Raw genomic sequence first — 135,326 nt, forward strand, 5'->3', positions numbered from 1 at the left:
GATGTTCAAGACTTACTAATATCAATTCAAATCGATAAAACTGACATTTGGTTGTTACTTGCAGTGTTTTCCCCATGAACTTTGGACAAGTTTACTTACCAAAGTCCATTTGTGAATTTACTTTAAACAGGGAGGTTGTAAGCTAGTGCTTTTGCTTTTTCCTCTGAGTTCTACCCATCAGGCACTTAAATTGGCACCTTCCAAGACAAAGATGTGACGGCAAGAAGTGAAACAAAGTCAGCTGTCTGTCTCACACAGTTTATTTAACAATAGGTAATAAGAAATCAAATTTAACAGTCTATACAGTGATCCAAAGTTCATATTTATAAGTAATCAACTTTAATTGCATGATTTACAACAGTTGAGGGTTTTTGCTTTCTATTTTCAAGTTTTACAGAAAGTGTGTGTGTGTGTGTGTGTGTGTGTGTGTGTGTGTGTGTTGTGTGGGGGCAGGGTAAGGAGGTTAAGAAAGCAAGCCAAGAAGAAACCCCAGGGACATTTTGCATGTTAAAATCATCCCACTGGAATAGTTTCTTACCCTCTTTTTAATTTTTTCCTGTTAGATGTAAAAATAACGAAAAAAATTCTTTCGAGAAACAGAACCACAATATATATAATACATCAATTTGGCAGCTGCCCCTGTATATTTTGAAAAAGTCATTTTTCTTTCTACATGTACAAATTATTTTAATACTTGAAGTTTTTACGCTCAGACTTACGGAATAGAAAATTTTCTGGAGCACAAAAGTTGACTTGAGGGGAGGAAAGGAAATTTTTTTTTTTTTTTTTTACATTTTTAAAAGAATGAACATCTTTGCACCCAGAGAAAAAAAATTGGTATTTTAATATATATTTATATATATTTATATATATAGAATGTAATTTTAAAGTAACATTAACCCCTTTAGTCCTCTGGTTTTAGAAATGTTCTTTTTTTAACTCTTCCATAAAGTGAGGAAAATAGGGAAAAATGTCAACCATCTGCACCAGTAAATAATAACTATTAATATTACATATTTTCATTAATTTAAAAAAAATAATAAAACCTATTGGAGGTGCAAGGCAGGAGCATGTGGGTGGCTTCACAGACCTCAGCCCCCTCCCAGTGCACACTTGAACCACACACACAAGGGGAAAAACGGCTGGTGGTAACCAGCCATAACAAAAATATATTCTTTGTATTCTATCATCCCTCAGGTTCGCCTTGCATGTTTGCTTTAACCACAAACAGCTACTGCACAGTTCTTATGTGTTCCAAGGAAAATTGTCTTTTATGCTAAGAAAGATTCAAAAAAATTGTTTTCAGTACAAAACAGTCTTGTTAAGAGAAAATAATTTTTTTGCTCCCAAAATACTACAAGGTGTCTCTAGTGTATGTCTAGTGTACTCTGTGAGAGGTTTGAATTCAAGTCTGAGTTATCGGTGCTGAGTCCCAGGTCCGTGGCGCTTGCACCATGGAGGTTTGCCATGCCTGGATTGCTAGTGAGCTGAGAAAGCATCGAATTCTGGTCCGGGCTGGCAAAGTGCCCTTGTTCCATGGGGTTGGCCTGGGCAGCTACCAGTCCCGGATGTGGAGAACTGGTCTGTGGGGAGACGTGGTGTGGAGAAGGCTGAGGCTGCATCCTTGGGGAAGGGCTGGAGTGGGGGGGCTGAGACTGCGGCCGTGGAGAAGGGACAGGTTGGGGAGAACGCACTTGATTGGAGAGAGAAGAAGGAATCTGCTGGCCTTGTAGGTGTGGGGACTGAGCCTGATTTGGGAGCATATGCTGCTGGGGGCTCATGGGGTTGGGCTGAGCAGGGGACCCCATTTGTTGCTGAAGGAGTCGCTGCTGATAGGCCTGAAGACTAGCTCCTGCCTCTGCTCCCAGGGCCTGGGGGAGCTGGCCCATCTGTCCCATGTTCCCTTGTTGCATCTGCTGCATGTGATGCTGCACCCGCTGCTGCTGCTGTGGCGGCGGGTAGCCAACTCCCTGGGGCTGCTGGAACTGGCTGTGGTTGGCCAGCCCGGGGCCAATCCCTGCTCCCTGCTGCTGCTGCTGCTGCTGCATCATCTGCTGGCGCCTCAAGATGTCTCGGAACTGTGAAGGCATGGTGCTGTGGTTCATGTTCATCTGCTGGGCCTGCGGGCTCATGCCGCCCATGGCTGGCTGCAGCTGCTGCTGCGCTTGCTGCTGGGGCAGGCCGGCCCTCTGCACACCCGGCTGCAGGGCACTCATGTTTTGCATGGCCTGACTGGAGTGGACCCCCTGCTGGCCCGGCATGGCAGGGGGCTGTAGCCCTGGCTGGCCCTGCGGCATGCCCGGCTGCCCGGGGAGGGGCTGTGGATTCGAGTTGGCGTACTTGGCAGCTCGCTGCTTGATGAATGCAGCCAACAGCTGGGGGTTGGCGTGAAGGATACTAAGCACCTGTTGCTGCTGCAGGGGCGAGCTGGGAGACCTGAGAGTCCGCAAAAGATTCTGTAAGGCTTGTTGAGACACAGTGCCTGGTTTCAGAGGGCTCACACCTACCTGGCCCAATCCTGGCTGGGGAGCCATGTTCAAGGGCTGACCATGCTGGGCCACTGACATCATGGCTGGCCTCGGCATCCCGGACTGCAGTTGCTGGGGCTGAGGCAATCCCCCTTGGGCCCACGGTGGCTGCTGCTGCATCCCGGTGGGCCCCATCCCTGGCTCCAAGTGCCCACTGGGACCTCTGGCCATGGGAGGTGGGTTCATACCCATTGGGGCCATTGGAGCCATCTGGGGCATCTGGTGCTGAATTGGCCTTTGAAAAATTTGCACATGGGCCATCTGGCGCTGCGTCTCCGCTGCCCTCTGAATCTGCATTGCCATTTCCACTGCTGCAGGTGGGGGCCCCGGAAGGGGTGGCTGAGCAGTCTGAGGGGGGGTTGGAGGGGTCACCTGGCCTGCTGCCTTACCCTGGGACACAGGGCCAGCAGCTTGAGTCCTGGACAAGTAGGGCGGCATGCTGTTGGGAGGGGTGGGCTGGGGCTGGGAGGGGGGCTGGGGCTGGGGCGTCTGCGGGGTGCTAGGCTGCTGGCTGGTTGGTGTGGTTGGAGTGGCAGGGGTCGGGGAGGGCAGGCCCTGCTGCTGGCCCACCACGCCGGCCCGCTGCATGCTGGCCATCCGTCTGCGGAGCATCTGGGCCTGCTGGAGCCGGTGCTGCAGCTGCTGCTGCCGGAGCTTCTGCTTGATGTTCAGGCAGAAGGGCACAGGGCACTTGTTCTCCTGGCAGTGCTTGGCATGGTAGCAGCACAGGGCAATGAGCTGCTTGCAGATGGGGCAACCGCCATTGGTTTTCCGCTTGCAGCCCTTGGTGTGCTGCACGACGCGCTTCATCTTCTGGCAGGACGGCAGCGAGCAGTTGGCGTTGCGGCACTGGCAGGCGTGCACCAGGGACTGGATGCAGCGCTGGATGCTCAGGCGGCGGGAGTCTCCTGGGCTCTGGGTGGCTGCGGCCTGCTGGTTGTTGCTCTCATCATCTAAACCGAGACCGAGCTTCTCCATTTTGTGGTCATGGGTTTTAGTGTTATAGCAGGTGATACACAAATCATAATCCTGGGGGAGGAGAACACAGGTGCAGGTCAACTCTCCAAGACTCAAGGCATTCCAAAGCACTTCACATGCTCTGCTGGGCTCCAACACCTTTTCAGAGAAGCCCCTTCAGCGCTACCGCTCACATACTGGGCCAGGCCCCTCCCACCTCTGGCCCTCACTCGCCACGGGCCCACCCCGTGCCTACCTCACACACAGTGCAGTGCCAGCGCGTCTCCACGTGGTGCTTGCACTCGTTGCAGGTGTAGACGAAGCGGTCCTGGCTCTGGGTGTGCAGCTCCACTAGCATGCACATGGTGGACCACTGGGCTCTTCGGAGGGACGAGAACTCCAGGTGCTTGTCCCTTGCGAGGGTGAGAAAGGCATCCCGCCCATCCATCAGATCGCAGGGGATGAGGGGGTCAGGGTCAACGATGGGAGGCAGGGAGTTGGCAGCAGGGCCAGCGATGAGGCGGATCACAAAGAAAACCTGCAAAAAACACACGCTCATCCTGGCTCTGGGACTATAGCACCGCCAGGTGCTGGACCAAACACAGCGGACAGGTAAGCTGGAATGGACGGACGCCTGTGAGGCTGATGAAGCCTGAGTTAGTTTTACAACTGCAAGGTTAAGTGATACAGCCCTTCTTCCTGCTTCACAAATCTCTGGTCTCCTCTTTGAGACTGTCTACAACAGGCTAAAATCCACATCTTAGCTTTCCTACTTCATTCAATAAGCCCTTCAAAATAAGAAGGGTCTAGGTCAGGTACAGCTGCGGTACAAGACATTTTGCCTCAGAGGTGTGCTGTAAAATACAATCCATGGTTTAATCTGAATCTAATTAAAAGGAAACAAGTCAAACAAATCCAAATTGAGGGACATTCTACAAAACGATTGGCCTATACTAATTATGACAAATGTCCATATCACGAAAGAAAATAAGGCCAGAAACTGAGACATTGCAGCTCGACACATAATCCTCAACTGGAACATATAAGGACCAGACATTAGATGGTGACTCTGGGTTAAGTTCCTGAGTAAGAAAACATAGTTTGGCTGTACAAAGGATGTCTTCTTTCTTTCTTAGAAGACATACTTCTAAGGATGTCTTTTTAATCCACGCTTTGGATAAAAAAAAAAAGCACAATGTTAACAAATGCTGATTAAGTGAAGCGAGCGAAGGCGGGCTCTCTATGCAACTTTCCTGTAAGTTTGAAAAACAAGAACAAAAAACACACAAATGTTGGTGGGGGTGCGAAAGATAAAAATCCCAAAACCACCTTATTCCTTGCTGTAGAAGCAGGTATTTTGTTCATTGATGTTTGAAAACACACAACCATCAGTTCCCATAACCATTAGTGTAAAGGCTGCAATAGGAAGCTGGTATATATATATTTGGAATTAGTATACAAATATAAACTCTTATTAACCTAATAAAATACAAAATGGTACCTTTAAGAGATCAGGACGTTGTGAGTAACTGCGGTTTTGCCCACTATATTCTACCAGTTTTTCAGAAGGCTGAAAACCTGTGCAAACTGGCAATAAGACTTATAGTATACTTGGGAAGCAATGTTTGCATAAAACAAGAATCTTTTAAGATAAGATACATTTCTAGAAAAAACACAGGACAAGAGAGCACACACTGAGTGGAGACACCCACGTAGCAGATGCCAGAAGTTAAAAGCATCAAGGGAGGAGTGTGACGTGTCTGACCTTGATACTGGGTTTAAGATCGTAGCTCACAGAAAGCTCTCCTAACAAATGGGGAATGCCAGTAAGAACCCATCCGAAACAGAGGCTAACAGAACCATCCGGTGATTCCCCAGGACACGCCCATTATGGCCAACCCTGAATCACAGCCATCAGACTGACCCTGCTGTGTGTCACTGCAGAGCTCAGACAATACTTGAATTTAACCTGCAACGACAATCTCAGATTCTAAGTCCTAACAAGTGACTACTACCTATATTCAGATTAAACAGTCATAGCATGTATCCACTACTTAATTCAAACCTGTTACAATATACTCTGAGGGTCTTTCCCAATTGCTGTCACGTTAGAATTTTGTGATACTAAATATTGATTGAAATAACTAATAATTATTATCTAAGTGAGGCACCCGTTGGAACTCAGGAATCCTTCCATTTCACTAGCACGGCTGAGATAATGGTAGTAGGCCTCCATCACCTTAGGTTATCCTGTTGACCTTAGTTCTTCAGGCTTCAACAACAAAGGCATGGGAGTAGAGTGGTGGTATGTGGGAAAAGATGCTTTGAACAGCTTTACTGGTCAAGCACCATTTTAACAAATACCTCTCTAAAGAAGGGTTCTGCCATAACTATTTCTCTCCCAAAGAGACTGCTTAATCAATTTGGTTGTAATTCCATACTTGAAATCAAGCTTTCAGTTCCCTCTCCACATAACAGCCACTCCCCATAAGAATTTGACCGTAGTATCTGAACAAAGTGGAACCATGATTAAAAAACCAACCAACCCTACACCTAACATGAATTTCCCTCAAAGAACCAATGATAATGCTGCAGGGAAAAAGATCATCCCCCAATGCACCCAGTTACGTTCCCAGACTACCTACAACAACAAATAAGCAATTTAAATAATGAAATAATTCAAAGTTTTAACTTCTCTGAGAAGAGGTTAAAAGAGCATATATGAAAGTTTAACTTTTCTTCTATTCTCTCCACTTCCCAATGCACTTTCAGGAAGGCCAATAGTCAATATTTTTATTCATTTGTTTTGCCAAAGTCCCATTACAGATAAACTGGAATGGCCAATAGAATTCTAAAGGAGCTTGGTTTAAACAAAACAACAGGGGTGGCTGCATGGCTCAGTTGGTTAGAGTGAGAGCTCTGAACAACAGGGTTGCTGGTTCGATTTCCACATGGGCCAGTGAGCTGTGCCCTCCACAACTAGACTGAAGATAACGAGCTGCTGCTGAGCTTCCGGAGGGGCGGCCGGATGGCTCAGTTGCTTAGAGCACAAGCTCTCAACAAGGTTGAAGGTTCAATTCCCACATGGGACGCCCCCTACAACTAAGACTGAAAATGGAGACTGGACTTGGAGCTGAGCTGCATCCTCCACTACTGGATTGAAGGACAACGACTTGGAGCTGATGGGCCCTGGAGAAACACACTGTTCTCCAATATTACCCCCCCAAAAAAAATTAAAAACGAAACAACAAAATATCCAACAAGCCAATATCCTGAACGATGGATGGAGGTACAAAAACACACGAGGATCACAAATGACAGGGTTAGACAGACTACACTTATAAATTAGACATGCGCCACTTCGCGAGCAGGATATATATTCTCAGAAATGTGTCAGTAGGTGATTTCGTCATAGTGTACTTACACAAACCTAGATGGCACACAAAGGACTACTGTACCTAGTGCTATCTGTACTTTCATACGACGGGTAGCACTACAGGTCTGTTTACACCAGCGCCACCACAAATGTGCATCATGCGTTGCGCTATGACGTTATGACAGCTATAACGTTGCTAGGCGATGGGAATTTTTCAGTTCCATTAAAATCTTATGGGACCACCACTGCATATGCAGTTCATTATTGACCAAAACGTCATTATACAGCACACAACTACGTAAGACTGTACTATTTGTAGATTCGTAACAGTTGCAAATCAAAGAAACCTTACCATTTCCTCTTCTTACCACCCACTCTAGCCATCCTATTTTCTTCTTACTCAAGTGATTTCTTCCTTCTGAATTTACAATGGTCCAGTCAGTGCCCAACCATGATGGGCACTTTTTTAAGAAATCCTGCCGGTTCTCTCTTGTCCTCGGAGGCTGCATCTTACCTCTTTATGTTTCTCCATGGTGGCGTACAGTTTCTGCGAGAGGTCATTGGATACATTGGGCATGCCTGGCTTCTTCTTATTGCCCCTACTCAGGCTGCTCTTGTTTTTGCTGGTTTTCTTATTATTCTTCTTTTTAGCATTTTTGCTGTCTCCCTTTGTTACCTGCAGGACAGCACAAGGGAGAGAAGAAAATGTTAACGTTTTGTTAGGAAGTGATCTGAACAATACTAATGGTAAACAGACTCTCCTTTCTTTGAAACTAGAGATCATAATGTCATGCCTTCTGAACTGCTCTTTACTCCCTCTTTTTTAAGCTGTTATTTATAGTAAACTGTTTACTAACGTACTGATTTTCTCCTGGTGAAGAACCTCTGCACTAAGACCCTTCATTAGGACAATGGCAGGCTGTTGCTTTTTGACCAGAAGAGCCCATAGTTTGGAGATCCCTCAGATGGAGCCATCCTACCCCCAAGCTGAGGATGGGGAACAAGGAGTGAGTGGCAGTGTGGGATAGTAAAGGGTGTACGAAGCGGTCAGCCAAGGACTTGGATTCATTTCCTTCCACTCACATTGTACAGTTTTATGAGTCTGCTCTAAAAACAAACAAAAACCTTGAAAAACATTCAGTCAATGAATTTAAACAAGGCTGTAAAGTATTCTTTAGCAGACTATTTCAGCGTGACTTTAGTAGGTCAGACTCTATGAGGGCAATTATAGATGTGCGATGGGGAAATAACGGACCCAGAAAAGCTCCTCAGAGGATCGTCTTACAATACAGGTTGTGTATGGGGGACTGGCAAACTGTGGTCCAGGCCTGTTTTTGGTTTGTATGGCTTAAGAATGTTTTTCACATTTATAAAGTGCTAAACAAAACAAGACAGAATGTGCTGGAGACAATACATGGCCTGCAGGGCCCAAAATATTCATAATCTGGAACTTTACAGAAGGTCAAGTTTGCCAAACCCCTGCTCTAGACAGGTCAATTTCTATCAGTTTCCCAGGGTTCCTCTTCAGTTTCCATACTGGAAATCCAAGGTTCCATTTAAAAGGGAGTCTGATACTCAAAAATTTTAAAACCACAGAAATAGAACCTCAGTAACTTATCTAAGCCAATTATTTCTTGCCCAATTTAAAGGTCTCTTTCACACCTGCGAGCTTTAAGACCAAGCTGAAAGTTTAAGTTCACTTCTGGATTATACATGAGAATCAAGGTAGGAGGTGGAAAGGAAAATGCAGAGCCCTTACATCCGTGCTTTCATTGCTGGTATTTTCCTCTCGCTTTCTCTCTTCCTCCTCCTGTTCCAGTTCCTTAATGCTCTCTTCCAGAACATTGGGCCAGAAATCACCCTCAAAGTAAGGCAATTCCTTCGCACTAGTTAATCGATCTTCAGTAGCTTGTTTAAAAATATCCTGTGAAAATACCCATGTACAAACTGAAATTTGTTTCTTTTCTTCCCCCCCCCAAGAAAATGTACTTATTATACAGAAGCAGTCACCGCTAATGGACATAAGAAACACCAAGGATTAAAATGTCTTCTGAAATGGTGGCAGAGATTTTATATCTAAGCTCCATGCCGGGGAAGACACTGGGTGTCATACACAGAGTGAGAAGGCCCCGTCTTCAGACAGTATTTCTGTTTTTCTCTTTCCTCTACCCATGAGGACAAGGCGATTAACTGCCTTTATATAACCAAGTGGTGGATTACCCTGCTAGGATTCAGGGCAGCAGCAAAGGCAGGCACACCGACGCCTTTACCACACCTGACGGCAAAAGGCAGTGCGACGTAAGGCACGCCTGCCTTGTACCCATCCTTGGAATTTCAGCAGCTTTCACTGACAAATACAACTCAAATCAACACAACTCAAATTACACAACTCAAATTACAAATACTGGAAACTGTAAGGCTACAGAATGATTTACAGTGCTGCTTGGGCAAACATCCAGTTGATGATTTCCTGCCCTTGACTAAAATCCTTTAAGAAATTTAGTAGTTCAAGTTCTTATCATGAGATACCCTATAATCAATCAGAAATGGCTACTAAAAATATTTTTAATTAGTCACATCTTTAAAACAGGGTTTGTTGACCGAAGACTCTTTGCAAGCCTTGCTTTTCTTTGAAAAAATATGATTATACAGAAAAGTAAAGAGAATACTAAATACTGATATACTCAACTGATTATAGATTTAGCAATTTTAAAACATATTTGCCCGATACACTTCATCTTAGTAATAATTCAGGCAAAATAAAAACACTACCAAATTAGTAACTTTATAAATTACATGGAAGAGGGGGAACAGAAGATTTTTGTTAAGATAGTGAAGAGGCAGAATACAGAGCAGCAGCAGGATTTCAGCTTCTATTACTCCCCCCATTCCTCCTGACCTTGTAGTCATGGACGATTCGCTCAGACACAGCTTTGTCAAGCATCTTTTTGTACCACTCCTGCAGTCGCTTGGGCTTGGGTATCTTCTGGTCAGGAGGGTGGCAATGGAAGATATAGTCGTCTCCCTCACTTGGGGGACATGCCCAAATATGCCCTGTAGTATAACTAACACCACAAAGAGAAGGAACATTCAAAAGAAAAGATTATCCATTCTGGGAAGAATGTCACATTTTAAACTACAAGGTGGAGTCAGTACAGAAAGCAGTGATTTCTCCCAAGATAATACAAAAGTATGCAATCCAGCATCAGATCAAAATTCTTAGGCCATAACTACGTGCAAGCCACAGCACTAACAATGGACCTCATGTGGCCTAGTTCTGGGAAGATCCCCAAATCCCACATTTGCATTTAAAGACCAAATGAAAGCTACAATGCAAAGGAAAATGGATCCATTGTAGCAAGAAAGCTAAAAGAAATGTAAATTGTTAAGAACAACCTGCAAGGTGAGGGGGTGGATATTCTCAAGCACATACAGACCATGAAGGTAAGGAACAAGTCTAATGACTTTTTATTATCTCCAGACGTTTGGTTTTGGTTTTGATACCCAGGTGTAAAAGGATCAAATGCAAATGTTTAAGGTTCTGGTCCAAAATGAGTAACAATCAACCTTCAAATCAAACTGTAACTCAAAGTTTAACTGAACAAACTAAAACTAATCTGGGATGTGTGCAACTAGGGTCAAAATATCCATTTCTTTTCTATTGGTAACATTAACATCAAAGGATCGCCAACAACGTTCAGGTTATAGTTCTAGATGAAAACCAAAGTTGAGAAAAAGAGGCAAAAGTCATATATTTGCATGTTTTAACCTATGTCTCACCACAATAACCTAGTGGTAATTGGTTTAAAACTAGTTTAAAGCAATTGTTTTTAAAATGGCATTTATTACCAATCTGCTTACCCTAATTTCTTGACGTATTCTAAATATCCAATTAGAATTTCATGATACACAGCAGTCCTCAAGCATTTAGGGCGGAAGAAATGAACACTGTCGAGGTATGATATGTATACTCTCCTACACCAAACGGGGAGAAAGAGACCAAGGCAAGTCAGGTAATGAATTCTTATCAATGTGGCTAAAAACACATTCTTCTGTGCTTTTTGCTCACCTTGTCATCTGTAATGCTGTGACACAGTATTAACAGGTAAATGACTAGACTGTGAACCCTATGGCTCTATTAGCCTCAGTGCCTAACAGTGCCTGAAACACAGTGTATTAGTCAGTACCTGTGGATCTTAATGTATTCTGGCAGTATTCTTACTCTGGCCTTCAGACTACTTTGGAAGCAAGAAATCTAAACCATATTCTCCCTCATTTGTATGACATTCTTTCATGTACCTCTCAGCAAAGTACTTAATTCAATCTAAATTTAAACCCATTTTCTGAACAGTAGTGAGTTTGTTTCCCATTCCAGGCTGCTATTCCTAACCCTTCCCTTATTACTATGACCACAGAAGAGCAATATTGAGCAGTATTTTGTTTTTGGTCTTTTTTTTTTGGTTTCATGTCAATACTACACTTGAGATTCTGTGTTTCCACACCAAGCATATCAACCATTTTTTGTCTATTATGCTTTTCTACCTAACTTCAAACTCCCACACACATTAGAGGGCAGCTGCAGTAAATCCTACCTCTGGTTGGGTGGAGGACAGTCAGAGCCATACTCTTGAACGTGCATGCCAAAGAAGCATAAGTCAACGCCATCGATCTCTTCAAAGGCAAAGAGGGCTTTGGTTCGATATGGAAAGGATTCTGCCATCTCTCCACTATCTACAAACCTGCACAATTCAGATGGGAGGGAAAACCCACAACATGTCATTCAGATTAGAATCAACAATAGTCACCATGTATGAGCAATGTTGGACCTACAAGAGAAAAAAAGGGAAAATTACTAGGTACCTTGCTTTCATGCCTGGTTTGACTTCCACAGTTTTGTCAGAAGCATGAACTACCCGAACAGTGACCTCTCCTGACTCAGGGTGATTTTGTCGCCTCAAAAAGTCATTCACCCGATTCTCCAGAAAGGTGCCAAGCCTGGTAGATGGCAACCCTAGGAATGTAGAAGTTAAAAGTTCAGTAGTAACCAAGGTGCAAATTTATTACTGTCAGTTTTAAGGTTCAATATCAAATCTCATTTTTGTTTTCAATACAAGTAGGTAACTTGCTGGATTTTGTTAAAAGTCAGCAATGTAGTTAATACCTAAAAAGAAATTTTTTTTTTGTCATCGAAGACTTCATGAATTTGTGTATCATCCTTGCACAGGGGCCACGCTGGTCTTTGTATCATTCCAATTTTAGTATATGTGCAGTTAAAGCAAGCATGCTAGTCAATACTTTTTAAATGGTATTTTCTCTAACTTTTTATTTTGAAAACTTTCCAATGTCTGAAGAGTTTAAAAATAGAACAAACATCAATATGCACTTTGCCTTGATTGCAAAAATAATTAAAATAAAAAAGGCTGGGTATTATGAGAAACCTTGCAGGAACAAAAGCAACCTGTAGGTCAGAAAAAATTGCAAAAGCACCTACAAAACTAAACCAGATACTACCATAAGATAAATTAATATCAATTAATTAATGATAAAATTTTTGACTACCTTCCTGCCCCACACTCAACTGAAAAGATCACATAAGTCTAAAAGCAGCCTCCATAATGATATGGACAAAACCAAGGGACTCACTCATGGGATGGCAATACTGGACAAATACCTCACACCTGGCCCCCATTAGGAAATGCCCCAAATATGGAGAAATGTAGGAACAAGAAAAAAACAGATTCTGTATTTTGCAAATCCTGATCCTTGAAAAATTTTTTTCTTGGGTCTAACAAATTTCACACTAAAAAGTACTTTGTAGTTCAACTCTAAGTACATTTTAGAGAAGTTATTTTTAGTATGGTTAAATATTTTAAGTAAGGTTGGAACAAATTAATTTATTTTGGATGGTTCATTCTTAACTCTTGATTCAGTGAAGTTTGCCAAGGTGTTACCTTTAAGAATGAAACTTACTTTTAGCAGAGAACTTATTTTCTTTCCTAGTTCGTGCAGTTTTCTTTAAACAGCCATCACAGACAAACCTGAAATGTAAATCAAGACTTTGCTTACAAAACTTATAGAAACAGTTAAAATAATAGTACACTACAAAAATCTATCTTAAGTAGGTATAAAGTTAAAATCCAAAAGATGACCTGGGAGAAATACTTCTAAATATATAACAGAGTTAAAACAACCAAAATACAAAGAGCTTGTAGGTAATCATTAACAAAAAAAGGGAAAAATACCTAATTGAAAACAGGCAAAAGACATGAGAAATGTGAAAGGCACATAAATTGGCTTACATGTGACAAGATGAAGGATTATAGATTAAAATAGGAATTTTGTTGTTTGGCCAATCACACTGGCAAAAGTCTATGTGCTACTGGTGGGAATGTAAATAAGTACAGTGCTATAGCAGTACCAATAGATTTAAAATGTACATTCTCTTTGTTCTGCAATTACGTAAGGATGTATATCCATAAGTATAATTTTTATACAAAAATGTGAACTCATCAACTAGCTGACAGATCTGAAGTTACAAGAATCACTGCAAGTCTCGTAGTTACTCTCACCCATTCTGTAATTAAGAAGAGCACTCAAAATGCATCTCTAAAGTCAAGCCATACGAACATCGACTACTACAGTTTTCCTGTGTTATTTTCTGGAAATGTGTTAATTATAATTAGCCTCCACTTTTCTGTGACCTCCAAACCAGCATCCACAACCAGTCTAAGAAAAGCAGGGGACACTGTCGAGATTCCATGTTAAGGAGAGTCAAGACTGGATGCACAGACACCCTCCTCCCTTCCTACGGAATAGCAGGCATCAGCCCCATTCTTAGAGGCTGAGCAGTGGCCCATAACAGTAGCAGGTAAGTGTCACAATGGACAAAAATCCACTTATTGCTATCAAAGGCCCTATGATGTGCCGCTAAAACTCATGATAAAACAAAATGTCTACAGCAAATACTGATGGTCTCACCCAGACGGCCAGATGACCTCATGATGAAGCACACAGATCTGATGCATTTTTCTTCCACACTCTGTACATTCAACAAATCTGGAAATAAAAAGCCAAAAATCAGTACTTCCAATATTCCCAGATTTTTGAAAATAAAAGGAAGGAAAATCAGTAAGTATACTGAGAATTCAGGAACTACTTACAGTTCAGGATCCAGTGTGTCATTTTTTCTCTTGGAAAACTGTTCTTTATTTATTGTACTAAGGAGAGAAGAGGGACGCAATGAGAAAAAGCGATACAGAAAAATGAGCACCGTGACCACTGGTCTAAGCCAAGGAACGAATCCCATACTGTAAGTGGATTCTTTCCATCTCCTAGGAATATACTGAAGATCATTAAACAAGTATATTCTTGGCTCCCACAAAGTGCATGTTTACATAAAGGAATGCCTGTGTTTTTGGAAAGGACTTCACAGTAAATCTACTTCTCCTTGTAGGAAATGGAGAACCAAGAACTAGAAACATTGAGTTCGTTCTTTTCCTTTTAAAATCCTACCTGCTACTCTTAATGTTAGCTATTTATGCCTTTTATAGTTTAATGTTCCTGGACTGAACTATGAAAGATGGTGTGTACAGAGGGAGCTAAACCATTATTTAAAAATAATACTAATTTTTTAGGAAAGTCTAGTCAACTTTTTGTTAATAGAAAATTTCAACATTAAGAATACATACTTTAGACTACTTATAAAGGGTAAAATATTGTTTATTTTATACTATTCATTTGAAAATTTTCACATGGCCTCCCATCCTGAAATCTAGCATACCACACTACTCAGAGTCTCACAAATACAGAAGTTAACAGTCTTATAATTCTCTACCTACAATAAACTTCAGGGGGTCCCGACTCTGACTACTGTAATTCTTCTTGAAATGAGGACACCTCGGGGCGGCTGGATGGCTCAGCTGGTTAGAGCGTGAGCTCTCAACAACAAGGCTGCCGGTTCGATTCCCACATGGGATGGTGGGCTGGAACTAAGATTGAAAACAGTGACTGGACTTGGAACTGAGCTGCGCCCTCCACAGCTAGACTGAAGGACAACGACTTGGAGCTGATGGGCCCTGGAGAAACACTGTTCCCCGATATTCTTCAATTAAAAAAAAAAAAAAAGGACACCTCCATGTTTATACTGTCTCCCACTAGTTACAGCCTTGAGCCACCCCTCTACCAGAACTAAGGCCTTGCTATTCAAAGTGCGCTCTAAAGAGCAGCAGCAGCAGAGGGCCTGGGAGTTTGTTGGTGATGCAGAGAAGCTCACTACAGACCTGCAGAATTGGAAGGGCATTTCTGCACTGTTCAAAGTCTGAGGTTTAGAACGTGTAAGGAAGACACTCAACAGTACCAAGAGTAAGGCTGCCTTCCTTGCCCATGTCAGGGAAACCTAGCCAGAGCCGACTTCCCGTTTTAAGCAAGGATAAGAAAGTCTCCTTAGGGCTCAAGGGGACCTAGGATCTATTCTCCAGAACAGCACCTGACCCCACCACACTGTACTGCACTGGTGATTGAGGAAGAGTGCAACTTCAAAACCCAATCTGGAAAAATTCACCAGTTTTTCTCAGAAGCCCTGTTTTAACCTAACAATTCCATACTTTTTGGAATGTTCTCAGTTGCTTCTATCTGTTATAGGTTAGACCAGAAAAGAAGCTGAAGAATACTGAAAGTACACCAAACAGTTCTTCCTAAAACAGTCCAAATTTGAAATACAGTGTCTAACTAAATCTTAGAGATTAGAAGTACAATGAGGCAGTTGAGGATATGCTTGGAATTTTTTCTTGGCATTTACCAAATAGCTTTTAAGATTACAAAAGCCCAATGAAGTCTCTTTTTAAGTAAGTCACTCTAACAAACTCCTAAACCACACTAATGTTCAACGAGAGTCACAATAATAGTGATTATTAACCTATAGTCACAATAATAGTGATTATTAAGCTATATGAGAAAGCTATTTGTTCAATTCCCTCAAACTCAAAAGTTAATAATAAAGTTCCTTTGCACTACATTTCAATATTTAGGAGAGAAGCTGACTGTGTACTTATAGAAGAAATGTATCTAAAACGACCACCCAATGCTGATGTATTTGCTAACAGAACTCTCTATGATGGAAATATTCTCTATCGGTCCTGACCAATATGGCAGCCACTAGCCACAGGTGTCTATCGAGCACTTGAAATGTGGCTAATGCAAGTGAGAAATAATGGAAAATTTTATTTATTCTTAATTAATTTGTATTTAAGTAGCCATCTGTCGCTAATGCCTACCATATTGAATAGCATAACCCAAGACCACTTAGAAGCCAGAGTATGATCACCTGACAACAAACTGAAATAAGACAGCAGTTTCCAAAAGAATGCCATTACTTACGTTTGAGGCTGGGAAGGGTCATCCCCCAAAGAAACGCTCTCCCCTTGGATTTCATTGAAACACTTCTCACAGAAATGATACCTGTCGGCAAGAAGGCCATACTGGGGTGAACTGTTCCGTTCACACAACACAGCCCAAGCCAAGCAACGAAGCCACCAATCACAGCAGGCCAAGGAGGGGGACGGGAGCAGAGAGCAGGTCATCAACGGCGACAAGGACATTCAATGATGCAGATTTATGGGCCCCACAGTATGGGTTTTGTTTTGTTTTTTGTTTTTGTTTTTGTTTTTTGTTTGTTTGTTTGTTTTGCAATCAAAGCCAAGTGCGGACAACGACAAGCATGAGGGAGAAAAAAAAACACAAAGCAAACGAAGAAATGAGGGATTGCAGGACAAAAAAACATAAAAGCAAGACAAGACAACACAAAGCAGAAAGCCAAGGCAGAGCACAGATTAGCATTAAATATCTCAAATGGGATCACAAGTAGCAAATGATTACAGCAAATAAAAAGTTTCACTTACACAGACCTATACCCTTTCAGTATAGTAACTACTGCTAACTGAAGCAAATAATCAAAAGGAGGCAGGAGGGTAAATACACTGGGGAGTGAACTGCTACTCTATTACCTAAACATAGCCATCACACATTACTCCCCACTTCCCCCAGAAAAATCCACTAAGGATATAGTACAAGGAAATAATCACCTAAAAACAACTGTGGGTTGAAAAAAACCAAAATTTCTTTTTGATCTCACAAAGCCACATAAGAAAAAAAAAATTTCAATGAAAAGTCTGCACAAGCAGTTAAATACAGATTATAACCATTGACTGACATAGTTGAAAGGCAAAGAAAGGCAGTGGTGTACACAGGCACATGATTACACGTTCCTTGGTATGAAGATTGTAAAACTGTAGATTGATGTTAAAGATCCAAAAACGGTATGTCAAGATTGTAACATGAGGAAAGTTTCATGCTGGTTCTTACTTGCTTTTTTTGAACATAAGGTGCTTAAAACAACTTGAGACCTCCTTTTTTCCTAGGTTTTAATGAGTAAAAAACTGGATTCTGATGCCTACAAAACACTAGGAGAATGCGCTAACTTTTTGTAAATACAACAAAAAGTTTACGCGACTTTTTCAAAGGTAGAAATGCATCTGTAGCACACAAGTTCAGCAAAAACCACCTCCATGGGCTTGGTTCTATTGAAGAGTATTAACTGCCCAGCCTTGCTATTATACTGTCTCAGAGCCCCAAGAAAACACCCTATGCAAGCTACCGTGATTCCCTGAAAATAAGACCTAACTGGAAACTAAGCCCTAGCATGATTTTTCAGGATGACATACCCTGAACATAAGCCCTAATGAGTCTTTTGGAGCAAAAAATAATGTAAGACCCAGTCTTATTTTCAGGGAAACACAGTACATTGTAGGCTGATTAGTGAGCATAGGAGACAAATCATGGTTAAGATCGATTAGTGACTGCAATTTTTGTAATTACAGCCATTATTTGGGCAGGAGAAAACAAGGCAGAAGTGCCTAATTTAATAGAACCCTACCATCGACTGTCATATGCATGTTTGTGTCAGTAACTGATACACCGCTCTTTTTGGAGGTGTTCCTTTTTATTTGCTTAATAGGAGCAAAGAAAATACTCTGGAATCCTTTTTTCAAATACTTAGGCCACACAGAAAAAGGGAACATTTCCAAAAAGATAGAGCTGGCTTACAAACTTCTGGTTAAGTTTTCTGGGTGGGTAGTTTTTGGGAAATGAGATAGCCAGCAGCAATTTCATGGAAAGACTAATTAGTTTGAAAATTTCAGCATTGCCTGAGAATGTGGTGAGCTATGAAAGGACAGTTGAAAAAGAAGTGGGACCTGGGGTGTAATCCCACTTATGCCATCAATTCACAAAGTTGCTTAACTTCCCAATGCCTTTGGTTCCTGTCTTTTACATTTTTATAAATAAGGACCCAGACATCTGATGCAAGGCTACTATCTGCTAGAAAACTGTCTAATTCTACAAAGGCAGAATGCGAAGACTGAAACTTGTGCTGTACAGTTGTTTTCAAGCGAGTTATACATGAATTGTGACTGTACATGTGTTGGTCCATCTACATGCACTCCCTAGCCACGTGAACACGTGGACCATGGGACACACATGGTCCAGCTTACCTGTTCTGGTAACTGTAGTAAGTGGCATCACGAGGGATTGTGCATAACTGTTTGCCATAACAACAGAGTGTCTGTGGAGAAAACTCCAACTGCAAAAGAAACCATTCATTACATAGTAGACAGGCCTGAAGGACAAGGTAGGATATTTACATTGAAAAATCACAAGCCAGTGAAGACTTAGTTCTCATTTGTATTGACCATAATGGGCTATTTCAGTTTCCCAGGCAGTTCACAGAACTATAAAACCATTCTAGCTCATGACTCAGTAGGCTTAGCAGTCACGGCCTTCCACCACTCACCAAATAACTCAACAGGACAAGTGGGGCTCAATATGAATTGGTATACACATAATACCAGTATATGCCAGGTACTATGTATGAACCCACAGGTGATTATCAAGTCCCTATTCCAGAGAAGTTTATAATCTGATGCTTCAGGATTCTAATTAGTTAAGTTTTCAACACAATTTTTATCTGTCCAGAAATTTCTTACCTTTCTGCCACAACAATATCCAAGGCTTTGCATGACTGGGTCAATTTCTTGTTCAAAGACCTCAGACAGCTTGGAGCAATATTTGTATACCCGTGATGTTTTCCGATTATATAACCAGGCATTGTTAAACATCAGCCAAATGTCATCCACATACTGCCAGGGTTCCTGATACTGTCCAGTGTCTAACTTCCTCTTGATGGTAGAAAGATCCATGGGGCTCTTTACAATATCAAAGTAATCCTAGAAGGACAAGCGACACCAAACAGTATTACCCCAAATTGTGAGTACACTGAAGGTAGATGGTGCATTTTCATTGTTTATCATTATTAATATTCCAGATAATGTTGAGTCTTTAACCTGTGTATATTAACCAAGAGTCGACTGATATCCAACACTTCTTTAAATCATTAGTCTACCAAGATCTGAAGCAGCTCAGAGGGCAGAGAGGAACAGAGCTCCCAGACTTCCCAGACTGCAGGCTGATGGTCTACTGCAGCAACTCTAGACACTGTTTCATATAGTGTATGTGCGATCACTTAAAAACCCTGTAACCTTTTAGTACTAGAAGGGACCTACAGGTGAGAAAAACTAGTCCAGAGAACATCAGTGCTCCATCTAAAGTCAAAGAAAAATATAGGAAAAAGAAATTTCTGATGGATTTTTGCCTCTTAAAGCACTCCATTGCTTTATCTAACACAACTCAAATCCCTCTAATGAAAGCTGCTAGCAACATGGTGTATAAAGGCAACTTTTAAAGCATATGAAGCTAATCTAGGTCCATATTTTCTATCATGATCTACTGCTACTCATGTGATAAAAATAAACTGTATGAACCAATAATCCCACTCCTAGGTATATTCCCACTCCAACATACCCAAGAGAAATAAAAACATACACTCACACAAACATTTGTTTGTGAATATTCATAGCAATGCTAGTGTCAAAAGCCAAAAAAGTGTAAACAACCCAAATGTCTATCAACAAATGAATAAAATAAATGTGGTATAGTCATACAAAGGAATATTGCTGGGTCATAAAAAGGAACGAAATATGACTCATGTACAACGTGGATAAACCTTGAAAATATTATGCTAAGTGGAAGAAGCCAGTCACAAAGAATCCCATACTATACGGTATGATTCCATTTAATGAAATGCCCAAAATAGACAAATCCAGAGACAGAAAGCAGACCAATGGTTGGTTGGGGTTGATGGTAGAGGAGGTTGAGGGAAATGGGGAGTGACTGATTGTGGATGCGGGGTTTCTTTTGTGGCTGATAAAAATGATCCAAAACTGACTGTGGCAATGGTTGCACAATTCTGTGCATACACAAAAACCACTGAATTGTATACACTTTAAAGGGGTGACTTGTATAATATGTGAACCATATCTGAATAAAGCTGTTCACAACTTAAAAACTAAAATCAGAAGTGCCACCACATACTTACAGGGATTCCCAGAAGCTGAGGGTCCACAGGTTGACGAAAGGGAAGGGATTCTGGATCCTGTCGGTAAAGTGCCTCCAATGTTGGCATCAGTGCCTGACGTAACTCTTCTGGTTTGAAAACTTAAAGAGTACATTTGAAAGTAGTTATAAATTAAGCAAAAGAAGAAAAAACAAGTTCAAGTTAAAGCTACCAAAATATCTAGAGAAACACAAAACACAGAACTGCCTACACTGCCCTATGGAAATACACCTAAGAGCGCGCTTCCTTATCTGCGTCAGGTAACGCCTTCCAAACACCATGTCTAGTCATCTGCAAACACCATTCATGACTCGGCTAATTTTTCAATCTGAAATTTAGTTAAGATGTCTTGATCAAGTAGAAAAAGAATCCTAATCCTTCCAAAATTGATGGAGACTTATCAAAATAACATTCCAGAAAGATACTGGCGATGGGAGGGGGATGCTGTCAAGAACAGGATCCTTCCTATCCTTCCTCAATCCTGATATCACTATTTAACAGGTCGGAAATTGGACCTGGCACTGTCTTATCACTGAAGGTACCAGAACCACGGAAGGGAAGAGCCCCTCGTCATGTTTTAGAGCTTAGGAAGAAGACAGTTACAATTTTAATGGCAAACGTTAAGTTTTGATGAAAGTGAACTGGCTTAAGAAAACTGACCTGGGAGCTGGGAGGACTATGAATGGAGCTGGGCTTCTTGTTACTCTCTAGTCCTAACTTCCTGCAGTGGGGTGGGGGGGACATACAAGGGCCATCTTGGGAGAGCGCTCTCTCTCTTGCATGTGGATGGCTGGCGGAAGGTGTATGTACCCACACTGCTGTGGTGGTTTTGTTTTTTTTCCAAGAATAAACCCTACTTTTGGTGGACTATCTAAAAGGTTATTTTATTCAATCAACAGTTTAAGGAAAGAGAGAACTAAACTGTTATGTCAGAGCCATGGACTCAGTTGATCAAGTTATATTCAAATGTGCTATCGGTATGATTCCCAAAGATTAGGAAAGATTTGCTGGCGTATCCCAAGTGGAATTAATTTAAGCCATCATTCAAGAAGCCAGTCATTAAGGGTCCAGTTTTGAGCTTTAAAAACACACTCTGGGGGCTGGCCCACTGGCTCAGGTGGTTGGAGCGCTGTGCTCCTAACGCCAAGGTCCCCAGTTCGATTCCCACATAGGCCAGTGAGCTGCGCCCTCAGCTAAGATTGTGAACGGCTCTCCCTGAGTGCCTAAGACAGAGCCTAAGACAGATCCTAAGACACTTACTTTTCTTCTTTGACTGTCCTGGGGCTGGAGATGACTGGGTAACTGAAGTACTTGGCTGGTCTTCCTCCTCTTTTGTTTCAGTTTTTAATTCAGTGCCTCTCTCTTCTGTTTCTGTAGGTTCCACTTTACAGTCCTCTGCTTTAGTCTAAAAAGGTAAGTAGTTATTTTTAGTATTTCAAAGACATGCAACTGGATGCAATAAGACCAGTCTTATTTACTCTCCCCTGTGTTTGAGTAAATAAAGTCCCTTCAGATGAATCTGAAGACCCTTTCTCACACGGAAATCAATGAAATGAGACCTAATTATCAGAATACTTTCCTGTTTATAATTGGGTTCCTAGATTGTAGTGCTAACCAAATAACAGTGGCAATTGCCCTACTCTCACCTCTGGCATATCCTCTGGCTGAGTATCTGCTGGTTCTGGTTGATCCACTTCCATTTTAACCTCCATTTTCACTTCCTGTGAAGGCTGCTTCTCAGAAATGGTCTGAGAATTCACTTCAGTGCTACTAGTAGATGGAGGGTTTGATACCTGCCCCTCAATGCTTACAGTTGGTTGGGAAAGCTGGGCAGAGATGGGGAAAAAACACAAAAAGTTTGCCAATTAAACAACCAGAATTTAAGCTACACAACAAGAAGGCATGCTTAATCACTATGTCTAGGCCAGCATCATTACATCCATTTATGATGCTTTCGCTTACTGCCCATTTTCATCCCCTTGGCATAAATTATGCTTAGGAACAGGAGCCTAAAAACTTACACACACTGGTTGACTGGCTGTGCATTAAAGATTCAGCAACTATTTCTTTGGTACTATCCTTCTGTGGCAGTGTGTGAGAGGTGGAGGTTTCAGAGATGACTACCTAGAGGAGCTCATTATTTACCGAGAAATGGAAAGAAAATAAGGATGACTGGCCATCTCATTGTTTTTAACTTCTCATTAGGAAAAGTTTCACATGTACAGAACAGTAGAGAGAATATAATGAACCCTCATACTGAGTGGCTGTTTTGAATCATCACATTCTAATGGGACAAATGGCCATCTCTATCTTTTTCCTAAGTGTTCCAATAAGAAACTTCACAATAAGTTTAGTATTTTCTGGACCTACCCTACACATTAGGTTGCCACAAAAGTAAATGAGGTTTAAAAATTTAAAATAATTGCAAAACCCACAATTACTTTTGCACCAATCTAAGATAATAAAATCAAGTTTCCTTTCTGTGCTCGGCTCTTCTTGCCTTTCAGAGAACAGGATGAACCAATCACTGATGAACAGTGTGTTATGAAGTAGCTGTGATTCACGGGACTTTAGTTCACCAACATGACAGAGAATTAAAATATTAGTTAGTATCAGTAATCACATAGAAAGTTCTAAGCCTTGACACATAGAGTTCTACTAGTAAGGATGCAACTTTTAGATGTAGTCCCCGTTACATGTCTTAAAGTGTTAGAATACAACATGAACATAGCACGGTCAACATCAGACCTAAACCATATCTTTGAGCTCCTTCTATGCTAGGTACTACAACAGGAGGGAGAAAGAAAGGCAGAAAGAAAGGGAAAAGAAAAGGAAAAAAAGAAAGGCAAAGGAAGGCCCTAACTGCAGAGATTCTCGTCTAATTGGGGAGAAAATAACAAGAGATGAAACGAACAGACTAGAAAGAACACAGCACAGACCGAACCAAACACTACAGTACAGTTGTAACGACTGTGCCCAAACCCAAGCCTCTGCTTACTGGAGTGGCAGGCTGTGGAGGCAGCAGCGGCGCCGTCGGGGTGGGAACAGATGCTGCTGTACTCTGCTGTGAGAGAGGCTGCTGCTGGGGCTGGTCGGCGGAAGCAGCAGCAGGAAGTGAAGCCTGCGCTTGTGGAGGAAGTTGCGTTGGTGGTGGTGTAGGGGATTGCCTTGGAGGTGGATGCAGTGCCTGGGTCTGCGGCCCAGGTGGCACGGCTGGAGGTGTAGGGACAGGGGCTGGAATTGCTGTTGCTGGTGGCTGCTGAGCCCCTATGCTCGGGGGAGTGTGGTGGGGGGTGGGGGTACGACTAGGTACAGGAGAGGGCGAGTTCTGATGCAGTGCTTGAGGGAGAGGGGGACAGTGAATGTGGCTCCCTTGAGACCCTGGAGGCATTATAGGCGAGTTCACCGGGCAGGAAGAACTGGACATTTGTGCCTGTTAAAATGAAAAACAAGATGGCAATTAAGAGAATTAAAGAAATATTTACAAAGGCAGGCTACATGCACTTAAGGACACAAACTGATTAAACAGAAAATGGCAACGAATGTCTCCATTTAAAAATCGGATAAAAATCTTGTTATGGGGGGCATATCTTTGGATAATCTGACCAATGTATATTGTACTTAATTAAATAGCCTTCACAAAACTGAGCAGGAGGCCTCAGTTACTGCAGAGGCACGGGCCAGGAGAGTACCCAGTGTCTTATGGCCTTCCTCTACTCTCTTCAGCTAGACTTCTTCCTTCTGCATTGCTGTCACTAAGATTTCATTTTAAAGTGTTCGCTACTAAAAAAAAAATGGTTAAAAGTATCAATTTAATCTAGTTCGATTTTATAACACCATTGCTCTATCAGAGTAATCTCTTCATTGTTCAGAATACCATATATCCGTAACTGTTCTTAATACTTTAAAAATTGTATGCTTTCACCCACTATAGGCTGTAGGCTGTCACCCTTCCCTGTAAAAAACAGATCAGAGTTTAAAGAATCACAAAAATAAGTAAGAAAATCCATTTGCGAGACATACTTGAGACACTGGGGCTTGCCCGCCAGACGGAGCCAAAGGCATATTCGTTACATTCATTCCCGGTGTTGAGAACGGAGTCTGGGGAAGGAACTGGCTCTGGCTGGAAGGCTGCTGCATGCGAGGCCCATAGCCCATAGGCTGCACACACAAAACACAGCAGCAAATTGCTTCATTAGTTATTCTATTAGAGTAGCTGGCATCACTGCTCTGGCCATGCTGTGGGGGAGGGGGGGCAGGAAAGGAGGAAAGTGGTGCAAAAGCTGACCCTCATGCCAAGATAAGAGAACAGCCTCATAGCTTACCTTAGCCTACTCTAAAATTACAAGAGGTTACAGACAAACAAATTCTCTGGTAAACAAACGCACTTAGAATTCTGACAAAGTAGATGTAATTGTTTCTTTGCATACTGTTAAGTGACGAGAGTGTATCACAATTTCATGAGATCTTTGCTCACGTCAGTGGTAATATAACAGCACACTCCATAATGGGTACAAACAAGTAAAATCTTACAAGTTGTGGCTGAACCTGGTAGCATTCACAGTCCACAAATACTCTAGGATTGTTACACTTCATTTCTAAAATGATCCCAAGCAAATCCAGGCCTTTAAAAAAAGAACTATGGAGTACCAAAGGCCAAAAACTTCATGAGCTATGACAGGTATGTGTATTACAGATTAGAATGAAGACTAATAAGACTTCTTATTAAACATGGTGCGCCAAGACGTTATATGCTAGAAAACATGAAAAAGGCGCAAGAATTGGAGGCACTAGCTAACTCTGAAAGATAGGGTAAGGGGTGGGGCCAACCAAAGGATGATAACAGGTTTAACGTTTACATTAGGAGCAGTGAGATGTTGGGTCCTTTTTCTCTAGTCCCTAGGACCAGGCAACTGCCCCTCCATCACCCTTGCAAAAGACAAGTTTCCTGCCTGGATAGGTTCTGCACTTGGGGAAGACAGGCATTACAGAAGAGAGGTGATTGTGCTGAAGTGTGCAGGCTACTAAACAGAGACTCCAGAGAAAGGTGGCTAGCTACCCTTATATGCTTTCCAGTACTACCGTGTTTCCCTGAAAATAAGACCTAGCGGGATAAGCAGCTCTAATGTGTCCTTTGGAGTAAAAATTAATATGAGACCCGGTCTCATATTATAGTAAAATAAGACCGGGTCTTATATTAATTTTTGCTCCAAAAGACACATTACAGCTGCTTGTCTGGCTAGGTCTTATTTTCGGGGAAACGCGGTATGATTATGAACGGTACGTGAAAGCAAACCTTTCTTCTATTGTTTATTTTATATAGATTATAATCAAATGAGTTCTTAACTATACTGGATCCTATAATATATATACTTTAGAAACCTGGTTTTTCCATTTAAAGCTTTCACGCCATCATACAGGTTCTGAAAAAACTGGTTATAAAGTATTCCAACTTACAAATGTACCAAATTTAACTTAACAAATCTCTTAATGTACATTCAGGATATGGCCTTTTTTTCAAAATAGAGTATATAATACAAAATCCTTCACATAAATTTTCTTCAAACCATATATTTTTAGTATCTCAGTGATAATTTGTGTAAGATAAATTTCTAAAAACAAGAGGTGAAAATTAAGGATTTTAGTATTCACCACCCATTTATTCTCATTTCTGAAACACATATAATCATTTAATCGTGTCTGTATTAAGGCCAAATACAACAGAATTACAGAAAGAATCAAAGTTAAGGATTAATCACTTACAGTCAACTGTTGAAGCATGTGTGAGAATTTTTGTTTATGAAGCAGAAACAAAGAAAAAGGATTTTTAAAATGTCAGGTGAAAGCCAAAAAGATTACCCAAAATGGTCAAGTCAAACTTACTGGGTTGAGAGTTCCAGGTTGAGCTAACTGTCCATGGTGCTGAAGAGGAGAGGTTTGCCGGGGTCCAATAGGGGGCTGGGGCATACTTATCTGGCCAAATTGATTCAAACCTGTGAGTAAGTGTAAAATATTAGGTCTGAACACCTTCATGGAATCAGAGAATAAAAGACAAAGTTCTTATTTCTGGTTCTACATCATTTTATCAGGACAAATACAGGAACCTGCTTTCCACTGTGAATGAATCTGTTTCATAGCCATAGAAGGGGCACTGTTAATTAATATCAAGTCTATCTTGGCCAGTTTTAAGTGGATACTCAGTCATTTATTTAATGTCTCTTGACCTTTTGCCCCTTGACCTGCCAGCCAACCTGTTCTTCACCCTTCCTTCCTCCCTGGGCTCCAACTCCGAAAGGTTTTCAGATTTTTCAAGCAGGTAATTATACCTGCTGCTGGCCTGAGGCAAGAATCAAGGTGGCAAGTATAACACTGTAGTATACCAGGGACTCTGTTAAAAAGGCTGTGGTTACACACGTGGATTTCTCCTGTAACTTACCAGGCTGTGGAGCTATCCGCGGCATCATCTGGTTTGGCACACTGCCACGGATCATAGATGGATCAGGTAGAGGGCCATCTAGAGTGAAACAGTGAAATGGTTAGAAAAACATCTTTCAGTCAGCTTCCTTTCCGTTAAAAAAAAAAAAAAATCCACAAAATATTTTTAGTAATATCTTGAAGAATTCAGTATGAATCACAAAAGAATAAAAGCTATGAACTGGACAAGAACTTGAAGAAAATGTTAGTTTTGGAATATAAGAAAATGCCTCCAAATGTTTTTCATACATTCCTTTATGAACTAGGACAACAGGAAGAGAAGGTAAAATCTTAAATAAAAGCTACTTTAGCATTAATGTGCTACTATTCGACTAAGTCCGATTCTTTGGACAAGAACCACAGATTTTGTCCAGTGACAAATTTGACTGTGTACCCCAGTAATACATTTTTATGAACACAAGCCCACTGTGAACACTGACTTTAATTCACATATTATACTGCACTACATATCATGCACCTCTTAGATGTAACAAATTTAAAAATGAGATTAAAATATGAATATATAATTTCTAATTTTTTTTGGATTATCTGCACATCCTCTAGTGCAGCACTTCCCAACCTTTTTCCCATCATGGTGCAGATAAAATACTAGTATTTCTATAGCACCCTGGGAAAAGATAGAATGCTTGTCATGAGCCAGCTCTACCTGGACACCCCCCACCCAAAGTGCTGTATACTCAAGCCTGAGACTGTGCTCTATAGAGAAGCCCACCAATTCAGACAACTCTCTAATTTTGATGTCACTTCTGTTCATTTAATAAAAAGTTTGCTATACTAAGTAGCAACAAAAATAACCCCACAACTAAGTGGCTTACTGCAATTCAAATTACTACTAAGTCCATTAGGACTTATCACTAATATGGTTACTAAGAAAACAATACAAACTGAAAACTGATGAATGCTGGACATTTAGTCATATAATTTTTTATCTGCAAGTGTGCAACCTATATTCACTACGTAAAGATTAGAGAACACAGTAAAAAGAAAGAAACCTCTATTAATAGTTTTAATCCTCCATATATATAGTCACATACACTTTATACAAAACAACGTTTTGACCTAATATATAAGGAACTTTTTCTCCTGTCAATAATATGGATAGGCATTGCAAGCTAAATGCCAGCAGGGGCCATGGCAGTTAGTATCAATAAGTAAAAACACTAGGCACCTGAAACAACAGGAAATGGGGAAAACTGGTGAAGGAGAGAAAGCACAACCCTTCTAAACAGAAATCCACCACTCTAGTTACAGAATAGACGTGATGCCCTGTGGAAGAGCACCATGCCCTGCTAGATCCCTCCATTTTTAAAGAAAGTCAGAAACCCCCATTTAATGTAAAATCTTCTGATTATTAAACATGTGAGACTAATCAAATGAGAAATAAAAACATAATCCCACTGCCTACATCTGGCCTAAGCACTTTTGCTTACAACTACGATGTGTGGCCATGATGGTTTTTACTGATTGCATGGCATCAACTGTCATAAAATCGACTGCTAGCCTATTCAGCAGCTCTTAATTGCTCATTTATTGCAAGGAACATCTGATGAACATCTGAAGGAACGTTCTGATGATTATACGTATAGATCAGACAATCAAAAACCTTGTAACACAACACTAAGTTATCCAGGAATCCTACCACCCCCTCCAAAAGCCAATGTTAATAGATTAGTGTTTATTTCTTCCATAACTGCTTTCTGGGAATATGCTACAGTTAAAAAAAATGAGATTACAATACATATACTTATCTGTCATCAACTTTCTCTTAGTTTTTACATTTGCAAAAAAAAAAAAAAATTGAGTCAGATCCTTATCCAACCTAATAATAACAACTAGGTTTACCCTTTTCAGACTGTACATACATGTTGCTTATACTCGCTTATTAGTAGGAACAATTTCCTGGGCCAACACATACATCTATGACGTAGCCACCCTTTGATTATATAATAAAAGTACTATTATACTTTGCCAAAAAATCAAATTTTGTAGAAATACAAAGATGAGAAAGTTCAAGTCTTCCACAATCCTTCCTCTTACCCATAATCATTTTCTCTTCAAATATAAAAATTAGAAATAAATTCACTCTGAACTTAATACATCACATTAAGTAAGTGTGAAAACTATTGTCTACTTTTCTTAGTTTCAGGTGTATGTCAATGATTTAATGTGAAATGATCACAGTAAGTCTATAGTTAACATGTGTCACCATACAGAATTACAATTTTTTTTTGTGATGAGAATATTTAAGATCTACTCTTGGCAACTTTGCATTGCAAATGTGCAACACAGTATTATTAACTATGGTCAGCGTGCTGTATGTACATTACATCCCCAGGACTGACTTAGTTTTTAACTAGAAATTTGTACCTGTTGTCCTTTCACCCATTTTGCCACCCCCAATCCCCTCTAACACCCACCAACCTTCTCTGTATCTATGAGCTCTTTCTCTTTTTTTTTAAAGATCCCACACTTTTTTAAAGTGAGACCACACGTTGTCATTCTCTGCCTGACTTATTTCACTTAGCACAATGCTTTCTCAAGGTCAATTCATACTGTTGCAAATGGCAAGATATTCCTTTTTATAGCCAAATAATATTTCGCTATGTGTATATACACACACATACACACACCCCATTTTCTTTATCCATTTATCCACCGATGAACATATTCTCAATATCGTCAATAAAGCTGCAATAAACAAAGGGGTGCATATATGTTTGTCTATCTTATTAAACTCGTCTCTCCCTTATGACACACTTCAGGCTTTATGCCTAGTCAAAACTATCATTCCTTTCTTTGTGGTTTGGTTTGATTTCCTAGAGGTTTCCTTATTTATTAATACCTGTGCATTAAAACAGAGTGATAAGCTAGGTTTGGTTAGCTGATTCAGCCTTTACTTTCAAGAAAATTTTTTTAAATTACTTTATAACTTTACTATAATTTTGTTTAGTTAACATACTTAATGGCTTAGAGAAGACTGTGAAGACAGAATGCCTGGGTTTGGTTCTGTCATTCACCAACCCTGACCATGCAAAGTTAGCTAACCTCTCTAAGCCTCTGTTCCTCATCTATAAAATGGGGATAACAGCATCTACATTAGGATATTGGATCTTTCAAATCTGCTTTCTATAACTATCATCTCTACCAATTTGATTTTTGTTATTTTTTCATCTTTTAAAACAAAGCTGTTCTAAATCCTACTTTCTGTTTTGTTATTCATAACATGGTTTTAAACTCAGTTAACCTCCCAGTTCCTTTTCTGTACCCTGCTGTCTTTTTATTTTCATTTCTTCTGTGTAATCTTTCTTCTGAAAATTTCATTTATTTTCTTTAGTAACTCTTCAAATGTTTTTTCTTTTATGCTGATTGTGATTTTCCCTTGCAGTTTTAACTTATCTATTCAAGGACCCCAGGTTGGATCCTTTCTAATTGTTATTTATCTCTATATAGGCAGCAGCTGCTCAGCATATGCAGTTTGCTCAAAAAAAAGGGTAGGTGGGGTAAGGGTAAGCTGTCACTCTCAGCCATATGATGACCTTCACTTTTAAATGTAGATGGCTCCTGATGGTTGGTGAAATCTTGTTCAGTCTTTGTATAGCTGTATGGTTACTTCAGCAATGTAAGACTGGAGAACTTTTAGGATGTTTCTGATGTTTTAATAGTATAAATTATGCTACTGTGACTATTTCTGTGCAATTATACCATTATTGCTTGAAATTAAATTTTTAGAAATGGAACAATGGAATTTAAGGGAATGAACAAATACTTAAATTCTTACCAACAGTGTATTTCAGTCATGTTGTCACTAATGCACATTTTAACCTTTAGAGACCCTAAAAGGTCTGTACTGATTTTATTCTTTCAGTTCCTTTTACAATTTTTCTTCCCAAATGTTTCATCTTTCTCTCCTCCTCAATTATATATTAAGGAAATTAGACTGTTAATATTCAAAATATTTTCCTTGGTTTGTGCATTAATTATGGTTATGGTATCTTCTGTTGTCATTTTTCTTTAAAGATTCAAGGTAGTATCTAGTTTAGACACCTTTCTCATTTTATATTTTCTTCAATATTCTATATAATACTTTCAGCTTTTTGTTTAAAGTTTAAAACTTTTTATTCTTCTACTATTAATTTCTCTATGGGGTAAAAGATAGGGGGATTTCATTCTACAAAATGTCAGATTTAGTTATAGCTATAGATCAACATATGGCTATACAGTTCTATTAATATTTGCTCCTGTTTACATTGTAACATACTGTTTTTACTCTAACATATGACTACAAAATTTAATATGTGATAGACTTTAAACTTGGCTCAAATTTCTAAAGAATTCAAGTAAATGCTACCAAATCCAAGTATCTCATATTTGTCCACTTGTCTCTATACCTTCATTACCGCCCTAGTTTAAACCATCAGCCCTGAAGCTGTCTCAACTCTAGTCTTGACTTTCTTGTTTCTGAACATTTGTTCTCCTACCTGCTCAAAAAATACCGGCATTTTCCCTTGCCACTGGGCCTCTATGTTCTATTCCCTATGCCAGAAGTGCGGTTGCTGTTCTCAATTCTATTCATATCATGGCCCAGTGAAAAAACACATCTAGCACACAGCAGTTGACAAACAAGGCTGCTAAGGGCCAGTGACAACCAACAGTTCTCCACTTTATTCCATCAAGGCCGAGGGGGATGATTTTCTCGGCCCATCTATAATCTACTAATGGCATAAAAGTTGGTATCTGCTGGCTCAGTTGGCACTACCTATAGGTAGTCAGCTTTCCCTGACTCAAGAAATATAGGAGGGTGGTAGATGAGGGTAAAGGATCCAATATATGGTGATGGAAAGAGAACTGACTCGGTGGTGAACAAACAATGTGATATACAGATGATGTATTACAGAACTGTACACCTGGAATCTATGTAACTTTACTAACAATTGTCACCCCAATAAACTTTAAAACAAAAAAACAAAAAACTGAAAAGAAATATAGTTTTTTTCTCCCCCTATCATAGCCTCTTCCCACATCATTTAATAGCCTATGATCTTTGTCACTATTGTGTACCTAACTCCACATTTTACTGCTTGGAACCTACTAATGAGTCAATGAATGAATAAGGAAATATATAATCTTGGCTATCTGGTTAATTCATTAGGCCAAGAAGGCTGCTATAACCAGAACACTGAAACTGTCAAGATGAATTTTAAATGAGGCTTCTAAAAAATAGTTCTTAGCCTTTGAACATATCGTGTCAATATTAGTAACATGATATTGTGTGGTTAGGATGTATGAAAGCTGGTGGGGTCTTTGAACCTGCTCTGTTGCCTACCACATGCAAGTCAATGAAAACCTGTGGACTATCATTTTCTAGGTGCCACGATGAGAGAAGATTATCTTGGGCTCTAAAATTGATGGCAGATTATCAAAATATGTTAAGCGCCATGCCCAGAAATCTTCAGCTATTTTTACTAGGGGATGAATTATTTTCTTTGCAAAGGCGAAAAATGCTAATTTGAAAACTCCAGAATAGTTGCAAAAGTTAATGCAGATTAATGGCTTTGGTGAGAAACCATTTTATTACCCATTTCCCTCAAAGTTACTGTAACAAAAAGCACTTACTAGAAGTCATTCCTGGTTGTGGCTGCCCCATGTTAGGCCCTGGATTCATGGAAACTGGCACCATGCCTGCAGCATTTGGTAGCATGTTTTGTTTTTGTAGTCTAGTCCTTCGTTTTTCTTCTAATTCTTTCTGGATTTTATAGATCTTCTCAGCTAGCAGATGGTAGTATTCCGCCTTTTTGAATTTTGGAAACAAAATAAGAGATCAGAAAAAAAGAACTACCATCAGGTAACAGAAAAAATGAACTAAGAACAGATATGAACTTCATTTAAAGAGGTCAGCAGAAATAAAAAAGGGAGAAGAATCTAATCTTCTTTCTTAGATCATTCCAAATATGAGCTCGTTTTGGAATGATCACGTGAAAAGCAGCTTTATTATGAACCTACATAGTAAAGCATGACCTCTCAAAGTAGGTTTACAAAACGTGCTGGCAATTTACAGCCCATGGAGAGACTGTGCTACATTTGGAAGAAGTGCCAATTTAGAGAAGACAGTTCAACTAATGTAGAGAAACTGCAATACTACTTGAGATGAAAATACTAAGCAGCTGATTCACCATATTCTAGTGAAAATAGCACAGCACTGGAAACAGCTCAACCACTTTCTCAGATGACAGAAGGACAACCCAGATAAAGTGCCACATGAGTGCACTGTAGCATTAGAGGAAAAATGGAAGATTCTTGATGACATCCACTGGAAGACAATTACTTTGTTATCTTCACTGTGCACAATGAGAATAAGACAGGAGAGCTCAAGGGTATCTTCTGAAATACACGTTGCAAACAAGAATAAACTAAGCAACCAGAATAGGTCCATTTTTGACTTTATATAAAACTTTGTATAAAAAAACAGGTGCTCACTCGATTATTTGCAGATTCATACATGTCCCCTTCCACTTTCCGGGCATATGCAACCAGGTTTTCCATCCGTCGGTCTTTTAAAGCAGCAGGATCCGGAGTAGGAAATATGGCTTGAACTCTAAGAATAGAAAATCCTATCACTGTTATATCACATTAGCCTTTTGATCTCATCATAGAAATGGACAGCAGTTTAAACTTTTTTCTGATTAGTATTCTCTCATTTTTTTTACAGTGTACACATTAAGTAAAATTAAAAAGTGAAGGGTGGGATATGCTCAAATATAAAATACTGACCAAAATGAAATTGTCTCTTTGTGACAAAGGGTTTTTCTGATCAGAATATAAAAAAATGACTCCATAAATATGCTCTCTGGCCCCTGTCACTCTCATGTGGAGCAAAAAAATTATACTGTGCAATTTGCATAACAGAAGTGAGAAAACCTGACCTTTGTTACAGTATCAAGTAGCAACAGCCTTCAGATCAAAGACTTGAAGTGAAGGGGGCACAATGATTCTGCTAAATTCGGTATCTTTTTCTCTCTAGCCATTCTCAACAAAAAGCTTGGCAGCAGCGTTCCAAAAGATTGACAAATGTGATTTCCAGCCACTAATTTTATCATTTCAACATCTCATGTTCAGTTGTATATAGTACTTGAAGGGACCAGATGGGCAATAAATAAATGGAAGCTTAGAAGAATACTTGTGTTGGTTAAAAAAAAAAAAAAAATCCACAACCATACAATAAGCTTTTAACATTAAGTTAGATGATCCACCTCAAATAGTTATCTCTGTTCATTAAATATAAGTTCCTAAACAATTTAATTATCACACAATATATTTGCTTTGGTTATTCCTTATTAATTCATTTTATTAAAACCTCAGAATTTGGGAGGGCCCGGTGGCTCAGGTGGTTGGAGCACCAGGCTCCTAATGCCGAGGTCACTGGTTTGATTCCCACATGGGCCAGTGAGCTGCACCCTCTACAGCTAAGATTATGAACAATGGCTCTCCTTGGAGCTGGGCTGCTGTGAGCTGCTGGAGGTCGGCATGAGCTGTGTGCTGCCAGGAGCGGCCAGTGGAGCACAAGGCTCGTAATACCAGCATGGACCAGGGAGCTGTGTCCTACACAACTAGACTGAGAAACAACGGCTTGAACCGGAGTGGGGAGGTGGGGTGGGGGGGTAATGGGGGGGGGAAAAACCCGCAAAACAAACCTCAGAATTTCCTCCTTGCTGTCAAGTTCCACTTCTAGTGCTATTGTTTTAGAATTCCTAAATGAAACCCAAGTATAATGAGCTAATGTAACAAAAATAAATTAAGAAGATAAAAGATAAGCCACATGGTTCTAAGCCAATAAAAAATATGGATGAAACAAATGAGACCTCTCTATAAAGTGGAGAAGAAATGAAAAAAGACTGCTTTCTCCAAGAATAAAAACGCTGCATGTTGTCTCAAGTGTGAACTCTGTAATCAATGGGGTCTGAGCTCTATCTTTATGATACCGTGTTTCCCCAAAAATAAGACCTAGACGCACAATCAGCTCTAATGCATCTTTTGGAGCAAAAATTAATATAAGATCGGTCTTACTTTACTATAACATAAGACCGGGTATTATCTAACATAATATTAAGACCGGGTCTTATATTAATTTTTGCTCCAAAAGATGCATTCGAGCTGATTGTCTGGCTAGGTCTTATTTTCGGGGAAATATGATATTGGGTGCTCCATTTCCCCACTCTATTTGCCTTTTCCCCTCTTTATTCTGACAAGAACTCTTTAAATAAGATAGTGTTTGTGAAGCAAAGTGCCTGGGCATATATCAACTTCTGAACAAACAGTGGAAACTATTTCACAAACTATTGATAGGTGTACATTGGAGGACCAGAAGACAGGCCCCAAGATTCAACTTGTCAACATAATAAAACAGCACTGCCATATTGTAATGAGCTGAGATGTAGTTCTTTTTTAAAATATGAGTTTTGTAAAGGCAGTGGCACTAAGATGAAATTTTTAACTAGTATATTATTACTGTCACTAGGCAGAACAATTGTCACATACTGTTAAAGTTGAAAGACTCCTAACAAATTATGGTGAAAAAGTTGAGAAGCAGAGAATAGGAAGCAAGAAAGCATCAGGAGCAGAAGCATCATCAGCAACTGCTAAGCTATAGAAACACCAATACAATTCCTCTTGTGGGGAAGTGCCTGGCAGGTTGGAAGTGTGTTGACATGGAAACTCTTTATGAATAAGCCATCCCTACAATCTTACAGTTTGTGAACAAGATGATTTCGGAGATCCTGAGTAATGTCTTCATGCCATTGTTTCCGAATTCCAGTGCTGGATGGTTGCGCTGCTGTTGGCATAGGACCCAGGGAGGCCACACTGGCATTTTCACTCATCATTGGGCTTTAAAAAAGGAGTTGTGAAATAGTTTTAGTGAAGAGGGCAGGAGCAAGAAGATCCCATTTAAGTACCATTTAAGGAAGAGCTGACAGTGATGACTGCAATGGGTCCCACAAACTATGACAAGTCTATTTACATAAAGAAGTCTGGGGGGAAATAGTGCATATGTTTGTGCTTGTGAGGGAAAGTGTTACCCTACAACAGTTCATTTTGTGGAGGGGAGGGTGAAGACTTGGGTTTAGAAGCTAAGTCTTGTGTTATAAGACTATACTGTCATTTTGACACAGCCTATCCCAGGGAATCTGTTGGGCAATGAACTAATTTGTAACACTGGGATAGAGCAAACTCATTTTTTAAGTAGCTGCATCCTTGCAACTTCCTACTGTATTGGCGGAAAGTATAAGTTACCCTAGATAATTGATATGATTTCAAATAAGTTATAGAAAGCCTATAGTATGGACTCAAACATCATATTTGTCTTCATTCAAAGATATCTTCAAATCAAAGAAACTAAAAAACGCTAAGAAAACTTAACAAGTGTTTGAAACACAACATAGGGCACAAACCAAGATAAAACTTACTTTTGAGAATTTATGGCTGAATGCAACATCGAATCAGAAAGAAGATTCGACGTTTGAACCCCTACACCGCCATTTACTCCCATAGGACTAGCATCTAGGTCAAAACAAAAAACAAGATAGAATTATTTTAAATACCAGTAACAAAAAACAAACAAACAAGAAAAGCAAAGAAAGACAAAGTACTAGAAAATATCAGAGAACTTTTTATCCTTTCAAGACCCAAAACTCAGAAGCCACCATAATGACATTTAGAAATTTGAGAAATAATCAATCAACATAAAAGAATGTCAAAAGACAAACGACAAATCAGGGGGAAAAAATACTGGCAGCATATGTAACAATTATTAGCACTACAACCAGCAACACACATGTAAAGGCTAATCCATGAAGTACCCTTAAAAACCAGGTACTAGAAAAGGATGAACAATCCAATAGAGAAGGAACAGGTAATTTACACAAAAGAGATATAACAGGTTAAAAAAAAAATGCAAATATGCTCAACTGCACTTCCAGTGATATATTTTTAAAGCGATATGTTTTTCATGTATGAAATTGTGAAAACTTTTAAAAGTTTGAGAAAACCAAGTGTTGAGAAGAATGTAGTGAAAAAAGCATTTTCAATGAAAATTCATAGATGTGTAAATTCACAGGCTCTGGGGAAGGCTATCTGGCAATTGCTAACAAATAAAAAAATTCATACACATATTCTTTGACTTAAGAATTCCACTTCTGGTATTTTGTCTTACAGTTAGGCTTATATATGAACGGATAGGTGTTGAGTACAATGATGTTAAAAGGAGCAAAAACTTAGAACCAAAACTGTTAGAAAACTGAACTATACATGCATATGCTTTTACAAGCACATACAATTTCTGTAAGGACTAAGAAATCTAAGTATGATGATCCCCAGGGAGGGGAATGAAAGGTCGTTGTTTGAGTTAAAGTTAAACATTTTTAATTGAATATTCCTTCGAACTGGTTTGAATAGCTCTATGTGCATATATTACTTCTTCAATTAGCAATTTTAATGAATATTGTTTTTAAAATAAAAGGCCAGCAGCAATATTCACACAATATTCACACCAGATTTTCATGTGGTTAAGCAAAACTTATTTGATATGCAACTCTATTAATGTATCCCTGTATTTTTGTTAAAAACAAGGGGAAAAAAACCTTCCCACTAAAGTGCAAATAATTAGCTAGATTTCTAAGTATGTTCAATAAAGAGAACTGCTGTTGCCTCCTTTTGTCGTGCTTCCTAAATGCTTCAGCAGAGCTTTGCTTCCGTCAGAGCATCGGGCCAGCTCTGAAATGTAGTTGCTGTAAGTGGTCTTTTTGAACAAAGTTGTAGTTTCTACAATTCTGTATTTGTCACTGAAAATACTCCATGTGTAAATACTCCTTTTTAGAAAAGTTATGTACCTTTAACATAGATTTGTTTTATTGGTGGCAATATTGAGGTAAAAGGAAAAGTGATTAAATTATCTATTAATTTGCTTATCTTACTGCCTAATGGCACATGAAAACACAGCAAAAAGCATTCTCTCCAAAGTCTCCAGGTCCACTTAATTTTCAGCACTCATTTCAAGTAATGGCTAAATCATAACTTGAGAATGAATACCCTTACAGAAATCTGGCTAGAATACTAACCTTACAGAGGTTAGTAAATCTGGCTAGAATACTAACCTTACAGAGGTTAGTATTTAAGACTGAAGAGCTAAGTATTCACTTGAGAACACAAAAATATAGGAAGTCAGACATTACTGGTACTGCCAGAGAATAAGTCAGAAGGAAAAAATGAACAAAGAGAGAATTCATGGCACCTAAAAATCAGTGAAAATATATTTTTGTTTTCTAAGCCCTAGAAGGAATCTCATAGTAAAAAAAAACACCTTTATAGAAGAAGTGAATTCAGTAGGATCTAGGAGATTACGAATGTGGTCATGGAGGGCTTACATTACAAGGAGAAAGCTTTAATTCTGGGTTTCAGAGGGGATTCCCTCTTCCCCTCCCTGCTACAGAATCTCGATAACCTAATATGTAACAGAGATTCCATAGTTCTTAATCACTTACCTGCCCATCCAGACTAGAGATGTTTCAAAGTAAAGACCCTGTTCCTTTAGAATGATTTTTTTTTTTAGCACAAAGCACATCTGAATGAACGCCGCTTATCAATTAGTCAAATACCCTTGTCAATCACAGGTACCTAAAATTTGTAACTCTGAGAATGTTCCAGCATCACAGCCAGTTCTGCAACAGTGGGAGATACATTTGTAATACCAAGTTGTTACTGTGGACATACTTTTCCCATGGAAGCATCAGTATAAATGTTTGCTTAAGTGCTTCACCCTACCCAGTGGTGCATACCTCTGGTAAAAAATGGTTACGACATAAACCCATACACATAAATGCTACTTTTCTAAAAACCCAATAGCCAGGGAGCATAAAACAGAGATCATATTTACCAAATAAGTTAGCCAGAAAACTTTTAGAAGTGTGTATAAAACTCAAGATGCTTTGATGGTAATATTTCCAAAATTTACATAAAACAGCTGAAAAGATAGCTAACCAATAATATGAAGGTCAGCAATAAAAGAAGCGAATAAGGATACTATAAAGGCCAGTTAAAGGCAAACAGAGTCCCAAAAAATTTTTATGTTGAAATTATGCCATCACCCATGACATATTCGTCCCCAAAAGGTTTAACCTGAATCTAATTACAGTTGACCCTTGAACATGGTAGGGCGATAGGGGTACAGTCAAAAATCCAAATAACTTTTGACTCCCCCAAAACTCAGTCATTCTCTCAATATCCCTAGGGGATTGGTTCCAGTACCCTGTGCAGACACGAAAATCTGTGGATGCTTGTCATAGAACAATGAAATGCATAGCTGGCTCTCTAAATCCAGAGATTCCCAACTGCAAACCAAAAGTACTATTTTTGATCTGCAGCTGGTTGAATCCATGGATGCGAAACCCGGGGATTTGGAGTGCCTACTGGATATTTTTCGAAAAATATCCGCGTATCAGGGGACCTGAGCAGTTTAAACCAGTGTTGTTCAAGGTCCAACTGTACAAGGAAACAATCAGAAAAATCCAAATTATAGGACATTCTACAGGGCTATCAAAAGACAATATGTGATGAACAAAGAATAGTGAGGTGGCTTCTAGATTAAAAAAGATAAAAGACACTTAACAAAATGAATGTAAAAGCCTTGAATGATTTTGGGGGAACAACTGGAAAAATTAAAATATAGACTGTACGTTAGATGAGGTTATTGAACAAATGTTAAATTTTGCAGGTGTGAAAAACACATCTGGTTATGAAGAAGAATGTCACCATTATTAGGAAATTTATGCTGACATAGTTAGCAGTCAAGTCCACACAGAAACAAAGCAAATGTGGCAAAAATGTTGAAAATTAGTAAATCTAGGTAAAGGGAATGTATATGGTTTTTACTAAACTATTACAACCTTTAGGTAGATTTGAAAACTCCAAATTAAAATTCAGGACAGAAAAAGTATTCATACAAGGAGAAACGAATCACCAAAATACTACTTTTACCTAAAACCTGCAATGATTATGAAGGAAGAACCCAGAATGTTTTAAATTGTTCTCAGGGAGGATATACAGATGTTTTTATGGCTCAAATTTCTTGACAAAGTTTCTCCTTAGATTTCTAATTACATATCCAACCTACCCTCTTGGTAGGGCTCCCAAGAATACTTTAGGTTTTAAACTAATTTTGGTGAGACCTGACAGCACTAACCATTGTAAAAACACAAAAGACAAATAATTTACGTTACTGAATAAATAGAAATATATTCAAGTAAACGGCTTTTGTTCACAAATGGTAGAAAAATCTTACACTGTTGGGGACACAACATAATCCTGTTTATGGATTTAGGCTACCAGGATCGGGTCTGAACCTTAAGTATCCTAAAACAAAGACCATTGGTAGAAAAAAACAGAAGTGAAAAGAGCTTGGGCTAGTATTTTAAAATATGACACATTAAAAGAGTAAGAAAACGTAGTTATCTACACTGGTTTGAGCATATATAACAACTGTGTGTTTCTTTATTCTTTCTGATAATATGGCACTAGAGTAAGGCAAAGTTGCCACGCCAGAGTCACATTTCTGATCATCACCAAAACTATTCCATTCCTAATAATATCAATTACAAGATTCTAACAATGATACTGTGTTTCCCTGAACATAAGACCTAGCTGGACAATCAGCTCTAAAGTGTCTTTTGGAGCAAAAATTAATGTAAGACCTGGTATTATATTATATTAAATTATATTATGTAAGACCTGGTCTTATATTATAGTAAAATAAGACTGGGTCTTATATTAATTTTTGCTCCAAAAGACGCTTTAGAGCTGATTATCCGGCTAGGTCTTATGTTCGGGGAAACACAGTAGAAGCGTTAAAGGATCACTTTACATATGTGAAAAAACCATTTATAGTAAAAAAACCCTGGTCCAAACATCACCTAAAAGTATGTTTTGGTTAAAATGGATAAACTTAAGACTTTGGAGTGAAGTGAAAAGGCAGTTCATAGTATGCAATAAATACTTTCTTAAAACCCCCTTAACGATTGTTCAGAAAACTACATGACCCAGTCATGGTGATTCCATTTTGATATTAATTTTCTTTGTTTATTATCTAGGCTTTAGGAAACTCAAAAAAAAGGAGAAAATACAGAGGACAGTCTTCAACATAAACACAAAGGACGAATTATTTTTGAAAGGGCTTTGCTCTAAAAGGAAAAACACTTCCTAAGTTAGCCTTTGCCTATTTGGGTTGTGCCCCACGAATAGAAACCATGAGGATGTGTAGACGGAAAAGCAGAGCATGTTTTCATACTAGTTTTCAAGATAGGATCCAAAAAACAAAGGAAATAAATGAGGTATTCTAGAAATGTTGGCTTACAATGATGATTATTACTAAAAATTCACCATTAACGAACTGAATAACGCATTAGATGGGAACTTAAATCTAATCCTAAAATAAACAAAAAGACACTGAGAAAGGGGAAAAAAGAAATCCCAAGAAGAAACTTTCAAATAATTTTGTGGGTATATACAAATGTATATACACAGATGATACAAGAGGAGACAAAAAGAGCTAAACTAGTAATTATACACAGAAATGTGAAAAATTAATGGTAAATAACCAATTATGAAAATGAAAGTCTAGGCTGGGGCAGAGAACTACACTCGGTCAAAAACCTGAAACTCAAGGAAGATGCCCTCTCATAACATGGAGAGGGAGAGGGAAAAGGCCATCTTAAGTGAGAGTGAGAGAGAGAGAGGAAATCCTCAGGTCCCTTTCTATTTCTAACCCTTTTAAATGTACTTTTAATAATACACAAGAGCTTGAAAAAAAGCCTGAAAAGCCAGGAGTGCTCTCCATCCCCGTTTCTTAAATGCCTAACACAATAATTATTTAACAAGTGAGCACTGCTTGTCATGAAATAGGGCACACTTCCTGAAGTTAAAAACTACAAAAAACAACAAGATTACATTTTTTGCAAGAGTTATGTGCCCCATTTTGTTTCCTCACTTAGAATTAAAACAATATGGGCAGAAAGTACAGCCTATTGCAAATATTAATAGAAGGATGATGGGATTGCATAGGAAAAAGCATGGTAGATTGTTCAGAATCAGATTGTTTTGTAATTATAGAATAACTTTATAACCAAGAACAATTTTAGAAGAGTCAAAGCATTAAAAGTCAAAAAGAAAAAAAAAAGTTATTAAAAGTCATGGATTTACCAGGGCTGGATATCTATTTTATACAACGAAGTACAATGTAACCATTAAAAAGGATATATTGGGTATGGAAAGTGCAAGAGTCCACATGTGTTAAATAGTTTATTACAGAGTAACACATGAGATCCCATTTCTAGAAATATAAACTCACCTATACATAAAAGGATTTAGAAGGATATAAACCAGTAGTGGCTGCCTCTGGTATGTGGATTACAAGGGGCCTTTACAGTGCAATCTTTAAAAAATTACTTCAAAAAGTAATCATGTAACAAAAATTTGGGGGGGGGGGAGACAGAGACAGATACACACACAGCAACTAAAACAATCTAAAGAATTAATCCTGCATATTACACAACATTTACATACAACCAACATATCACATCTGTCACTAAGAGGACACAAACTTACTCATGCTGCCCATGGACCGCATGCCTTGGGGTGACTGCCCAGACTGCTGGTTCTGCTGGCTCTTTGCTTGTACCTGGGGCTGTGTCGGCATCTGATTTACTTGATAGGGTAGTCCAAGGGCTGCATAGGCTCTTTCTATAGAGCTGGGATCAATCTGACTGACAGTGCTTAGGCTGGGGGTAGACTGTTGACCCACCCCAAGAGAGCTAGCATTTCCAAGTCCAACTGGTGCTCCAGTCAGAATTGCTAGAGAAGACAAAAGAAATGGTTATGTTACTAAAGGTGGTAAGAAAAAACTAACATGTTTGAATGAATTAAAAAACCCACGAAATTATTGTTTTGTGAAACATCTCAGTTCATCATCTCCCCCCCCCCATTATTTCCTTGAAAAAATTTCTAGATGCAGAACTGACTGGTCAAAGGGGATCACTGGCATGAAACGGCTTTTGATTCAATACCCAAAAGCCTTCCTGCAGGCTGTGTCAACGTTCCCACCAACAGTGTGTGAACGCCTTGGAGTCGTACAAATGCCACACCAGGGAGCATCACTTCTGCCAATGTGACGGCAGAGAAATGGTACCTTACTTCATTTCTTACTTTAATAGTGAACTTTTTGGTACTTCCTTCCTTTAGTGAATTGTCTGTTTCCTAGTCTCAATTTCCTACTGGACTATTTATGATTTCTTCATTAATTTATAAAGTTTAACTCCGTTTTCACACGCGACCTGTATTTCCAAATTTTGTTCCATCCTAAATGCTCCCAATGTTTTGTTTCTAGAACAGAGATGTGGTAGTTGTACTTTAATTTTACTACTTGACTTGTCTTTTGTCTAACAGAAGCTCCTCATCATCCCAGGCTTCTAAAAATAATCCCTTTTTTTGTCCTTTAAATAATTTCAAATTATCTCAACATTTAGATCACAGGTATAGAAGAGTATCTTGCCCAATGTCAAAGCAATGATCTTTTAAGTTTTCATGAATTTTAAAATGGCGCATAAATTCACCTATCATTTTTTTTTTATAAAGAATGACTAAGTTTCTCGACCTTATTTTAAGTAATAAGCAGTTCAGTTCTAACTTCGTTAATATGAAGTTAATGGGGTGTGAAAACAACCTAGTATGACAGGCCTAGGCTGTCACAAGAACTTCACATAATCAAGTACTCTAAACATCCCACCCAACTGCATTGGTGAGAGTCTAAAAATGCTTCTGGAATAAAAACTCCACAAGATTTAATCACTTACACTGTTGATTTCTCTTATCCCCGGCATTTTTAAGGGGCAGACACACAGGACAGTCATGCCTTGTACAATTCTTCCAGTGTGAAATGATTTGTCGAGAAGATGCACAGTGTGCCACTAAAATGAAGAAAAAGGATTTTTTTTCAAATGCAGGTTATAGTTTTACATTTGTACCAGCTAACTTATTGATCAGTTAACAAGTCCCACAAACGTTACTAATTCATTTCATCTTCGTAACAGCCCTATAGGTTAGCTATTTTATAGTTGAGAAAATGGGCAAAAGGTGGGTAATGTGCCCGAAGTCACAGTACCCAAAGTGAGATTCAAACTCAAGTAGTCTGGCTCCAGAGCCCAGATTTTTCACCACCCATATGTGCAATCTACTTTGTTCTATAAAAAAGGATTTCTAATGACTCCATAAATACAGAAATTGTATTAAGTCGGGTAACTGTTTCAGTACCGGCCTATACAGGGTTAGCAAACCCTTGATAATTTTCAAAGCATGCGATGATGGGGCAAATCAAAGTCAATAAGGATGACCACAAAAAGTAAGTCCTTCAAAACGTCCTCCTCCTACCACATCCTGAGGTACTCACTCCTAAAACGATACTGGATTTCACAATATCCTCACATAGAGTAAGACATTCTCAGTAAAGGAGCCTCAAAATAGAGTTGATCACACTTTCTCTCTTCTCTGATGTAAATATTAAATGCAGGGCACACGAGCCCTCTGAGTTCACTCACCTTGGCAGGATTTGCCTGACTGGCAGTGTGTCATGTGGTTTAGGACATTCTTCATTGTCCGACAGTGGGGGAGGTTGCACTGCCTCACTTCCCCGTTGGCCTGCTCCCGGCGCTGGCACTTGTGAGCATGCAGAAGGAGAACAAGCTGCTGCTGGATGAGTTTGCGCTTCTCTGGATCAGCTGTGTGCGCTCCAGAACCCATCCCTGGGGCTACCGGCGTCACCAGGCCTTGCTGCTGGACCTGAGGGGCCTGCTGTTGGCCCTACGATGTCAAACAATAACGAAACGTGTAATGTTAGGTGTCACAGTGTGCTGTCTCTTCAAAAAATAAGGACCTGGATATTTTCAATTAAACCCTTTAAAGGATAGTCTACTATAAGCCAGACTCCATTTTTTGACACAGGAGAGTCCAAGATAAATAAACGATGGTACTACTGTCAAAAAGCTCAATTTAGTAAGAAAACAAATTACTACATTAAAATTCCAGTGGGAGAGGAAAAAACAAGGAATCGGTTGGTAGTGAAGAGCATATCCAAGTAAGATTTGGAAGAACAATGAGGAGCTTCTTGGGAAGCAGCGCCTCTTCAAGGTGGGTGAAAAATTAGCTTTTGTAGACTGGAAGAAATTTGGTTTTTCCAATAAAAAAGCAAACATTTCTGGAAGCACAGATGCCATATTTTATTCATCTTTATATCTCCACTACCGCACTTCCCAAAATATCAAACATAGGTATTCAATGAATATACGACACACAGCAAAAAACTAAAACATCTGAAAAGAGAAATAAAAATTCCTATAGGACAATTTTGTCCAAAAGTGAAGTGGACTACTTGACACATTTACAGCTAGAAAGCTTTACTTTAGAAAAATAGCAGTATTAGAAGCTTTGGAGATTTTCCCCATAACGAAAATCACCGTGTAAAACAATGTAACTCTGAAAGGGCAGTGCCTTTTGTGTAGTGGTGTCCGATTCCAATCAGCAGACATGTGCATTAGGAGTTGGGCTCCTTTGCCAGAGTGCTTCCCATTGAGAAAGGGGTTCATTTACCTATCTTACAACATGCCAACAGGCAGAAGCTGCATAATATGGCAGACCCCCAAAACTTTCATTGTAGCAGCCCCACTTGCTCCTATTTGTTTTGGATCAATACCACAAGTGACAAAATACCATGTGAAATGTAAGGAAGTGCTGAGGCCATCTGTTACCTCCTAGGTGTATAGTAGAAGGCATGAAAGTTTAACATAATTCTTTTGTTAAAATGCCAGTTTGAAGACAAATTTGTAGATCGATTACTACCCACCATGTTGGGCATTCCTCCTCCAGGAACTGCCTTTTTGTCCATTGCAAATGGAGATAAGCTATTTGGTAGTACAGACTTTGTCGGAATCTGGAGACCAAGGCCACTGGTTCCAATCTGCTGCCCAGAATTCTGAGTGTATGGTGAACCGTAAGGATTAGGGTTGTTCATCATTCCCATCTAAGAATGAGAAACAGAAAAAAAAAATTAAATCTTATTCCCCACATTAATAAAACATTACTATTCCCTTTCCTTTTCCACTTCCTAAATTACAAAGTTTTAAAGGAAACCCTCTGCATATATGAATAGACTGTAGAAGTAAGCTCATGAAAAAATTTTTTAAAGGTTAAATTTAGGGGCCTCAGGTACATTAAACTTACAGAGCTATTTTCTGTAAGTATTTTAGATAAACGTGTTTTAGAATAATTTGTAAGCATCTTCATTTAGCTATATCTGCTAAGCAAGGTTTGCCATACATCTCCACTTTTTACGCATTAAATGCACTTTTATTTAATGTACAAACTATGGGGCTTAATAAATTCAGCTCAGTATAATCCCTAAATATATTAGTTTGATGTCAAAGCGTTTGAATGCTTATTCCAGGCATTTTGTTTATACAAAAGATTTTATAAAACTAGTAGTTTACGTTCTTTTTATTTAGGGACATAGTGATACAGTGGTTTTAAAACCTTCTGAATCTGAACCTTTAGATAGAGCACGCAAACTTCACAGTCCACACCATTCCTAGCTCTCTTAAATCCAGCTGCTTTATTCATTAAATTATCTCCTTGGCTCTTGAAGTAATTTGATTTTCTTTGCAACCCCTAGGTACTCTAAAATGTAGTTTTCCCCCCGGTGTCTATATAAGTCCATCTGGAGCCATCATACTGTATAATGATTAACTGAAATGCACTATTAATTATTCAAAGCCAAATGTTTTAGTGATAACAGTGATGAAACCTACAATCCTATTGTTCCATATAGGATCCCACCAGTCAATCATTACCTATAGAAACATACAGCAAGTACTCAATAGAAACAAAGGACACCACAGCTACTACTCCCAATTAAAGGGAGTCCTACCAGATTTTTATCCTCCCCAGCCCAATTCACATCTACCAAAGGGTCCTTCAAACTCTACCTCTAAGTACCTCTGAATACCCAGTCCTCCCCACTGTCCACGCCCACTGTCACCATCTTAATTCAAGCCTCTCATTGCAGCTTATGTCGACTGTGCCCAACCAAGTCGTCTCGCCTTCTCATTTATTCAGTTTGGTAAAAAAAAAAAACTATGGGACACCAGAGCCTTCATCGTGTGCACGAGGCCTGCCTTCCTCTCCAGAGTACCCTACTATCTCCCATACCCATTAACTTGCAAATCCAAGAGCATCATCCTTCGTAAATCTCCAGCATTTGCCTTAAGCTTTTCCTTTTCCCTAAAACTAGGCAGTGGCACAGCCTTCTTTCCTATTTGACACCTGAAATGCTAACCTATAAAGGAAACAAAATAGTAAGTTCACAAAGAGGCAGTCCCATTTTCATTTTTTTGTTGCTTAGTTGGTACAACTATAACTAAACAGCAGCTGCAGATTCTACTCATTCTTCTTCTTCTTTTTTTTTTAAGGAGGGTGCAGCTCACAGTGGCCCTTGAGGGGATTGAACTGGCAACCTTGGTGCTACCAGCACCACACTCTAACCAACTGAGCTAACCGGCCACCCCTCTCATTCTGTAAGATACATTTCAAAAGCTGGCTCCTGTGTGAAGCACCTGTTTATTGTCCTAGACAGATAAAGGGCTCTTTTCTATCCTGACGCAAATGTTCATGCCTTTATTTATAATACAACATACGTGATAAAATAATTTGTTAAAATGCACGCCTCTATGCCCAGACCATGCACAAAAGGAAAAGAACCTTAGTTAATTTATCTTTGTAGCTCCATCACCCTAAATCTGATAGAAAAAGAGCTCATTAACTCAGGAAAACACAAATTATAAAAGTCGTAAGTTACATGCACCTCTGTAAATAAAATTCAGTTTTTTAAATCACGTGCAGTATCAATACTCTGCAAATTTATACGAATATGACGTGTATCAGTTCAAAGTTTTGCTTGTAATGGAAAGGCAAAATAATAAAGAAAACAAATTTAAAGTACATTCCCATTTCCCAGATGAGAGTAGAGACTAGGAGTTAAGTAACTTGCTCAGTGCCCTAATGATCACAGGGGAATGAGTCTGAGGGATGGCATGGTTTGGGTGAAAGCAGAGAGTGGGGCAGCTTGAAAAACATCCAGAGTAAAAAACTCATTGATTCAGTCTCCAATAATTGGAATTTCCTAAGTGTCTGGCCTTTAAGATTGTAGGGATAATACAGAAATAGGCCTAAATTCGAGTTCAGGTTTCCTTTGGTAGTTTCAAATGTCACTGTAAGTGCTGCTGCTACACATGCTTTTAAAGTACTAATATTTATACTAAAATAGTTCAAATAATATGCACTCTTATACCTGGGAGAGTTGTACTTCACTTAATTGTGTTTCCTATTAACATGGAAATTCATAGACATAAAATAAGAGCCATTCTATCACAGAACCTACATGACAGACCATAAAACACCCACAGACAATGAACGATGCTTTTAAGAGTCCATTATTTACATAACTAAAATGTCAGGATTTGTAAGTTGCCTTAATGTCTCTTGTTAATAAGCATAATGTCTTTATTCAAATACCACATCCCAGTAGTATCTGGTCCTTCACATTTGTTCACACAGACACTGCCTTGCCTGCCTATACCGGCTGAGTTTCAACCAATTCCTGACATTGCTTGTTCCCTCAATCACAGCATGTCACCTAGACATCCCAAGTTCACTATCTAGCAGACTATGGTCTCAAATACACACACTCCACCGGCTGCTCAGCAGTTGGCAGTATCCAGTTCCGACACTTCTGGTCGCTCTGACCAACCACAGACTTTCAGGCTTTTGTTTTACCGGGTCCCTCAGAGTTCTGCTGCCAGTGTTAGCAAATAAAATACAACCAATCTCCCCATCCCTCCCCTTTCTAGCACCCCAACCTCTGCTATTCCCTCACCAAATGTAACTGGAAGGGAATATACTATTTATTTCTGTTACACTGTAGTTATTTATCTTGTCCCTTCTCTATAGCTAATGTGACCCGAATGTCTAGCAACACACCACTTACCTGGACCACAACAACACAGACAGCCACCTAAACTGAAAAGGCAAAGGCCCAGGAAGCCACTAACAGTTCTAAGCAGCTAAAATAAAGAGGACCTGCAGGGGACTATGTCTTCTATTTTTTAAAAAATCTGACTCTACAGGCTGTTTCTAAGTTTTCAATATATTAAAAGCAGAAATTGGGGGAACACAGGAACACAAAAAAATACACAATAGTGACAATCACTGACAAATAATAAGGGAAAATAAAAGGCAATGCCCAAATATAAAGAATACAACAGTTTAGGAACATTTAACACAGGGACAAAAATCCTTTAATAAGACTTGTGGGCACCACAGTAACACAAACCAATACGATATTTATGACTCCCAAGATCCACCAAACAATAAAAACAAAATTAAACTATATTCAGACACTTCCTATTACCTACTGGATTTGATAAATGTCCGTGTTACGTATCTATACCCAACTTACATGCCAGGCTCTACATTAAGCACTGGGCATGCCGATAAACAAGGACACTAGAGATCTCAGAACCTACACCGAATCCTAAGCACTAGTCTTCAGACTCATTTGCACTGCCTTTGTCCAGGGGGGGCCTCCTCACCTCAGGAGGGCCGATTTCTCTTAAACTGATACTGCACACCGAAAACCACATCCATCTGGATTGTAAATCTGGCCATCAGACCCTCCTATTTCAAACCCAATAGAACATGGCACTTAAGACCTGTCTTTCTCTCTCAACATGGATTCTTCCTCCCTGCCTTACACTTCACACCCCTCTAATTGGTTCTTCCTTCCTGCTTCATTCCTCGCCTAACCAAGGACTCCCGCTCTTGCTTTAAAACTTTAAAGGTTAAATACTCTTTAACATCACATGCCAAAGACTATCAAAAACTGGTGTCAATTTTAAAAGAAGAGCTCCAAAACTGAAAACATTAGCTCCTGAAAACATTCTCCTTGAAAAAAAATTTTTTTTTGAAAATTTTTTAAAAAGAGAAAAAGGAAGAAAGGAAAAAGGGAATAATTCCTAAGGCCAATACTCATTTAAATGAAATTCAGTTGTTTTTTGGTTTTTTTTTTAAACATAAATCTCATCAGCCACAAAGCATATAAAATTTGGATAAGAATCTATCAGATGACAGGTGACACACACCTCTTCACAGCCTGTGAAGTAAGCAGAGACAGGAAAGGGGGCTAGGATTTTTCTTCTTCCCAGATGGAGGACTACAGGGTCAATACTGAGCAGTAACACAAGACGCTCCGAGGTCGTGTCTGTGAGGTCGAGGGAGCACAAGGCAGGACTGTAGAGAACAGGCCTGGCTCTGCTCACAGGTCTCAGCAACGCGCATGCGTAATCAGGTTACAAGTCAGTCAGGAGATGAATGAATGCTGCTGCAGCAAACATAAAAGCCCTGCATTTATTTTCAGCGGTGTAGGTTTTATCAACATGTGAATCATAATAACAGAATGACATTAAACTATAGTGATGAACATGGGCTTTTAATTCAGAAAGATAAGAGTTCTCTGTAACACCTCTCCACCGACTGTTTCCTCACCTGTATAATGGAAATAAAACTTTCAATTCACTGGGTTGATGCCAGGATTAATGGCCCTAACATCTATTAAATACCCATTAATATTCAGGAGATCCTTGGCATTTGGAGAGTAACATTAATTTAGGTACAATTATACTGTCTGATATTGTTATGTAATAGTATTTTGGATCTTGTCACCTTAATCATAATAAGCTATTTCACAGAACAGATTTATTTTACATTTATTTTCTACAAAAAAACACACACTAAAAACTCCAGAATATTAATGAACACTTCTTGAATAAAAAGTCCCAAAGAAAGCAAACCTTCCTTCAAATTTATACAATATTAACCTGCTAAGTTGCATCCCCATGTGCTCCAGCCAACTGCTGTTCGTGGGTTATATTGATTTGATCTCCCATTATAGCTGAGAGCTACGCCTCTAAACACTCTAGAGCTTAACTACATGGTGTGGGTTTGATTTCTCTTTTGCCCAATAAAAATGTTTTAACATCACAAAATGGGAACTACAATAATACTAAGCACTTGCGGCTGCGACTATGACGATGACGACACTAGTAATAAATGCTTACTACGTGCCACTCATAAAGAGCCTACTTTTATTAACTCAGTTCTCCAACAATCCTATGAGGTAGGTTACACCTACTCTTACTATTATGTTACAGATGGGAAAACGGAGGTACCGCAAGCAACCTGCCCCATGTAATATAGCTACCGTTTTCCCGAAAATAAGACCTCGCTGGACCAGCAGCTCTAATGCGTCTTTTGAAGCAAAAATTAATATAAGACCCCGTCTTACTTTACTATGAGACCGGGTCTTATATAATACAATGTAAGACCAGGTCTTTGGGTCTTATATTAATTTTTGCTCCAAAAGACACATTAGAGCCGAGTCTAGGTCTTATTAGAGGCTAGATCTTATTTTCGGGGAAACAGGGTATGTGAGTGGCTAAGTCCATTTTTCAACCTGGGCAGTATAGCTCTATACCACACCATTATCTATGATGCTTCTATTAGTTAACTTCATTTCTTCCTTCAAACACAAAGGATAGCTATTAAAAAACGAATTTTCAAATTTTCTCATTTCTTTTGTCACCAGCATTTTATTTTTCCAGGAGGCAGCTATATCTTGTGAAGTAACTGGAGAGTGAAATGATTTAACCAAGAAGCTTTGCAAAAAGCAGCTAAAGAGAAGATTCTAACCCAGGGAGTAGATGGTTCAAAATCAGTGCGTTATTCTACCTTTCACTGTCCCCTCAACTAATCAGTCAGAAATAACTGTCACAAATCATTTTGTCTTTGGTTATTTTATGCTGACTCTAAAGTTACAGATTAGTGTAATCTTTAATTTTACACTAAAAGGGGGGGTATGATCCACATTTCTTCCCATAAACCACCATTAGTCAGGTTTCAGGAAGACTATTACAACCTGCCTACATTTTGAACCCTAGAGGTGTCTATAAAAAGAACTGTGTACAAGTCACCGCCATTTGCCAACAGGGTTCACGTCATCAAGTCTCACTGAAAACTTCTTGTCTTAATTCCTGATTCTTAATTATCACCAAAACTCTTAGGAGTTTTGGAAGAAATGTAATGAATATGATCAACTGTACGAGGTAATTTTAGGACCTGGTACAGTGGAGGAGCAACTGCTAGCCAACAATTTGAACACCCTGAATTCAATGTATTTTAACCTTCAACAGGGAAAATACAGAAAAGGTTTTTTTCTTGTCATAAAGAGAAAACTGTTTTAGAAATGCACTTGTATATTAATTGGGTATCTCATCCTAAACCTCCGTAAATCCAGAAAACTCATTTATTAAACATTTATACCTCTTCTTATGTGTTATGCACCACTTTAAGTGCTTTACAAGTATCGCCTTTCAAAACAAGGAAGTATTCTAATAAAGTTGTTATATTTGAATTCCCCTTCCATGAAAATAAAGCTCCACAAGGACAGGGAATTTTGTCTGCTGTGTTCACTGCTGTACATCCAGTTCCTCAATGTTGGCAGCAAGAAACTGCGATTTAGATTATCACCAGAACCATGCCCTACTCCCCACCTCGGCATTCTCCCAATGAGCCTTTCCTTACTTTTTTTTCATAGCACTTAACTGGAATACTATAAATTTACATCGTAAGTGCACACTAGAAAGTAAGTTCCATGAAGTAAGTTTATTCACTGCTCTATCTTCAGCACCAAATCTCAAACTTAATAATAAATAGTTGATCGATTAGTACAGATTTACTGTCATCCCCCTTCTCCCTGGACTCTTCACAACTAAGTCCCTAGAACCCAGAAGAGATACGTAATAAATATTTTACCTCGTTTCTGGTTCTCCCTCCAAGGAGTCTAAGTAAACCACATCAACACAGCAACATAAAAGTGCCAGGAAGGGAGAATCTACAGAGTAGGCAGGGATGCCAAATAGAATCCTTTCTTAAGTTTTAGTCAATATTCTTTACTGTGTAATAAAAAAAATATTTGAGGGCTTTCATACATCTACATGTGACCTCAGTCCCTGTACTCCTGATTCATCCCTGTCTTAATTTCATCCTTGAACTCTCACCATCATGATTCTCAGGAACACAGAAGTCTTAATCTGCTCAAGTTATTCCTCTTATAGACAAAGCTGCTCCGAAGTCCTTGCGAAAATCTGGTCCTTCTCCAATAATACCTTTCAAGCAAAGCCATCTCTTTCATTCGACAAATATTTACTAACTACATGCCAGTCAGTGGTTAACTACAGTGTGATACCATTTTAAGAAAAAGGTATAAAATATATAGGAAAAATATGGCTGAATAAGCATCAACTTCGTGCTTATAATATCTTAATTATCTAGAGATAATACATTTTAAAGGTTTTTAAAAACACATTTAGCATTCTCTAATTAATAAAGCTAAGAAAGTCAACCTTTTAAAACAGAAAAGCCTTTCAAACAATGGCCAAAATCAGGTTAACTGGGACACCTGGAATGTTAATTGAGGTTTCACAGTAAACTAATGGACCTTAATATCCATCAACTAATAGGGAAAAATAACATTTAACAAACCTTTTAGAATAAATAGATATACCTCTTAAACATCAGGGACATTGCAAGCAGTGGGAACAAATGAAGTCTATCTGAAGACAGTATAATGTCAGCTATCTCAAAACTGTATTTTTGTAAGGAGGCTATGAAGGTTAAAGTGGGCTTAGAAATAATATAAAAATATTCTAATATCATGTTTTCCCGAAAATAAGACCTAACCAGACAATCAGCTCTAATGCGTCTTTTGGAGCAAAAATTAATATAAGACTCGGTCTTATTTTACTTTAAGACCGGGTCTTGTATTAATTTTTGCTCCAAAAAGATGCATTAGAGCTGATTGTCCGGCTAGGTCTTATTTTCGGGGAAACACGGTACTGGAGCTAGAAAGAACAGGAATTAGCTGGCAATCGCTTGGAACAAACTGTGAAGGTATACAATACCAGTCAGTCGTACAATAAATGTTTTACTTAAATACGTGGGAAATGCTCCACAATGTAAGATTAAACACGAACAATAAAGAATGTTCCAACATAACACTCAAAAACATACTGACGGTGCATCCAAACCCAAACTGCGCTTACCTTGAGAGGCTGGGGGCCTCTCAGTCCTGTTTGTCCGCCCATCTGGGGAGAGCCCTGCTGCAGCGGCTCCGTCATTAAGTTGCCAGCATTTCCCATGCCTGGGTTTGGGTACTGCATGTTAGGTCGGCCCCGGCCTGCTCCAATTGAACCGTTCATGACTTGATTGGGCATCATCCCCTGTCCATTGCCTGCAGTCAACATTCCAGGATTCATGCCAGCATTCATCCCTGTGTTCATTCCCATGGCAGGTTGATTTACTGGACTGTTCATCATACCTGTTGCAGACGGCGTGGGACCCTGATTTGGTCCACTAGTGCCCATCCCCATGTTGGGGATTGGGCTTTTGACCATGCTATTTATCAAACCTAATCCAGGACTGTTCTGTTGGGCCTGGCTGGCCATGCCTTGGCCTGGGCCACCAACCCCCATATTGAGGTTTGGGGAACTACCAGACCGTAGCAATTCTGACAGTTGTTTATGTTTAGAGGCTGCATCTTGTACTATGCCAAGACTTGTCTGAAGCTGACTAATATCACCACCATTGGTTAGTCCCAATTCTGTAGAGTTGATTAATTCATCTGGTAAATCGTGCTCCAAGTCAAATAGAGAGCCAAAATCTAAAAGCAAAAGGAAAGATTATAGTTAAAGTTTGACAGAATCAAAATACAAATTGCTCTCTATTTTGTTCTTGATAAGCATTACATTTCTAAACCTCACTCCATGAAACACTGTCTATTTGAAACGCAATTTTTCGTGTTATACTAAAAAACTCCTATCTCCATATTTAAAATTGGAGAATGTTTGATTATGTCAGCAAGTTGAAACACTTAGGAACTTTACATAAAATAAGACCAAAGAAAAAAGGATTAAGTCTTAGTACAACACCCATCACGATTTGTCAACAGTTTGCACTGATAGTCATGAAAACAAGGAATTCCTTAGAAGAGGTTAAAATAATTGATCTACACACAAACTAATTTAGGACAAAAGATGTGAACTATTATAATCATACAGACAGCTGACAAGAGAGCAGCCATGTGTAGGACACTCAGTGTGAGCTCCATGAAGCAGGGCTCTCTCTCCATCACTCTTTGCCAAATGCCTGCCACCGTGCCCGCTACAAAGTAGGTCCTAGATTTGCTGAGTGAATTTGCTTTCACCTGACCTCAGCCTATAGTTTTCCTTAACCAGAACCTAGCTCAAATAGGACACAAAACCATGCCTCCAGCTTCAACATAAAAACCACCCCACCCTACCGTGCTCCACCCCCACCAAAAAGAGGATGCGAATTATAGATTAACCCAGGGTTTCTCAATCTTGGCACTAGTAAACATTTTGGGCTGGATAATTCTTTGTTGTGGGGGAAGGGAGGATTGTAAATACGTGGCAGATTCCTGGTCTCGCCTCTCAATGCCATGAGTACCCATACCTCCTTTGCAACACCCCAAAATGCTTTCAGATATCACCAAATGTCCCCTGAAAGGGCAAAATTGTCCCTGGTAGACCTGTTGACAGTATTAACTCACTATATAGATTTAGGTGTTTGAGTTTCCTTCAATTCTCCAAGTAGTTTTTATATTAAAAAGGAATTACTGGGTATTTAATAATTAAATATACTTGAATTTACAACTGATTATCCTATTAAAAAATAGTTCATCCCCTGAAGACAAGATACCACTTTAAATAATCTATTTGGTCCAATCAATCTTGGTTCTTAAATACAACTCTTCCCCTATGTGCCCTTCCTGTTCTTGTAGCGTTCTATCATGGCACCAAAATTATTAGTGCCCTTCACCCCACCAGACTGTGTAGCTCTTTGGGAAGGAGGTGTCTTATTACTTACATACCAACTCCTTGCCTAATTTCCAACACAATTAAGCATTCTGGTCATATTTTAATTGAACTGAATTTTATCCCAGGACATCGGGACAGGATTTAGAGTCCAGACTTTTACAGAATTTTCTTTCCTTTAGAAAAATCTTGTGTGCCCATCCATCATAAAAACAAAATGTGTCTTATGAATAGTTTTGGAATATGTAAGAAAGTGTCAAATAAAATTTACCTGACATCAATACTCAAAGAAAATTGTTTAATATACTGATATATTTCCTTAACCATTTCTATTTATGCAACTCACAAAACTGGGATCATACAAATTTTATGAGTGATTTTGCATTCTACTTTTCCCCTGGAGTATACAAGGAAATATTCCATCATCAGCATGTTTTTACTGTTGAACATTTATGGAAAAATAAAACTCTCTACCCATTAAGATATTTAAAAAACATACATATACATTAACAGACAAATTAAGGAGGAAATCATAAAAGCAACTGAGTAATAATAAAAATACCACATTTCAAAACTTAAAGGCTTATGTTAGAAAATAAAGCTAAAAATTAATAAGTATCTAAGTTGTTATGTTAGAAAAAGAACAGTAAGAATGATCAAAGATAAAAGCAATTATCAAGAAAAGAGAAAAACAGATACAACTGAGAGGGTATCAAGAAACCAGAAGTTGTTTCTTTGAAGAGAGTTATAAAAGAAACTGGGAAAGTTAAGGAAAAAGAAAATAAAAAGAGAAAGCGATACTTCTAATCAACTTCAAAAAAACTGCAAGAAAAAAATGGATAAACTCCTTAGAAAATACTCACCAAACCTTAACCAGAAGGAAATTCAGCAGTAAGAAAAGATGAAATAGGACCATTTGTGACAACATGGATGGATCTTGAGATTATAATGCGAAGTGAAATAAGTCAAACAGAAAAAGTAGAGAACCATATGATTTCACTGATATGTGGTGTATAAACCACAAACAAAAGAACAAGACAAGCAAATGAGAAACAAAAACTCACAGACACAGACAATAGTTTAGTGGTTACCAGAGGGTAAGGGGGGAAGGGGCTGGAACATGAGGGTAAAGGGGATCAAATATATGGTGATGGAAGGATTACTGACTCTGGGTGGTGAACACACAATGTGATGTGTAGAGTATTTAATACAGAATTGTATACCTGAAATTTATGCAACTTTACTAGCAATTGTCACTCCAATAAACTTTAATTGAAAAGAAAAAAAAGAAATTATATAGGATAAGTGTCCCAGTTTCTCCAAATCAAAGGTATGTAAGAGATTCAACACCCAGGTATACCTGGCTCAAACCAATTGTAAAAACACATTTTAAGAAGAGAAGCAGAAAATATAAATATGGACTGAGTGATTGGCAATATTAAGAAATTATTTTGTTGGGTGTGATATTAGCATAGTCACTATGTTAAAATAAATCATTTAAACTAATAGATACATATTGAAGTATTTCTGATGAAAGAAAGTATCTGGGATTGGCTTTAAAATACTCCAGCAAAAAAAAGGGGTGGAATGGCACACAAAAATACAGGCAACCTGAGTAACAGGTGCATGGGAGTTCTTTATTCTATTAAATTGAAATTTCCCATTTAAAAAAGTTTCAATGGAGACATAGAAAGCCTGAACAATCCTATTACTATTAAAGAAAATAAATCATTGGTTAATCTTTCCATAAAGCAAACACCAGATCTAAATGATTGTACAGGCATGTCCTTACTGTACTCTCAAGGAAAGGACAATTCAACCTTAAGCAAACACTTCTAGGAAATAGAAAGAATACTCTAAAATTCACACATGGCCAGCACGAGAAAATCATGAACATAATAGCAATAATCCTTTAAAAAAACCAGAGCAAACCAAATTCATTAGTGCCTTAAAAATGTATTATCATGATTAAATGGGGATAATATCAGGAAGGGGGAAGGGGCAGGGTTTGCATTAGAACCTCAGACCATCTATAAATGTCATTCATCATATAACAAAGGGAAAGAAAACCTAAGATTCATTTCAATGACTGTAAGAAAAGCATTGGGGGTGGCCATTTAGCTCAGTTGGTTAGAGCGCAGTGGCTCTTAACAACAAGGTTACTGGTTCCATCCCCACCTGGGCCACTGTGAGCTGCACCCTCCACAACTACATTGAAACAACTACTTGCTGTGGAGCTGATGGGTCCTGGAAAAACACACTTAAATAAAGTTAAAAAAAAAAAAAAAGAAAAGCAATGGATAAAATTCAATACTGAATTACATTAAAAATAAACTATAGCAATCAAGAAACTGATGGCAACTTCTTTAAATTGATAAGTTTCTTCCAAAATCTAAACTGACAAAATATGCATAATAGACCAACATTAATAGTCTCTTTAGCATCAGAACAAGACAAAGATACTCATGACAACAACTTCTATTCAACATTGTACTGAAGTACCTAGCCAAAGCAATAATACAAGAAAAATTGTAAGTAAAAAGACTGAAAAGGAAGAAACACAACTTATTGTATGCAGATGATGTAACTGTCAACATAGAAAATCCAAAGCAAAGAACTGGAAATAGTGCGAGTTAGCAAGGTGACTGAATATACCACAAATATAAACAAATTAAACTGCATTTCTGTACATCAGCAAAAAATTGGTTAGAAATAATTTTTAAAATACAATTTATGATAACATGGGGAACACTTAGAAAAAACTTTGACAATGTTACTATAAAATACATGTAAATTGTGAAAGACTACCCAAATAGATAATACCCCAAACATCTGTGTACAAATCACTGATATATAAAGACATCTATTCTGCCCCAATATCGATCTATAGACTTAATGCAATGCCAACCAAAATCCTAACAAGCTTTTCCGGGACTAGACAAGATGATTCTAAAGTATACACAGAAGAACCTGGTTTCCACCTCTGTATAACAGGAAAGTACCAACTTCATAGGCTATCTGTGAGGATTAACTGAGTTAATACATGTATTTAGATCACTGCCTGGCACATATTGTTCTTTACACCTCAATAATTGTATTATTCTTGCAATATCCTTGCAATATCAGAAATGGGTAATAGCAGAGTGCATTGAGAAATTAACTTCAGTAACACAGAAGTCTTACTGCAGGCCCCAGAATCTTGAGGGTTTTAATTTAACTTATACTACAGCACTTTGCTGCTGTTTCATGTTTATGTAAAACATTTAACATCATATTACAAGTTGGGCTCATTGTGAAGCAGACAGGAGAGTTTACATTGGTAGACCCTGAAAATAAAGGTTATAGGATTGTTCGTTAAATGGCAATCCTGTACATTCAACAGACCTAACTATAGTTACTACTCAGGTTTCAACTCAGACCAGTCCTAATACTGCTGTTTCCCAAGATGGCTCCCTTTGTTACATCCACAACCTATCTCTAAATATTATAGCTAAATATTCATGTGTATCTTACTTCTTTACCAAATCGTAAGCATCTGAAAGATAAGGGTTTCATTTAATATTTACATTTCAAACAGCACCTAGCACATGCTCATGGAATGAATTAGATAATGTTTCTAGCAATTCTACAACTGCAAACTATAATTATTTATATCTGATTGAGTATTATAGTAACTTTATAAAAGTTCTCTTACGTCCACTTTAAACCTTTTAAACTATATTGATTAAATCTGGAAGACTATGAAAAAAAATCATATATACTTTGACCCTGATCAAACAGACCCTATTATTTCATCTGATATCAATGGCTGCGATTATTATTCCTACTTTGGCGATGCCTGAAAGTTCTGGACATTTTATGGTTCCTAAATGGCACCAGCCATCAGTGGTATCTAACTTGGCACTGCTCAAGGAGTCCAAATATCTGGATTTAAACTGAATTTTATAAGCCGACCTCATTTAGTTGTCACTTCCCAACTGTGAGCTCGTTACCTTTTCTATCAAAAGGTAGTAAAACTTATTCCACCTCCCTCCCTCATGGAATTGTTTTAAGAACCAATGAGATGGATCTTAAAGATTCTAAAAGACAGATTCTAAAGCATATAAATGTGTAATATAAATGTGCAAAATTTTATTAACCCTATTTTAAAAAGTTATAGACCAGGTGGGGCAAAGGATCCTTTGGAATGGTCTTAGTACAGTGTTTACTTGGAAACAAAAACATAAAAAATAAAAAGCAGAACAGTGCTGACCGAAGAGGAATTGGAAGAATGAAGGTCCATCTTTCTCAGTTCTCTTAGAACACTGCCCCTCCCAGGGAGGGCCCAGTGTGAAAACCACGGATTCTCCCATTTTGCAGACACAGTAACTGAGGCTGCCAGTGGCTTCCCTAAGATCACACTATTCTGCTACTGAACATGGACCCCATCGAAGCCCCTTGGGTCCCATTATGATGCTCTATGTAAGTAACAGACTTCATTTTTAGCAGTTGTATTAGATTACTGAACATTAAATTATGGCATTTAAAATTTAAATAGTATTTCCAGACTAAGAAAAATTACTCAGGGGCCGGCCCAGTGGCTCAGGCGGTTAGAGCTCCGTGCTTGTAACTCCAAAGGCTGCTGGTTCGATTCCCACATGGGCCAGTGGGCTCAACCACAAGGTTGCCAGTTCAATTCCTCGAGTCCCGCAAGGGACGGTGGGCTCCGCCCCCTGCAACTAAGATCGAACAAGGCACCTTGAGCTGAGCTGCTGCTAAGCTCCCGTAAAAAAAAAAAAAAAAAAATTACTCAAATTGTAAATAATCAATTCTATACTGGCAGGGTTAAGAGTACTAACGCTCAAAAACCTAGTATGTATGTGGATGTCATTTTAGCCATCAAATTTCGAATCTTTCCCTATTAGATCTTTTCAAAAAGGCTTCCCAGAAAAAAAACCTGGTAGCAAATTCACGAGCAGCATATTGTAAAAAGGCTACTAAAATAAGAGATTATTATCTTTAGCCAGTTTGTCATAAATAGCAAATGAAACCCAGTAGTCTAAAACCAGCAGAAAAGCAAGTCCCAAACTAAAAGCAGTATGTATGAAGATGCAAGGGAAAATAATTACAATTTTAAATGCCATAATTTAAATAAATCCTATTAAACAGTGGGTTTCAGTACTGACCAGCATCAATTTCATGTAAACTCCTCAGGTTCTTCCGTTTCCCTCAAGGAAAGGGAAAAAAATAAAGGTTCAAATAAATCATCTTCTTAGGCCCCCATCTCAACGTGCCCTTCACAAGGATTAGTTCAGATCAGCTGAATATAATTTAATGTTCAATAAACATAAGAAGCAACTTAAAGGGTCCTGTAACACAATAGTTTGGGGTTTTTATTCCAGATAGAAAATTGATCTACTGAAGAATTTTAAGCAGAAATATGGTAAGAACAAATCTGTGTTTATTAGAGCCCAGTCAGGCAAACAGGATGAAGAATGAATCTGACAGACAAGTCTAGAGTCAGAGAGACTGGTCAGGAGGCTGCTGCTGCAGAAATAACAGCTAGGACTTAACCCCAGAGCAGAGTACTAAGGTAACAGAGGCATCACAGAGGCCAATCAAAAGAACTTTTTCTGACTACAGGTGGGGGTTAAGAGAAAAGAAAAACAAGGTTGACTTGTTTCTGGCTCGGACAACCTAAGAGTACAGTGATACTGTCATCACGATGGGCAATCAGAGCACTACATGGCCACGTGACAGAGAACTGTGGAGCTTAAGTCAGCATCAGACAGTAACAGGACCACCGGAAAGGCCAGTATTTAAGGGACAATGAGCTTAACCAGCAAAATATACTAGAACCCAACATTTCCCAGCCCATCCACCAAGAATACTGTCCTGGAAACCAGGTTCCAAGAAGGAAATGTTAGTGGTGTCCCATGCTCCAGAGAGAATTCACTAAATGTAGATAATAGGATATATTTAGTAATTTAGGTAAGAGCAGTTCAGTGGAGTTGTAAAGAGCAAACATAAAGAGCAGTGGATTGAGAAGTAGGAGGTAAAGTAAAAGACATCAAGTATTTTTTCTAGATATTAAGGTGAGCTCTTAGACGTGTGACTTGTTTACTCCCATGTCTTTCTCTTTGATTAGAATTTATAAATCTAATTTTATTCCATTACCTTTAAACTATCCTGTGGCAAATATTGCAAAAGAGTATCACATACAACTGACTAAATGAATGAATTTACACTATCTCCAGGAAGACATTTCCTGCTTACTTTCTAAAATATCAATCAATTAACATCATCAGCAGACTACTTCTACCAAATAGTTTGTTGTTAAATTCCCAAACACATTTAATGATGCTCAAATACAAAATGGCTTTGAATAAAATGTTTCTTCATCTGCGTGTACATTCAGTCCAAACTTAGTCATGCAAACAAAATGTGAATGACAGGCAAGACTTAAATCTTATTTGAAAAGTTCAGCAGAATACATGAGATTTATTCAACGGACTGTGTATCAGAAATGTGACAATTTAAACAAAAATTAATTTGGATTGAGCACATGGGAAAGTAGTGTTGAGTCAAAACATCCTTTCGTTATTACATACTGATTCTGTAGGTCATCCTTGGTATCTCCTACATTGCTGTGGTCCTCACAGCAGATTTAGTCATATAATCTCCTGTAAAATAAATAGCTCACTTAGCCTTTCCATAAATCAAAAGATCAAGACATGAAACATGAAAAACCAGACAATTATTGCCCACCATGAAATATATAAATGAAGTATAACCTTCAAAATTAGGATTAACAATATAACCCCAAACACTGCATTGTCTGTGAGCATAAATAAAATTTTTTTAATTACTAACTAGAATGCAAAACAACTTAAAATTGAGATAATTTTGGCTCAAAATCTAATTCTACTACACAATAGTATCTCTTACACTCATGTATTATTTGTTCAACAACGAGGATTATTTTTATATTTCAGGTAAATTGAAGTCAAGTAACTCAGTTCTGCTCTTAAACTGCAAACATTAAGCAAAATACCCACACGAAGTACTCTAAATTTGTCACTTCTCAAGTATCCACCTAGAAGACAGAATCCATCCACTGATTCTCCTCCTTCCACTGGTATTGAAATGCTTGTACTTTTCACTGGTATTAAAATGCTTTAAAAAAAATGAACATTCCAGCTCTTGAAACCTTCCTTTCATCTCCCCCCCCCACCCCCCAGGCCAGAGGATAAGTACGAGGTGGACAGGCGAAGAGTGAGGAGAAAGAGAACAGGGTATGAACCTAAAGCTCAGCCAGTCCAGCAACTGAAAAAAATTCAAAGTAGGGGGAGCAAAGTGAGTGATGAGGCTGGTAGAGCTCAGACCACACAGATCCCCTAGTAGTTAGTTCCAAGTGAGGGGTTTGGGATTTTTAAAAAATAGGATGGAGATGAAAAGTCAAATCTACATAACGTTAAAAATTCCAGCAACAGCTAGGCTAGACTGAAACTATCAATCCCACAAAAATCTCTTTCTTATTGGTTTGGGGCACTCTTACATTAACTCAGCTGTTCTGGGAGCTTAGCATGACATTTTAAAACACCTCCGCCTTTAAAATGAGGCAGTTTTGCAAACTTCATCAATTTAGCAGGTAAAACAACTTTCCTAACCTTCATTCAGTACTTTACTTAAAAATAGTATTTTAATACTCTGTAGATGGAGTAGAATTAACCTAATCATAAACAACCCACCTGAGAAAAAAGATGCACACTTAAAACTATGCAATTTAACGGAACACAAAATTAAACGAAATATCCATGCTGGAAAGACAAGAAAGATGTAATAATTTCCTAAACAGCTAGAAACAACCCGTGAGTTATATACAAATTTGAATCAGATGATAATCGATATTAAGTTTACAGGATCACATAGCTATGCATATTGGCAGCTGTTGAATTTTGAAATCCAATAGAGTCAAAGGGCAAACGTGCAGCAAATTTCAAAATATGCACTCCTAACACTGTTTTCAAATCGTGACGTCGAAAGGTATACCTATACTCTGGGATTGACTGGAGGTTGATTTTTAACCTCAATACGTTTAAGATAGGTCTCAAAATTTAAACAGAGATGAAGTGCTATAACTGACCGAGAATGTGACCGGGGACCACTTTTCCAAATTTCACATCATCAACTTGCCTTGCTTTTATCGATTTATTAATATAGTGGCACTTTTTGGTGTGAAATTAACTAAAATATAAGGACACTATTATTTATTAAAATCCCATCTTAAGAATCAACTCAGCTGAAGCTGAACAATAATGAATGTCAACTACAAGTTTATACATATATGTACACACATACATATATTAAGTACATAGTTACAAGAAGCAGAGTACAGCATTGGGAATAGAGACAGTGGAAAATGTTAATGACTGTGTGCAATGAGAGTGGTAGTGGATGGGGGAGGGGCCTGACACAGTGTGAGGGATATAAATGATAAATGTCTAACTATTACATTGTTTTGTGCACCTGAAACTAATTAAAAAAATAAAAAATAAATTGCTAGCAACATATACTTAATACATGTATGTACGTATTTATACATGTATATGTCAATATTGATTGATATCATGCATCTATCATCTATATATAAAATAACTTCAGTTCTTTAATGAAAAAAAAAAGAATCAACTCAATGACATGTTTATAATTAAAGCTAAACTGCACGCTAACTACCACTGATCATTTCTTGATTTTGAGTAGTAACATTTTGTGAGAAGCTTTATGGTTAAGACTAGGATTTGTCTGCTTGACAGGAGTTTATTTGCTCTAAGAGAATACCTATAGTGGACCCTAGATAATGAAACTATCATACTATCTCTTAAAAAGAAAAAAAAAGCCTCCTGAAAATTATGTATCTGTAAAGAAAAAGGGGAGAGTGAATGGTTTTTGAGTTATCTGCTGTTTTTCTATATTTATACTGGTAAACAAAACATGGATGTTGAAAAAAATAAACACTAAACAATTCAGTGTGGTAATTACAATACCAAAAACTTTCAAGCAAAATAAATAAGTGCATTTCAAGAGATAAACGACATACCCTCAGTCTTCCTGCTATTAGGTCCTCTCCCTGCTACTGATCCTGTACAGTGTCACCAGAATTAGGCTTTCCCCTTTTCCTGACCATGTCACTCTCCTGCTCATAAATTTTTATCCTGATGGTAAGGTAAATGTAAAAATCCTTAGCATATTTGACATCCTTGTCTTTCCATAACAGGACCCCAACATCCTTTGTCATCTGTCTCCCACGAAAACACTCCACCATGCAGTCTGTCTTCCAGTCACACAAGAACCACTTGTATTTGTTCCACCTGAAATACCCAACTTTCCCACTTCTGTTAAAAGGTAAGATATGTTTAACTTCTCCTGCTCCCATTCAAATACACATTTTATTTATAAAGTTTTCCCCTCAATACTCCAAACCCACGCTATCACATATAATTCCAATTCTCTGCCTTTATCCAGAACATTTTTAAAAAACTTAAGAGTATAACTGATGGGAAAACTGTGTACAAGTATACCAACCCCACCAGACCCTCAAGTCTTTGAGAGCAGAAATTGCACCTTAGTTCATCTGTGTATTTCAAGTGCCTAAAACTTTTTATTTCAAGTGCCTAAAAATGAGAGAGACACACCAAGTGAAAACACTCAATTCAGGAGAATCACATAACTTCAAAATGTCCACACACCCCTTCCCGCATCTATACACAAATCCTTTTTTTCCTGATTGCTATCTTAGTGAATGGCACCCTCACCAATCCAGCTGCCCTAACTTGAAACTTGGGAATTATCCTTGAGTCCTCCATCACAACATCCTACCTTAACATCTAATTAACCACCAAGTTCTTTAGACTACCACCTTCTCTCAACTCTTTTCACTTCTTTCCATCTACTAATCCAGGCCACCCTCACCACAGCTAGAATCCTGTTAACAGCCATCTCACTGGTCTCCCAGCTTTACATTTTTCTCTATTCCTTTCAAAGTAATTCCTCACTTTAGTAAATCATCTAAGGTACAGTTCTTTCCCATCCATTTGAAAGAGCTAAAATGGAAAGCCTCAACTCCAATAAGCATTATAAACCCTGCATGACTGGCCCCTTGCTCACCTCTAAGCTCATGTATCCTGCTATACCCCCAGCCAGATGGAAGTTAGGTTTCCTGAACAGGCCGTACGCTCTTGTTCCCAGCCTGGGCTCCCTCTTACTAACCCTGGATCTATCCTTCAGTTCCCAAGACAGACAATAATTCCTCAAAGACTGCCACCAGAGTGACAGTAATTTCAGGTTTAGTCCTGTTTCTCCCCATATACACTGCACTTCCCACATACAATGCCGGTCACATCAGACTTGGATGCAGCTCTCCTCCCCTTATCTGTAAGCTCCAGGAAGGAAGGGTCTATGTCTGTCTGGATTCCCAGAGTATTCCCTGTACTAAAGATTAAAAACTAGCATACAGAAAATGTTAGTCCAATACAACAGCCACCTTGTCAACTCTTCTAAGCCAGTCTTTTCCAAAGTGTGGGTCACAACACAATAGTGGGACATGAACAAGCAGTGAGGGTAAGTGTAAGTACTGTCTGTTCCTCTGCTGAGACAGGGTCTCCGGTTTTCCATGTAAAATGTAGTTACTTGGGTGTGGTCAAAAAAATTTGAAAAGTGCCACACTGTTCCTTCTACTTTCCTTCCTCTTCCTTTATGAGAGTCTTCTTTTAAGACCCAGATAAGCAAATAAAAAGTAGAAAGAAGTGTTCAACTACACAATTCTTTAGCAAAAAACCATTAGCTTGAACATCTCCAATAAAAACAATCTGCTTTCTGATTTCTCATTATGCCTTAAAAATGTGTTGCTTTTCATTTCAATTACTTACATGTACAAGACATCCTACATGACAGTATATGTGGTACTTTTATTCTTGTTTTAATCTTTGCTGCCATATTCTCATACTCGCAAAAAACGCAATCTCCGAGTAGATGTTGTCTGGGCTAACTCCGCACCACAAGCCTTTACTTCTAAGATTACTCTCTGAACTTCACGCACTTGGCCTTCTCTTTTTCCAGTCTCTACATGTTCATTAAAAAAATCTATCATTGCTTTTTTTGGTATATTTAGTAGTAAGGTTAAAAACAGTTAACACTTAATGAGTACATACTACGCTACAGCAAGCACCATCTTAAGCATTTGATAAAGAGAGTTCCCATTGATTCCCTACCACAATCCTATGGGGGAGGGGTCCTATAGGTGAGAAAACTGAGAGAGGTTAAGTAATTGGCCCACGGTTCACAGTTAATAAAGGCAGGTCTGGGACCTGAACTCTAGTAATCTGACTCCAAAACCCAATCTCTAAACCACGCATTTTTTTTTCACTAGTTTTAATTCATTTTCTTTCTCTCAACTAAATTAATCCTATTTACCCTTTGGGGCATTTATTTAAAAAGATATACATCTAAAAACAAACAATATTCAAACTGTTCAGAAGAGGCTTACCACCTCACTTAATATTTATTCTCTTAAACCTTTTTTGAGAACTTAGCAATAAAAAATCTCCCATTAAAATTTCGGATGAAAACTACCATCCATCACACGAAAAAAAATCACTCGCAAAATTCAGTGTTGTAAAATTTTTACACTGGATATAAGTTTTAAACTCACTCATTAATTTCTCCAATGTTTGCCACCCTAAACAAATTCAACTTTGAAAATTCTCAAAGGAGGAAACCCTACAATCTCAAAAAAAAAAACCCACAAAAGAAACATGTCTTATTTTTCCATTAATTGTTGGGTGTTTGGCAGAATAACTCCTAAATTGTTTTTGTAAATATACCAGGAAGAAGTATTTTACACTCCCCCTTGTATCTGCAACATTCTTCCTACTCTATTTTCCCTTTCCTATATACCACTTAATGTCCTGACAAATACCACTCACTACCCATCAATTCTCAATTTACTGTTTTAACCCCGCCCCCTTGCCCCTTATATAGAATAGACTAAGGAGGTAGAAAAGCAAAGTAAAACAGAAAATAATGCCAAGAGGCAACCAAGGGCAGCACCCTTTCCTCCGTCCTCACCATCCATTCACTGGACATGCCAATACATTTGTTACCTCTGCAACAGAACATGAACTCCTGCTGGAAAGGGCACCAATACTGTAACACATACAAGATTTACACAACTTAACAAAAGTCATTTTATCTCACTATCAACCACAGATAGCCTTCCTGAAGCCATATATATGAACTTACAAAGCCTTGAGAATAAGCAATTGCCAGAGTTCAAGGCACTTGGTAAAATGTTTTGCACTTTAATTTTAACACTGAGGTCAGCAATACCTCACTGGGTCAAAGAGCCATAACTGAAACACGCCAGAAACAGGACTCTAATGTACACACTATGCGTAAAAAATAAAATTAAAACACAGTATCACAGGTTTAAGAGCTGGAAAAAAAAATTCTGGTTAGGATGATAAGTCACTAATACAAAATATTTTGAGAAAGTAAAATTGACATTTGAAAAAAATTCTTACCACTTTTCTATTGTGCACATTAATCTAGTGGTTAAAAATCAGGTATATTTTATATACTAGCTGCCCTGCGCCTTTAAAATGAAAAACAGACATAAAATCCAAGCCAATTCTGACACATGACTACAAAGCTGTACCAAGACCAGAGGGGTCTTTACCTACTTAATATGCCATATCCTAGCGCTGTTTCTGTCACCCCTTTCCAGAATCTGTCCTTTCAGTGCATACAGCACTAAGTATTTACTAGACAGTGACAGAATATGTCCAGTGTACAATGAAGGCAACATATCATCCACGTCACTCAGGTTATTATTAGAAATAGGTTCAAGAAATACTTCCAGGACTTACCTGTTCAGCTTTTCTGGTCAATAATTTTACCAAAAATTTTTTACAAGTGGCTTTTATGATCTTCTGGGGGTGGGGGGAAATACATAATTTATCAAATAGTTTTGAGCTAACCATACTAAGTTAAAACTTTCAATGAATCAAGTGAAATGACTGAAACAGGAATATAAAAATGCAACAGCTAAAAAAGCAAGTGTCTTCCTCTCCATTCCAACATGTGAAAGTTGAATTAAAGTTATTTGACTCAACCTGGAAAGTTTTTAGAACAATCTTTAAGTCATTTTTATTCTGCATCCCTAGCCAACCTTGGAAATTCAGAAGTTGGGATTTAAACGTTAATTTGTTTTGTAACGCTTTAGCATGACAACTCAATTGGATTCTAGTTTTCTTTCCTATGAAACTGGTACAAGCAAACACTCTTGGTAGGTACGCATACACTAAAACTACAAAAGCCTCGATCATTAAAAAAAGTTTCTGGTACCTAGAATTTCGGCATCATTTTCAAGTTTTCAGATAAAATTCATAATCAAGTATCAAAGAACAACTTACTTTCACATTTATAAAATATTGGTAACAACTCAAAAATCAAAATGTAGAATTTACAAGTCTGAAATTTAAAGTTTTAAAGTGATGTGTCTCTGTTAAAAGTTGCCTGCGAACTTATACTACACACTACTGGATGTTTAAAAAAAAAAAAATCGAAATGTAATGGTGCCCAACTTGAAGTTCACAGGGGGACAGTATTTCTTTATATTTACCCTCCCTAAAGCCCCCCCCAAAAAAAGAAAAAACAAAACAAAAACAACTTAGACCCATTAGAATTAAAATTTTGACAGCAAAGAATTCCTGGATTAGAATCTTAATGAGAAGGGCAGGGGAAGTCAAACCTCACTACAAAATTTAGAGAAATGTAACTAAGATAAACTCTTAGTACTAAGATTTGAGTCAATCTCAACGTTGAAGGTTTGTTTATTATGTAAACCCACTTGATATATTTAGGACTCTCACAATTATTCAAAACTATTTCAAGAAGCAAAACAGTTTTTGTGTTAGAGAGGTGAGACACTACCAAATGAGTTATGAAGTTACCAAGTACACGGATCAAGTCTGGAGAATAGTGCCACCTGAACAGAGATGTCTGAACAAGAGAAAGAGAGCACAGCCTTCCTTTCAGAACTTGCATTACTCCAAGGCTAAGCTGCTCAAAAAAGGAGTAATAAAAATAATGCATACAAAAAAAAAAGTTTTCTCTAAACTATCCCTAGCAAACTCAAATGTAAAATCCATTACCATTTTACACAAAAACTAAGAAACAACCCAAAAATCTACAGGTGAAAACATGCCTAATGGTGGATCTATAAGAATTTCTGAACGACACTATAATAAATGCAAAGGAATAGGTTACCCATTATTTGCATGCATCCTGAGAAAAAAGGTTAGGTTACCAAAAAAAAAAAAATCTCTGAACACTACAGAAACTTCAAGGCGTAAGGACAGATCAAAGTTCACGCATTGCTAATGTTACAAGCCTGAAGTAGAGGAACTCTGCAAAAATCCTTAGTTTTTGCTGATTATCTTAAACTCGTAACACATTTTTCTTATAAAAGCAAAGAAACGACAGCATTTGCCATACCCTTACATTTTCACCCTTTAAGATGAAGCCTACTTAGAAATGTGCTGAAAAGTTCTCTACAAACTCAAAGGGTACATTTAGCTCCATTAAGTACTCTCACTGGCAGATGGAGGGATGACGTTGAGCTTGTTCTTGGGGAGTTCAAGAGATGCTCCGTAGTAAGGGGGGGGGGCGGGGGAGGGAATCTTGTGGACGGTCAAATGGCCAGCCATTCTTCCTCTTCATTATCCTGGCACCCCAAACAACTATGACAGCAAAAGAGAAGGCCGGTGGTCATCAGGACAGCACCAAACTAACTGTAAGAAAGAGATGATGGAAGGAAGTCTCCCGGACTATCTCTTGTGAAAGGGCTATTCCACAAAGAATTCGTAGAGATTTTTTTAAACTGAAATCTCCAAATATGTTTAAAGCATAAAAAGGCAAAAACACACAAACAAGGCACATTTTAAAGTTGTGTACCATCAGTTCATGGTTGGGACTCTTTGAATTTCTATCTTGATTTCCAAGCACTTCACTCCACAAAATCAGTATCTCCCCCCACTGCCCCCCCAAGACAAAGTGACTACGAACTGCAAAGAAAATGTCCCTGCTCTCTCCCACCTGAAAACCCAGAGTTTCAGACATTTTGGTCTCACACCAAAGAAATGGAAGATGTAAAATGAACTGCGCTCCATATTGATTCTTAAAGCAAAGGAAAAAAAAAGCTAGGAATTGTAGGTAAAATCATTCAAACCAAATTTCAGGTTTTGACGTTAAACCTCACGTCAAACATGAAATCCTGGAATCACACCCACTAACAAATAAAACCAAGATTTTTTTTTACACCTTCATCTTTAACAGAAAATCTTGTGCAAAAAAGAGAAAATCTTGAAAAGGAAGAGTAGAAAGTAGAGGAAACAGAGTAAGTGCAACCAAGGCGAAAGGATTCGCAATTCCTCATTTATCAACAATAAAAAATTAAAAGTAAAATTGCATAAAAAGCCCTTACCCACAAATGCATTGGCATATCCAAAATCAAACTGCATGGAAACAATAAGTGCCATTTCTATATCACCACTCAAGAGCTCTAATTCCAGAACACATATCGATATGACATAATGTTGCAACGAATGTATTAGGAAGCAAAGAAAATGGTTGGGCTACTGGACGTCTTCGACCAGCTCATTCAAACACCTTTAAAATTAATCGAGAGAGAGAACTAGGAAGAGAGAAAAACGAAGAAAATATGGAAGAATAAAGGTCCACCGAGCAGAAAAGATGAAAGGGGATGTGGGAGGAGAGGACTCCCGAGACTAACCTGTGCCATCGCTGGCCGACGCCGAGAGGGCCGGAGATGAGAGTTTAGGCCGCTTGGCTGAAGGCGGCCCCGGTTCCACCACATTCTCGGCCATTTTTAATTCTTTCGGAGATACAGGCGAGGAAAACGAGAATTCTCGGGAAATCTCTTCTTCAGCCCGGGATCCCCGCCCCGCTCCCTGGGGTGGGCCTGGGGGGCTCCGCCAGCCCCCGAGGGGGGTGGGGGAAGTTCCTTTTTCTCTTCGCCGGGTCGCGGTGGCTGTGGAGGGATGCGGACTCGATAGAAAGGTAGGGGCAAGTGCGAGGGGCCGGGCCTGAGCCCAGGCCGGGAGGAGGGCACAGGAACACAAATCCGCCGAGCGCGTCCGCTGCGGCGAATTCCCGAGAACTCGCGGCTCTAGAGGAGCAGTCCCCAGTCCGCCACGGCCGGCCCCTGCCCAGCCGAGGTCTCTCGGAGCTCCGCCGCCGCCATCAGACTCTTCCTCCTCGGCGCTGTCCTCCTCCTTCTCATCGCCACAAGGAGGCGGGGGCGAAAAGGGGGGAGAGGAGGAGGCGACAAGACACACTCACCTCCTCCCGGTGCCCCCTCCCGGACCTGCGCCCCCACCCTCCGAACCCTCCTCCTGCTGCCGGGCTCCGCGCCGCCGCCGCACCGGCCCCTAATGGCCGTAGAGAGCTCGCCGGAGCCGAGAGCCAGGCTGGCGCCGCCGCCTCACATCGCGCGGCGGGCGGCGGAGGAGCGGCGAGGACGCCGGGCGCGGAGCTCGCCGGCCCAGAGGGCCGAGGGGGCCGGGCCGAACAGTGCCGCCCGCCCGCGCCGACGCCGAGTCCACCGACGAGGCCCCGCTCCGGAGGGTGGTGCAGGCGGCCTCCCCTCGCGCCGCGCTCTCTTTCGCCCTCCTCTCCCGCGGAAAATAAATAAATACGGCCGCCTCTCCGGCCCCCACCCCCGGCGGCCAGGTGCCGGGAGCGCCCGCCCCCCAGGGGCTCCGCTCGGGGCCGCCCTCGGCGGCGGGCGAAGGCGCCGCGGGGCGCGGGGTTATGTAATGGTCCCCCCTAGGCGTCGACGCCGGCCCGGCTCCGGGGCCGCGGTGGGGGTGTGTGCGGGCGGGAGGGGGCTGGGGGTCGCTTCAGCCCTTGCGCCCCGGGCCCCCTGCCACTGTCTCGGCCCCTGCCGCCTCTCTCCGGCCCGGCTCCCCTCCGCACTCTCGCTCCCGCAGTTCGCACTCAGTCCGACGTCCCGCTTGCCCACTCTCGCCCGCTCCCTCTCGCCCTCTCTCCCCCCCAGCCTAGCACACAAACAAGATGGCGGCTGTTGTTTCTTCCCTCTGTCGAATCCTCCTTACGGGCTAGCGGTAGCAGCGGCGGCCGGAAATGAGCCAAGGGGGGGTGAAAAAAAGGGGAGGGGTTGGGCCGCGGGAGAGAGGCGGTGAGGGGGCGGGGCCTGGGCCCGAGTCGCTCACACAATGGGGGAAGAGGACCCAGGGGCGTGGCCAGTTGCAATCACGGGATCCGCCCAAGGCCCCAACGCGGTTGGCGCTTCCGCAAACTCCCCCGGCGTCACCCGGTGGCTCCGTTTAAAGGGGAGGATTTGAAGGGGGGTCGGGGGCGGACTCGGGACCTATTTTCAGTCGGTGGACACTTACGGGGGAAGGTGCCGGGGTTGGGTATCTGCGTAGGGGACCGGTGCGGAGCGGGGGTGACGGAGGCCGGGAGCTACGCCAGGGAAGGCGCCAAGTCACCGCGCAGGTGGCGGAAAAGGAGCGCAGTGGGAATGGCCCTGCTCCCCAGGCTCTTGGGCGGTCGGTTTTTCGAACCCGGTTGAACCCACAACTCCCGAGTACCCCGCCGCCCGGTGTTCCTGGCCAAAGACCTAATGCGTCCTCTCTCCCCTCCATCGCTTCCCCAAAAGGAACGGGTTACATCCCAAAACCACACTGATTACAAGTTGTTTCCTTTTTCTCTGAGTTTTACAATTTTTTGACAACGAGTGTGTATTTTGATAATTAGAAAACAAAAATCACAGCAGTTGGAAGACGTTTTAGGACCTAAATTTGTTTCTTGCCCACCACGTGTCCACACGCCCCTACCAGGTATCACTGACACCAAAGGGGCCTTCAATTATTTTTCTTAACTCATCTGGGACCTGAGAACATTTTAGGGCGTTTCTATTCGCCCACCCCCAATAAACCAGCTTAATAAAAGACGCCGTTTAGGCAGTGCCTTAAAGATAATGTAATTATGGAAAAAGCAAAAACATAATGTGCTAAAGGTAATGTAAGGATGGAAAGAAGCAAAAATAAAGTGCGCTGTGTGAGACAGTTTTGCAGAGGAGGGCCTCGCCAGCGCCAGCATGCTTTCACATTCCTACACATTAGGGAAGGGATTCCGCTGTGTTTGGCCTTGGGTAAATGGTACTTGAGGAGGTGGAAAAGTTGTTAGTGCTCCCCAAGGAAACCCCCAAACTAGCACCTATGGAGAGAATTAAAAGCATTTTAGCATATTTCAAATCTCATGCTCCCTAGCTGCTTATTGTTGAGTTTACTTTGGTTTTTGTTGTTTGCATTTTAAATGAATGGTGAGAAGAAATAAGAACCTAGGAGTGAAAATCTTTTTTTATCAAAAAATATTTGGTTTCTCTCTCTTTTTTATAAAGATTTTTATTAAAATATAGGTACTATATAATATTATATTAGCTTCAGGTGTCTACCATGGTTCATTCAACATTTGTATACCTAAAGAATTGATCACTATGATAAGTCCAGCAACCATCTCACACAGTACCACCCTATCACATTATTACTGACTATATTCCTTATGCTGTACATTACATCCCCATGACTTATTTGTTTTATATCTGAAATTTTGAACCTCTTATTCCCCTTCACCTTTCCCCCGCTTTTTAAATTTTTTTCAATTACAGTCGATATTCACATTCTTATATATTAATTTCAGGGGTATAACATAATGGTTAATCATTTATATAATTTAAGAAGTGACCCCCCCTGACTAGTCTATTACCTGCCTGGCACTATACATAGTTATTACCATATTATTGACTATATTCCCCATGCTTTATTTATATCCCCATGACTATTTTGTAATTACCCATTTGTACTTCTAATTCCCTTTTTCACCCTGCCCCCAACCTCCTCCCATGTAGAACCCTGATAAATCTAGTATCCATCTGGCACTACACATAGTTATTACAATGTTATTGATTATATTCCTTATGCTATACTTTATATCCCCATGACTCTTTTGTAACTACCAATTTGTAGTTCTTTTTCACTCACTCGCCCAACTCCACTTCCAGCTGGCAACTGTTTTCTGTATCTATGAGTTTGTTTCTGTTTCATTTGTTTGTTTATTTTGTTCTTTAGATTCCACACATAAGTGAAATCATATGCCATTTATTTGTCTTTCCCTGTCTGATTTACTTCACTCAGCATAATACCCTCTAGGTCAAACTATGTTGTTGCAGATGGCAAGATTTCATTCTTTCTTATAGCTGAGTAATATTCCATTTTACCACCTCTTTTTAATCTGTTCATCCACGGATGGACACCCAGGTTGCCTCCATGTCTTGACTATTGCAAATAATGTAGCAATGAACATATGGACACACATGTCCCCTCGAAGTAGGGTTTCTTCAGATAAATATCCAGAAGTTGGATTACTGAGTCCCTTGTCTCTTGTTATAGCCTTTGTTTTAAAGTCTATTTTGTGTGGTATAAATATTGTTACCCCAGCTTGTTTGTTTGTTTCCATTTTCGTGAAATATCTTTTTCCATTCTTTTACTGTTAGTCAGTGTGTGTCTTTCGATCTGATGTGAGTCTCTTGTAGGCAGCATATATAAAAGTCTTATTTTCTTACCCATTTAGGCACCCGATCTTTTAATTGGGTGAGGCGAATATTGGTATGCTTGATGTTGTCCCAGAGGCCCCTTAAACTATTCTCATGTTTTTGGATTCTTTTTCTCTTTTTGCTGTTTGTTGGTTTCTTTTTTAGTTATCATTTATATCCCTCACACTATTTTTGCTGTTCTGATTGGGTATTTTCTGCTACCTTATCTTCTAAATTGCTGATTCAATCCTCTGCTTCATCTAATCTACTATTGATTCCCTGTAATGTAGTCTTCATTTCAGTTATTGTATTCTTTATTTCTAACTGGTTCTTTTTTATAATTTCTATCTCCATTTTTATGTTTCTGATCTCTTTGTTGAAGTTCTCCCCGAGATATTGAACATCCTTATAACCGGTGTTTTGAACTCTGCATCTGGTAGATTCCTTGTCTTAATTTTGTTTAATTCTCTTTCTGGGGCTTGTTTTGTCCTTTTGTTTGGGACACGTTTCTTTGTCTCTCCATTTTGGCTGCCTCCCTGTGTGTGTTTCTATGTATTAGAAACGTGCTTCTATGTCTCCTGGTCTCAGTAGAGTGGCCTTATGCTCAGTGGAACAGTCTCCCTGATCACCCGGGCCGGGTGCTCCAGGTATGTCCCCTGTGTGGGTTGTGTGTGCCCTCCTGTTGTAGTTGAGCCTTGGTAGCTGTTTGTATGTCAATGGGAGGGATTCATTCTCAGGCTGATTTGTTGTGAGGACTGGCCGTGACAACAGTAGAGGAGCTGTGGTGCAGGGGCTGACCCTATGGAGCAAGATTCACTTTAGCAGGGCTCTGGTGCCTGCCCTTTGGGTGTGTCATTCTTGGAGGCGGCTGGGTGGTGCTCCTGCTTGGTCCGAGGCTGGCCACAATGTATGCCAGCCCCGGGGACCCCTGGGAGAGGCTCCACCATAAGCCAAGTTCAGCTGCAAACTGTTCCCTGCCCAGAGCCACAGAGCCTTGCATGAGCCACAAAGCAATCCACAGATGGCCACCACCGTGCTGGTCTTGGAGGTGCCTTGAGAGGCTAAGCCCAGAACTGAGGCCTTCTGTCACTAATGCCAGACTCAGAGCTGCTCAGCAAGAGGCACAGGACACACTGAAGCCAGATGCTGCTTGTTTGGGGGTTGTGAACCTTTGAGTGGTTTTAGGAAAGTCCACAGCATGAGCCAAGACAGGCTGTTTGTATGGAAAAGCCACTGGAAGTGGCTTGGGTGGGCCGGAAAGTTGGGTGGGGTGGGGTCTCAGGGTGGGGTGGACAAATAGTATTAACCAGGTTGATGGAGACTCAGATATGGTGGCCAGTAGGAGTGAAAATCTTAGTGAAACAACTTAGGTTGCCAACAAAGATTTATTCTATTGTATGATGTTCAGGCCTAATTCATCCAAACTACAGTAGAAAAGCAGGCAAATTAAAAAGGACAGTACTCCTTTATCTTAAAGTTGTTATAGGATGGATCCAACATGTAGGGCTAAAGTCAAAATTGGTCTTCAGGAATGATTCATTTATTTTTAATAGTTTATACTCATTTTCACAATAAAGAGGACAGAGGAAAAAAATGTGGACAACACCTGAAAACTTGGCTGGTAATTTCCTTGTGGAAGGTTGCTCACAAAATTTTTTGAAGAGTTTCTGACTTTTGGAAAAAGATTTGCCTAGTTTTACAGAGGATCCCGCTTGAGTCTAAGCAGCATTGAGACATACCTGGCCTACCTAGCCAAAAATACTATGGGATTAGGTACAGGAAGTCTATGGAAGAAGATCAGAGGAAGGTCTCATGAGAAAATTCTGCAAAGAGGAGTCAGGAGCCATAGACCTGCCCAGAAGAGAAAGCTCTGCTGTAAACAGGAAATTTTGATGCATGGTGCTTCTTTCTGGTATGCACTTTTCTGGGTATTTATGAAGGACCCTGAGATCAGCCATGTTGGAAGTGGCTGGAGAAAAAAGGATGACACTAATGTAATCAAGATGAGACCAGATCATTTTAAGAAAGCAGAATTGAATCATCAGCCTGGATTATATATAACCTAATCAAATGAAAATGTAATCAGTTGTGGAGTGCTATGTGTAGATTAAAAGTGCATTCATGAAGAAGGAATTGTCTGCCAGTAGCTGGGGGGTGGAGGAGGATGGGTGAGGGACATACATGAGACAGCAGAGGCACTGAAGTCAGCCAGGACTGGGTTTAAATTCTCATTCTGTCACTTAACAGCTGTGTAACTTGGGCAGACTCCTCATCTGTAAGAGGGATTTCTTGAATAGACCTACTTAATTGTTGTGAATTAAACACGATAGTTTATGAATAATGCTTATCACAGTGCCTGGCACATAGTAAGCACTCAATACACCTTAGCTGTTTCTCGTCATTCGTTCTGAAAGGGAAAGGATCTTACCTAACTCTAAGAGTTGCTAGGAGAATGAAAATGAGATTACTGCATATAAAGTGTTTAGTGTCCAGCGCCTGGCAAATGCTCCCAAGCTACTACACTGGCTTCTCCACAATCAGGAGGAAGTGTCTCACAGGACTTCCTTTAAGACATTCCCAACTTCCTTTAAGACATTCTCTGTTCACCTTGAAACCTTCTAATAACTAATCCAGCTGCTCAGGTGCCCTGGTTGCCAAAAAGGAGGGCCCCCCCGCCCCCAGATAGTGGGCACAAAATAGGAAGAGAAAGGTATTAATTAATTATCTCAGGATGAATCCATCAGTTGCTTCTGGTTAAGATGCTACCCATATGATCCACAGGCATTGTAGCCTTAGTTCATCCATACTCTTTCCCCCAGGATCTATGCCTATTTTTTTTTGTGTTCCTTATTCCTATGCATAACCCTACTCTCCCCCACCTGTCCAGCTGGAAACCTGGACACCATCCATGAATCTATATAGTTTTTCTTATTCCTTCTTCTTCACACCCAATCATGAAATCCTATGGATCCCACTTCCTGAGTTACCTTCCAAATCAAATGGATGTTGAACCATGTACAAGTATTACCTATTAAGAAAAATTAAATTACAAAGGGCTCTCATAGCTGTGGCCTCAACAAAGTATTTTCAGGAACTTGGCTTGCTGTTGCAAATGTGAACATGGGCAGAGTTGTAAAAGAGGCTTCACATCCATTATAAGGAATTATTATTGACTTATACATTCTTCTAAAATGTTGCTAGCATTTGCAAGAACATGTTTTTATTTATATCACACATTTAACAAAATCTGTTCTTGAAAAAAAATTGAATAGCCAATACTGGTAAGGCCATAGAGAGTTGGTGCTTCCATACACTTTAGTGGTAATAAGGTGTGGTACAAACCTTTAGGTTCATACCAAATGTTTATAGATTTTGAAAATCCCAGTATGTCTAGAATGTATTTTACAAGTACACAGAGCTGTACAGGAGTCTCCCCCTTATCCGCAGTTTCACTTTCCATGGTTTCAGTTACCCACGGTCAACAGCAGTTGGAAAATATTAAATGGAAAATTCCAGAATAAACAATTCATAAGTTTTAATTTGCACACCGTTCTGAGAAGCATAATGAAATCTCCCACTGTCCCACCCAGGATGTGTATCATCCCTTTGTCCAGGGTCTTCACACTGTATGTGCATCGCCTTCTCGGTTATCAGAGTGACTGTTGCAGTGTCACAATGCTTGTGTCCAAGTCACTCTTATTTTACTCAATAATGGCTCCAAAGCAAAAGAGTAGTGATGCTGGCAATTTGGATATGCCAAAGAGAAGCTGTAATATGTTCAATAGTATATATAAGATTTGGTATTATCTACCATTTCAAGCATCCACTGGGGGTCTTGGAATATGTGCCCCATGAATAAGGGGGAACTACTGTCGGTGAGAATGTGCTCTGCAGCACTGTAATAGTCCTTCCGTAGCCCCCAAAAGAAGAAACAAATCAATACCAATCTCTAGGTGAATGGTTAAAAAAATATATGGATATATGATTCTCCTTATATGAGGTACCTAGAGTAGTCAAATTCATACAGACAAAAGCAGAATGGTGGTTGCCAGGGGCTGAGAAGAATGGGGAGTTCGTGTTTAATGGGTACAGGGTATTGGGTACAGAGTATTTGGTACAATGAAAAACTTCTGGAGATGGCGGTGATGGTTGTACAACAGTGTGAATGTACTTAATGCCACTAAACTATGCACTTAAAAAAGGCTCTGATGATAAATTTTATGTTATGTGTATTTTACCACAATTTATTAAACATTTTTAGTGGTAACTTTTATGTTATATATATTTTACCATAATAAAAACAAAATAAACAACGTATATCCCATAACCTTATGATGATGGGATATTATACAATCATTTAAAAATGAGTAAGTACATATGTACTACCATGGAAAGATATCTATATATTTCTAAGGACAGAGATAAAATTGTAGAACAGCAGGTATAGAATGGCTCCTTTTATAAATGTAATTAATAATAATAATAATGGGTTAGAAGTTGAGAGAATATGCACCAAACTGTTAACAGTGGTGGGGTAAGAGAAGTGTTATGGAGAGCTTTCGTTCTATATAATAAATTTCTGTGGTGTGTGAAATCAGAACCAAAAAGCATAAAAAACAAAACCAAACAAAACAAAACCTTCAATGGTTCCTCTTTGATGTTAGGATAAAATTTCAGACGTGGCCCTTGCCTACCTGTCTCATTTCTCTCATCTTCCCTCCTTGCAGCCAAGTGGAATTATTTCTATTCTGCTTGTGCCATGCTTTCTCTGTCCTTGGGACATTCATACTCACACTCCTTGTCTGAAACATTCAGCACCCCGGTGACCCACCTATTTCCCAGTCACCCTTCAGGTCTCAGCTTACACATCCCTTTTTCTGCAAAGCCTCCCTGCACCCTGAGTCCTAGATACAGCCTCCTCTTATGCCCCCCCATGGCAAGCATCCTATACTTCTGCATTGCCCTGCATTTCACACTGTTCAGTCCTTGTCACCCTTTGCCTGTTACAGCAGGAAGAGTGACCATATTGTCCATCTCACTCTCTCCAGCTCTTAGCTCAGGACCTGAGGCGTTGTAGGAACTCAACTGAAACTTCTTAATCAAATGAATGGATAACACTGATTTGCGAATCTGGTCTGGGTGGGTGGGTCTCTCCACCCATCATCATCTGTTCTACTGCAGCAAGCAATAAGGACTTTCTGGCCCTGAAAAGTCTATCTTACCTGTCCATCAAGGTGCCAGAAAACCTTCCTCTCTCCTGGAATCTTGACTGTCTTGACCCAGGTTCTTTATGGTACAACAGACATAGAGGGTTTTATTCATTAATGATCTGGGAAACTGGGGCTCTAAAGCAAGTAAAATGACCTTCATGAGACCCTAAACGGAGGCAAAAGGAAGGCTTGAACTCAGGTCTTCCGACACTACATACAGGCCTCTCACCACTGAACTTTAGGGCAGGAAGCAGTTCTGATGCTTCCTTGTGTCTCTGGCTCCTAGTACAGGAACAGCCACAGAACTCAGCCAATGAGAGCTTATTGAAGGAAGGAAAGAAGGAAGGAAGGAGTTCTATTCATAAACACACACACACACACAAACACACACACACACACACTATCTTTTCTATAAAATTAGGACACAAAGTGCCAAAGCCACAAAAGGCAGCTGTAACTTTCCATGTCATTAGGCATGGTGTACCACCATCAGGACTGAAGTGGACTAGCAGAGCCTAAGCTAACCAAGGAACTTGCACTCTATATACCCTGAACCAACCTTTACTGAGTATCTTCTCTGTGCCCAGTACTTTGCTGGGTACTGTGGATTCCACGATGGAGACGACACTATTCCTGTCCCCTGGGCACACCATCTAGTTGGAGAGAAACTCATAGAGATAAATAGTTACTGGACTGAGTGATGGAGGCTCTCTCAAGGCAAACAAAGATGGATAATGTGTGAGTGACAGCACTTGTCACATTGGCACCTGGATACTGCTCACCAAGGCTGGAGCACATGCTATTGAGGGTGCACAGGCAGGAGAGGATACTGAAAAAGTGGGCCTGGCCAGGCCACAAAAGGCCATGTGTGCCATGCTAGGAAGTTTAGGCTGAGACCTGGGTCCTGCTTTTTGTTTGAAATTTGTGGTCATTTGATCTATAAATCTGCACATCTATTCAGTAATTCAGTGAAATATTAAAATAGTAGCATTGTAAATAAAAATCTGATTGACTTCAAAATAAGAAAACATGACCTAAAATTTGGTCCTTTGTATTCTCAAAGAGTACTCTAAAGGATGGTGAAAGAGACAGATATGTGAATAAGATGTTTTCAGTGCCTTGTGCTCCTAAGCTGATGGTAACTAGCACCGCAATGTGCGGGCCTATCAGACTGTGACTCTACCTAAACGATCTCAAAATAGCTCTGCTTTGCTCTCTGCAGCAAGCAAGCGTTTGCTCTATTCGGCAGTAGCTCATTCTTTACTATTGTTGCTATGTGACAAACTATTGGCTCTCAGTGTTCATCCAAGCCTGCCAGAGAAGGAGGGCGGGCAGAGAGGGCTTTGGGAGAAGTGTCTTTCTAGAATCTAATGTAAGAAACGTGTCCTGAGCATTTCTTAGGTACCCCCACAATAGCTGGCCCTGAAAATACAGATATCCAATTCAGTTCAATGGACATTCACTGAATAGCTCCTATATGGGGGGGTGGGGACCCTATGCTGGGTTCCAGGGACATAAAAAGAAATAAAACCCACATGCTTTCTTCTCTCAGTTGCTCACTGTCTAGTGGGAGACATAGTCTCCTAAACAAGAAACTATAAGACACAAGATGCAATGATAGAGGCTGGGGTGCTACATGGACACTCAGAGGGGGGACTTCAGATGAGTTCAGCTTTGGACACGGTGATGTGCTTGTGGGACACCCACGTGGCGATCTCCCGTGGGCAGCTGGACATACAGGTTTATGGGGACATACAGGTTTACTCAGTCCTTGGCCCGGTGGGTCTGGCTATCGAGTGAAAGAGACAGAAATGTAAACACAATAGATCAATTACAGGACTCTATGGGGGGCGCTAACATGGAGGCTCACGCACATGTGACGGTACCACTACGTTGGCCTGGAGGTTTTGATGTCCCTCTAGGACACAGCCTAGGAACTGAGTCTTGAGTGATTCAGAGTGGTTATTCTGGTGAAAAATGAAATGAAATAATTTAATAACTCTTTGGCTCTGCACTGCAGGCACAGGTAAAAAGAGGGTGCCCAAGGCTTGCACAGCAAATACCATAAAGCCCAGAACGTGGACAATGGGCGCCAGTGATGTGGCTTAATGGGGAGCTGAATGTATGGCATCACCCAGTGACATAAGATCTTTTGGGATGTTGATGTCTTGAGAGGCATACAAGGAGGCAAACCCACTGCAATACCCATTCCCCAGACTTCAGGTGCATCTCCCTGAGAAACAGGTGGGATACCTGCCTTGTTCTCCTACTTGCAGCCTCATTGCAGGTTTACTCTTAGCACTACTTCTTTGACTCATTTTGGCATAAATCAAAGTCAGAGCAATTTCAAGTCAAGTCCAAATCAATATTCTCACCCATCCTTGAATCTCAATTAAATTCTGTCTGTGGTTTGACCCAGCTCAGCTTTCCAGATAAGGGAAACAGATTCTACAATGGACTGATAAAGTCACTGTTGCTGCAGCTAACAGTGTGTAGAACAAGTGGTAGGACAGTCATGAAGTCTTTTATTAATTTATAAAAAATGTATTAAATTGGCTCCTGGAGTGGCAAACAAAGGGTTAATTTATTTAATTCACAGAGTTCTTGCAAATGGATAAGGGGGGAAAAAAAGAAGAAGAAAAAAAAAACGGGCAAAAAAACCTCCCAAAACAATCATCAATTGTGGCTGATACACCCGCAGGCGACTCCCAATAGTTCCCACCTCCTGGTATCCACTTCTCCGTGTTATCCGCTCCCCTTAAGTATGGGCAGAATCTGTGACTCGCTTCTAATGAACAGAATATGGCAAAAGTGATGGGATGCCATTTCCAGATCATGCTGTGTTATGTAAGACTACATCAAGCCTTAGCAAGTTGCATCAAGAGATTCTCCTTGCTGGCTTGATGAAGTAAGCAGCCCCATTGAGGAAGTCCAGGTGGCAAGGAACTATGGGTGGTCTCTAGGAACTGCAGGAGGCCAACAGACAACAGCAACAAAAAGCTGGAGCCCTCCATCCTACAGCTAGTAGGAAATGAGTTCTGCCAACCCTCTGAATGAACCTGGAAGCAGATTCTTCCCCATTCAAGCCTCCAGATGAAAACACAACCCAATCAACACTGTTTGCAGTGCTGGAAGACCCTGAGCTGAGGACCAGCTAATCTATGCTTGGACTCCTAACCCACTAAACTGAGATAATAAATGTATGGATTGTTTGAAGGCACTAAATTTGTGGTAACTTATTATGTAGCAACAGAAAACTAATACAACAGATCAGGAAAGGGAATACAAATGGGACTTCTTTTTAAAATGCACAAATGTATTTTAAGTAGTTAATGTATTAAGTAGGTAAGTATAAAAAGATATACTTTCCTCCACTCTTGTCCCCTAGTCATCCAGTGCCCTACCCCTGTGATAATTTTTGTTACCAATTTCTTGCATGTTTCCAGAGCTAATCAGTGTATATATGAGCAAACAAGTGTATATTTCTTTATATTTTCTTTAACTTATAAAAATTTTATAAATTTTAGAATAAATTTTATTAAAAATGTATATATAGTTGTATATATATATGTTCTTCTGAACCCTTTTCAATGTTTTTTAAAATTATGAAATACATCATACACACAGAGGAGTGTATGAAACATATAGGTACAGTTTAAAAACAAAGCCAACACTCATCCAGGCCATGAAATAAAATATAGGCAGTGTCTTACAGCCCCGCCCCTGGCTGTGTGGTCTCTCCTACCACACTTTCTTCGCTGAAGACTGACCAGTACACTGACTTCAACTATTACTCTCTTGCCTTTTTAATAAGTTTTTCCTCCTATCTATGCACCCTCAGGCACTGTACAGTAGTTTAACTTCACCCATTTTTGACCATATTCTTTTTTTTAATAGGTTTTTTTGGTTTGTTTGTTTTTTATTGGGAAAGGGGAACAGGACTTTATTGGGGAACAGTGTGTATTTCCATGACTTTTTCCAAGTCAACTTGTTGTCCTTTCAATTTTAGTTGTGGAGGGCGCAGCTTAGCTCCAGGTCCAGTTGCCGTGGTTAGTTTCAGGGGACACAGCCCACCATCCTTTGCGGGAGTTGAGGAATTGAACAGGCAACCTCGTGGTTGAGAGCCCACGCTCCAACCAACTGAGCCATCCGGGAGCTCAGCGGCAGCTCAGCTCAAGGTGCTGTGTTCAATCTTACTTGCAGGGGGCAGAGCCCACCATCACTTGTGGGAGTTGAGGAATCGAACAGGCAACCTTGTGGTTGAGAGTGCACTGGCCCATGTGGGAATCGAACCAGCAGCCTTCGGTGTTAGAAGTATGGAGCTCCAACCGCTCAGGTCAGCCCAATACTCTTCTTTTGTGACTTACTTATTTAGCTCAACATTTTTATGCAACCCAGCCACGTTGATGCATGGAGTTGTGATTTGCTCATTCTAGTGCTGTTTGGTTTTCCACTATATTAATAAAGTACAATTTATTTTTCCACTCTACTATGGATGGACATTTAAGGTTTTCCATTTTTGTTCTATTAGGAACAGTTATGCTCTGAACATTCATTTACGTATCTCCTGGTGCACATGTCAAGGCTTTCTCAAGCAGTATAGATATTAAAAGTGGAATTTCTGGGGCATAGGACATTCATAGCTTCAGTTTTTCTGAGCAGTTTACCAATTTACTCCTGCCAGCTGTGTCTGAGAGTTCCTATTTATTTCTCCACTTCAACAACATTTGATATTGTCAGACTTCTTAATTGTAATCAGTCTAGTGGGTATGCAGTGCTGTCTCAGTGTGATTTTAGTTTGTATTTCCCTTAATGTTCCTTTAGATTTCTTCTTTTATGAAGTGCAAGTTCAAGTTTTTGTTCAATTTTCCATTGGTTTATTTGTGTTTAATTGATAGAATTTGTAATTTCCCACTTTGTCATTTGTCCAACTTTGCAAATGGATCTTAAGTATGTGATAAGACATTGAAGTATCTTACCCTCAAGTATAAGAAGAGATGAGACAACTACAGTGGTATTCATTTTGTCACTACAGATTGGCCAAAGATCACAGAGTTTGATAACACTGTGTTGGCAAGCATATGAAGTATAGAGTAGTACATTACAGATGGGGGCGTAAATTGGTGAACTTCTATGGAGATAAGTTTGGCATATTTAACACAGTATGAAATGTGTATGGTTTGACTCAGTCATTTCATTTCTAGGAATTTATCCTATGGATATATCCACTTAGGTGTGAAGTAACATGTTCAGGGATATTCAGGGTAACATTGTTTTATAATAGCAAAATATTGAAAACAAGTTAAATATCCAGTGACTGAGGACTGCTTAAATAATTTATGATACATCTTTACCAAGGAACACTCATGCAGATTAAAAAACAAAAACAGTTTATATAGGCTGAAAAGGAATATCGTCCTTTTAAGTGAGAAAATAGCCAAGCGCATAATACTATGTATAAAATGCTACCACATCCACAGTGTATATGCATGTAGGCTTGTATTTGCATAGAATATCTTGGAAGGATCCTTGGAAGGTGGTTGGGGAATCATGGTAGAGAAAGACTTATTTTTCACTGTAAGTCCCTTTGCACCTTTTGGATTTTCTACCAAGTGCATGTATTACCCATTAAAAGTAAATTAAATCATTTAAAAATGTACTGAGCTCCTACTATGCTCCAGGCCTGTGCTAAATCCTAGAGATAGGGTGGTGAACAAATCAGAGACTTTGCCTTATGGAGCTCCCAGTCTCGTGATGGAAGATAGTCACTGGAACCATCATTGTGGTGACATGTGATAAGTGCTATATGAGGGGTCGTTGAGGCACTTTGGAGGAGAGTGATGCAAAGCAGGGACATCTAACAGTCTTAGAGGTAAGCAGGCAGCCTGATGTTTACGTGGGGAGCAGAAAGAAGAGGGAGCCAGCCTGTGGATGTGGCTTTCAGAGACCAGAGGCCCCAGCAGAGGAAACAGCAAGTGTAAGGGAGAGCAGACTTCTGTCCATTTGAGGAACTGAAAGAAGTTCAGCTCAGCCGGAAGCTGACAAGAGCTGAGTTGGTTTTCAGAAAAAGCCACTAGAAATAGAGAGAAATGATTGAAAGGGGGCAAGAGTAGTCGAGAAGACTGATTAAGAAACTTCTGCGGTCATTAGACAATAGAGGACAAGAGGCTGGATTAAGAAGGTGGCAATGGGGACAGAAAGGATAGATTTAAGTAAGACATAGTGAGAATGTAGAATCTACAGACTTACTGATTGGATGACAGGGTGAAGGAAAGAAGAGATCATTATAATAATGAAAGCTAATAATTGGTCAGGATTTACTAAGTGCTATCACCCTCCTAACACTTGGCTTGATTCTATAATTCAGTCCCCTCAATGACCTGGGAGGTAGGCACTGCCGTGGTGAGAGTCTACAAATTTAAAGTCTAAGAAGGAACTTGCTGTAGGCCATCTAGGTGCTATATGTGGCAGGGCCAGCATTTGAAGCCATTGATCTGGCTTCCAAGTTCATATTCTTAATCTATCTCTTAAGAGTGACCCCCAGGTGTCAGGTTTGAGTGATTGTGGCTGATAATGCTTTATATTGAAAGAGGACACAAGAGAGAAAGGAGGCTTGAGTAGGAAAATGGGCATCTGCACTTCAGGTTTAAGGTCCCTGCAAGACAGCCAAGTAAGTAAGTATAACAGGCAGTTTTATATAAAACTAGAGAAAGTTCTGGGCTGGAAATTTGGGCATCGTCAACATACAGTGCCTGTTGTCAAAGGAGAGGATGAAACAAGACAGTGACCAATTAAAAGCGAAGAGGAGCCACTACAGTATTTTTTTCAAAAACCAGGAAAGTCACATGATCAGACCTCATTTATAGGAAGATAACTCTGGCAGTAATGTGGGAAATTGGCTGATATGGAGAACAAGATAGAAAAAATCCAACACGTGTATTCATGCTTTCATTTCGTCATCATACAAGCGTCACCAAACATTTTGTGCCAGGGACCACCAAGCCCAGGGAACACAGACAGAACCCAGAGCCTGTCCTTGATCTCGTGGAACTTCAGGGCCAAGAAGGAGGGAGATTAGTGAGCCTTGTGCTACCAGAGGAGGAGGTGGGCACAGGTTACTGTGGCAGCACAGAGGATGGAGAGGAGATCAAAATCCAACTTGGGCATGGGGTTCCTTAATAGAAGATGTGGCTAGAGGTAAGTCTTAATGCAGTAGGTGGCACCTAGGTGAGAAATGGGCAGAGCATTGCAGACAGAGCCAGCAGTGAGGATGAGGACCTTGCCCTTTACAGAAAGCTTGCTGACTCCTGCCCTGGAGGAAACAGGACGGGTCATTGGAAACATAGAAGTCAAAGGTGCTGGTGAGGCTGGAAAGATGATAAATTGTTCAAGAGAGGGACGGTGGGCCTAAGTCCAGTGGGAAAGGCACCTTGATTAAGGGAAGGCCCAGAAAGGAGAAGGATTCAGGGGAAGGAATGGGGAGGCTGTGTACTTCTGAAAGGCAGAGGGAGGGGTGGAGGGACAATGAGAGGGGATGTTAGAGACTAAGATTTCTGAAGTGCTGAGAGCCTCATGACAGTAGTGAGAGTTTAGACTGGACCCCATGGTCAATCATGAGCCCCATCATCTCATTGGCCCCTTTGTTTTTCACTACCTGCCCCTGCCTGGACGCTGGATGCCGAACTCTCCATGAGTGTGACAAAGTGACATAAATGGCATAGGGAGACTGAGGAATAGGGGTGAAGAACCAGCAGGGAGAGGAAGGCTGCAAAGTTAGAGCCTGAGGCATAGGAGGTGAAGGAACTAGAAGCCTGCGCCCCTGTGGCTATAGCGACACAGCCCGGTTTCCCCTGGTACCAGTGAAAAGAAGCTGCTGGAGGAAGTGAGCTATGAGTGGAGGTGTTGAGGGGCTTTGCTTGCTATGGAAAGGGGAGCAAAAGGTCAAGGAGAACAGGCAAGGAGGAGGTGTGAGGGGTGAGGGAACTCCAAATAGTTGAACGAAGCAAAGAAAGCCAGAGACTGGGTTGGATTTCCACAAACTTACTCCAAGATCCATAACAGGCAACTATCCCATTTAGAGCATTAAAATAATCAATGACTAGCTCCTAAAAACACCTGTAATAATTAGGAATAGAAAACGTCAAGACAAACAAAACAAGAATTTCTTTCTTTCTCCAGTACAAGTCCAGAGGTAGTGTTAGGTCCGAGGTTAGGTCAGAGGTAGTATAAGTCCGGGTTGGTGTTAGGACGTCAGCTGGTACCAGGAGACCCAGTCTCCTTCTACCTCCTTGCTCTGCTTTGTGCATCTTCCTTTCCCAAGTTATCTCTGCTCCAAGATGTAGCAGCCATCACATTACATTTCTATTCCAGCCAGGAGAGGGAGGAAATGGGAGAAGGAGGTATGTCCCTCCCTGGAAGGACTCCCCAGCTGTACCTGCCATTACATATCCCACTGGTCAGAACTTAGTTACATGGCTACACCTGGCTGCAAGGCATTCTGGGAAATATGGGTTTCATTCTGGCCATGTACGAGCACACACGTAAATTTTATTAACCGGGTGGAGGAGATATATTAGAGAACAAATCATTTTCTCTGCCACGGTCCACCCATATATCTATGCGTATGAAAGGTGACTGAAGACTACAATTTGCATGGGATAATCATGGTTTACACCGTTATCTCACATAATTATTAACAGCGTTCCTTTGCACTCAAAAGTGAAAAAGAGGAAAAAAGTTTGGTCATTCCTCAAAAAGCTAAACATAGAATTATCATGTGACCCAGCAATTCTACTTCTAGGTACATACCCAAAAGAATTGAAAGCAGGGACTCAGATACATGTACACCCGTATTCATAGCAGCATTATTCATAATTGTCAAAAGGTGGAAACAAACAAGTGTCCATTAACAGATCGATGGATAAACAAAATGTGGACTATGCATACAACAAAATATTATTTAGCCATAAAAAGGAATGAAGTTCTGATACGTGCTGCAACATGTATGAACCTTGAAAACATCATGCTAAGTGAAAGAAGCCAGATACAAAAGGACAAATACTATATGATTCCACTTTTATGAGGCACCTACAATAGACAAAGTCATAGAGACAGGAAGTGGTTCTGAGGGTCTCAGGAGAGGGAAGGAGGAGGAGCTATTGTTTAATAGGTACAGAGTTTCTATTTGGGATGATGCAAAAATTCTGAAAATGGATAGAGCGATGGCAGCACAACAATGTGAATGTACCTAATGCCACTGAATACTTAAAAATTGTTAAAATGGTAAAATTTATGTTATGTATATTTTACTACAAAAGAGTGAAAAAAAAAAGTTTGAGGTATTTACCCAAGAGAAAAGAAAGCACATATGTCCATACAAATCCTGACTGTTCAGAGCAGCTTTATTTGTAATAGCCAAAAACTGGAAACAATCCAAATGTACATCTATAGGTGACTGGATAAACAAATACTGACATAGCCGCAGAATGGAATACTATTCAGCAATAAAAAGGAATAAACTGCTGATACACACAACATAGATGAATCTCAAAATAATTATGTTGTGTGAAAGAAGCCAGACAGAAGACTATAAACTGTATATATAAATTTATGTAGAATTTATATAACATTCTAGAAAACACAGACTAGTGTCTACTGACAGAGGTAGATCAGTGGTTGCCTGGCAAGGGGATTACAGGGACGGGTAGGAGAGAAGGATTACCAAAGGACTCAGGGAAGCTTTGGAAGGGCTGGTGACAGTTTCGTGGGTATATACATACGTCAAAACGTTTCAATTTGTACACTTTAAATACATGTAGTTTTTTTGTATGTCAATCATACCTAAATAATACTATTCAAATAAACATGCATGCATACTTACATTAGCATATGAATAAATAATAAACATAAAGCTTTTTCTAAGTGTCCTAGTTTGGATGATAAACAGTCACCATATATATATATATATATATATATATATATATATATATATATATATATATATATCTTTCTTCCCACATATAAAACACACCCCCTTATCCCCAATAGAGAAACCCCGAGCTCCCACTGTGTCCCGCTCAAAGTCTACAACTATTCTTCAGGTCCAGATGTAGGTGCAACCTATAAACTAAAAGAAAAACTAAATGTATACTATGTAGTGGAATAGGAACAAGATGATCACAATAATAATAAATTTTAAAAAAGCATCCTGAAAATGAGAGAATGTGAAACACACAGCAGAGGCTGGTCCACTGCAATCAGCAACATCCTCTGAGCAGGACCGCGTGGATATGCTTCTGTGGCAGTAGAATTAGTGCACCTGTCTGATAGTCCCTACCTCTGCCCTCTGAGAGGTTCTTTCCCATCATCCCCCATGGACACAGGAGAGGCAGGCAGTGAGGAGATGGCTTATTGGGGCTGGAGTTTTCAGAACCTGCCTCCTACTGGCACAGGTTTTGGAGCCTGGGAATGGCTTCAGGGGTTGAGTCGTCACAGATTTTTGCAGGCCAAGCTGGTGGTTTCTTTTGTAATATAATGCTTTCAAACACTTAGCAGGCTTCCAGCCTATTTGCTTCATGTACAAATGATCACAGCTAAAGATCTCACCTAGAAAGATCTTTTCAACCTGGACACTTTGGTCATCTATAAATGAGCCTCTGTGCTGAATGTAATGGCAGTGATGTTTAGTCCCTCTGAAACGGGTGGGAAAGCAATATTCTTAATCCCAGTTTTGCCTTCAAGCGCATGGCCTCTGGGGGAAAGTTAGTTTTATCTCTTGCTACTGCTCCCAAGCCACTCCTTAGAATTGCTCGGGTTTGAAATACTGAAGCAGATGGCTTTTTTCATCCCTGAAACTCTCCATGTTCTGGAACTTACAGACAATTTGGACTGTGGACCTCCAGCAGGGTACAATATATTTTTTCCATCTCTGCTGAAGACTGGAGCGCTTCAGTCTGCACCCTGTTCTCGAACTCCTGAAAGCAGCAGACAGCACCCAACACACATGAAGAACGAATTTTCCCTGCCAGTTCCCAATATTCCTGCCTTGTTTGGAACTTTCCTTCCAAGGGCTGCTGGCACTGGTGACTCGTTAGTGTGTTGTGAAGTCAAGTCACAACTGTTTTTGTGTGTGTGTGTGTTGTTGTTTTTTTGTAAATGAGGTAGGATAGAATAGAAAACTTCAGATGCATGCAGTCCAGGGCAGGAATGGAAGCTCTGCTCCAGTAACTCCCCTGCTCAGGCTGCTTCTAGCTCCCTGGCCCACCCTCCATTGCCAATGGGTGGCCTTCATCCTCAGGGACCAAGACAGTATCTGCAGTCCAGGCAGAAGTTTGAGGAAAGATAAAGAAACAGGCAACTGACTCTTACTTTCTGTTCCCAGAAGCTGCCATATAACACTTCTACTTATACCTCACTAGCAAGAACTTAGACACATAGCCACAGCTGGTGCAAGGAGGGTGAGAGATATTATTTTTACTGTAGATATCTGTGTACTCATCTAAAAGTTATACTACAATGGGAAAAATGGAAGAGGATATTGATTACAAGGCAACTAACAGTGTGTGTGTGTGCGCGCGCGCGCGCGCGCATTTAAAAAAAATCTCAAAGTCAAGGCATCATGGGTGGTAACCAAATATTTCTTTCTATCATCTCAGGGCTCTTCTCACCTAGGAAGAAGTAGACACTGTGTTCTTGGCCTGCCCTTGACCCATTCCCACCTGTAGTCTCTCCAGACCCCCCACCTCTTCAACCTCCAGATATATTGTTTAAACTAAAAGTGGAGTCAAGATCCCCAGGTTCAAATCCCGACTACACCACGTATGAGTTGTGTGACTTTTGTTGGTAAGTTATTTTCACTTAGTCTCAGTTTCCTTGGCTGTAAAATGATGGATACCAATCAATAGTACCTACAACAGAGTATTTTTATGAGGGTTAGCTATAAATTTGTAGGAAGTAGACTGCCCGGCATATGATAAGCACTTAAATGATATTTCTAATTTATTATTATTCAATGGCTCCTTGCTGCCCAAGGCTGAAATTCTAAGCACATGAGAGTCTCCGAGTGTGTCTGTGGTGCCCCTAGCTCGCCCCATCCCACATCCCACGGTCCCTTGTTTACTTACTTTTAAATAACATCATTTTCCAAATAAAAGGTAATACAACCCAAAAATTCCACCTGTAGGAATCTATCTTAAAGAGAGACTCCCGTGAGTGCACAAAAATGCACCTGGTACGCTTGTATTGCTTGTCTTAATAACAAACTGGAAAACAACCATCTATAAGAGAATATTTAAAAGTTATGGAACAGATTCTTGAATCCTATTTGAAAGACACAGAATGACTTCTTCTTATACCATTCTCCCCTTGTCCCCATCTCCATCCTCGAGGGATTTCAAACATTCCATTCTTTCCCAATGTCTACCTACTCTAGAATGGATAATCAAATTGCGGTATATTTATACAATGGAATACAAAACAGCAATGAGAATGAATAAACTCTAACCATATGCAACAACTCAGACGAATTTCACAAACAGGCATAACCACCCTCAAGAGACTGCATAATCTTGTTAACGATCCTGTAATCCAATCATAGAGATTTTGTAATCTTCCTTCATTCCCTCCTTAATTCCAAATGTATAAAAGAAACTGCAAAACTGTGATTCTCTGGAGCATTAAAGATCTTGCTTTCCGGCATGTTGTGAGTCTGGCTCAAATAAACTCTTATATAAATTAAAAACCAAAACCAAAACCAAACATTGCACTCTTGCTCCTACCGTGGGACCTCTGCAGGAGCCCTTCCCTCAGCTCAGCACGTTGTTTCCCTGACAGATTTTGTTTGGGTATGGCCATCCCTAACCTACTCTCCCAATCTAAAGGAGCCCCTCTCCATCTGTAACACACCACTCTGTTTTATTTCTTAATATAGCATTTGCATTTGTTTACTTATTTGCTTGTCTGTCTGTTTGTCTGTCTGTATCTCCCAACTGGAACACAAATGCCAGGAGAGTAGCACCCTCGTCTTGTTTATTATTTTGTGTCCATAGATTAAAACCGATCCCACTGATAGAGGGGATTCAATAAATATTTGGTGAATCACATTAGCTACACTTACTGAGTGTTTTCTATTATTTGGGCATTGTTTTACATCCTCTATGTATATTAACATATAGAGACCCTTACAACAATTCTATGAGGTATTTATTTTTATTATCATATGATTTTACAGATAAGGTCTAGATGTTGTCATTTTCCTGAAGGCCTAGCAGTTGCTAATTGGGAGTGTGAATTCCAGAGCCTGTGACCTTAAACCCTAACAACATTGCCTTTTTTTTTTTTTAAGTGTGTTTTTCCAGGACGCACCAGCTCCAAATCAAGTAGTTGTTTCACTCTATTTGTGGGGGGTGAAGCTCACAGTGGTCAATGCAGGGATCGAACCGGCAACTTTGTTGTTAAGAGCACTGGTCTCTAACTAACTGAGCTAACAGGCTGCCCCAACATTGGCTCTTAAATGTCAAGGGCCAAAAGCATAGAATGTAGCTAACGCATTCAGAGTGAGCTTTATAATTGCAAATGCCTATTTTAGAAAACAAGAAAGATCTCAAATCAATAAGCTAAACTTCCACTTTAAAGAACTGAAAAAAAAAAAGAGCAAATTAAGCTCAAAGCATGAAGAAGGAAGGAAATAATAATAAAGACTATAGCAGAAATAAATTAACAAAAGAATAAAAAAGCAATAGAGAAAATCAATAAACCCAAAAGTTGGTTTTTTGAAAACACCAACAAAAGTGGTTAGATTGACCAAAAAAAAAGGAGAGAAGATTCAAATTACTAAAAGCAGAAATAAAAGAGGGACTATAACTACCAAACTTACAGAAATAATAATAATAAAAAAAGATTATAAGAGGATACTACCGTGTTTCCCCAAAAATAAGACCTAGCTAGACCATCAGCTCTAATGCATCTTTTGGAGCAAAAATTAATATAAGACTGGGTCTTATATTATATAAGACCTGATATTAAATTATATTATACCTGGTATTATATTATATTATTCCCGGTATTATATTATATTACATTGTATTATATTATATTAAAGACCTGGTCTTATATTATATTAAAATAAGACCGGGTCTTATATTAAGTTTTGCTTCAAAAGATGCATTAGAGCTGATGGTCTGGCTAGGTCTTATTTTCGGGGAAACACGGTATAAGGGGAGATGCTGGTCAAAGTGTACAGTGCTTAGGTTTACAAGGTGAATAAGCTCTGGGACCTACTGTACAGCATTATGATGACAGTCAATAATACTGTGTTGTATACTTGAAATTTACTAAGAGAGTAGATCTCAAGCATCCTTAACACACACACACACACACACGCATGGTAACTATGTGAGATGATGGGTGTGTTAATTACCCTGATTGTGGTAATTCCATGAAGTACACTTATGTCAAATCATCACTTTAAATATATACAATTTTATTTGTCATTTATACCTCAATAAGGCTGGGGAAAAAACAGGGGGGAAAAGGAGGATACCATGAACAACTGTGCTCCAACAAATTAGCTAACTTAGATGAAATGGACAAATTCTAGGACAACACAAAGATCAAATTGATTCAAGAAGAAACTGAAAATATGAATAGGTTTATAACAAGTACAGATATCAATTAAATGTCTATTTGACTTTATTTATTAATTAACCACTTAAAACTTTATACAAAGTCCAGTCCCAGATAGCTTCACTGATGAATTCTGCCATTCAAAGAATAATTAATACTAATTGTGGTAGGCTGATTAATGGCTCCCAAAAAATATCTCTGTCTTAATCCGAAGAACCTATGAATGTTTATTTATATGACACAAGGGATTTTGCAGATGTGATTAAGAGTCTGGAGATGGGGAGATCATCCTGGATTATCTGAGTGAGCCTGAAGTAATTACAAAGGCCCTTATAAGAGGGATGATGGAAGAGTCAGTTAGAATGCCATGTGAAGAAGGAAGAAGAGGGAAGCAGAGTCTCAGAGAGAAGCTACTACTCACTCAGCTGGCTTTCAGGATGGAGGAAAGGGCCATGAGCAGCTTCGAGAAGCTGGAAGAGGCAAGGAACAGATTCTGTTCTGGAGCCTCCAGAAGGAATCAAACCTGCTACACCTTGATTTTAGCCCTTTAGACTCATTTTGAATTTTCAATCTCCAGAATTGTAAAAGAATAAATTTGTGTGTGTGTGCGTGTTTAAGGAGGGCGCAGCTCACAATGGTCCATGTGGGGATTGAACTGGGAACCTTGGTGTTATTAGCACCATGTTATAACCAACTGAGCTAACCGGCCACCTTGTGTGTTCTTTTAAGCCACTAAGTTTGTGGTAATTTGTTACAGCAACAACAGGAAACTGATACACCGATCTTCCACAAACCCTTTAAAAAACAGAAGGGAATGGAACACTTCCCAATCATTGTATGAAGCCAGTATTACTCCGATACCAAAACCAGACAAAGACATTACAAGAAAACTGTAGACCAATATCCCTTATTAATTTAGACACAAAAGTCCTGAACAAAATACTAGGATACTAATTCCAACAATATAAAAGCATTATACATCATGGTTAAGTGCAATTTATCCCAGGAATACAAGATTGATTTAACATCTTGTGTAGAAAAGAGTTAACCTGTAAAGCTTGAGAATGCTATCCTTAGAAATGCCTGATTGCGAAGTGGCCCTTGGCTGGCATCTGGGAACCTTGATTTCAGGACTGGTACGAGTGGCTCACTGTGTCTATACTGTTTGTACAAACAATATGGATTATGCTAAATACCTGCTTTCCTTCTGGGAGACTGGAATTTTGGTACCTGCTAGACAGAGGTGCCTACAGTACCAGCACCTATTAAAAACCTTGGGTACTGAGTCTCAAACGAGCTTCCCTGGCAGACAACATTTTAGACATGCTGTCACAACTTATTGTTGAAGGAATCAGACATATCCTATGTTGACTCCACTGGGAGAGCACTCTGGAAGCTTGTGCCTGGTTTCTTCTGGATTTTGGCCCATGTGTTGTTTCCTTTTGCTCATTTTGCGTTGTATCCTTTCACTATAATAAAACTTAGCTGAGTATAACTACATGCTGCATCCTGGGAGTACTCCTTGTGAGTCATTGATCCTGAAAGTAGCCTTGGGAACGCCCAACACACATTTGAAAAGCAATTAATGTCATGTATATCACATTAATAGCATAAAGGACAAAAATTATATGATCATCTCAATAGATGCAGAAAAGGCATTTCACAAAATCCAACATGCTTTCAAGATAAAAATACTCAGCAAACTAAGAACAGAAGGGAACTTCCACAATATGATAAAGGGAATATGTGAAAAACCCATAGCTAATCAAACTTAATGGTGAAAGAGTAATGATGGCCCCCCCTAACATCAAGAACAAGATAAGCATGTCCACTGTTATCACTTCTATTTAACATTGTTTTGGAGGTTCTAGCCAATCAGGCAAGAAAAAGAAATAAAGGCATTCAGATTAGAATGGAATAAGTAAGACTGTCTCTATTTACAGATGACATGAGCTTGTATATAGAAAATCCTAACGAACCCACTAAAAAACTATTAGAACTAATAAATATATTCAAAAGATTGCAGGATACAAGATCAATATATGAAAACAATTGTATTCTACATGCTAGCAACAAACAATCCAAAAATGAAATTCAGAAAACAATTTGTGACAACAGCAACAAAAAGAATAAAGTACTTAGCTATAGATTTAACAAAAGATGTGGAAGATTTGTACAATAAAAACTTATTAAATATATGGTGATGGAAGGAGAACTGACTCTGGTGGTGAACACACAATGGGATTTATAGATGATGTAATACAGAATTGTACACCTGAAATCTATGTAACTACTAACAATTGTCACCCCAATAAACTTTAATTAAAAAAAACAACAAAAAGAAACTATTAAACATTGTTGAAAGAAATTAAATAAAATGTAAGTAAATGGAAAGACATTATATGGTCATGGATCAGAAGACTTAACATTTTAAGATAGCAATACACCCCAAATTAATCTGCACATTCAATGCACTCTCTATCAAAACTCCAGCTCACTTTTTTTTTTTAATAATATATCCTGTGGGTTTGGGGTCTGCCTGTTTTGCATCTCCACCTCTCCTACCAGTCTCAATGTGGCCTTTTCTTGATATCCGTAGTTATAGGGGTTCTGTTCAGCTAGTCTTTAGATGATTCTTGAGGTTGATTGTTCTATAATTTAGTTGTAATTTTGATGTGATCCTGGCAGGCAATAGGCATAGCATTTACCTAATCTGCCATCTTGGACTGCATCCCCAGCTTAATTTTTAAAAAGAAATTGGCAAGATGTTCTTAATATTTAAATAAAAATGCAAGAGACCCAGAATAGTCAAAACAATCTTTAAAAAGAAGAGAACAGTTGGAGGACTCAAATTTCCTGATTTGAAAACTCGTGGGTACTGGCATAAGGATAGCCATATAGATCATTGAAATAGAATTGACAATTCAGAAATAAATGCAACTATTTATGGTTAATTGATTTTCAACAAGTGTGCCAAAACAATTCAGTGAGGGAAAGAATAATCTTTTAAGAAATGGTGCAGAGACAACCGGATATGCACATGAAAAATAATGAAGTTGGACCCCTGCCTCATGTCATACACAAAATTAACTCAAAATGGATCATAAACATAAATGTAAGAGCTAAAACTATAACAACTCTCAGAAGAAAACATAGGACTAAATCTTCATGACCTTGGTTTAGGAAATGTTTTCTTAGATATACATCTAAAGCACATGCAACCAAACGAAAGTAGATAAATTGGGTCTCATCAATAGTGTAAAACTTTTGTGTTTCAAAGGACACTATCAAGAAAGTGATAAAGAGAAAAGAAAAAAGAAAATGAACGTTTATCCTACATAATGGAAGAAAATATTTGCAAATCATGTATCCAGAATATATAAAGAACATTTATGACTCAATAATTAAAAGACAACTCAATTTTAAAATGAGCAAAAGATTTGAGTAGCTATTTCTCTAAAGATGTACCAATCAACAATAAACGTGTGAAAACATTCTCAATATCATTAGCCATTAGGGAAATGAAAATCAAAACCACAATGAAATACCACTTTATACCCACTAGGATGGCTATATCAAGTATAGACAATAACAAGTGTTGGTGAGGATGCAAAATAATCAGAACTGATGACAGGAATGTAAAATGGTGCAGTCACTGTGGAAAACAGTTTGGTGGTTCCTCAAAAAGTTAAACAGAGAGTTGCCATATGACCCAGCGATTCCACTTCTAGGTATATACCCAAGAGAAATGAAAATATCAGATCACACCAAAACTTATGTGTAAATATTCATAGCAGCATTAGTCATCATGGCTAAAAAGTATAAACAACATGAATGTCCATCAATGAATGAATGGATAAACAAAATGTGGTATACCCATACAATGGAATATTATTTGGTTATTAGAAGAATGAAGTACTGATATGTACTACAACGTGGATGAACCTAGAAAACGATGTTAAGTGAAAGAAGCCAGTCACAAAAGGTCACATATTATATGATCTCATTTATATGAAATGTCCAGAATAGCCAAATCTATAGAGACAGAAATCACTGTAGATACTGGGGGGAAGTGAGAAGTGACTGCTAAAGGGTACAGGGTTTCTTTCTGGGATAATGAAAATGTTCTAAAATTGACTGTGGTGATTGATAGTCGCAGCACTCTCTAGACACAATAGTCCCCCTTATCCGTGGATTTGCTATCTGCTGTTTTAGTTACCTGTGGTCAACCGTGGTCCGAAAACGTTAACTGGAAAATTCCAAAACTAAACAATCCATAAGTTTTAAATTGCGCGCCATTCTGAGTATTGTGATGAAAACTGGTGACATTGCACTCCTTCCCACTCAGGACGTGAATCATCTCTTTATCCAGCGTATCCATGCTGTAGACGCTACCGGCCCATTAGTCACGTAGTGGCCAGCCGTCTTGGTGATCAGATCAACTGTCCTGGTATCACGGTGCTCGGGTTCAAGTCACACTCAGCCTAACGCTACGTCACAATGTCTATGTCACTCACTTCACTTGATCTCATCACGGAGGCATCGTATCATCTTACGTCATCACAAATAGAAGGGTGAGTACAGTACAATAAGGTAGTTGGAGAGAGACCACATCCACCTAACTTTTATCAGAGTATATTGTTATAATTGTTCTTGTTATTAGTTGTTGTTGTTAATCTCTTATTTGCCTAATTTATAAATTAAACTTTAACATAGATACGTATGCATTGGAAAAACAGTATATAGGGTTCAGTGCTATCCATGGTTTTAGGCATCCACTGGGGGTCTTGGAAGGAATACCCCACGACTAGAGGGGAACTACTGTATACTAAAAGCCATTGAATTGTATACTCTAAGTGGATGAATTGTATAGTACGTGAATTACATCTCAATAAATTTGTTTGAAAATGTCAAGGGAACAGTTGGGTGTGCCCCCTTAAAAGAAAGGCTGGAGCAGGAGAAATAACTTGGAAGTTATTAGGCTATGCATGGGGATGAGTGAGCTCTCACGGGAAAGACTCAGAGAGGGGTAAGAGAACTGGGGCTCAAGTCCGATGCCCTTTCTTCTCAGAGGGAGGAAAGGAGAGGGGTTCAGGAAAGGAGGCTGAGTAGAAGCAGCCAATAGGGTAGGAGAAACCCAGTAATGTGGACCAGCTAAGGCCAAGAGAGGAGAGTTTGGGAGAGGGGTCAAGAACGTCCAAGGCAGAAAAGTGGGCAGGAAGGTACAGGCAGGAAGCAGGGCCCAACCCAGACTGTTCTGTACCTGTGGAAAAAGTTGTCGGTGGGCCTTCCGGAAGCATCTGTGAAGCATCAGAGGTATAGTTCATTAGGTGGGAGGAGTAGGGAAAAAAGCAGAGTTTGGTATCTAGCACCCCAGGGACAATCTCAGCTCTGCCATTTATTGCTTAAGTGACTTTAGGGAAGAAACTGAGCTTGTTTCCTCAGCTCCCAAATGGGGATAAGTACTGCTTGCCTTTTCAGGTCTATGAGGAGATTGACTGCCTGACTTGCAATGGGCACTTAAGTTGTTAAAAGCTCTTGCTCCAGACACAGGCAGCTAGCTGTGTGATTTTGGTCAGTTTCCTGAACCACTCTGAACCTCAGTTTTCAGGAGGTTCAGGATAATATTAAGAATATCAACCTCCCTGGCTTCTTGCAAGAATATGATGAGAAAATGCAAGTAAATCATTTGGTACGGGGCCAAGGAACAGTAAGGGCTCCATGAAGAAAGCGCTGGGTGTCCCCTTCTGCTCTCAGTTCTTGCCTGATGCATGCCGGTGCTGGGTGACAGATAATAGCAGGGGCAATGGGAGAAGCTCAGACAACCCAGTGTTCCTACAGGGCCTGGCTCTGCTCCTAAACAGTTCGGTTCAGCCAGTCTGGCATGAATGAGCCACCAAAAAGGTCCAGACTGAGAGCTGAGCTTTGCACCTTGGTTGCAGGGGTGAGGGTGTGCCTGCTGGGGGCGTGGGGAGCCCGCAGCCTCTTCTTAGCTTATATTGGCTCCCAGACTGGCAACATGATCGCCCCCTCCGCCCCGAGAGAGGGAACAACTGCACTGGGGCCATCTCATGGCTCGCGTCCCTCACATAAAGACCTCTTAACCTTGAGCAGCTGCTGAGTCCACGCCAACAGCTGGGGCCCCCCGGGCGATAAATCACTGCCGGCACAAGCCGGTCAGCTTGGTGGCTCCAGGCGGTGGGGGTGGGGTGGAGGAGCAGGCAGGGGCTCAGAAACACTCTCCTGCCCGCGCCAAGCCCCATTTAAGTCAAGGGTGGCGGCTCTGCACCCTGGCTGGGCAAACTTCTCTCACCTAAGCAGAGGTCTTTGGCACTACACAGCAGAAGCAACGTGGACTTACAGAGGGAAGCCAAATGGATAAGCTGAGTTGGAAATTGGAAAGTCTGACGAAAACGTCCCTCGTTCACACACTATGGGGCCAGTGGGACCAACAAGCCTGCAGCCCCAGCCTCAGGCTCTGCATCCATCTGGCCTCTCCCCTGGCTGCGAAAGCTGGCGGGGCAGGAAGCCAGCTCATCCCAGATTCCACTAACCCGCAAAACACATGCTCTGAGCTGCTGCCCAGGCGGCGAGGCAAAGGGTAGGGGACAGGGCCCAGGGGACTAGGACACACGCCTTAGTGCAGGATACCAGAAGACAGCCTGGATTTTCCCCTTATCTGATGAGAGTGAATTCCTGGCAGTTCATCCGTGTGTTTATTTTGCTCCGTGTGGTTTGTCTAAGTGTGGCTTGTTTGTTTTTGCTGGGGTTTGTCTGAAATATCTGTAATGGCATTTCCCTTTAACATCATAACAGGCCATAGAAAGAACGGTATTAATAATCATTTGCCATCAGATTCGTAATGGCAAAGAATTGGCAGAGGTGGTGGAAACAAATGTGGGTGTCATCTACATTCTCACGACAGTCAACACGCATTTACATCTTGGAAAGAAAAGCACAAACGTGAAAACCATGGTTTCAGGGAGCTGGGAGGATTTGCTCATAATCATCCTTGGCAAAACTAATCTATGGGGTCAGGATAATGGTTACCCTGGGGTGTGGTGGTGTCCAGGAGGGATTTCTAGGGGGTGCAGGTGATGTTCTACCTTCCATCTAGGACAGGTTGTTACATGGGTATATTAATTTTATTCATCAAGCTATACACTTAAGATATATGTGCTTTTCTGTATGTTATACTTCAATAAAATGTTTGCTTTAACAAATATTTGTGAATATCTTCATTTTTGTAAACAGTAAAATATTTTCAAAGGTACTCATAAGGTAAAAGGGGCTTTAAGGATTACCTAATCCAATTCCATTGCTTACAGATGAGAAAGGAAGACTCAGAAACTGGTCACCATGGCCGGACCAGAACTGAGACCTCAAAACCTCCAGGCTTCCATTCCACCCAGCCAGGCGACCTCCACAAGCGTGAATTAAACTTTTTAGAGGACCATGGTCTTATTGATTTTAAAAAGAATAGTGATTACCTTTTCGCAGCTTTTTAAATAAGACGGATATTGTTTTATTTAGTTAGTTTTGAATTAGTTATGTATGCAAAAGCTACAAAATCCAAAAGGTACAAAAAAAAGTATATAATGCAGAACTTCCTTCTCATTGTTTCTTAGAGACTCTGTCTTACCCCTGCCCCAGGTACCACTGTGGAGACGTCTGTGCATCTTTCCAGAGATAGTTCATGCATGATAAACATGTTCCTCTGTTATTCACACAGAAGAGAACATATTGGACATACCATTCCACACCTGGCTCCTATTGTTATTAACACACACTGAACCCTGTTTGTTTTATATACTTAGCTCCTGTTCCCATCCTTTTTAAAAGGATACAGAAGGCTCCTCTGTATGGACTATTTAAACAAATCTCCTATTAGTGGACATTTAGATTGTTTACAATCATTTGATATTCCATCAACGCTGCAATATATAGTCTTCATGTTATTTTGTATAAGTGTAAATAGATTGTAGGATCAATGCCTAGAAGCAGAATTAGTGGATCAAGGGCACGTCTATTTAAAAGGTTAATAAATCCTGCCAAATTGCGCCATTTTACAGCCTCCTAAGCAAGGTACGAGGGAACCTGTTTCCCTACACTCTTGCAACACAGTGTTATCAACCTCTTTGGACTTTGCCAATCTGATAGATTTCAAAGGATATGTCAGGCTAACTATGACTTACGTTTCTCCTATTATGAGGGAGCCTGAACGTTTTTTCCATTTGTTTGATATTTGTTTTTTCATCATAAGAACTGTCTATCCTTATCCTCTGTCCATTTTTCTGTTCCATTTTTCAATGGGTTGTCAGTTTTTATAAAAATCGAATTTTTATGTAGAGAATATAATTTACAGAGTAAAAAGAAATTGCACCCCTTCAGCACAAAAATCACAGTTGTTTTTGGTGTGGTCCCTTGATGCTCTTTTCCTTAGGCATACATATTTTTACATTGTTACAATAAATCTTATAAAATCTACCATTTATTGAGTACTTCCTTGGTGCTAGGCATTGCACTAAACAATGGGGTACATAAAATGTCTAGTTCTGCTTTTTCACATAACCTAACAGGAGTAATTTTTCATGTTATGACATCATCCTTAGGGTTCTCGTTTGTTCTCTGCTTAGCATTCTGTCAAGATAGGGTATGTATTCTCATGTAATTAGCTGTTCTCTAATTGTCAACTTTCAGTTGCTTCTATTGCCTGATGCTTTCTGACTAGTAAACCCTTCAAATCTATTTTAAAAGCTAAATTCTTACATTGGTGTTGTAACTTGCATCTTACTTTAATGTCAAATAAATATCCTTAAAATATTTATAAATATTCAATCAGTGTAATTGCCTTATGAAATAGAGAGAAACGAAATGGCAAAAGTAATGGTTCGAAAGGACACACACACACACGTATATTGCATATATATACTACCTACCACAGCTTGTGATTTAAAATTATGGATGGAAAATTATATCACTCTACTTGCTGCAAAAATTTAATACAAACTTTATTTGTAAGAACTTGAACAACTAAATCAAGATACACGCTTTTTAGTGTGACTCATTCCTCAGTATTGATATAAAAATCAAGTGCGATTTCCCTTCCTATTGCATAAGACTACTTTTGATAAAAAGAACTACTTTTGCCCTATGCAACCTTTAAAAGTATGGTAGTGAAACTGAAGCAGCCGCCATTACCTATGCTTATATATGTAAAAGCTTGTTTTACAAAAAAGGGTTGTTCTCTTTTTTTTTCTAAGTAAAAATGCTTTTATATACTATCAAGTGAAAAAATAAAAATCTAATATTATACATACAAATGATTGCAATCATATTTTAAAAATAAAAAATAAAGGTGAAAAAAGGCTGTGAGGAGATACACAAAATTGTTGATAGCTGTGTATTACCAAATTTTCTGTAATAATACTTTTACTATAAGAACGAAGAAATAAAAATAATATTTAAGGAAAGAAATCATAATAGCCCCTGCCTAATAATCTGACTTATGGGACAGAATCTGACTTCGGGAAGAGCTTCTGGGGTTCACAAGCATAGTGGCTTGTCCCAAACTATGTAGCAGGACCTTAACTGATAACCTTGACCCACGCACAGCCAAGGGCAGAATCTGGCCTGGGCAGGATCTTTCCCCCTTGTAATAAAACAGCAGAATTGGTGTCAGATGTGGCAGGGACAGATCTGAAAGGGGTTTTCCACATTGGAGGATAAAGTTCATCTACTCTGTGGACAGACATCAAAATTATGGGGACAAAATAACCCAGCACCACAAAAGAATCATAGTAAGTAGTTGTAGTTACAGGTGATTCCCTACTCTCATGTTATAGAAGATTTTTATTTACAAAGTGGGCAGGTAAGGAGAGCTGTGGGAGAAATGAAGACTCCCAGAGTGTGAAGCAGAGAATAGAATTCTGAGGGAGAAAGCAGGCAAAACAAACAAACAAACAAACAAACACCAAGAGCGGAGACGGTTTTGGTCATTGTGACACAGCAAGCCCATGAGGGCATATCACTTGATTTCAGTGTAGGAAGGCCCCAGCTCTTGCCTACACACCTAGATGGTTTCAGCCAAGAACAGATAAAACCCTATGGGTCCCCAATACCCTAGATTGGGGTGACCTGCCCCTCTGAGCAGGGGCTCATGCAGTCATGTGGGGTTATTTCTTTGCTGCACCAGTGATGGACGCTCAGCACCCCTGTCCTCATAGCAAAAGAAATCACCCACTCCCTCTCTAGGACTTGGCTTGACTAGATAAACCTGCAAACAGGTTGCAGGTTGCAGCTTTCCCTGTGTTGCAGCTCTGAGGTTTTATCACTAACAAATATGGTTGCCAAGGCAACCAGCCAGCAATTTAGTCTCCTGACATCCATCTACCTAGGCTGGCTTAAGTGGCAAGAGTTTGGAGTTACATTTGGTGTTTTGTAAACTATTTCATTCCTTTCCCCTCAAAAATCTCATAGAAATGGCTATTCAGTGGCTGTCAAGGTTCAGACTTTCCCCTTCTAGGTCTAGTTATCTCTCTCTCTCTCTCCCTCGTCTTCCTCCCTGCCTACCGGGCAAATGCAGAGAGACTATCAGAGGGACTGGCTGCAGTAGGAAGGACAAGGGGAGAAGGGGCTTGGTGTGTCCACCGAGAGGCTCAGCATCGAGCCCACAGGTGATCTTTCACTCTTGCTATACCAACCCTTCCCTTGTGGATGCCACCAGCACAAGGTCACACAGCTTGGGTGGCAGAGCTAGACATGAGTTCCAGTGCTCTGATGGCCAATCTGTTGCCCTTTTCACTTCTCTGAGCTGGAAAAGCTGGGGAATCAAAGAGGAGGCAGGCCTCCAGGGAACGTGGGAGCAACACAGGATTACCGCTCAGCTGCGTCACCCTCGGGGCCAGGCCATGCCAACCAGGCTTCCTTCAGCCACAGCCAGAAATGACAGGTCCCAGCGTCCAAACTCACAGAACCCAATGCCTACCACACTGTCTGCCTCCCTGTAATGGATGCGCTTTTGTTTTCCTAGCACCTCTTTTTCCGCTGGCAGACTGACCACACCCTATGCCACGGTGGGATGATCACTCATGGGGCCTGGATTGCCACCTCACGGTGGGACTGGGCCCCGGAGTCAGGGTTTGAACAATAATGGTGCCCCATCACCCGTCTAGAGTGACTGGTCAAAGGGGCATGTAGCCCAGGCTTAGCCAATGGTTCTTCCCAGTCTGTCTTGCTGTAGGGACAGCAGGAGGAACAGGGTTCTTCCTTTAGAATATGAATTGGAGGGAGGAAGAGTCTGGCTGTGGCTACAGAAATGAGACAAACAGGGATAAGCAGAGTCAAGAAATAAAGAGACTTATCTACTCTGTGCCATCTAGCCATGCCTTCAGCCAAATATACCTCCCCTGGGCTTCGCGATTATCAGTCAATTATCGCCCAGTTTCTACACCAGTTCCTGAGTACTATTCAAGGTGAAGGCCAAGTATACTTCTTCTAGCAGGGTTCCAGAGTTTCCAATTATTATTGGGATAAGAAAAATGCCCCCACATCAGTGAATGAGTAGAGCTTAGTGCATAAGAGCATGGTTCTGAAGCCAGATTACACGGGGTTGTAAATTTACACACAACAGAAATTTGGCTATATTACTCAACTTCCCCTAAGCTTCATTTTTCTTATCTGTATTATATATATAATTATATAGGTTATTATTATAATTGTTAACTACTATTATTTGCTACAATTAACATTTTTTGAAGGCTTACCGTGTGCCGGGTGCTGTGCTGAGCCCTCTCCGGGGATGATTGCACAGCAAGCGAGTATAGGTGAGAAGCAGTGTTTACAAGTCCTTCCTTACCTGGTCACCTCCACAGTAAAGCAGGTGCTCCCATCCAAAAGCCCACAAAGAACACTTCCAGCCTTTCTTTCTCCCCCTTTCCTGCTCCTCGAGGGAAGAGGAGCTAATCTAAAGGTTCCAGTTGACAATCATTTGTTAGTGGGTGGGGTCACTTTTAAATGCTTTGCAGGTGTCCATTCCCTTTCTGTTCTACCTGTGATGAGCTACTGGGACAGGGGGCTGGTCTCACTCTCTTGCCACTTTTCCACCTACACCTGGTAGAATGTGAGTCAGTTCACACTGTGGGCCCAGCTGTCTTAATTTCTGGGGTTAAGAGTCGGAAGGCTGGACGGAGGCTCAGGCCTATGGTAAGTTAGCACAATTAAACAAAAGCCCTGGATTGTAGTTCCAGATTGCCCAGCTCGATCCAGTACTTTTATCACATGCTCAAGTAACCCATGGAGATTCTGGTATAGGGGCTGGGCAAATACAGAACAGAGAGGCTGAAGGAAAAACTAATGATTTTGATAATATAAAGGAACCCACCCACCATTCATCTCAGTGAGTTTCTGGCCCAGAGCGGAGTGAAGACCCAAATCACAGTTTCTCCAATCTGCTCAGTTCCATCATGCCCCTTGGAGTGTGGGCATCTCACCATACTAAAAGGAATTCTATTGCCTAAGGATAGGAATTTTCCATAAAACATTAGCCTTCAGATGCAAGCTCACTGCTTCCTCTGGTGCTCACCAATTATTTTCTTTTCTAAAACAGGAGGGGAAATTGGTTGTGTTGGGCTCAATGTGAGACAGGACAACCCCCACAGGGCACCTTCCTAGGGATTTTGAAAAGCAGTTTTAATCATAAGCCACTTTCACTTTAACTGCTAGCGTTAGTGTCTGCTCTCTATTTCCAAGTTAGCCTCTTGTGCCCGCTGTATGGGTCGGAGCTCTGGAGGAGAGAAGAGGTGAGAAACATCCTGGGTACCTAAACCATAAGTTACTTGTGTTCAGAGAGGGTGAAGCATCCTGCCTGTGGTTGCACAGCTAAGTGACAGAGCCTGGATTCAAACCCAGGTCTACCTGGGGGCACAGCTCAGGCTCCTAATACTTGACCGCCTCCATGGCCTAATTTAGTAGTTCACTCAACCTTGTTCTACAGAAGCACAAACCATGGAAGCTGGATGAAACAGGTAACCATCCAACACCACCTCTCACCCAATACCGTTCCCCTCTTCCCGGCAGCTTCAGTGGCTGGTCAGCTCACCTGTGCTCAGATACCCTTTGGGGTGGTGAGCTCATTATCTTCCTCTAGGCCACCCATCTCATTGTTCGAAATGCTACCTTCTAATAAGCTGAGCTCTAACTGTAAGGTCCTCTGGACCCTACCTAACCTGTTTGCTACATCCACAGACTGTCTTTCATTTACCTGAGGCCTGTGTTCCCCCAGGGGCATCAGTTATAAACATTTATTGTTCTTTATGTGCCAGATGCAGAGACATGCAACACTTACTGTCCTCAGAATGCTCACAGACTAGAGAAGGAGCCAGTGGTGGACACAGAAACCACACAGCAGCGAGGGAAGAAGAGTTAAGGGAGGCGCTACAGCGGGCAGGGGCACCTGGAAGCTGGGAGACTAAACACTTTTTCAATGATTCCTTCCCAGTACCGAACACAGAGCTGCCGGTTAATGTTGAATGAACAGAGGCACCAGGATGGCAGAGAGGCGTTCCCGGGGAAGGTGTTCTCCAAGCTGGGACTTGTAGGGAAGAGTGACATTGGGCCAAGGGGACAAAATCCGTGTCTCTGTAAAATCTTCATTTACTTTTGATATTGAAAAATTGGGAGATTTCTCATTAAAAAAGGGAGGACCTACGGTTCCTCCGGGTAACCCTCTCTTGGAAGGTGGCAGTGGCTTCTTCCAGACGAGAGCCACGTTCTCCTGCAATCAGCTTCTCTCCCATCCACTCCCCTCCTGGCACTTGCAGGTGTCTGTGTCAACTCTTTGTTGAACCTGCCCCTTCAGTTTCCTCATTATTCTTATGGAGAAAGCTTTTAATTCAGTGATTCTCAATGTGAAGGATGAAGGGAAGAGAGCCTCTTAGGGATTTTGCAAACGTCTCTTCTATACTGGAAAGATTCTAACACACCTCCCTCCTACTGGTCTCCCTCTCCCACACACAGTGAAAATCACTGTCAGAAGCGCAGCCTCACCCCTGCCACATTGGTGGTGCTGAAGTGTGGAACTCCCACCCATGAGATTTCCCAGATCCTGCAGGAAGATGTGTAGACGCTTACTCTCACCTCACACAACAGCAGTCACCCCTTCCCTCCCTCTTTAATCATCACTAGAGTTTGTCACCTAGCAACACAGCATCCATCGGGGTAGCAACCGCTCACCAATTCATTCATCCCTTCAACAGACACTGACAGAACTGCTCCCACGCCTGGGATAGGAAAGGACTCAAAAAAGATTTGTTGCATGAATGAATGAAGATACAGGGATGAATGAGGCCCCAGAGGAGGTCATACTCTGGGCAGGAGAAAAACAGACTTAAAAAAAAAAAGAAAGAAAGAGTTGTAATACAGGCCATAGTAGATATGTGTATGTATATGTAAATTTCATAGAGGAAGCCAGAGTCCTGAAGTCAGAGAAAGGAGAGGGGACAGTTCAGCTAGGTCTTGAGGAAGGAGCAAGGGTTTGTCAGGACAGGGAGAAGGAACAGGAGAAACCATGTCCCAGGGCAAAGGAACATCCCTGGCAAAGGCCCCGAGGTGTGGAGCTGTAGACTATGTCTGGGGCCACAGTCAAGTTCAATATCAATTGAGCAGAAGGTATGCTGAGATACCAAAAAGCTATATCCACAAAGGTTCAAGCCAGTCCCAAAGTTCAGACAGCAAGATCAGAGTTCTTTCGAGACAGAGGACAGGCCCTCACCCCTGCATGGCCCACTCTGAGCGCAGGGCTTGGCCTGCCCTGGTCACTAGAATGTTTGCAGAATAAAGTTGAAGATGGAACAGAGACAGGAAGGAGAAACAGGGGCCATCCACAGGCCAGTCATGGCCAACATGCTGTCTTTGTGGTTCCCAAATATTTTCTCATTTGTTCCCCTCAATGTTGTTACAGGGTCCACAGGCTTTGCGTGATCCGGCCCTGCCCACCTCACCACCCTCGTTTTGTGCTGTTCGTTTTAGTCATGCTGCTCTGTTTTTCCATTCATGGATTGCTTATGTGTTTCCAGGCAGGAACACAGAAACCAAACCAGTTATTTTAACAGGGAGAAATTAATGTAGGAAATTGGTTCGAGAGATATTGGAGGACTGAAGTAATATGGAAATAGTAACTGCAGGAAGCAGCTACCTCCCCTAGGAGGTGGAGGACAGGGGAGGGGCCACCAGTATAGGACATACACGCCTGGGGGAAGGGCTCGTGGAGCGGGGACCTGGGCCTCTTGAGGAAGCTGTATGTGACAGACGCTGTCATCACCCCTCCCTCTCATTTCCTCCAAGCACTCACCGTTCCTGTGAACCCCAAGGCTTCCTAGTGCAAGCACCCAAGACTCTGCCTGAAGGACTTTCTCTGGCCACAGGAACACACTCAGCCTGAGCACCAGCAGACGGAAGTGCCAAGAAGTTGACATCCGCAGGCGCAGGCCTCACATGATGGGAGATGGAAGCTAGTGGACAAATACCACGCTTCCTTCCTCCTGGAGTGGAAGAATCCTGAGGTGTGCTCTGCACATGTCCTAGGGGGAGTCTGAGATGGGGTCCCAGTTGCCTCCAGTGGTAACTACTCATTAATGTATCCTGTACACCAACCATGCTCTTCCATCAGCTTCCTTACCTTTCCTGTCTCATGTTCAAAACAAGCTACCTGCTCTCAAATCCTTGCCTAAGGATCTGCACTTGATGGAATCCAAAACACTTCTGTTCCCAGAAGTGGTCCAGGAAGTAAGCTCTCAGAATGAGAGTTTTGGAATTGGGTCATTTGCCAGCCAGAGGGCATCCAGGACCCTGTTACTGATGTCCAATGGTATGGAGCTAACCCCAAGCACGCTGTCCCAGCACAATTACTAAGACTTTTACCTTTGGTAGGTTGGGATGGGGTACAGGTGGAAGAAGATGCATTGGCATCTGTAACAACTCTATCACTTGAAAAATAGGAGGGTCATGGTTATTATGAGGGTTGTGGCACGAGTTGGATCTTTTAACTGCCATAAAAGCCCAGAAAAAAAATATTAGGCTCAATCTGTCAATTCTCAACTCAGAGTATGATGTGAAAGCCAGAAAGTCTCCATGATGGCATCTAAAGAGACCCTCATCCCCCGGAGCCAGCGGACAGACAATGCTGAAAATCAGGCCCAAGATTTAATTCAGTCACAAAGGAGACAATTCACAGCCCTAGCAAGTCTCCTCTGCTAGGAACTGGAAAGGGAAGGTGTGGGGCTCAGAGGCCTGCATGTGACATTTGAGTAGATACAGCTGAGAACCTTAAATACCCACATTCACCTTAACCACCTGGAACAGCAGAAGTGGTCCCTCCCCTTCCCTAGGGGAAAGCAGCCTCCATTACCTGGAGACCAGGCGAAGGTCTCACTGAGGAAGATAATCACCCTCCTTGAGATCTGCCCTGTCATGCAGGGTCTCTGGTCCCGCTCCCCGCACAGGAACGCAGGACATGGTGAGGCCAAAAAGGAACACCGAGATAGGAGCCATGGATAGGGGAGTCATACCACTACCTTCTCGCTGGTGGCTGGGTTGGAGACATAGGAAGCAGGAGCCACAGGATCCGCAATTTGCCGTCCGCTTCTCTGCCAACCAACCTCCTTGCCAGCGTAGCCACGGCAGTTACATCAGGGGCCAATGGCTACCTGGTTACAGCTGATGGCCATCTGATCACAGCTGATGACCATCTACTACCCGAGCCAGCACCTTTCCATGTGAGGTCGAGAGCCTGGAAACTGCTCTCTGGGACTCTGTCCCCACACGCCCTTTCCTGCCCTCAAGGCTTCTAGGCCCAAAACGAGGGTCAAGTCTTAGCAAAAGAGCTTCAGAACCTGGCTAATCTGTCCCAGCACAAACAATGAGAACATGCCTGGGAATGGATCTTAAGAATGATTGATGGGGGGGGGGGGACCATAAGGCTGCAATGGGGAGAGTTTATTACTGGGGGGCACCCTCCCATGATTCAGGATTTAATATTCTGGCAAGGAGTCCTGGAGCCAGTTCTGATACCCTCTAGAATGACCCTTTAAAGCTTGGAAACAATGATATCCTACAGTAAATTAGGCAGAAATGCTGGACTTGCAGAGTGTGGAGAAAAGGGTCAAAAAGCTGACAGAGGCGAGCATGGGTTTATTATGTAAAACCAGAGAACCTGCCAGCTGACCATGATCTCTAGAAGACACTGCCTTCAGGAGAACGGTATGAAATGCAGCAATGAGAAGTCAACATCGTCGAGAAACTCAATGGGAGCCACACTCGGCGGTCCAGGGTTTCCATACAAGAAGCTGCTATGGACCTGGGCCCCCTAGTGCCATTACGGATGACAGGATTCAGAAATAGCAGAGGCCACGTGGTAGCACTTAATCATCAGAGGCAAGGTAGACACAAAGACAGTAACAGGGAACAAAACTGGAATGGCAATCAGGTGGCCTTTCACAGAGATCTGTGGTGCGTGATGGTTTTGGCAGAAGGCTAATGTCAGCCATTAAATTGGGAAACCTAAAACTCTCACCTATTTGGCAGACATGAGCTGATTCTTAGACCCAGAACCCATCAAATGAAGCGAAGGCTAGGTCCCCTCAAGGAAGGAGCCTGCAATGTCACAAGTATATGCACTAGAGGTTCCCCAACTTCTCCAAACGGACTTCAGTATTTTACCAGAGTGAATGTACACTACAGAACAGACGAATACCCAGATCTTTTGAGGGATGTTAGATACAGGTCTGAGTTGATAGAAACAAGGAGACCCGAATGCCATCATGGCCCACTTGTTAGGGAAGCTGGTGATAAATGGAGTCATGGTCCTCTGGACATTTCCCAAATCTTTGAGTAATCAGAATGGATATATATGCATTAGCCAGCAGAATCCACACATTAATACCTTGATTTAGAGAGTAAGAACCATTACGTTTGGAAAGGCCAAGAAGTCTCCAAGACTGCTTTGAGTCCTTCCCTTGGCCACCACAGTAAATCAGAAGCACTCCTATATCCTCGATGGAATAGTAGAGATTTGTGTCCTGTTTAATTCACTGGGCTAGCCCTTGCAAATCCAGGTGGAACATGACAAATGACAGTGGATTACCATAATTTAACCAAACGGTAGACCTAATCACAGCCACTGTGCCAGATGTCGTAGTTTTACTTGTAATAGAGGAACAGCCTCGCACGAGGTATGCAGCTGTTGATCTGGCAAATGCACTGTTTTCAATGGCTGCCAGGAAGGAGGCACAGAACAGATTGCATTCACCTATGATGAGCAGCAGGCCACATTTCAGTCCCCAGAGCTAAGTTAACTCTGCTGCTTTTATCGCGACATAGTCCAAAAGACTCTTGATCAACTTGACACCATAGACCACACGAAGCTGCTGGTCTGACGGAACTTTACAATGATCTCTAAAAGGCAGCTCTACTGTGGTGCCGAGCTGCTACAATCCTCCGTGTTGGGTCTGTAACTGCTCACGAGGCTGTGGTTAATATTTATTAATTCCTTGTTCCACTACCCACTGTTTCTTTTGCCCTCAGCCCGGACCTCAGCAGATTCTTTACCTGGTAGGGTCCTTTATCTGGTAGAGTGCCTCAAAAACTTCATTTCTGAAAGGTCTGAATTCTTAGTGGTCCTGTTTATTGGGGTTGATTTAATTTCCCCTTAACTTTTACTACTGGCCATGGAAGTAATAAGAGGTGCCACACAGAATCCTCTGGGTTCCAGGCATAGTTTTGCTGCCCCCATTGTAAGCAAAAATTTGATTGGTTATTGGGGTGAACCATCCCAGCCAGGAGAACAACCTCTTTCATCACCAACTGAGAAATGCAAAATGTCCAGATTCCATTTCAATGGAACAACGGCTGTGTCCCTTAATACCCTGTTTCCCTGAAAATAAGACCTAGCTGGACAATCAGCTCTAATGCGTCTTTTGGAGCAAAAATTAACATAAGACCCGGTTTTATATAAGACTTATATGTCTTATAGAAGATCCAGTCTTATAGTACAATAAGACCAGGTCTTATATTAATCTTTGCTCCAAAAGACGCATTAGAGCTGATTGTCCGGCTAGGTCTTATTTTCAGGGAAACAGGGTATTAGGATATATTCCTCCCATCAGCTAAGATCTCCCATCAAGCTGAAAGTTATGGGAGCAGAAATTAAAAGTAGATGGAAGAAAGAAAAGGAGGTACTCCTATTCTAGACCTTCAAACAGTGCTAAATATCGATCACTGGTTCAAAGCATTGTATAAGACAGACACCACCCTCCCATCAGGGTGTTTTCTCAACTGATGCCAGAACAAAATCTTCCGTAGGTCATTCCATCGTTCTTTCGGGCCAGCTGCTTCTGGGTGATGGGGAACATAGCAACACTAGTGAATTCTATGCACACATGCTCACAGATGCAATTCTTTTCCTCGGAAATTACTCCCTTGATCAGAAGCACTGTTGTGTGGAATGCCATGAGTGCATAGACCTCCCTGAAGTCCATGGATAAGTGGCATTGGCAGAAACACTGCAGACCGGAAAGGCAAATCTTATTTGGAATCCATATTTATGCTTGATGACATTGGGGCCCACTTCATGCTGAAAGGGGTCCAAGGTAATCAATCTACCCACAGCTGGCCGGCGGGTCCTAAAGGGGATGATGGCATACTGGTGGGGAGTCAGTGTTAGTCTCTGCTGTTGGGAGGTTCAGCACTCAGGAATGGCAATAGCCAGGTTTGTCTTGATGAGGAGATGTCCTTGTTCTTTCTCCTCCATCCCTGCCTGACACATGGACCCCCTGAACAAGTACCAGCGTGGCTGGGGAAAGAGGCTGACTGACATCCACAGACTATGTCATTTCACCCACTTGATTACTGAGAACCTCCTCTGCCGTGGATGACCTTTGACACACATCTTCCCCAGATTTCCCATCACCCATCTTCTAGTCCTGTTCCTTCAAGTCTGTTAGCCACCGCACACAGGTCCAACTTCAGGTCAGGTCTAGGTCTAGACCACGTGGACAATTAAATATTCTCCAAGTTCTGCCCCTTGGGAGGATTTCTCTTCACCATTGTTTTTTCAAGAACACTCTTGATTGGTAGAGCAATGCTGATGGGGTGACAGGTAAAAGGTGATGGGGACCTTTACACTGGGAAGATCAGGCAGAAAATACCTGGTCAGTCACCAGACTTCATGTGATGCAGTGGGAAGCTCACAGCACCGTCATAAGGATGCCAAACGGCAAAGTCCAGAATATGGGAAATGATCTTGTTTCTTAAAAAACATTTAAAAGGAGGAAGAGGAAATGACACGCATTAAAAGAGCCTTTAGAGACATATCAACCAAATGCGATATATTTGGATCCTGATTGTAACAAACCAATTATGAAAGAAATCATTTAGGGGACAGTCAGGAAAACGTGAACACTTTAGATGATATTAAGGAATTGTTAATTTTTTAGGTGTGATTACTATATTGAGGTTCTGTGAAAAAACAAAACCCTTGACTATTAAAGATTGAATCCTTATCTGTTAGACATGCATGCTGGTCTATTTATGATGGAAATAGAATGAATTCTGAGATTGCAGGCATAAATGAAACAAAGTTGGCTGTGTGTTGATATTCATTGAGGCTGGGTGATGGATATGGGTTCATTATGTTAGTCTCTTTACTTTTGTATAAGCTTTACATTTTCTGGATAAAAGATTTTTCTGTTTTGTTTTGAAATGTGCCTTGACTTTATGCCCTCTTTGGCCTTTTTTCGCTAGTTTCTCTTCATATCAAAATTTCTTCAGAGGTTAAGCTACCACTCCTCACTCCTGTTCTCACTTCAACTGTTTCAGGTTTGGCTTTCAGCTCTGTCACTCCTTTGAAATTGCTTTTGCCAAAGTCACCAAGGATATCCATGTTATTAAATCCAATGGTCACTTTTTTTGTCCTCTTCTCCCTTGACCTCTCAGTGGCATTTTACACTGTTGGTCCCTCCCTCTTTCTTGGAACACTTTCTTCCCTTGACTTTTGAGAGATCACACTCTCCCAGTTTCCCTCCAACTTTTTTGGCTACTATCCACACCAACTTCATGATTTGGAATACACTACATGCCTTCAACTCCCGGCTTTGTATCTCTAGTCCTGCTCTCATTTGAGAATTATTGTTTTTTTAACGTTTTAAATTTATTATTTAAGTGTGTTTTTCCAGGACCCATCAGCTCCAAATCACATAGTTGTTTCAATCTAGTTAAGGAGGGTACAGCTCACAGTGGCCCATGTGGGGATCGCACCAGCAACCTCGTTGTTAAGAGCACCACGCTCTAATCAACTGAGCTAACCAGCCAGCCACCCCAATCTAAGAATTCTCTTTAAACTCCTACCTTTGTGATATTTCTACTTGGATATCTAAATGGCAGGTCAGCTGTAACATGGCCAAACTCTATTTTGATTTCCCCATTCTCCTACATCTTCCCCTTCCCTAGTCTACACTGACATCCACCCAGTTTCCCATCCTTGAAGCTTCTTTTTCCCTCAACAGTATCCTCCCCTCTCACTCCCCCACCCGCAACCCATCAGCAAATCTGGTCACTTTTACCTTCAGTTAGTGCCCTGAATCTCACCTCTTCTCACCAGCTGGGTCCTCACTGACTTCTCTGCTCAAGCTCTCACCTGGGCAACCTGGTGTCCCAGAAAGCATCACTAGGGTTTTCATCCATCAATCACTTCAGTCTATCCACTCCTTTCACTGTTTTTATCTCCTTTATCTCCATCTCCACTCCTGTCAACATCTTTATCTCCACTCCTTAACATTTTAATCTACTCAGCTTTAGAATAAAGTTTTCTAAACAAACAATGGGCTTTTCATCAAAACCCAGTGATTATTTCAGGGGGCAAACTGGCCTGATGCCCTGAATTTGTTTCATAATAAATAACAGGGAGGGCCGGTTAGTGGGGAGCAAGGGATAGACAAAACCAGAATGTCGAGCGTTGGTAATTCTATCTGGGTGATGCACACCTGGGGGCTTATTTTACCGTCATGACTTTCGTTTATGTTCAAAATTCCCCATAAAAAAATTAAACAGAATACCCAAGATTACCAACTCCTCTGTAACTGACTTTATGGGCAGGAACTCTTTTATCCGATTCTTAAGGACAGACCTTAGTTACATTTGGTGAGGGCTTAGAGTTATTAACCACTGTTAGTGCGGCACTGAGAGCTAATCGCTCCGGAGCTCCACCACGCAGGGCCCAGGGGTTTTTCTAGCCGTGCTCACTACGGCAGCTCCGGCGCCCAGTACACCTTTGTGTGAGCCCGAGAGAATGCAGCTACCCCCAGCCGGAGCTCCGCCCCGGCAGGGGCCCTGCACGTGTAGCCGCAGGGACCACGGGCGCCTCCCTCCCCTGCCCCCACTGCAGTCTAGCGACTAGCTGCTCTCGGGCGGGTTTAGCACGGTGACCGAAAGCTGGCGAAGAGGCTCTGCGAAAGTTCAGGGTTGACGCAGAACCCCTGGGGTTCGGATCCCCTTTGGGCCGAATGGTTCTCCGTTTAAACCACAACAAAGGTTAGAAAGAGAGCCGGAGGGCGAGGTGGGCCAGCCTGCCCCCAGGTTGGGAGGGCGGTGCCACCGGGGTTGCCACACCCAGACCTGGCTCCTCCGCCTCCAGGACGCCAGCGCGCCAGGGGCCCAGGTGTCTGGGTGTGGCTGGCCCCAGCCGGCCTCCGCCGCCCAGATCTTCCTTCCCCCTCTGCGGAAGTACCCTGGGCGCTGGTGGCCAGGCCGGGAGGACGCGCTTCGGAATGTCAGCGCCGCCTCCCGGAGCCGAGACCTGCGCCTGTGCCACCCGCGAAAGGTGGCTTTTGTGTCTCCCGGTCTGGGTAAATGAAACCACTCCGGTTTTGTTTTTCCGTTCGAGTTCCCTTTTCAAGTCCCGGGCCTTCGGCGGCACATACGCCTTTGGAGTCCGGAGAAAACACTTGTTTATTTAAAAACAAACGCGTCCCAAGCAGGGCTGCAGGAGCGTCCCCTTTACGCACTGCCTCCAGAAATGGCGTCAGTGTCCCGACTTCAGCCAGGTGTGACCATGGGGGCCTGACTACAAAGCAAAGGGGCACGTAGTATGTGCTCGTGGTTTCCCTACCCACCAGCTGGGTATTTCAGAGCTGGGTATTGGGCGCAGCATTAAAGGGCAGGGGATTCAGCCAGAGGCCAGGGTAACGGTGGTGGCTGCCGTAAGGAAACTGGCAAAGCCGAAGGCCGGGTACTGGAGACTCAGGCTGGACGGTTGAGTCATTCATTCCTTCCAACCACGGAACTGATGAGCCTACCCCCACCTCAATATTGGGGTTTGAGGTCAAAGGTACAGGAACAGAGTAGGTGGGACACTGGTTTAGGAACAGGCAGGCTGTGTGTGCACACAGGATCTGTGTGACCGCAGCAAGTTGCCACTGCACCTCAGTTTTCTAGTCTGTATAGTGGGAATGGCAGTTTAAAATAGATCATTTGTGCTTGGCCCCCTGTACTGCTCAGCAAACCTTCCTGGCCTCCTTGCCCCGGAAGGAAACGCTGGGCACAAACCTGGCAAACGTGCCATAAAACACTTCAGTCTGGGACAAACCCAGTCACACGGGTTTTCATTCCTTCCTCCCATTAGCTATTCTGAGGCTTCTGGCACCAGGCCTGTACTGGGTGGAGGCTTCAGTGATGAAGGCAGCAGGCTGGCCTGGAGAAGCCAATAAAAGACCTGACTCTTTCCTTTGGACCAGGAAGTAGGCCCTGGAAGCTGCCGGAAACCAGACCGCCAGGGGCCCTGTCCTGCCCTGAACACTTCTGTGTGTCAGGGCCCAGAGTCTCCAAGTCATAGCCTGCACTTGGAGTATTTGCTCCCTGACATGTTTTTTAAAAGGCCACATGGCCCGAATACTGTTGGTGTTCCGCCCAAATTATAGTGAGATACTCAGGTTAGACTTTGAGAAACCGACCTCTGACTTCTGTAGGCTGAAAGATCCTTTCTTCTTGCCACCTCTGCATTGTGAAGAGCTCTGGCGGGAACTCCTTTTCCCCCAACTTTCCTAAGTCCTGTGGTGCTTAACGCCTGATGTCTCTTCTTCCTTCCCACAGGAGTTTCAACATATGGTTTAGTTGGTCCGGGGCCTGTCCCCATGGTGTTGTGGGTGAATATTGGATGAATGGAGGAAGTCTTCTTTTGTCTCCCCCTGAGTGCGCCCCATGGAGTCATAACAAATTAATAATCCCAGATACTGTTTACTGAGTGTCTCTGCTATGCCAAGTTGTAGGCCCAATGCTAAGTTCAAGCTCTCACATTAGAGGGGACATAGCCAGGTCACTCAGGCAGTTCAGCCACACCCAGGCTGGATCATGGTGCTGTTAGACTTTGGAGGCAATGGGCTTCCCACTCTGCCCTGCTGGGCTTACACAACTCCAGTGGCAGCTGATTGGCCTGGCACTCCCAGTGCAGGGGCTAGAGTCAGCACAGGGGCTTGGGCTGTCGCTCTGGAAGCTTGAAGGACCATCAACTCAGTCTGGGTCCAGGTCCTACTGATTCTACCCCTAATTGTCATTCAAATCCATCTAGGTCTCACCATGGTTCCCCAGATCACCACAGAGAGCATCCCCCCAGCAACCCCAATTGCCAGTTCTCCCTTTTTAATCCATCTCTACCCTACAACTTCCAAAAAAGCAAATTACATCCTTAAAACCCCTGGGGAGTGGGCCTTTTGTCCTCTGAATGAAATCCACACTGCTCTAGGCGGCTTACAAGGCTCTGAGCCACATACTCAGCCTGTTTTGCAGCCACCCCATTACAGGCATAAAGACACAGCAAAACTGAACAGTTCTCACTTCCTTGCCTTGCACAGCTGGACCTCCACCTGGGGTGCCCACTGTGCTACCTGCCTCCCCAGGCAAGGCCCAATGGCCTGGATGCTCGTAAGTGGTTGTCGCATGTGTGCTCTTCTGGTTCCTCTGCAACTGCTGTGTGTTCCTTGAAACCAGGGCTGACTTACTACGCATGGACTCCCTAACGTCCAGCACAGTATGTGTTGAGTGAGTGGAATGAATGAAATGAATGAAAGAATAAACGAATGATGGCTGCAGTTTTGACCAGCTTGTCCCTCTGGTCTCCAGTGAGTTTCCAAAATACATCTCAAGCAAATATCATAATCTGGTTGCACTTCTACCCAACGTCAGCAGAGAAGACCAATAGCAGCAGGTCTAGGGTGGGAGCTATGCCAGTCACTTAAGGGTCCAGGAAGCCCCTGGCCAGACAGAGGGAGTTGCTGTATAAGAACAACCTTCCCTGTCTTATCTCAGGCCGGCTCTTTATTTTTATTATTTATTTATTTAAAGATTTTTATTGGGGAAGGGGAACAGGACTTTATTGGGGATTTTTTCCAAGTCAAGTTGTTGTCCTTTCAATCTTAGTTGCAGGGGGCGCAGCCCACCATCCCTTATGGGAGTCAAATCGGCAACCTTGTGGTTGAGAGTATGTGCTCCAACCAACTGAGTCATTTGGCACTGGCCCATGTGGGAATCGAACCGGCAGCCTTCAGCATTAGGAGCACGGAGCTCCAACCGCCTGAGCCACTGGGCCAAGCCAGCTCTTTAGACCATCCCAGAAAACAGTCCTGTACCTCAGTGTGGCTTTGCTGTGTAAGAGCGCCTCTGGGTTTCCCGTCAAACTTTTCTGCAGAGACGGGGCAGGAGGTATGTGTCTGAGGTAATTTAATATTAGCTAACATTTACCACATGTGCTAGAGGCATTCTATGTATAATCTCATTTAATTCTCACATTTCTATTTTACAGTTGAGATACAGTGAAGGTACAGTGAAGTTCGGTAACTTGTGAGGACGAAGTGTCAGAGCTGGGATTTGAGTGTAAGTTGTCACACTCCACTGTGATTTGAACTTAGGATAAAAAGGTGGCTCACAGGCTTGCAGGGACCACGGACCGCCTGGTGATACACTGGCCTTCCTTCCCTCCCAGTGTGGTTTAGAAGCAGTCTGAGGGAATCTGCAAAAGCGACCCTGTTACTATAGCAACAGTATTGCCGCTGCAGCTGTGATTTTGTAGGCCGACTATCAGCCATACCTGCACACGCCTGGCCTGAGAGGTTCAGGCATCCACAAAGTAGCCAAACCTACTCAGATACCAGGGAGGTAGAGGGGGGCCAGTCAAAGTGGGTGGGTGGGCCCAGAGGTGAGGGACCATCCAGACCAGACCCGGGCCCCTATTAGCTTCAGACTGAGGCAACTTCCAAAATACAAAACGTCAAAACAATGCACATCATGGAGCAATTGCTTTCTATACAGAACCTTTCTGTGGCTCCAAGTAATCTACTGCGCTGGTGAGTTACTGCTTTGGGACAAATAGAATGTGGACTGGCCATAATGTGTTTTTCCCCCTTTTAAAAAACAATCTAAATTCTACCTCTGCAAATCCTCTCCCATCTGGGTTCATTTCTTTCCCTCACCTACCCTCTGCACCACTGACCATCACTGATCCAGTACAGACCCAGGTGAAAGTTCATTTTCACCTTGACCACTGTAATTCTCCACTGTTCTTCCACTGTAAGCATCCATTTGCTCAATAGGTATTTCTTCAACCTTCTGCTCCTAGCTGGAGGCTGTGCTAAGAGCTGGGGCCTCAACAAGGAGCAAAGCTGACCCCTCCTGTCTCCTGGAGGCCCAGCTGATGGCCTAGTAGGAAATGCACAGGAAGGGAGCCATTGTCATGTCTAGTAATGCTGAGTGTAAAGATGTGGGAAGCTCAGTGTCTCTGAAATGCTCAGAAGGACAAGTTGAGCTAGGGGAGGGATCAAATGGGAGATGGAGAGAGGAGAAAGTCTCGCGGGCTGAAGCCTGGGAGGCATCATATCCATTAGTCAGCAGGCATTGAATGCAGGACCCTCTGAGGGTAATAGAGAGAGGCAAAAGTTTGTTCAAGTTCTAACCCAAAAGTTTGTCCAAGTTCTAACCCAGTAATTACACTGCCACGGGACTGACATGAGAGCCCTGGGACCCGAGAGCACACTCCAGCCTTATCTTCTTTGTAAAAAGGGAGGGCTGGGTGAGATAGTCTTTTAAGCTTTTGAACAATTTTAAACCCCAGAGAAAGGTCAGACTTGCAAGACAGAAAGTTTTCTCAGGCTGGAGATAGGCCGCCCCATGCCTCCCACCTTCTTCTCCCTAAGCCATTCCAGGGGACCTGACGTTACAATAAAGTTCCCCCACGCTGTCCCCTTTCACTTGGAAAGTCAGACGTTTTATTTCTCAAAATAAATTGGAAGAATAATATGTAATGGAACAGAGCTTTCAAATGTCAGGTCGCTAAAACACTGGGGATAATTTAATAGAAGGTAGAGAGCTAAAAAAACCTGGTCCTACATTGGAACATTATAACCGAGTGTGAAAATGTGTGAACTATATCTATATATCCCAACCAGAAGCAGTCTCTAACACATAATTAAACAGAAGAGTGTTTCAGGAGGGCCTGGAGAATAGGATCCCATATATTAAAGGTCTCCGTTTTGTTTTGGGATTTTTTTTGTGTGTTTTTTTCATCTGTAAAATGAGGATAAAAAAATAGCGTAACTTCACAAGTTACTTGTGAGGATGAAATGAATTGATGCTCTTCTGATGGGACTACCTGTCACATAGGAATGGCTCAGCAAATGTTGGGCATTATTACTGTTCTCATGGAACATTATTTTGGAAATGGATGGAAGTACATAGTCCACAATCTTAACAGTGTAAGATTGGTTGGTGGCACAGACATTATAAACAAGTAAACACTCACAAATATATAAGTTATGATAAATGCAAAGAGGAAAAATGAACCTGAAAGACAAATGTGGGGTCACGAGTAAAGGGGAGGGTGCTGGCGAGGGGGCCTCCATGGTTAGTCAGTATTCAGGAATCAGGGAAAATGAAACAGTGCTGCTGGGAAAAGGTTATTAGAAAGAAACTGAGAACTAGACATTTCTGGTTGGAATCTCCACTTCTTCAGAAAAGAGGGGGTGGAATCTTCCCCCAAATGTAAGTCCCATAGTGTCATTCCTAGACTGAAAACACTTCAGTGGCTGTCCGGGGGATGAAGCCCACATCTCAGGTTCTCCAGCAAAGTCTGGCCCCACATCCCTTCTCCATCTCTCTGAGGTCTGACCTTTGCTGCTTAGCTTTTTCCAAGGGAATATTCCTTTGGCCCAGACCACGCCCCCTCATCCCCACTACTGCCCCGCCCTCACTCACCTTAAAGGGGACCTGCCTGGGGAACATCCTTCTCTGTTCCTTCTTAGTACTGACTCCTTGTGGAATTACACATTCACACATTTAATCATCTCATTGTCTCCCTGGTGACTGCAGGGGCTATTTTGTTTTGTATGCCACTCCCCACACCCCCAGGGTCTCCAGGACCTGGCACTTAGGAGACACTAGAAAGACACAAAATGCTGAGGTTCCATGTTCTGGCCATCCAGGCCACCCACAATCTCCCTTGAGTGACCTGCTCTCTCTCATCTGTTTCCTAAAAGACATTCTGTCTCCCTAACACACCTCCGTTCACCTCACTCACACTTAAATAACCTTTAGCACTAGATGGATCTAGAGGTTACTCTTCTGAGAAGGACTCCCTGACCACCCCTCTGGGTTTTCCCATTGTGCTGTAGTTGTCCCCCTCCAACTGTCACTGTAGTACCTCTACTTCTCCTGAAGAAAAAATATATTGTGCTGTGGGGGAAAGAAAGTAGGCAGTGTGGTAGAAGTGGCAGTTTAGGACTGTGTTCAGCAAGGTTCTGGCTGAGAAGGGTGACGTTTAAGACCTCAAGGAGGAGAGGGACTTGGGAACCACGAGGACAGCAAGGGGAAGAGCATTGCAGGCCAGTGCAAGGACTCTGTCTTAAAGGCAGGAGTTAAGGTGACTGAAGCTAATTGAGCAAGGGGTGGAGAAGAGGAGACAGGCAGGAGGGCAAGGAGGGAGTGCGTAGACCCTGAGACCATTGTAAGGCCTTTGGCTTTTACACTTTGCAGGGCTGTAGGTAGGTTCAGGAGGCACCAGGTCTGACTTAAAGGAACCAGCATGCACTGAGTCTGCGCTGGCCAGGCTGAGTCCTCAGGACAGAGAGATGCCTATCAGACTCTGAAACAGCCCCTCAGGGGCTCCCAGGGCAGTGGGGTACCCCCCCCCCAACCAAACAAGATTTGCATTGTAGAAAAGTCACTCCCCCCAGCACATGAGTGTATTGGGACAGTTGTCTGACCTGTATGGTGTATTCTGGTAAACATTTATTAACCGTAAATGAGTAAAACAGATAGGTTTCACTTCCGATCTCTTTTCTTCTTTCTCCTTCCCTGCTTGCCTTCCTTTGTTCCAGAAAAATTTATTCAAAGCCTATGATACTAGCAGCAGTACTGGATTATAACCCACAGAATAAAATACCCACAAATCCATACTGATATAAATGAATAACTAAATGGGGGTGGAGAGGAAGAAACAACTCTTCCTTATAGAAGGATTCTAATTAATAAATGCAGAAGGAATGAAGGAAATAGAAATTCACCATTGGAACACCATAAAAATAATCATTGTGGGCAAGATCCAGCAATGGATATGAAAATTAGTGAGCAAAAGTTTGTGGAGAAACAGAATATCTGCATCATCTAAAACTCTCTCCCCCAAGATATTTATTAACTACAAAGGAAAAATACTAACCTGACAGCAGAGAAACCAGGCAGACACCATCTTAACCAAATGATTAAGCTAACATCCCAGGAATAAGACATATCAACATCATGTACCCCCGATGCATGGAGAAGAGGGGCACTTCTGTGTTATTCTTCCCCAGAAGGCATAACCTTGATCTAATCATGAAAAAGCATGAGACAAACCCAAAGTGAAGAACATTCTACAAAACACCTGACCAGAACTCTTCAAATGTGTCAAGGTCACGGAAGATAAGGGAAGACTGAGGAACTGTTACAGATTAGAGGGGACAAAGGAGACATGACAAATAAACTCATTGTGGGATCCTGGACTGGATCCTAGAACAGCAAAAAAAAAGGACATTAATGGAAAAATTGGTGAAATCTGAATAAAGTCTGTAGTTTAGCAAATAGTATCGGGCCAATGTTATTTTCTTGGTTTTGATCATTGTACTTTGTATGGTTATGTAAGATGTTAACCTGAGAGGAAGCTGGGTAAGAGGATATACGGGAACTCTCGGCGCTATTTTTGCAACTTTTCTGTAAGTCTAAAATTATTTCAAAATAAAAAGCAAAAAAAAAAAAAAAAAATTGAAGAAGCCTATTATAACCCTAGCACCTAGCTTGTGATCTCTAGATACCATTTCCCATTTCCCTCCAGCAGGAACCAGGGCTCCTTAGAGAATAGCTGATTGCAGCCCCGGGCAGAACACAAGTGGACTCTACAACACCAGGAAACATCAGCTAGCAAAGAGCCTGTCACCACTCATAAGGTGGTGTCCAAAGCACTCAGGAGCCAAGTTGAAGAGATTTGCACGGACCAAAGATGGGATAATTTGAACATCAGTAAGAATAACAACTACAATGGACTAAAAAGTACATCAAATGTTTAAATCCACAAGTTCACAGTGATATAAAAAGAATACTTTTTTAAAAACTTGATTTGTTGCCTTTGGTGGGTGCTGGAGGACCGACTAATTATTTTGAAGACTGGTAAATAAAGAATGAAGCATTTATCCCTCCCTTCTTTTACGATCTGTAATTCAGACTAATCGAATAGGTGATATGAGGAATTTTCTCCTCATATATAGTATTCTACCTAATAATAGAAGAGAAAATGGTCAAATTAGATGATTTTCATCTTAGAGCCCTTAATTCATGAGGGGTTTGCAAGTATTGAACAACAATAGCTGTTTATGTCACACAAAGAAAGACAGCCAGACTTTATTTTTCTCCTAATGAAATCGTACACTTCCTATGAATTAGCTCTAAAAACTCTAATCTGAATCTAATCAGGCTCTAGATTAAACTATCAGTTTACAAGAAATACAAAGGACAGAGAAGCTTGTTAAATTATACCACAGGAATGCAATCAGCAAAATCCAAACTGTGGGACATGGTAGGATAAAAGATATGTTTATGCCAGTTGTGAGACTACTGGAAATTTGAACACTGACTGGCCGTTTGATAATATTAAAGAATAACTGTACATCTTTTTATCTGTAATGGTATTGTGGTTATGTATGTATATATTTTTAAAGGCCTTATTTTGAGAGCTACACACACTGGAACATTAAGAGAAGAGATGGTACGATGTGTAGGATTTACTAACATGGAATACAGTATGGAGATATGGATGGGGCACGATCAGGCACGGGTTGATGGCTATTGGGCTGACAAAGGATCACTATCCTACTCTGTCCATCTTTCAGTATATGTCCAATATTTTGCATAATAAAGTCTTTAAAAAACATCTGCAATCTACAACTTAGAGATAACAACTATCAACTTTTTTTTTTAATTTATTGGGGTGACAATTGTTAGTAAAATTACATAGATTTCAGGTGTACAATTCTGTATTACATCATCTATAAATCCCATTGTGTGTTCACCACCCGGAATCAGTTCTCCTTCCATCACCATATATTTGAACTATTAACTTTTGTAGTCTACTGCTGTCAGTCTTTAAAAAAAATATGTGTATGTGCCTGTGTATTTTATAAAATTTGGTTTGTACAATATATATCCTCTTGGCAACCTATTTCTATGTTACTCCACCAATTAACATCCTATCCGTGTATAATTTTTAGAAGTCTTTCATGCCCCAGGTGCTATAGAGGCTTTGGTAAGCCTGGTTTCCTACCTCCAAGGCAGCCTACGGTCTAAGGGAGTGATCTAGTTCACCTCTGTGACTCAGTTTGCTCCTCTCTGTAATGGGAGTATCCTTTCGACCTCTCAGCTATACAGTGTCAAGGACAGAATATTCACCCTGCTGCCCCTGCCTCCCTTCCAAGGGAAACTTGAACTTGATTCTAGGCAGTAGCCTCCAGGCCTCTGAAGGACAGTGTCCCACACATAGTAGGCACTTAATAGTTGTATTAGTGAGTTCCACTTCAGAGCCTGGGGCCTCATTTGATTGTCGTAACTTTATTGTCATTCACATCTTTCTCTGGGCAGTGTCCCTGCCTTCCAGTGGCTGCATTGTGGTTTCCCATGGCTTTTCTAGCTTCTCCAGCCACCCCGAGCTTCTCAGGCCCCCAGTGCCTGGCAGAGGGTCCCGCACAGAGGAAGCTTTCATAAATGTGTGCTGACTAAATGAAACATGAAAGAAAACCACTCAGATTGCATGAGCAAGGGGGTGTGTGTTTAATCAAACCCCAACCCGAATACCAACTCCTTAGCGACTTTTTACAAAATGAAATGCCAAGGCAGGTGGGGATTAGTTGGCAGAGTTGTCCCCCCCTTTCCTCAGGAGGCTCAGGAGGAAAGGTAAAGGGGGTGAGTCGCAGCAGGGCAGGCAGGAGGAGGGACTGAGCGTGGAGTTCCGGGCTAGGGAGGAAAGGGAGCTGGAAGATGAGGCCCTTTCTCTGGGGCTGGCGTCTTCCCCATTTGGCAATCGTGATTGCTCCAGACCCAGCCCTCCCCCTCGCCCACACTTCCTCCTAATCGGCCCTCCTGTCAGCCTGTGCTCGCTCTTGTCTAGTTTACCCTGGGCCCGTGCCCACACCCACAGCCTCCCTTCTTGGGGCTTGTTTACCTGGCGAGGTAAGGTACAGGATACTGTGGAGGGTGCACCTTCAGCCTCACTCAGCCTGGGGGCCAGTGGTTACAGCGTGGGAGCTGTTTTATTTCTGCTCTCAGTGAGAGGCAGCAGTTCAGATGGACTCCTGTTTACTGGAGCTAATGAGGAGTGGTTGGGGAGAGGGAGCCCCCTTGTTCAAGTTTACAAAGCCCCCAGGGACACTTGTTGCCCAGGACGTGAGACCTGAGCTCCTCCTGGAGAGTTCCATGATCCATTCTGTGTGGATCCTCATCTGTAGTACAGGGCCTGGCATTTTAGTGAGAGTGGAGGAGGCTTGGGAAATATTTACTGAATGAATGAAGGAAGGAATGAATGAACCAACAACATTAAATATAGCTGCAGTGACCACAGGGCAAAGTAGAAAAGAGCAAGAGGTTTAAAGTCCAGCAGACAGACCTGGGTTCAAATCCTTTCTCTGCCCTGTATTAACTGTGACTTGGGGCAAGTCGCCTAAAGTGTTCTGAGCCTCTGGATTCTCAGCTGTAAAACAGATGCAAAATTCTGCCTTGTTTATGAGATTTACGTGGGATCTTTATAGAACATGTGGCACATAATAGGCTTAATGGAAATTCTATGAAGAGTACATGTAAGAGTGGAAAACAGGTATTCTAACAAATACTTGTGTATGAATGTTGAGAGCAGCTCTATTCACAACAGTCAAAAGGTGGAAACAACTCAAATATCCATCAGCTAATGAATGGATGTATAAAATGTGGTGTATCCACACAATGGAGTATTATTCAGCCACAAAAAGAGAATGGAAAGACCAATACATGTTACAAAGTGGTTGAACCTTGAAAACGTTATACTAAATGAAGGAAGCCAATTACAAAAGGCTACACATCGTATGATTCCACTCATACAAAATATCAAGAATAGGTAAATCTATAGAGACAGAAGGCAGATAAGTAGTTGCCAGGGGCTGGGGGGGATGAGGAAATGGAGAGTGACTACCTAATGGGTACAGGGTCTCCTTTGGGGCTGATGAAAATGTTTTGGAAGTAGTAGGTAGAGGTGATAGTTGCACAATATTGAAAATGTACTAAATGCCACTGAATTGTACACTTTAAAATAGTTAACTTTACATGTGAATTTCACCTCAGTTAAAAAGAAAAAAAACCCACCTCTGTGAAGCACGCAATGCCAGGCTCCCTGGCGCTACGCACTGAGCTTGGACTCCAGCTGCTGTTCCATGCGGCCTATGAAGGACTTGCTCTCTGTGAGAAGAGGAGCTCAGAGAAGCAAAGGGATGTGCCCCCTGCAAGCTTGGGTTGAGGCAACTGGATTTCCCAAACCCCAAACCAGGAAATCTGGTCTGACAAGCACGGGATTCACACGTGAAATCAGCCCTGCCCTGGAAAACTTGTGGCTGCGGGTTGCTCTCCTTAAGGGAACATACTTACTTCCGCTAGCACTTCTGGGTTTGTTCTGGTTGGGAAGGAAGGAGCAGGAGCAGCCAACCTGGCTTCTCTGAGCTTCCATGGTTAACCCTTAAGAGTCCAAAGCTCCCAGAGTTGTAAGGGAGTTTTGAGACATAGATGTATGAGGAAATAGATAAATACCTTCTCCCAAGTCACACAGCTTGTAAATGGCTGAGCTGGGAATCGGAGGAAGGGAACAATATTTACATACGAGTAGCTCCTACTCCATCTATGTCCAGGAGCCTTCTGGACATTATCTCAACCATCCTACAAAGCAGGTGTTGGTAGCTCCATTCGGCAGATGAGATTCAGAGAGACTCAGTGACCTGCTGACATCACACAGATATTAGAGGCAGGACAGGCAGTTAGATATAGGTTTACCTGATTCTTTGCTAGACCTTCATCTGCCTTCTTCACATGTGTATCCCCAATGCAGAGAGAAAGAATGAACGAGTCACACCAAGCTCTTTCCACTCTCCCACACCTCCACCCAGATGCACCTTGTTCAAAGTTAATAGAAACCCTGAGGCTCTCTCGTAGTTTCTGTATTAACTGAACTTTTAGAAACAACAGCTTCAGGCAGTCCAGGACAAAATCAGGGCACCCTTCTTTTGCTAAACTAGTTAAGACTTTCCTGTCCAAGCTAACAAGGGTTAACGCAAAGCAGCAAAGCACTATAGAGAGATTTCCTAACGTACTGTTATTGGTTAGCTGACTATGGTTATTAACCAAGGACCCTTTGTTCCCCCACCATTGTCACCTTACCACAGATCCACAGTTTAGAAAATGATATCTACTGAGAACAATTGCCTTATCCTCAGGGTCTCCCTTGGGGGTGGTAACTCAGTCGTAACCCCATTCTACCAGAAGAGCTTCAGGTCAGCAGGCAATAACGACCATTACCCCACCAGTTAAAAGCATTTTAGCTTAAAGCAGGAAATGTGACAGTTTTGCTAAGTAGTACAAGCCTGTAGGGTATGGACTTTTTGAAATATTGAAAATAGCTTCTTAAGGCCACTCCAAACAAAATAAGAAATGAGAATGAGGAAATAACCACAGTTATAAAAAACCTTAAAAGAACTGTAATTATTATGCAAATAAATGAGAAAGCCTGAACTAAATGGATGGTTTTCCAGGAAACCATAAATTACCAGAATTGATCCTTGAAGACAATTAAATTCTAATCAGGTCAAATATCACATAAGAAAATGAAAATGATATCAAAGAGCTATTCTCCCACCCACAAAGGAAAAATTTTAAAAAGCACCAGGTCCAAATAAGTCATGAGGTGAATCAATCTACACTTTAAGGAGAGCTGAATGACAGTGCCATTCGAATGGCTCAAGATCCTAGAAATAAAAATAATAACAATGATAATAATAATGCCCTACATTTATTGAGTCCCTGTGTGGCAGATGCAATTTTAAGTGTAGTATTCATTTAATTGTTACAATAATCCTGTGAAGAATATAAATATAATTGTCCCCATTTTAGAGATGAAAAAGCTAAGGCAAAAGGAGTGAAATAATGTGTCCAGGGTTGCACAGTCAGTAAGTGGCAGATCCAAATTTGAACCCAGTGAGTTTAGTTCCAAAATTCACCCTCTTAACTACTTGGCCACGCCAACTCTTCCAAATTCCTTTTATGAATATTATATATGAATACCCAAATCTGTCAAAGGTAGTACGAGAGGATCACAGACTAGCCTCATTTATGAATATAAGAGCAAAAATTGTAAATCAAATTTTAGCAAATAAAATTCAGCAGCTCCTAAAAAATTATATACCACTATCAAATAGGGGCATACCAGGAATACAGGATGGTTCAATATTAGGAATACCATTATACATATACAAAGGGTGCCAAAAAAATGTATACACATTTTAAGAAAGGAAAAAACGATTAAAATTGTAATACTCAATATATACTGATAACAAAAGATGAACACAAGTCACATTTGCAACACAAGTTGCAATTACAAGAGGTGCTCAAAGTGGTTACTGTCAGCATCCAGACACTTCTGATTATGGCAGTTGCTTGAGCAACGTTGACCAAAGTGTCCACTTGTATACATTTTTTTTTTTTTTAAGATTTTATTGGGGAAGGGGAACAGGACTTTATTGGGGAACAGTGTGTACTTCCAGGACTTTTTCCAAGTCAATTGTTGTCCTTTCAATCTTAGTTGTGGACGGTGCCATTCAGCTTCAAGTTGTCCTTTCAATCTTAGTTGTGGAGGGCGCAGCTCAGCTCCAGGTCCAGTTGCCGTTTTCTAGTTGCAGGGGGCGCAGCCCACCATCCCTTGCGGGAGTCGAACCACAACCTTGAGGTTGAGAGGATGCGCTCCAACCAACTGAGCCATCCAGGAGCTCAGCGGCAGCTCAGCTCAAGGTGCTGTGTTCAATCTTAGTTGCAGGGGGCGCTCCCACCATCCTTTGCGGGAGTGGAGGAGTTGAACCGGCAACCTTGTGTCTGAGAGCCCACTGGCCCATGTGAGAATCGAACCGGCAGCCTTCGGAGTTAGGAGCACGGAGCTCCAAGCGCCTGAGCCACAGGGCCAGCCCCTGTATACATTTTTTTGGCACCCCTGGTGAGTGAATGTGTGTGAGTGTGTGTGTGTGTGTGTGTGTGTGTGTGTGTGTGTGTGTGTGATTAGTTTGAAAATATAACGGAAGATTTACATTTTGATCCGGAATTCTCAGTTATGGGGATTCATCTTGCAATATATTTGTATATTCATTCATCTATCCATTCATTCATTCAGCAATTATTACTGAATGCTTACTCACTCAGTGTCAGATACCTTTCTGGGTGCCAAGAATACAAATGAGTAAACAAATTGGATAAAAACAAAACAAACACAAACAACTAAAAAAACCCCTTACAATCTGGTGGTAGGAAACACATAAGAAACATAATTTTAAAAGTAAATGATAAAGTATGTCAGAAGATGATGATTACTATCAGGAAAAATAATTGAGCAGGACGAGGAGATTGGAAAAGTTGGATGGTCAGTATGGACCTCGTGGAGAAGGAAGGAGGTGAGGGGGTGAACCATGTGACTATGGGGGTGGGAGGAGGGAGCACAAAGCCCCCAGGGTGGGATTGAGCCTGGTGTGTGCATGCAAAAGGAGTCATGTCTACAACAGCAAAGGATTCGATATTGATCTAGGGGACCTGTTAAATAGACACCGGACAGCTACCAGTGGAACACTACGCAACTATACAAAAGAATAAGGAAACTATGAAGTGAGATGGAAGGATCTCCAGGACATACTGGTCAGTAAAAAAACAAAAACAAAAAAAGCAAGGAGTGGAATAGATTGTATAGTATGCTAGCTTTGTGTAAGGAAATGAGGGAAATCAATAGTAGAAAGATGTCAATTCTTCCTCAATTAATTTATAAATTTAAAATGGGTTCCCCAAAAGAAACAGAAAAGCTACTTTTAAGAGCTAAGAAAAATCTTAAAAAGAAGACTAAAGAGGGAGGCTCGTCCAACCACATATTAAAACATATTGTAAAAGTATGGTCATTGAAAATACTTTTTGCTTGGGGACACAAGTGGACAGATCAGTAGAATAGACTAGAACAGAACAGAATAGATTAGAGTAGAGTAGAATAGAATAGAATAGAATATCCAGAAGCAGATCCAAATACACATAGGAAATAATAGACTATACAATAAATCATTTTGGGAATACTGAGTAGCCATCTGTAAACAAATGCATTTGTATCTTTCCTTCATTACTTTTACTAAAATAAACTTCAAACAGCATAAAGATACAAATCTAAAATATGAAACCATAAAAGTACCAGATTTTTAAAAATGTATAATCTTGCAGCGGGATGGGTTTACTTAAGCATGGCTCAAAACACAGAAGCCATCAATTTTGACAATAAAATTTTTTAAATTTTCCATTGAAAAAATAACAAATTCAAAAGACAACAAACCAAACAATAACATACGCAACACCTATGAGAGACAAATTACTGTAGCGTAAAAACAACTTGTATAAATCAAGGTGCAAAAGACTAAAATCCTATAAAAAAAACAGTTCTAGGATATGAACAAACAGTTCACAGAAAAGGAAATTAACATGACTCTTAAATCTATTAAAAAATGCTTAATCTCACTTCAAGTAAAACCACAATGAGGTATCATTTAGACTCAGTGATTGACAAAGATAAAGATAGTTTAATGATATATATAGCTCTTAATCTATTTTTATTGGGCAATGCTGATCTAGATTGAGACAAATTTCCCTTGAGCTGCTAAGTCACTGAGCTACCAGGCCTGGAGGCCTGGTCCTTCTGTATCCACCAGAACCACTGTGGGAGCTGACTGGCCTCAGCTGCCCTGCCCAGGCAAGGATGCTCATCCCACCATACCTGCTCCTTGCTCACTGCCCCAAAGTACAATCCCCTCTGGCCATCTCTTTTCTCCACACTGCTCTATAATTCCTCGCTGGTCTTGACAATCCACTGCTCTCCACCTTCCCAAACCATCTTTACTTGGCACTATGGAAAGCTAGTTCTTAGCTACAAAACAACTAGCTTTGTTGAAAGCTAGTTCAACAAAATCACCGACACTCATTCTTTCCTGGCCGGGTCTAGGGTTTTCTCTGGGCCCATGCCAGTAAGGAAAATGCATGAAGGGCTAGTGGCAAGGGGTCAATGCCTGTGCCCCCACTGTGCATGGTAAGAACTTGGCAAACTCTCCAGCCCCTGGGTCCTGACCCAGACATCATGGGGGAGCATGGCCAGCTCTCCAGAAGGTTCAAGAGAGGCAAGAAACCCTCATACACTGCTGGTAGGAAGGTAAAATGGTGAGGCACCTTAGAAATTGTTTGGCGGTGCCTCTATTATTAAACATAGTAGTACATAACCCAGCCATTCCATTCTTAGGTATCTACTCGGGAGAACTGAAAACAGTTCATACAAACACTTGTACACGAATGTTAATAGTAGTGATGTTTATAATGTCCAAAAGTGGAAACAACCTGAAAGTCCCTCATGGATAAATGTATGAAAGTCCCTCATGGACCCCAACATGGGGTCTATCCACACAATGGAACATTAATCAACCATAAAAATGTGTGGTACTGACACATGCTGCAAATGGATGAGCCTGGAAATCATGATGCCAAGTGCAAGAAGCCAGTCACAAAACGCCACTTACTGTATGATTCCTTTCAGGTGAAATGTCCCGAATAGGCAAGTCCATAGAGACAGAAAATAGAGTAGTGGTTGCCTGGGGCTGGGGCGAAATGGGAAATGGGGAGTAATTGCTAATAGGTGTAGGCTTTCTTTTGGGATGATGAAAATGTTCTCGAGTTAGATAATAATGACGGTTGCATAACTTTACAAATATACTGAAAACCACTGAATCGTACATGTAAAAGTGGTGAATTTTATAGTATGGGAATTATATCTCAGACACGAACAATCTAATAGAAAGAGGCCAGCAATCTGGCTCTTTGTGAGAAACCGCCTGATGTTTTTCATATTGACTTAATTTTTGAGCAAGCAAATCAAACTGAGGTTTGGCCTGCAGGCCACCCGTTTGGAGCCTCTGAATAGAAATCACTGCTCTCCTCGGAGGTCACCACTTCTCAGCATCCCCCTCCCTCTG

The 135,326-nt window shown here is 41.0% G+C and overlaps 1 protein-coding gene and 1 non-coding gene across 2 annotated transcripts; both read right to left on the minus strand.

The window, feature by feature from the left end:
• Positions 1 to 244: 244 nt before the first annotated feature.
• EP300 (E1A binding protein p300) lies at positions 245 to 73,081 on the minus strand. The gene is made up of 31 exons (XM_033116369.1): positions 71,780 to 73,081; positions 54,157 to 54,773; positions 45,792 to 45,968; positions 44,491 to 44,752; positions 43,750 to 43,863; positions 42,506 to 42,751; positions 36,319 to 36,412; positions 35,603 to 35,740; positions 33,335 to 33,452; positions 32,474 to 32,648; positions 26,802 to 26,879; positions 26,249 to 26,358; positions 24,389 to 24,526; positions 23,364 to 23,798; positions 22,012 to 22,191; positions 21,626 to 21,770; positions 20,348 to 20,466; positions 18,900 to 19,139; positions 18,408 to 18,496; positions 16,237 to 16,317; positions 14,022 to 14,078; positions 13,840 to 13,917; positions 12,832 to 12,899; positions 11,722 to 11,872; positions 11,454 to 11,600; positions 10,723 to 10,836; positions 9,761 to 9,926; positions 8,621 to 8,785; positions 7,376 to 7,537; positions 3,742 to 4,023; positions 245 to 3,557 (listed from the first exon to the last, which is right to left on the minus strand). Exons 1-31 carry the CDS (start codon positions 71,871 to 71,873, stop codon positions 1,368 to 1,370), a joined length of 7,230 nt encoding a protein of 2,409 aa, XP_032972260.1. The 5' UTR covers positions 71,874 to 73,081; the 3' UTR covers positions 245 to 1,367.
• On the minus strand, positions 12,029 to 12,140 carry LOC117029552 (U6 spliceosomal RNA). Its single transcript, XR_004424286.1, has one exon. It is a non-coding gene; the product is annotated as a U6 spliceosomal RNA (small nuclear RNA).
• Positions 73,082 to 135,326: the final 62,245 nt, after the last annotated feature.

The sequence above is a fragment of the Rhinolophus ferrumequinum genome, chromosome 10, assembly GCF_004115265.2.
Source record: "Rhinolophus ferrumequinum isolate MPI-CBG mRhiFer1 chromosome 10, mRhiFer1_v1.p, whole genome shotgun sequence".
In the NCBI taxonomy this organism is placed as follows: Eukaryota; Metazoa; Chordata; class Mammalia; order Chiroptera; family Rhinolophidae; genus Rhinolophus; species Rhinolophus ferrumequinum.

What these genes read in the sequence shown, in the direction of transcription:
- EP300 (XM_033116369.1), bottom strand. Translation starts at nt 71,873, where the DNA reads ATGGCCGAGAATGTGGTGGAACCGGGGCCGCCTTCAGCCAAGCGGCCT. An exon ending in GGATAAGAGAAATCAACAGT is followed by an intron (nt 42,752 to 43,749) that starts GTAAGTGATTAA and finishes TGTCTTCTCTAG; the next exon opens with CAATTCTGACTGGAGCACCA. An exon ending in TCAGCCATAAATTCTCAAAA is followed by an intron (nt 35,741 to 36,318) that starts GTAAGTTTTATC and finishes CCTTTTTTAAAG; the next exon opens with CCCAATGATGAGTGAAAATG.